This window comes from Lytechinus pictus, chromosome 3, assembly GCF_037042905.1.
Source record: "Lytechinus pictus isolate F3 Inbred chromosome 3, Lp3.0, whole genome shotgun sequence".
In the NCBI taxonomy this organism is placed as follows: Eukaryota; Metazoa; Echinodermata; class Echinoidea; order Temnopleuroida; family Toxopneustidae; genus Lytechinus; species Lytechinus pictus.
In genome coordinates, this window is record NC_087247.1 from 50,291,587 (window position 1) to 50,435,765 (window position 144,179).

At 36.3% G+C, this 144,179-nt stretch overlaps 5 protein-coding genes and 1 non-coding gene across 7 annotated transcripts; 3 read left to right on the forward strand and 3 right to left on the reverse strand.

Moving 5' to 3' along the window:
• Positions 1-11,863: 11,863 nt before the first annotated feature.
• On the reverse strand, positions 11,864-44,487 carry LOC129257078 (CLIP-associating protein 1-like). Its single transcript, XM_054895317.2, has 9 exons — positions 44,325-44,487; positions 37,976-38,513; positions 33,751-33,829; positions 27,043-27,086; positions 26,498-26,557; positions 21,867-21,958; positions 17,894-17,969; positions 17,359-17,456; positions 11,864-13,815 (listed from the first exon to the last, which is right to left on the reverse strand). The coding sequence occupies exons 2-9, from the start codon at positions 38,156-38,158 to the stop codon at positions 13,734-13,736; spliced, it is 714 nt and encodes a 237-aa protein (XP_054751292.1). The 5' UTR covers positions 38,159-38,513; positions 44,325-44,487; the 3' UTR covers positions 11,864-13,733.
• A 5,795-nt stretch (positions 44,488-50,282) lies between these two features.
• On the reverse strand, positions 50,283-69,808 carry LOC129257077 (isoamyl acetate-hydrolyzing esterase 1 homolog). Of its 2 annotated transcripts, none has more exons than XM_054895315.2 (6): positions 69,576-69,808; positions 61,113-61,165; positions 58,478-58,676; positions 56,650-56,758; positions 53,243-53,361; positions 50,283-52,716 (listed from the first exon to the last, which is right to left on the reverse strand). In XM_054895315.2, the coding sequence occupies exons 1-6, from the start codon at positions 69,621-69,623 to the stop codon at positions 52,540-52,542; spliced, it is 705 nt and encodes a 234-aa protein (XP_054751290.2). In that variant the 5' UTR covers positions 69,624-69,808; the 3' UTR covers positions 50,283-52,539. The 2 variants fall into 2 exon arrangements, with proteins under 2 accessions (XP_054751290.2, XP_054751291.1); XM_054895316.2 differs by lacking the exon at positions 58,478-58,676 and adding an exon at positions 57,899-58,097 and having other exon boundaries at positions 69,576-69,792.
• A 10,433-nt stretch (positions 69,809-80,241) lies between these two features.
• Positions 80,242-91,432, forward strand: LOC129257076 (large ribosomal subunit protein uL4B-like). Its single transcript, XM_054895314.2, has 8 exons — positions 80,242-80,331; positions 85,422-85,599; positions 86,578-86,823; positions 87,201-87,325; positions 87,892-88,021; positions 89,017-89,173; positions 89,930-90,176; positions 91,208-91,432. Exons 1-8 carry the CDS (start codon positions 80,329-80,331, stop codon positions 91,271-91,273), a joined length of 1,152 nt encoding a protein of 383 aa, XP_054751289.1. The 5' UTR covers positions 80,242-80,328; the 3' UTR covers positions 91,274-91,432.
• LOC129258075 (small nucleolar RNA SNORD18) lies at positions 85,697-85,767 on the forward strand. Its single transcript, XR_008584220.1, has one exon. It is a non-coding gene; the product is annotated as a small nucleolar RNA SNORD18 (small nucleolar RNA).
• Positions 91,433-91,974: 542 nt separating the features above from the next.
• Positions 91,975-99,823, reverse strand: LOC129255519 (periostin-like). The gene is made up of 5 exons (XM_054893868.2): positions 99,472-99,823; positions 98,776-99,002; positions 96,870-97,056; positions 95,738-95,947; positions 91,975-93,445 (listed from the first exon to the last, which is right to left on the reverse strand). Exons 1-5 carry the CDS (start codon positions 99,677-99,679, stop codon positions 93,318-93,320), a joined length of 960 nt encoding a protein of 319 aa, XP_054749843.1. The 5' UTR covers positions 99,680-99,823; the 3' UTR covers positions 91,975-93,317.
• Positions 99,824-103,314: 3,491 nt separating this feature from the next.
• On the forward strand, positions 103,315-105,609 carry LOC129256247 (phe13-bombesin receptor-like). Its single transcript, XM_054894494.2, has one exon. It carries the CDS (start codon positions 103,817-103,819, stop codon positions 104,978-104,980), a length of 1,164 nt encoding a protein of 387 aa, XP_054750469.1. The 5' UTR covers positions 103,315-103,816; the 3' UTR covers positions 104,981-105,609.
• Positions 105,610-144,179: the final 38,570 nt, after the last annotated feature.

Sequence of the window (144,179 nt, forward strand, 5' to 3'; positions counted from 1 at the left end):
TGACACCCACAAATGAATTCAGTTATCTTTTTCCAGCACATCTGTAGACAGTTTGGCAATGGGACGTGTTGTTCTGGTGGTGAACAAGTGGGGGCCCCTATTCATCATATGGTGATTCTTCTATTTATCATATGAAGGTAAAAACAAACCTAAGATATCTTTAGGAAAGTGCATAGTTGTAAATGCATATGACGCAGTTTACACTATCCCTGGTGAAAGCAGTACCAATAAATTGATTTAAACTTAATGACAATTTTATTCAGATAAATTTGGTTTCAAGGAAAGTGATAAACAATACAGTTAAAAATACAAAGAATGTCATACAGACTCAATCTATCTGTATACAAAAACAATAAGAAAATTAAGAAAAAATATAAATCTTGAATGATCAGATGATGACAAGTGACTTGATTTATTTGGAGTTTTTATCTGAGATCATATCTAGATAATGATTATGACATGAGAAATCATGATTTAACTAACAAACTCCCCAGAAAAAACCCTACAACATAATACAAATAGATAATTGGCTAGATTAACAAAAGAAATTAGATGAGCACTCTTTTCGGTAAACAGGTAGAACATGTCACTTCGAAATTTGGTTCCATGACATTTGCTCTGGCGACAATTGCTTCGCTGCAAACTCCACACATTAATGAAATGACCATTATACTTCAACCCTGGATTTAACACTATACCCTATCTTAAAGGAGAATGAAACCCTTGAAACCAGCTGAATCCATATCAAAGAGAAAAATCAAAGAAACATATTGTTGAAAGTTTGAGGAAGATTGAATGAATAATAAGAAAGTTATGAGCATTTGAATATTGAGATCACTAATGCCATGTAGATCCTCCCATTGGCAATGCGACCAAGATCTGTGATGTCACACACGTACAACTCCCTCATTGCTTTAGTACTTATTTCACTTATATTCTCACTTTTATAGAATCTATCACAAGGTGAGGTGTTCTCTTTATGAGAGGACAAGTACAGAGGTTTCACAACATTATATCATTGATGAATCGTTTGTCATATGATTAGAAAGAGCAAAAAGAGATGTTTTGGGGTATATTTTCAGTGTCCAAAAGGGGAGAGTTGTTCATCTGTGATATCATAGATCTTGGTTGCGTTGCCAATGGGAGGATCTCCATAGCATTAGTGATCTCGACATTCAAATGCTCATAACTCTTCTATTGCTAGTCCTATTTTACTCAAACTTTTGTTGATCTTATTCTTTGATTTTTCTGCTTTCACAAAAGCTAACTTGCTCCAAGAGTTTCATTCTCCTTAAAACCTAACCCTATGAAACCTAACATAAAACCCTATTGCAACCCTAACCCATCTTAGACGAAATAAAGCCCAGAGCAATTGTCACCGAAGCAAATGTTGTGTCACCCGAAATTTAATAGCAGAATAATTAAAGAAGGTATTTTTATAGATCAACATTTACCACTGTAGAGATTAAAACAAACATGGACTTTAACCCCAATTGTAGTCTAAATGTCTAATACATTCCATTCAAATCCATTCAATTGTTATATCAGATTGATGGATTGAGAGTTAGTCAGTGTACATTGTGACTTCATGTTTGGTGTGACATCTCACACCAGTATATGTAAATAACTATCTTCAAACCACATTATTTTCACTCCCTCACATCTGTCACAATAGTCATGAATTGCAACATGGTCCAATAATACTTTGGCTAATGCCCATTTGATGATGAAATCTTAATGTCGATAACCTGATAACCCCTTCATCTATTAATCATTTGGTTTAAAAAAAAAAAATAAGCCCAAAATATTTTATTTTCTTTCTTAAACAAATACATGTACCATGTACATGTAGGCATTCATGTTTTTGTCCAAAACACTAAAAAGATGACCTGGTAATAGATCAATTAATTATAATTGGCAAAAAAATTATTGGGCAATGATTTTGATACATCAAACCAGAATCTTATTTCAATGCTTGGCTTTAATCAAGAACACATCACCCTTAGCCCAAAAGTTTGAAAATCTTGTTGGTATACTTTTCATTCTTCTTCAATTTATTGCAAGAGGAAAAGAGTGGAGTGGTATAAAAGAGGAGCCATTCTCTTGTCATCTATCGAAGATGACACTACATCAACTTCAAAGGAAGACTCATAGTAGAGAAGGTCTAAGGTGACAGTGACTGAATTGGTTTTCAAGATGGCTGTGGATTCTTTTATAGACAAGACAATTTCAACATCTGGAGTGGATTGGGAATCCTATAACCATGCACGTCTCCTTTTAAAGGGATAAACACAGCCTATAATTTTAGAAAATATGTGACATGCAACTAGGCCGAGATTGTTTTCTGTAGTTTCTATACATGTAGTTAGACAAAACAGATAATTTAACATATTTATTTCTAGAAAGGTTTATTTCTGAAACTGCATAAATGTACTCCATCTTATTAATCAGTGGCTTCTTTGAAAGTTATACAAACAACTTGCAATTATCAATTATCATTATCATCATCAGCAGCAGCATCATCATCTTCATCACTATTTGCATTGACGCCCACTGGCGACAATGCATTGTTCTTGTTCCGTATTCCTATTCCGTCGTCTTCTTCTTCTTCTTCTTCTTCTTCTTCTTCTTCTTCCACAAAATCCCATTTGTTTAACACATGGTTTTTGTTAGCTCTGCCCTGGCTCCGTCCCTCATCCAAATTCATCCAAACTTTGTAGACATGTTGTCCAGCATCCCTAGTTGTGCCCCTCGTCTTCCTTTTCCCAAAATCACTCATGCATGACCATCTAGGCGCCATTTTGTAAATTTCAAGTCCATTTGCATACCATTACTAATCTCGTCCTAACTCCCGCATCCTGCATGCTACAAACTTCTAACAAATTGCTATAGATAGTCAAAGAGTTGCTCCATCATCTGCGACGTATAACCTGACCTTCAAAATGCCATCTTCATGCCCTAAATTCAAATCCGAAATAGCCTTCCTTCAAAAACGTCACATTTATTGAAATGTAAAGTCAAAAAAATCGTAAAATGGCCATAACTTTATTGTTTTTATTCATTTCGAGCTCATATTTTTCAGGAATTGATACTGGTACCATATCATACTTACGAGTTAGTTTTCACGCATCACTGAATTTCGTTAGTGAAATAGCGCCCTCTAAAGTTTCAAAAACGCTTATCTTTGAATGCTCCTCATTTCGTCATGCATGGCCAAACCCGTACCCTTTTTTAGATTTAGGGTGTTCAAGATATGCTCTTTCATGCCATTTAGAAAAATATATACCTTACCACTGACGAAATATCTGAAAAATGCTCCCGAAAATCAGCAAAATACGCAAAAATGCACTATAATGCCAGCACAACTTGAACTTGCTCTTATTTCCTTATTATTTAAGTTTATCCTTTCTAACTTGGCAGATATGAGTATTGATATATACTTCAACCGTTCGTTAACCTTTTGTGACAGAAACTGACATAGAGCTGACGTCAGCTCAAAATTATTGTGCAAAACTGTCATTTTTAATGTCTTTCTTTATATGGCATTTACTTCCGGTCTATTGCTTGAGCACACATAAAAGTGGTATTAATGTCACCGCATTGGAATGCTCTTTCCAGTGATACCAAATATGACATAGGTTACAACAGAAAATTTCAAGATAAGCCAATCTGAACAAATGGTATACTACTCAGAATGCACACATTATCAATAACATAATTGTATACAATGTCTATGGCATAACGTATTATGCATGCACATCGTTCTGATACGTATACTTTACACTGAGTTACGTTAATGAACTGTCAGGGAAATTTGTAGCTTATTCATATCACTCTCTCTGTGTCTTTCTATCCCTTCTCTCTCTTTGTTGAGCGGCCATTTGGTCTAAAAATGGACGAAATCTGTTTGACTCAAGAATGTAACTTCCTATGGAGGGCACAATGTACCAAAATCCACTTTGATTAACATGTAATTTTTGTTAGTCCTCCCCCTGCCTCCGCTCCTCATCCAAATTCATTCCGATTTGGTAGACATGTTGTCCATGATGCATTATTGTGTACCTCTTATTTCATTTTCTAAAATCATTCATGCATGACAGTGCATGCGCCATTTTGAGTGAGTGACATCATCATCTCTCTAGCTCATTTGGATGTAACTGGCTCGTTCATATAACTATTTTGTTAAAAATAAGCGAAACTGTGAAATGTCATAACTTTCTTATTTTACATCCGATTTTGATGAAATTTTCAGCATTGTGCTTGTCTGATTTTTCCCTATTGATTCCAATCAAGATTTTTCTGAGTTGGACTTGACCTTTCAATCAGACGCGTCAATGCATGCACATCGTTCGGAAACGATTGCAGTTCTAGTATTATCACTGTTATCATTATTATTATTGCTGTTGTAGTTGTTGTCATTAATATTTCCTCATCCCCATCATCATCATCAATATTATACTGTTTACCAATACCATGTAACTTTCCTGACAAGACTTGTACCTTCAGACTGGACAAAATCAGTTGTAATTTCATGCAAAAAAACAAAAAACAAAGGAAAAAACAAAACAAAGACACAATGACACTGCTGAAGAACAAATAGTCATGACTGTTTCCTGAAGTCTGAACAAATTCTAAACAGACTTGCACAGACCATCGCAAAAAGACCTATTATAATTCTGGGTTATCAATATAGGCTGCCTGACACACTGTGATATCAGCAGAAACATAATTACATTTGCCGTCCAAGCCAGGTGACTCATTTATAACACAGCTGAAACAAAGCACATTAGTTTATTTCACTTTATCTATTGCTCTTCTCTCTTTCACTATTGTTTATTCATTCAGTCTGCTCAACTGCTGATACGGCAGAGTATTCTATGCAGCCACTTACACATCAAATAATATATGGCTGTTCTCTTTTTTCTCTTTCTTTCAATATCCTATTTTGATGAAAACAAATGTCTGTCTGTTACTGTCTCACAAGTACTTATAATGGAAAAGTCATAACTAAGATAAAGTGAGAGAGAGAGTGTGAGAGATTAGCAGTAGGGGGAAATAGGCATTGCAAGTAGAGGAAGACAACCAAGACATAATTTAGGAGGCCAGGAAGTTCTAGAGACTCTGCCTCTCTCAAAGCAAAGTCTCAAGCTTCCCGTTTAGTGAGCATTTACAGCACGACTGCTACTGACTGGAAATCTCCATGGAAATCAGATACAGACTACAGATCTTCAAGTGTTCATTTGTAATTGCATTTCAATAAAACGACAACCTCTTTGCTTGCCTGGGAATTCCAATGGGGGGAGGGGGGGGGGCAAGAAACATGTAGGCCTACATTATATTTGTGTTTGGCCGATGCACACCTGATTTTTAACATCTATTAATGTTATCAATATTCTACAGGTATTTGAAATATGTTTCATTTATTTATATCACATAAATAGTCATATCTAAATCTTGTGATTTCTCATTTGAACATGAAGTCATATGACATGCATGGGAACTCCATTCTTAAAGGAGAAATATATTGAAAATCGTAAAAATGGAGAATCATATATCAAATCAAAGGAGAAAATAAGGAGAACACGATGGTGTACATCATTTATCATGGAGACCGATGGAACTCAGTTAATTGATAGTTTAAAGTTCTCTCTCTGAATGCTTTAAACACGCAGAATTACGTCCGCGAAATTGGGGATTTTTTTATGACGTCACTTTCTGTACGAGAGGCGTGATTGGCTCTCCCACGTGAAGCTCCACTTGCATACAAAACCTGTTGCGAGGGTACGTTTTCTCCACATTGTCACTGAATACTTCGATCACGAAATGAAAGAAAACCCAGAATTTTATCTAGATTTGGATTTTCAAATTGATGATTTTGAAGATGAAGAGAATGATGATGAAGTGAACAACAAAGTGACGTAGTTGGGGGTAAATTGGGGGAATCGATGATGAGGAGTCGGACAATTCAACTTGCAACACGATCACATGCCGATTCGCTACCAACTCATGCAGCTGCTAAGTGCTAGCTACACCGCGCGTGCCAAATTGAATTCACGAAAATGACTTACCACACTGTCCAGACAGAGTCTCTTACTTCTGTGACTATGAAGAAGGAAAATAATGATAAAACTATACTTACAAATAAGTGAATGTAATCCGAACCTGAAGGCAAATCAACTCAACGAATAGCAGCAGACGATATGCACCGATGATAAACTTCATGTGGCTGGGATAGATTGTCACTCGTTCTGTTAGATGTCATTTTTATCTCATTAATTTGACAAAATTACGAAACTCGGGGAATTATTTATCTATATAAAAATATAGTAACATCTCGTATAATTTATAAAAAAAAGATGATAAAACGTTTTTTGAAGGAAAACGTTGAGGTAAATTAAAATTAGATGTAAAAGATCCCCAACATGCGTAGCTTGATTGAGAGCTGTGCAACACGTGCATAGATCTACTCTCTCAGCCAAGGCGAGCAAGCAATACGGCATGTTTGTGATTTTGATTACGATCACATATACGAGCTTTTAAAAGGTTTTATCGTAATTTAAAAAATAATACGAGATGTTACTATATTTTTATATAGATAAATAATTCCCCGAGTTTCGTAATTTTGTCAAATTAATGAGATAAAAATTACATCTAACAGAACGAGTGACAATCTATCCCAGCCGCATGAAGTTTATCGTCGGTGCATATCGTCTGCTGCTATTCGTTGAGTTGCCTTCAGGTTCGGATTACATTCACTTGTTTGTAAGTACAGTTTTATCATTATTTTCCTTCTTCATAGTCACAGAGGTAAGAGACTCTGTCTGGACAGTGTGGTAATTCATTTTCATGAATTCAATTTGGCCCGCGCGGTGTAGCTAGCACTTAGCAGCTGCATGAGTTAGGTAGCGAATCGGCATGTGATCGTGTTGCAAGTTGAATTGTCCGACTCATCATCATCGGCGTAATTCCCCCAATTTACCTCCAACTACGTCACTTTGTTGTTCATTTCACCATCATTCTCTTCATCTTCAAAATCATCAATTTGAAAATCCAAATCTAGATAAAATTCTGGGTATTCTTTCATTTCGTGATCGAAGTATTCAGTGACAGTGTGGAGAAAACGTACCCTCGCAACAGGTTTTGCATGCAAGTGGAGCTTCACGTGGGAGAGCCAATCACGCATCTCGTACAGAAAGTGACGTCATCAAATTCAAGTCAATTCAGAGACCGATGTGAGGCATATTTCGGAGAGGCATTTTGAGCGTTTTTTAATCTGCGATTTTCACCTTATGTATTATTTTCGTTATTTTTGAATGACCCACTGATAATCCCCACATCATTACCTTTCCATTGACATATAATAAGACCACATTCATAATCTATATAGTTCTCCTTTAAAAATCTTTAATTAACTACATGAACCACCCGGAGACAGCCTACAGATGTCAGACATCATCGTCTGACTACAATTTTAACAAGACCTAGTTTCAACCTTAAAATAACTGTGATGTATCTGGTGTGAAAATGAAATGAAGTCTGATTGTCTTTAATGGTAACAGGTGGACCAAAGAGTTGTCTAGAAAATGAAACTCTGCCACCTGCTACAATAGTGGGGCACTGTAGGATTAAATGTGAAAAAACCCAAAATTTTTCCTGAAACAGTCAAAATTATACCCAATCTGCTCCCCCTTCCCCACCCCTTTGACTAATGAAATTAATGAAATTCAATTTCAATTACTATTTTTTTTTTTACAATTGACACAGAGATTCAAAGACAATCAATATAGGGCCTACATGTATTACATTTATCTGTAGGTAATTGGGAAATTCTGTTTTGGGACATTCTCCAGCCCTTTCAATTAGATCTTGGACAGTTCAGGGCAATGGGGTGGGGTGAGTCAGTTGCCAAGGGGCAGAAATTCAAACAACAAAGAATTCATTTTGCACTCCCAAACACGATAGAATTCCCTCTTGGTGCATATATATTGCAATTATCTGAAAATGGAAATATTTGGGACCATCATAAATCAATAAAATTTTGTTATAGTTTACCAATAAGTAAAGACAATACACTGAAGCACAATTTTCTGTACATACATTGTCCTGGCTACAAAAATGAATAAGCATGGAATTATGATACACTAATTACTCTCGGCAGAATTTTTTTCTAATTTTTTTCTAATATCACCATCTTGACAAGAGGGGGCACACTTGCAATTAACGTAACAAGGAAAGGACAGGAAATGTCTTACCTTCATAATCAAAAGAGATTTTGCTTTTAAATAACTTCCAATCAATATCAGTAGCTGTATAAATTTTAAAAAATATTTCACTTTCTGGTTAATAGTAAGGCATGTAAATAGTGACTATGGAATTGATGTCAACAAATGACGTCAGAAGATCAAGGTCAATTTTCAAATGATCATTAATCAATGATTATTAATAGCTTTATATTCCTATAAAACAATCGATGTGAATGCTTAAAACTAAATTTGGAGGTCCCGCCAAGAATATATTGTTTTGCTATGAAACTATGAATTAATATCAAAGACACAAAATCAGTAGTCCTTCAGTCATGTAGCACATTAGATCAATCTCCAAGTTTAATATGAAGCTTGATGGGATTCTGAATAAAAATCATACACATTGGCCCGAATTCACAAAGGTGCTTTTTAAAACCATCAGTTGAACCCATGGTTTATGCAGATTTCCTGTATAAATTACGCCTATCTACCACGTGTATTAAAAATGTCCAATGCTGATGCGCACGTTTGTCAGTGAGCCAAATTGACGCCTGTTGCCATGGTTAAGTATGCTATTTCATTCACGAGTCCACTGTTTCAAAACGGTGGACTCATTAATAAAATAGCATGGGTGTCAATTTGGCACACTGTGACAAAAGCGCGCATCAGCATTGGACATTTTTTTATATACACAGTAAATAAGCATAATTTATACAGAAAATCTGCGTAAATTATGGGTTTAACCAATGATTTTAAAAACAACCTTTGTGAATTCAGGCTTTTTGGTCTAGACTAAAAGACATAAAAAGAGGCCAATATACACTGGATTATGTTTTGTCCAAAGCATAGAGTATAAACTATTTATGAAATTGTTATAAAAAGAAGAAACATATAAAGCACAATGGGGTGTGAAATTTGAATGGAAAGGTCAATTGTGTCTCTATTGTGGGTCTGAAGTGGTAAACAGAGGCAGACATGGTATGTACATTCATGATTCCTTTAAGTCAAAAGCAATATGAACACATATTGAATTGATCATCAATTTTCACAATTTTAGGTTTTAAAGGGCATCCCTACTGCAAGTAACTTTCCATAAGTTGAGAGAGAACAGTAAATGCACTATACATCAGCTGATATAGATTTCCTGCGTAGACAGTTAGACACTGCAAGTTACTCTGTAATTATCACATCCTATGAGTACCTTTACCTCTGGTGGCTTCAGACGAGTCTAATGATTGCTAAGTACTTATATCAACTATTAAATGTGATAGTGACTTTATATGGAACAGGAGTGTCATGTAAAGTCATAATTGATAACTAGTATCACTTCCTCTTTTGTCTAGATATGGTAACTCCTGTTCTTTTAGAGGATTAAACGGGACAAGAAATATTATCTTGCAATTTTCAATACAGAAAGTATCATATTAGAAAGAAAAATATTCATCAAAGATATATTTATAAGTAGCCTTCCCCTTCATATACTGGGCGACTATTATTCACAGTGAAATGGAATACTCCTAGTATCCTTTCTGAAAAATATTCAAAAACACTTAATACCAAACGGAGGTATTCTCAAATGATCAAAGACTTCACTATATTGTTCACAAGTACGGTATGCTCCTAAGACTGTAAGTACATACAAAAATTAAAAATGAATAAATAAATAACAGCAAACATGATTGTACAATTCAAAAAATAAATTATTTGCTTCCCATATCTGGAATATTGCAAAAACACTCTGCTTTGATTGTGAACAAATAATATGAAAATAGAATAATCAGCCAATACAGAAAGATAAAATTCTCTTGTAAACTTTTATCTAATTACATTGTACATACCTTTCTTTTTCACATAAAGAGGTTTTTGCTTTTGTTCCTCTTGCTTCTTCTGCAATTGATCCTTTGCAAGTTTAGTTGTGCTGCTGTCCACAAGCTGAGCAGTTTTTTCATCCTTCTTCTTTGGTGGTGGTACTGGGGGTGGATGGGTAGGGTGCTTTGGTGAGGTGGGAGGTATATCCTTCTCTTTAGCAGGTGGTGGAGGGGGAGGGGGCAGCGATGGTGGTGCTGGCTTAGTGGGTCGAGGAGGGGGTGGAGGTGGCGTCTTCTTTGGTCTTTTTGTTTGTTCTTCATCAAATCCTGAATCAGGGCTGTCCTTTCCATTCTTCATGATTTTCTTCTTTGATGGAAGAGGCCCTTTCAAGAGGCACTTGACTATTAGTGAAATGTCCTTCTCAAACTTGCCATCTTTTCCGCCTGAATCCTTTCCAGAAGCCATGTTATTAGAAAACAAAGTGTGTCTTTTTCCAAAAAAATAGAAGTCTATCAAGTCTAATCACGATACAATCATGAAAGAAAATTTGACTTTCTTCTTTTCAAACCACTATTTTATATCAGCAAAATTGCCTGCATGCAAGTCTCACTAGTTATACTTTCCAAACACACTGAATTGCATGAAGTATAAATTCATGAAATTCTCTTTTGTTGTTCCAGAATAACAAATGACATCAGGTTTCATTTCATTCAAAAGTAGCCTACCCAGCAAGTATGCAGTGAGTGTTTCCAACTTTCAAACAAAATGTGCTAATTTAAAGAAGAGCTGCCAAAAGAATGACAAAAATATCCCTGACAAGGTCAAGTTGTGAAAGTCGTTTTCCTTCTGAACCATGGGTGATAGTAAGAACATTAAGCCCCATTGGCCTATCAGAGTAATCCTACAAGTATGACGTTGGCACAGTATTTGGGGTGAAAGCCATGTGAGGCCAATCGATTCACGCTGACTACTGTTATTGTGATTAGGCTAGACTTTACCGTGTTAGACAAGCGTATATCATTGATGGCACAAACACACACAGTATTATGCTGGCCCCCTTATCCAGCTCTCCAGAAAGATACAGAGAAAGGTTTTTTTTAGTCTTTGCTACTGTGAAGGGTAGAATCAATGGCTTCCTCTCGTTCAAGTCGCTACCCGTTATCAGCAGACTTCCGCTCAACAAATTACCGCATCCAGGAAGAGAACCCCATGCGACACCTTTTAGCCCCTTCCTCATTTTTGAGTGACGTGATTGGCCAGAGCCATTCGCATAGGGGACACTTTGCTTGGGTTCTGTCCATCCCCACTTGTCAAATTCTGGCAGAGCATGGGTGCTAAATAGCGAGTCATAGGCAATGGAACTGTCTTCCATCAAATCAACATGGCTGACAAGTTAGCCATCTCTGCAACTCTGCACCACGCACATCATCAAGCTGAACTTTAGAATGGAAACTTCAAAAGTCATCTGGTAAGTTGATAGCAAAGTTATTTCATATGTTTGCAGTACTTAATGGATAATATATCATTAGAACTGAAAATTAGCTGGATGTGTAGTTGCCTATACTAATTGGGTCCTGTTCAATATTGAATACTGCATATCATAGGCCTATAGTGCTCAATGCATGGATATTACATTCAGGAAGGCCTTACATGTATACTTTACACTAAATGTCATACAGTAAATCTCACCATATCGATGACACATGACAAAAAGTATCCATGTGAATTTCTTCAAGGCTAGTACATACACAGACAGATAAAGTCTGCTCAAAATTCTGGATTTCTATCTTTCTTCTCTGTCCTTTTTTTTTGTCCATTCACTTTCCACGCAATGTCTGTCCTGAATGTGATCTTAACCCACCATCACCATTTGTTACCCCTATATAAAAATTCACATCTTTCATGTATCCACTCAATTTTGGACTCTTTCATGCCTCATTGATTCAGCCACAAATCCTGAGGTAACCCCTACTTTCCAAAATAATTCATAGTCATGCTATATGTATGAGGCAAGAGAGTAAAGGATACTTTCTCTTCAAGAATTCAAAAGGGACATGCCATATTATTAAAGATCAATGATCTTTTTTATTCTTTGCTCTCAATTGGTGATAAAAAAAATGTCCTAATACCTCGGCCACATTTGCTCTACGGCAGCTGTACGGCGAGTCTAAAACGGCCGTTTTATTCATTTCTATTCAAACTACATATATATGCAGCTCTAAAAAAACGGCTGTTTTCGATTCGCCGTACGGCCGCCGTAGAACAAATGTGACCGAGGTATTACTTCAAATTTGGTCTTCAGACATGCATCTTCATCAATCTACTAATCATACTTGTTCATTGGAAATACTGCTATTGTGTCATTCGTCCAACCATGGATGAAATAGATTTTTTTTTTAAATCTGAATTGAGGACAAGATATGGTTTCCTCAATATCTCATAAAAACAAGATACGTGTAAAAGTAATTTTAATTGGAAACAAATACTGAAATTCGAATCGGGACGGATCCAGTGAATCTCCTCAATTCCCTGCTGGCATAAACACAGTACACCCTCATTCGGTCTGTAAACCTCTTGGTTGTATTAACAGTTAGTGCAAGTCCACATGGTCTAACTTCATTTGTCTACAACCTCTACTTCTATTTGTCAATAATTAGTCTAATCCATTTTTTTTTGGTGATGATGATTACAATATTGATTTCCCTTGGGATCAAAACTTCAGCTGTTTATCTGGTCTTTCAGTGGACACTGTGAAAAAAGTATGTTAACCCTTCTCCATTCTTACACAAGCCCCTGACTAGATGCCAGATCCTATTTCTAGAAGCCATTGGTTTCACTCAGCCTGGGATCAAACCCATAAACATAGGCAATACAACCAAAAAGAAATTACTGCAGATATTAAGTCCAAGTGGTTATTAGAACTTCTGGAAATAAGACCAACTACAAATTAAACTACATGAAAAATGGACCCAATACATGCATAAAGCTTTTCTGGATATGAGAAAGTATTTTTCTTCAGATCAAGTAGTTTCAGACGAAAAAAGAACCCACTCTAAAATAAAATGAGCAGATGTCATGTTAGTCACCATATGGCAGAATTTCACTGCACTTTTATTTTTACCAACAACAAGGTTTTTCAATAAACCAACTGATACGATACACAGACTAGGAATACACTTAACAGAATATGCAACCTTCTAATGGAAGATGAATAATGTCTCATAAGTTGCGTTCAAACAAGAATGGGGGGAGGGGGACATAGAAAATAGCTTTAGCTTTCATTTCAAGTTCTAATTAATCATATGTTCACAAAATCTTGATGGAGAATGCAATCCCAAAATGTAAAAAAGTGTGCATTTTGAAAAGTTTCACTGTTTAAGGAATCATTTCAGCACGACTAAGGTTTTAATCATGCCCATCACCATCACTCAATCAAAAGCTCCTATTCCGCCGTGTGCGAAGTCACCTCGATTCATAAGGTCTAACTGTTCAATATGTTGGATAAAACAACGTGAGGATTGTGAGAATCACCAGAAAATTGCATTATCTGTGAAAATAGAAAGGGTGTGACAAACCAACCAAAATCATCACTATTGTGTTTTGGACTGAAATTTTCCTGAAAGAAAAAAATGCACATTTACACTAATGATTTAAAGCTGAGGGGACTTTCAGACGTATGTTTTACTTACCACTTTGTTCAGACTGCACCACCATTTGTCCGGACCGTTTCACATCATCAAACTTGGCATAAATAATAGATAACCTGGGAATGACAGATCAAGTACAAACATATTAGTAACCTCACATCATAATTCATAGTGCTGGCATTTTGTTGTTCATTTAGATATTTGCGCTTTAGGTCAATTCCAGCCAAATGTTGCATTTTTCAATTTTTTAAAGTTTCTTTTCTGAGCAATTTTGTTTATACTGTTTATAAGTATACAGTTTAAGGTTTACAAAAGCACATTTATATTTACTATACCCTGATTCATTCATAAAATACACAATGTGCACTCTGTTGCACTTTGGTACTAAGATTTCATAGAAAGTGTACAACTTTCACCCATCTCTGGCTCCTGGCATGCAAAGGGTGCTGATGAAAAATTCCACTGTCCATGTGACCTCCAAGCAGTAATTTACCATTACCTGTATTGTTTTACATGCTGCAGTGAAACGGCGAGGCACAAAATACATTGCAATGTGTGAATGTTCGATGTCCCATAAGTCACAGTTTTGAGCATTAAGTGTACCTCATATGCTGCCATTGACTCCTGCAGACAAGCATTGGACTTTTTTATCTACTACAGTACATGCATGCATCAACAAATCAAACTGCATCTGCATTGGACTTGAAATAGCTCTACTGGGGGGACATACATTTAAGTCCCATAAGTCACAAGTCCCATAAGTCACATATACAGTTCGTAAACCATGCCACCTTAAAGCTGTCCATGACAGCAAAGAGAGAGACAAGAATGCTTAAAAGCTGGAGGGTAGTCTGCTGACTGTCAGAAAAAACAGTCAGAATATCATAGGCAGTGCATGGGAACAAAAAAAACTTGCAATGTGTGCACAGCCCAGAAAGAAGGAGAAAACTGAATATGAGATATCTCGCTAAAATGCAAAGCTGAATACAGGTGAATTGGGTTTGTTTCACCCTAGCTTTTATTCATTTTTTAGGTCCAGATCACTCTCTTGGTTTTCTTGTCCCTTGAAGTATGCATCCACTGTTTTACATATGATGTGAACTTGGTATATAGTCCCATGGAAACTCGACCTATTGCAATGTCCCATCAGTCACAAATTTTGTAGTTGAGGGACCCTCTGGATCCTGTCAAAATAAAAGCACCAGTCTTCAGATGCATAAGGCTACCATGAACAGAGCTGTTAAAAAGGCACATACAGCACTCCCTACCAGCCCCTGTAAATGCCAAAAAGTTGTTCAGAAGCTTGCCATCAAGTTTTCTCAGAATAATTCCTGCCGCCTGTCAATAGTAAGGAACATGCGCATATAGAGTACCGAAGTGTGACATGGTGACATCACGATTTCATGACATCGAATCGGCCGGTTCTAAACTGAGTCGCAGCTGCACAATCGTCTATACACATCTGTATTTGCAAAAATGGTGATGTGTGTTGTCCCTGGTTGCTACCATCATTCTGAGAGTCGTAACAGGGCACCGTTTCATAAAGCTATTCATAACTTAAGAGCGACTTTAAGAACGACTGGTGATCCTTGTGGGGAATGTTATCATAAATTGGCAATGTTTTAGCGTGTATAAAGAAAGGATCACCAGTCGTTCTTAAAGTTGCTCCTAACTTACGAACAGATTTATGAAACGGCCCCCAGGTTCTTTTAGAACCAGGCCGCCATGACACCATGGCAACTGACGTCATTGCTTTGGTACTCTATAAATGATGATGTCCTTACAGGCATTCTGAATTTCTATGAAAGAGATGACATATCAACCCAAGCAGCTCGCAAAAAAGAATTTGTGATAGGGTTCACATGCACCCCATGACATATTTCTAACCATTTTTTTTTGTATTGCCTGAAGTGTATAGTTAATGAATCTTGTTCCCTTTGCCAAACCGTGTTCCATGGGGTTCCAAATTGGCAATTTTTGGCGGCCATCTTGGATTTTCATGAAAATCAATCAATTTTCATATTTTTTGCACAGACAATGGTAAAATCTTCCATGTAAATGAATACGCTTTTTACTATACAAGTATAGATAGTAGAAATCGATTGCAATCGTTTTCTAGACAGTCCAGTTAATAATTTTTTAAAAAGGTAAGAATTTATGCCAACATTTTCATGTTTTTTGTCAAAAATTTGCATGTGCACTGATATCTGTTTTATCATAAACATCAACAATTAATGAAAAATATCAGCATTCGACACGAAAGAGAATATGTTAACGAGAATATTGATATACTTCATGGCAGTATTAATGTGTTAATTTGCTTATATGTAACACACTGAAAAGGTAACTTTCTTACCATACTGTACGAGACGGATAGAGAAAAGCAACATTTATTTGTCCCATCTGTAACAAATATGTCCTATCATTATGTCCCATCAGTCACAACGGAAAGTGTGTACATTCTTATTCTAATTGTTCATTGTTCATCTCTTTGCTAAATATTTATGATTGTAATTGTTTATTGATTATTTTGTACTTATTTGATTACAGTTTTTAAAGCCTGCTGACAAGTTAAGAAGCTTTTTTTTTTTTGGGGGGGGGTTAATGTTCCCTTTATATACATGAAGTGCATGAAAAGATGTTTCTGCCCTTTGTTGAATTTATTTCTGACACAATGGCATGAATTATTAAAGGTGTCATCTAATTAGGGAATATTTTTTTATGCTGAAATTAAGTTTGACTTAAAAAGTCATTGAGAGGAAATGTAAATTCCATGAAATGAGATAGGGTCCCATCAGTCACATTCACTTGTCCCATAAGTCACACACGATTGTACACAACTACTGAAACAAATTAAATGAATCAAGTCCAATTCAAGTACTGTTAGTGAGCCCTATCACTGGTTAATCTCCAAGCCCAAATCTAAAAACATTGTCATAAAACTGAGATAGTTATGGCACTTTGAACAAAAGAGCTCAATTTGTGTGGTCCATCGACGTCCCATAAGTCACAGTGACATTTCTGAAGATCTAGCACCCTATGCAACCAAGCTGAAAGCATACATTTTTGTATATAGTAAGTTTCAACATTCTTCTTATAGTTTAATAAAGTAAATCCATGTTTGTGCAGCTACTATTCCAGATATGCACTTCAGTTATGTGGAAAAAAGTATCAAATGTCCCATAAGTCACAATGGAATTGACCTTTATAGAGAATAAACTTAGAGACTAATGCGGTCAATAAATGAACCTGCGTATAGAGAACATTCAAGCAAATCCAAAGAAAGTTTGTTGTGTGTTCTTAATAGCACTTTGTTTAAAGGAATTTTATATCAAATTCCTAGGTTATTTTGTGTTTTCTGATTAATAATGGCATTCAAGTAGAGGTATCAATATGAAACATTGTACAAAACGACTATATATGATTTGACTTCATAATGTCAGGGAAATTTAAATATTTCGAAATACTATTAATAATTAAAACTAGACTTAACATGATAGCATGACTGTAGTCTTTTCTATTACAGTACATTTTCTACAATGTAGATCTCCATAAAAAATTGTTATATATACACCTATAGAAAAATTACTTCAAGTGCAGGATATACAATGAAGAGAAATTAAAAATAATATAGAGAGAGTATATAGCAAGTTACGTACCTTGATGAAGGAATGCCCTTTTTACCCAGGTCTATCCTAACCTTCTCTCCTACATGCCTGTAGATCTCAACTAGTGTGTTGATTGCTGTATCTCTTACCTGGAAATGGAAATGCAGATTGCATACAAGCGATCATATGGATTTCATATAACCACAAATAATATATTAATGCCATATCATATATACTGTATTTAGAAAAAAAAAAATCATTTTAGAGGCTTTTTAACACTAAAGGATGTTTGCTTATCACTGTAAGAATTCAATCAATGAATTATATAACAACAAAACAAAAAAATAAAATAAACAGTATGATAACCAACATTTACTACATAGAACATCATTTTTAAGAATATGGTAATTCAATAAACATGTATCTCACAAAAACAATTATAACAAGGAGTTTTACAAGTTTTGTATGTTTGAAACAAAATGTCAACAAAGAAACTCTCCTTCCACAAAGTAATGTATTTACTCATAAAAATAAAGGAAATGTTGACAAATTCAAAAGAGAAGAAGGGTGCAACAGCGATACTTACTTGACTGTTAGGATCCCCAAGAAGTTTGCAAATTGATGGAACAATTTTGTTTAATAGAAGAGAACTTGCACCAAATCTGCAGGATAAGAAAATAGAAACAAACTCATACAAACCATCAATGTTTATAAACTTTAATAAGCAAAGAGATGAGAATTTGATGTTAACAATGTACACATAAGGTGAGTATGAATGATTATAGTTCTTCTAGGAATATATACCATTGGCATAAAAATGTATTTCTATAGATGCCTTTAAATATAATAATCTTCTATTATTTTGTAAGGTTGTAAACTTGTCCCATATGAACACATTGCCGTTATTATCCAGAAATCGATCTACCAGAGTCAAGAAATAAATAAATAGTTTACTGTCACATTTTTTTTGTAATCAACAACAAAATTATCATATTTTCAGGGAAATACATGCATGGACAATGGAGGGGCATTCCATAGATATAACTTACAAAATTCTAATTTTCCATTCTTTAATCCCTTCTTTGTATCAAATCACAATGCTCTTACATTAGTTTTGCAATTTAAGTTCTACCTCTGCATAAACTGGACATGAAGCAGAGAATATTTTACACTGTACATGTACCTTCCAATTAATAACGACTTCATGTGTACACATGTACAGGTATAACCTATAGGCCCTACAACAAATACAGTGGAGGGGATGTATTCTGTGTTCATGTATGTGCAGACATTATACAGAAAAAGGCAGAAAGAGGGCAGCATTTCACTTCGGAAAGGAAGTGTTTCACAGCATCTATCACCCAATCGCATGTATACAGCGTACATGCAATGCCTCAAAATGAGACTGCAATATGGGTAGCTCCTATTACACGCTGAAGTCTAAATGAATCATTCCTGGCGGGGCTACTAACGAAAGGTCATGACTTGTTCTCTAAAGAGGTTTCTCATTAAAGCTCATGGAAAGTGTGCCCTCTCAGTTCAATGTCAGGAGAGTCTGCATAAAATCCATGAAAGGATACTCTGCATCGTGTGCAGTTGTTTAGCCAGAGAGGAAGTTTATGCTTGGGCATTTGCATATCCACATACTTTACATTTACCATGAAGACACAAATAGCCCCTTTCCTACAGAATATAAAGTGAATGGTTCACTAATATGATTTACAAAAAAAGGGGGAATAAAAAGGAAAATATGAAGATACATGGAGTCACAGTGTACATGTACATACATTTTCCAATCAGCTATTGAGGACATGCAGGTACATGTAGTTAACTATTGTCCTGCATACATGTACGTGTATTATGAAACCCTAGACTAAAAGTGATGTGGATAATCATAGATTGATGGCAATTTATTTAAAAAATCATATGAAAATAATGATTTAATGATCTGGGTGTATTGAAAATGCTCAGTATAGAATAAAAATCAGTGATCAATATAATTGAAAAGGCAATAGGCCTATATATTGTGTTGATGTGTTGTGTCTGTCCACAAAAGCAAGTCGCAATTGGCAACAATAGCCAACCATACACTGTACAATTAAAAATGAAGAGGACCAAGAAGAGTAAAATAGTAAATAGTTTATTTCTACTAAAACAGAAACAAATTAGTTTCCATTCCCAATCAGAAAATTAACATTCTTTGATTTAGCATCTATCTAGCTCTCACCATCACCAGTCACTGCCTGAGCTAGACATACAGTATTCTTCTACAGAGCAATTAATTCAATCATAAAGTGCAGTGATTTTCTACACTTGAACATTTAGCCTCCAGACATGTCAATTTATCTATGAGAGCCAATTTGGGCTTCTTTTAACAAACATTGCATTGAATGCTATTTAGGTGAGGCACACATTAATTGTATGATTCATCCATTAATTCCAGGTGAAGATGCCCATTTAAACAGTATTGCCATAGGAATGACACAGGGCACTAAAATTTGCACTGTCTCTATCTACTCAGATCAGTGCCACACATGATTGCATTCATATTTTTAAACCAACAGGAAGGAATCTGACTCAAAGCAAAAAGGAATAGTAACTGCCATGATGATTCTGTATTCCTTATTGTATCCATACCATAGTGATCGAGGACAGTGACCCAATTCTCTAATGTGACAGGGTTCATGTCCACACTCAATCTGTATGCTACATGTAGGTTTTGAAAGGTTCATGAATGAGAGAACTACCTGTACAGTATGTACAACATTTACAGTGTACCCAGTATTTTAAGTTGGAAGAAAGTACATGTACATCATTCCCTCACAGAAAATTATTTTTTACATTATGTATTTCATGTTTGCATAAAAAAAAGGAATTTCAATTAATTTTGATTCATATAACCTTTTCACTAGTATATTACACCATTCAATCAGTATTTCTCTTGTTTTAATTGCTGTAAGATTAAATTACTAGATTAACATTTAAGACTTGAGGGAATTATGACTCAAAACCTGGATTACGAATCTAGTACAGGTAGACATTGGTAAATTCAAAAAATCATTTTTAAACACGATTGTTTTAATGAGTTTTCAATCGATCAAGGCCAAATGCACCTGTATGGTTATAAATCTAACAAGCACACCAAGTACAACACAAGGCACTTTACAACATGAATGATCACCATAATCAGCATAACAAACAACGCATGAAAGGTGCACTGGCAATCCACCCATGTCTGCACAGTTAATGAATAAGCTCCAATGATGCCTAATACAACCAGGGTGACTCAAAATTCATTCCAGCTAGGCTTTCTCTCCAAAGACTGACAGTGGAAGATGAATAATGGATTGGATGCTTTCACGTTTCTCACTTCATTTCTCTGCTCCTCCCCTTTCCCCCTCTCTCTCTCTCTGGAGATTGTTGCAGATGGCTTTAGTGTTTTATTTCTAAGCCTTTAAGTTAAATCAACAATCATCTTTTTCCATGATGATTTATTTTTAGAAGAGACTGTTTCAAAAAGGGAATCCCCAACAGAATGAGGATGACATCATCATTCATCACCTTGCATCTTGAAATTTTGAGACCGAGTTCAGCATTATGGCACATTCTTTTTTTTTTCATTCCTCCTTGATCAATCTATAACAATGAAAATCTGTCTGAATTCAATACATAGCTATTGCTTACCTCATGAATAAATAGATTTGAAATAAAAGAATTTTTATTAGCTGAGCTTGCTTTATAGGGATATTAAACCAAAAGGGGAATTTAAATACAACACTTGAACTATGACAATTTGACAGAGATCCCCATGGTTTCACCCTTCCTCATGCACAGATGGAATGTCTTGTTCATTATTTGACATGTCTTGTAAAGACCAGATCAATATTAGACATGACAATGCATAAACTAAAATCTGAATTCACTCAAGCTCTTTCTCTTGTTCGCTCAGAGTCTCCCTGCAGGGAATCCATTAGGAGATAGAGACTAAACATGAAGGAAAAGGGAATACACATGCACCATAATAAATACCAACTCTCAAGACAATTTTTCATTCAAATTATTAGAAAACAGCACAGGTGTAGCTAGAATATACATGGAGTATCTTTAAAAAAATAAGACTTCATTCAGAAAATAACACCCTTCTAAAGAATGGTTAATTTTATAGATATTCATCCGAAATACATTTAATTCAGGTACCTGTAATATAGATGAAATCAAGGATGAAGATATACAATGTTTTTATTGGATAAAGCAAGTGCTCAACAACAAATGAATTCATTTAAAAGAAAACAACCAAAATTGTATCTCTTAAAATTCAACACAATGTGAAAATTTTGGATGTCAAATTTAAAACACACAAGTGTGAAATGAATATGCAGAGAATAAAGCTTTTGTGGTGTTTGGAGATTTTTCAGTAGAACTATCAAGCGAAACATCCCTATTGTAAGATGTACAACATTTTGTGTGAAATAGAAGATCACATAATTAAGAGGCTTATTTCAAGGACATTGATTCCCAGGACATGCTGATGGTCATTGAAATACAGGAAGAATACTTACACATTTAAAGTCTGCATTAAACATAGTAGAACTTCCTCTCGAACACGCCAACCTTTGTGCGAAAATGCTTTCATCAGCCTCTCAAATACAAACTGTACGATAAAAAAAGACAAAACGTAGATATTCCAAATCCAAAGCAAAAAAAAATGAAACTAAATTGACTTACCATTGAACTGTACAATGTACAAGATTATCTGAGTTGAATGTACAGTATCATTGTGTACATTATTCATGTATGTACATGTAGTACAGTAAAGTTATATTTTTTAAATCAAAATTATATAACCTACTACATGTAGTCATGTACATGTATGTAAAAATAATTTATTCAAATAGAAGTTGGCTGTTGCCAACAATAAAATAAAAGAGAAAAAATGCCACCGGTTTTATGTAAGATCCTCATTCATTTAACAGGTGTTTGCATTTTTTCACAAACCTTATGAGAACATTTCTTAGAAAAAGGAACAGAAACCACAACAAAATAGCCCAATTCCAGGAATGAAAATTACATCAGGTACATAATCAAAAGTTTATCACTAATTCACACGTACGTGTATGTTGAAGTCTTGATATGAGGCTAGAGTTCTTTTAATGTTTCATGGTCCAATGATAGGACAGACAAGATGTTTACACTGGGAAGGCTTCCAATCTAATGTGGGAGGGAGAAATCGTTCTCCATCACTCACGACACATACTTGTAACTCAACAACTCCACATGAAACATATCACAGGGATCTCTGTAATACCTTTGGGCAGGCGTTTCTTCTTCCCCGTCAGCCAAACGCACATGATTTCATACATGTGAACATACATGTGGAAGACATACCTGTGCCCCTTGCAAATGAGCATGCATGACTGCAATGTGATCGCAAGAATTCTGATTGCACCCACGTTCCTAGTCTCCTCAGACCATTATTCCTGTATGTAATGTACATTCTAATGATATAACATCCCACAGTGTATTGAATGCAACCCTAAGTCCTCAATTATTTTCCATTGCTAGTGTATTACAATGTACATGTAGATCTGTAGCATGTTTGAAGTGGGATGACGGATACATTCCTAGTATTAGCTCATAGAAAGTGCTATTAGTCAACAGTATGAAATAAAATCAGTTTTCGCTGTGTAAATTGTCAGTTTCCATTACCAAACACTAAAAAGAAATTACGCCAATGGGTAGTCTATCAAGCAGTGCACAATATGAGTATTGTAAGAGCTTGTTAATCCATGACGTTGAACTTTGCTTTTGATACCCTTCATTCATAGAGATGCATACGTTACAGACCTGCATGTACAGAGAGGCATATTAAAATGAGACAATTAAATGTACAAATATTTTCATATTCCCTACTATTGATGTAGAATATATCAAGTAATGATGCTGTCACAATCAAAGATGTTAACAAGCCTTTACGAAAAGATTTTATCAGTTAATGATACTTTGTATCTTTTTAATGGTTACATTCCATTCACCTCATTGCCCCATCCCCCCCCCCCAAAAAAAAAAAAAAGACAGAGAATCTAACAAGATTATAACAGGAAAATTAAGAAAATACAAATGAAATGAAAAGCTATAAATCTATATAAAAATAAGAAATATTTCTCTGCATTAAAGGAAATGCAAATGTCAATCAGGTCTTATAAAACATACATTAAAATGTATCACTAAAGATATATTTCACAACTTATATATTAATTTAGCAAATAGCAATAAATGCATATGTCAGGTCTGTCTGCACATCACCACTTCATATAAACTAAATTGATTCCCACAGTTAAAGCAGGGAGTACTAGTTAAAGTGACATCAACAAACATACACATTCAGAAGAGGACAAGAACCCAGGTCTACATTGAAGCTCTTTCAAATATTGATTGACCTAGATCAGTGAAATCCCTAAGGTAAATTGAACGTTGCAACTTGATCATTGATTCAAGGCATGTTGGAGGTTCAACACTTTTAAGAAGAGCAATGAATTTTTTTCTCTAAGCAGGAGGATAAACAGTGTGCTTTGAAATGCTTTTATACATGACAGAGCAGAGACACAAGTTAAAGCTCTGGTCCGCATCTGGTAGGAATACGATGAAGTGTTGCTTCTGGTTTATCACTAGTCGGTGTAGTTGCAGGTTTTTTTTCTGATATATACTGTACATGTAGATAAATAATAATGGGTAAATTAGAATATTATTCATTTCCTTGGTCATGAAAATCAAAATCCTGGCCGTACGTTCATTAACATGTACACATGCAAAATTATTGAGAGGCCCTTTTACATGAAGAGGGAGGAAAATAGTGAATGTAGGATCAACTGGCCTTGGTAAAAATTGACCAATGACTTGTCATTGGACATATTTCAGTAACGTGCTGAAATTCACTGGACATATCAGATAATTTGTGGATCTATCAAGGCAGGTAATACTTGAACCCTGATTAATTTTGCTAATTGCATTACTGGATAAAAGCTTCAAAATAAGTTAGAAAAAAATATGAAAACATGACATACATGTAGGTCTGCTCTGTAGATTTTTTTAACTTTTTTTTTTTTCTCCAAAAATGTATGCAAAATTGTGAGTATCATTTTTTGAAAGTAGATCAGCAAGGAGTGTTACTAGTACATTGTTCACAGTAGACATCAATTACTGCATAATGCATTTGAAAAATCAAGATGATAAAATAAAATCATTGCCCAGACCTTTAACCTAAATATGAATTCTACTGGGGCAAGGGATCACTTTACATGTATTTACAGGTGACCAAATTTCAATAGAAAAGCTTTGAACTTTAACATAACTTCATCATAAAGGTGTGCATGAACATTGCAGACATAGACTGGGAAATAATAGATTTACTGTACTCCTATTGGACTGGCACCTTGTATAAAATCTAATATAAAATTTGCCAAGCTCACAAACCTGCTTAAATTGTTTGTTTTTCTTTCTTTCTCCTTCTTTCGAGGTTTGCATGCCCTTCGGGTTTTTTGTTTTCGTTTTTTTTTACTGGACCGATATTAAATACATGAAGTTGTCAAGTGGCAAAGGTCAACTTTTCCCATAGAGCCACTTCACGCCCTATCTCACCAATGCTAACACCCAACAAAATTCACTTGTGCCTGAGAGTAAATAGACCGTGACAAAACCAAACTATATTACCTCCAACTAAACAAAAATACTGCTTTGAGAATGAGTCATGTGAATCATGTCAAACATGTAATAAACAAGTTTTATACCCCTTATCTCCTTTTTTCAGTTTGAATTTTTTCAAATTAGGCAATAAACTGATTGAACAGTAGCATTGAAGGACTAACAAAATTCAAAATATATCTGACAAATAAAACTATCTTTCACACATCATGTGCCCTTTGTCTGATTTAATTCCATAGAAATTCCTTCTTTTCCATTCAATTTTCGTCTTATCCTCAAGGACAATTCCTTCTCCTTTCCTAATACACATTCTATGATGATGAAACATATAAACCTGATTAATGCTGGTATATGCTACATGTATTACCACATTCTTCAAGTAAATACATATGAGTGGAAAATGAATGTCTCCAAAAGATAGAACTAGATTGAAGGGTCAAATGCATACAATTACTCAAATGTCACTGCTTAAAAATACCCAAGCAGCATTAAGTCGCAAAAACAAGAACAAAAATGAATATTAAATTCAGACTGTACTAGACTTGCATTAAAAAGTGGACTGGCAGCTCAAAGTACTTTTATCTTAAAAATATGTGTCCCATATGCTGCTTGGCACACTGGTTATGAAGGCTGATAAAGCAGAGAAACCATAGGTTTTCAAAACCCAAACAAGAACCACCCTTGAAGCTATTTTCTCAAGCCCAGCATGAATTATACACAGATTGCAATATTTTTTTTTTAGAAAAAAAGTCTGACCCTGGCATAAGCCCTTTTCTCTAGTTATATCAAACTGTACAACAGAACAATCATATACATGTACATGTGCCGCCGTCTGAATTTATATTTTCTGCTAAAAGGTAGTGTTTCCTTTATCTAACTTACATGTACATATGTTTATGTTGTATTGAACTCAATATAGCCATGTAAGGGAGCTTAAAAAATACATGGCTATATCCCCCACCCTTTGTCATAAGTATTTTTTACTCTGATTTGAAAATTAGAACCTCACTTTCCAATCTAAAAAAATACATGTATGTGCCTGTGAGTATGCTGGCATACTGAATGAAATGTACCAGTAGAGTAAAAATTGTCACCTAATAAATCACTGACCATCCTGAGTAAATGATCTTAATAGTTCTGCTCAAAAATTTGTGTCACAATTATGTCTCATCACAATATTTTCAATAAGAGCTCATTTACCATTCATTTTGCTCTGTCCTTTTATTTTGTTTGGTTGAAGAGGAGTTTATAGCCTCTTCATATTTTTTTTTCATGGAATGGAAAAGTCCACTGATACCAGAAATAGAGGAAATGCTAAAGATGGTGTACCCTAAATTCATATAGACTTTGCACTCAATCAGAGTTAATTTCTGACATCACTCAATGAAGATGTTGTTTGATTTCCATTATTATAATAAATGATTTGGACAGAGTTTTAGTAATTACTTTACATGTATGTATAATTTGGTAACTGATTTTTATCTTGAAATACCTGTGGTGAAGAAGAGGGTGACATCAGCTTTTGAATGAGACCTTGAGATTGTTCTCGAACCTGGATGGAAAAAAAAGACAAACTTATGACATCAATGGCAAAGAAAATGTTATGACATCAAATAGTGAAGAAAAATGTTATGACATAATCATATTGAAGCAATGTTCATTAAATGTAACACTTCCAATAATGACATCATGAAGATCACTTTATTCACTTTGTAAGTTGTAAAAGTAATTGTATTTGTAAAAGTAATTGTATTTCATTATAAACTTGCAGTCTGAAGAAACAGGTTCAAGATGAAAAATAAATACTCTGTGACATGAACACTGCAAATTGTTACTGAATTTTCAGATACAGTGGCATGTCTCTAGGAATCTAGGATTAGGTTTTTTGAAAGTGTAACATTTCAAAGATTATTTGCAATTTGTCACATTTTCTTTTTTAATAAATTGCAAAAAATCAATGACATGGCATGTCCTAGCTTCCTGTGACGTATTTTAGTAATTAAATTCACCATAGCCTCAAAACAATTGTATAATCACCTGTTCCTTGCTATCTCCCAATCTGTCAACTGCTGCTGGTAAAACTGAAAGAAAAATCAAATAGAATGTTGAAACAAATATCTCAAAATGAAATTTTATTAAGAAGTACTGAGAAATAAAATCAGTTTGAAAAGGACAGACTTAAGTTATTGAGTTGAAATAGACATTTGCAATGTTTGAACTAATGAGATTAGATGATAGCTAGGGTGGGTGGAATAAAACAGCAGTCTGTCAATTACTTCTGCAATAATGTAAATTGATCAGATATGGTTGGAAACCATTGCTGAAATCTTAAATACAAGTTTACAAGAGCAACCTTGGACGTGCCCCACTAACGATTCATTAGCATTTCACCAACAGGCTAGAGCTGGAGCTCTCTCTTTCTTGTCTTCCCTAAACTGTATGCTGTCTGCATAAAAGATGCTCTCACAATTCCCGACCACAATTGTGTGTCAAGACGCTACTAGCTAGTACATTCATGCTGTACATTAGCATGCAGACTCTAATATTGATGTACTAGTAGTTTAGCGTTTACTGAATAAGTACACATATGTATAGTATGTAGTACGAAAATTAACAATGCAATACTAAAACCTTGTTTTTACATACCCCCCCCCCCCCCCACCAAAACTCCACAAGGGTACATTACAAAAATGTAATACATGTAGATCAGTAATTGAACTGAGAACAATTTATAATTCAAACAACAAGCATGTACATGTAGCAAATATTTACTAATCAGTATGCATCCATCCTGAATAAATCTAGACAAAAGCTACATATATTCTCTAAATTTCATGTTAAGTTATTAATTGCAGAACAGAATAACAGATGCAGAGACCAAATAACCTGTACATCAGCAGGCCTCTACAAAAAAAAATTTGCTTGCCCGATAGAAAAAACTGCTTGCCCGATTTTTTTTCAAAAATTCTTTTGCTCTTAATTATTCTTTTCTGTCCTGGTTGAACTTGATTTACTGGCGCTGGCCTCGGCATTTCTTTTTCTTGACTCTTGTTCAAGTTGTGCTGGTCGCTGATCGCGACGACAAAAGTTGCCTATTTTAGTCTGACGACTCATTGTTTATTTGGTTTGAAGTTGAAGCCGAGTTCTGGCCGAGTCAGTCCGAAGCTTGCATGCATTCAGCGCGATCTAGCTCGAGAGTCGGCTGGCTCGCGATCGCTCGTGTACGTACGTACATGTACTGTAGCGCCGATGTATTAGAGCATGCGCTAAGAGGGCGAGAGAGGGGTTTCCCCAGCTAGCTCCTTCGTCAATTAGTAGCGCATGCGCACAGTATAGTTTAGAAAGTAAAATGGCAGCCCCCATCGAACGGGACCGCTGGCGATAAATTATCGGTAAATTGGCGCTGATTTGACATGTTTCCACTGTTTTTTTTACTGGTATGACATTTTGTATGAGAGATAATTGGCCGATGATTGCAATTTATCGAAAAATTATAAAACAACCACTTGCCCGATCGGGCAATTGACTTTGAGAAATGCTTGCCCGCACGTCACTTTCACTTGCCTCGGGCAAGCGGTTTTGTCGCGCCGTGCATCAGTACATGTATTGTACCAACACAATGTTGGCTTTTTTGTGTGTGCAACAGAGCAATTACGTGTCTACTTCGGGCAAAAAAGAGTAACATCCATAGTCAAACCCTGGGCAAACCCTTCACTCGAGTTACAAGGGTCTGAATGTGCAGCCTACTCATGCCTTTTGTACTGAAGGCTCTCTCGCTCAGGGAACAGCAAGTTTTGTATGTGCTAGTCTTTGCATGGAGGCACACTTGTTGATCAAAGTTCCAATCAGGGTCTGTGCCTGCAGACTATAACACCCCTGCCAAGTTGTTAAACAGTACCTGACCAGTTAAAAGAAAGTGACACAATTCTCATCTGGAAATAATGTGGGCATACACTACATGTGCATTCGCTAACTGCTCAAATATAGATTTTTTTCTTCTTTTTTGTTGTTGTTACTTACATGCAGGTAACATAACTACCCCCTTGAAATCAATAAATAGCTAAATAAACAAATACAAATTTATACTAAATAAATCATAATTAAATGATTTATAAACTGAATTGTTTGTATAGCCTTACTCCAAATATTTCCTTACATTATGTAGCCTACATCATGTACATCAATGATTAATTTTGATCAACAATGCCAATAATCCCTAGGCCTATACATGTACAGTAGCAGTACTACAGTAGATACAGTATCATGGTCCTGATGGGGGACCACTTCACTGCTTCTCAAACATCGCCACATGATTCACTCTACTGCTCCTTCAATGTGATGCTCAGCCTAGCGCTTATTATCCCAATGTCTCGAGTCTCCTATGTACAGTGGTGACTCATAATTCATAAATTTCCAATCACAGAAAATGAGATTCATGATCAAATTATGACAAAACAAAGGTGGCTATCTTGATTGAAACACTCCCATGAATGCAGTTTGTGAAATACAATCAACACTAGTAATTCAGGTACATTCACAGTAGAAATAGTGTTGCATTTTACTCCTTAAACCATTTCTGAGAGATTTAATAACGAACATCTACTTGCAATCAGATGTTTAAAATTTAGCCCTCTAAGGCGGGGGGAGGCAAAAACCTCCCTAACATTTTTTATTTAGACTGCGTCACTTGCTAAATTTTTACTTTCAAGTCTCCTGCAACTTTTGAGACCCTATTTGCGATGCCCAGGTTCGCAGTTATGAGATTATGCAACACTGCAGGTCCGAACCAAATTGCTCTAAAACATGAATTCATGTACAAAAAAAGAAAATTGTGTATTTCGCCAAAATTCATAATCAATTATTATTTGTTATACTGATTAAAATAAACTAATTTTGTCATGTTTATGATCAGAATTAAGTTGGCAACAATTTCCATTATAAAGATAAGCAAAAAAGAAAAAAAAAAACATTTTATAAGAAATTTCTTTTTGAATAACATGTACACATACATACGATTGAGATCCTACAAAGAGTCTGAATAGAAAATTAGCTCTTTGGGGAAGTATTCATTAAATTAGAGCAGTTTTTTTTCATTTTAATACGCATCAACTACTTTTAGCATTTAATTAGTTCATATTAAAAAACCCTGAATATTTCAGAAAATTAATCATACAGCCTTGTAGATTTCACCATACACTACCCCTGTGTACATTTTTGCGGCACTCATGCGATAGGCAGCCAAGATCTCGTGGCTGTGGATCCAAATGACAAGTGACCATGAATTGTTCTTTCTTCATAAGCATTGTACATGTACAACCTAACATTTAGCTAGTGAAATGTGTATTGTGTACATGAACTTGATTTTTAAACTCTTTCCTATTCTCCCATGGTATTCTTTGTCTCACACCAAAAGCAATATTTTTTGGGGGAGGGGTGGATTCACCCATAAGACATTCAGAGCAAAAATGTTTCTAGTGCATTGGAGACCCCTTCATAACTATAAATTTCAATGATAAAAGAATTGACCAGAATTTGAAGAAGAGCAAAAATGATGATTTTACGAAATGTCCTTTAATGGAATTGACCATTGCATGATCTCTATTTACATGTGCGCCTAATAGTATATAATGACCAGTCACTTAAAACTCCATAAATGTACATCTACTGCATGTTTGAATGGGTCAGAGACCTCACACAAAAGTGAAGCAAAATAGGAAATTAGGTGAATTATCTTTTATTGTTGACCTTCATACCTACATGTACATGTAAATTGCTGTACAGGCAGGAAATTTCCCCACAAACATACATGTACATTGCATGCAGACCTGAAGATACAATACACTGTTGATCAAGTGTACAGTATGAGAATTACATGTATCTCCCTACAATATTATTTTGTTGATTACCAGGTAGTAAAAAAAAATGGTTACACATCTATGGCAACTAAAAAAAAAAAGGAAAGCTTTTCCTCTGGGTACTACATGGGGTGTAAACTTCTCCCAGCATATAATGTGCATGTATTACATGGAAGAGAGCTTCCATTACTGTATGCCTGCATATTATTATTCGCACAAGGCCAGAGACCTTGCTGTTATTTTGAAGAAAGTACTCACTTTTCATGACGGGTGATTGGGGTTTAAGAGATGGAGGGGGAGAGACGAGGTTGTGGACCTTCCCCAAGTATTTTTGAAATTCCACATTTCATATCTCCACACCCAAGAAATGCCCATATACAGATGTTTACTGTATTGTCCATATCTTCTATAACTTATTTCAATTTCGATGGAAACTAACAAGAGAATGAAGAATATTCCTTCTTTCTTGACTATGAAAGACTGATATCTGGGACTTGCAATTGATGTTAGGCTTTAACATCAATCTCTACATGTGGGACCAAGCCTTGAAATAAGCAGCTGCAGACCAGGGGCAATTTTTCAAAAAAAAAATTGCCCCCGGCTCACTGGCTTTTTACAGGAGCCGGGGGCAATTTTAAAAAATATAACGGTGAACCACACCGCAAATTTGTTTATAGTAAGCGCAGCTCCTGCAATTTTTTAATTAGTACATGGATAGCATGCTAAGTATTAGGCTTATTCAAACATTTAAGAAATCAGATTTAAATGTTAAGTGTGTTTTGACACCCTCACTCCACATCCCCTTTACAACCACACACACATGGGCTTATTTATTTTTCATATTTAATGAACCACGAACAATGAACCCCCCCAAAAAAAAAAAAAAAATCTAAATAAATGAATAAAATAAAAATATGAAAAAAGGGAGATGGAGAAAGAGAGAATTCAGATCAAATAATAAATTTAGAAAAAAATAAATAATTTTAAAGGTTTTTTCATGGTTAGAATCACGATTGTGGGTGAGTGTTTGTGTGTGATTGTGACTGTGAGATGCACTTGGATTGCATATAAATAATGTTAAAGAAATGAAATCAATATCTAACTCAGTTTATTCAAATTCCAGCACATAGCCACAGGCTATACATGTACATGTATTGTAGGTTCATGTACATGTACCTTAAGTTTTTCACAAGTTATTTGAAAACGCAGATCTCCACAGAAAATGCCTTTCATTCTGGGAAAGTCTAAATTTGGTGAAAATGTATTCATTAATAACTTAAATATTCATCACAATGAAGAAATCATAAAGTTTTTTTGACAGTTTTCAAAAATTAACATGAAATCTAAACTCTATCTGAAACGGAAAATCACCATCACTTAGGCCATTACTGATAGAATTCTCACCCAGAGCTCTGGCAGAGAACATGAGCTCAACTGGCTAGCTAACACCACACTCAAGTGCACGGCGTCCTCCTATTTTTTTTTTTTAGATGGAGCCTTGTTTGATGATTTATTGTCTGATATCTACCCCTCTCCAAGAAAGAAATTAAAAAGCTATAATTCACAACTATAAGCTAAGTGATTTTGGATTATTAAGGCTCCATTTTGACAAACAAAGTCGGCGACTGTGAGGATAAAAGACTTGCACATCGTATGTGCTGTAAACAGGGATTTATCTCCTGAGCAATTCGATTTACTATATCGCAGAATTGTGATATCCCAACTGGAAATGTGTGCATTAGAAATTGCACATGGTGAAGTATGTAAAAACCGCTACCGGAAGCCGCGCGCACATGTATTACAGAAAAAAAAAGATGGACGTAGCTCACTTTTTATGGTACAGAAAAAAAGACGCACTTTGCAATTTGAAACTGTGCTTATCGTAAATTGAAAGTTACTTGATTTTGGCTTTTCAGATATTTAAATTGCATGTATGATATGGCTTCACTGCTCACTCATGGCGGGCGCAATTACCTGGAAAATAGTTGCGCCGGTCGTCAAAATTTTGATGATTTTGGGGCTTTATAGGCGCAATTGATGGCTTTATGAGCGCGAATTTGCGCTCAGCGCCCGCTTATTTCAAGGCTTGTGTGGGACATTTTATGCCATATTTTTGAGAAGTTGACACACATCTGTCATCCCTACTGTATATTGTTTACAAAAATACATTTTATGCCAATGATAAAAAATTTAAAAATAATTTCAGAAATGCTTTGACTCTTTGATGCTTTATTTCTTAACTTTAAAGAAAATATTGTAACAATTTCAAGATATGCTAAAACATTGTGGGGTTGACTTGGCTTATTACTCCATTTTGATTGGTGCTGATTATCTTAACATTTTGTTAAGATAAGAATGAAAAATTTTTGTTACAGTACATGTAGCTTCAACTTCATAAGAACTTAAAATTTAAATAGTAAATGTAAATAGTAATATTACTAGATCTAGTGTAGAATCAACTGAAATTGATTGTTCAGAGTCAAGAAAGAATGGAATATTCTTATAAGTGTTTTAATTCTGGGTAGTTTCCAACTAAATCAAAATATTTTCATTGAGAACAATGATATTACATGTACATGGGCATCTATGATGTAAAGATGTGAAATCTGAATTTAAGCAACTTATGGGGAAGGGTTCTCTTTCTTCATCCACATGGTCGAATGGTTGAAAATATGACAAAACATTTTATGCTCTTTATGGTCACTTACACTGCAGTTATGCATGTTTGACTCAGCCCTTAATCACACCCATACAATAAATGTTACTTTCAGCAAAGGTACATTACAGGACCACTCATTCAGGTTCTTGCAAAGAGGGATTGTGCATCTATTTTACACTGAAAGATACTTTTTAGAAGATTAACACAAAAAATAATGATTAATAAAGTTACCTGTTCCTATATGACTCTTGAATTTTTCTCCCATTCTATCAACAAGTAATGATAAACACTCAAGACCACAGAGAGATATCTGGAAAAAAAAATAGATCCATCAATTAGTTAGTATGTACATGTAATAAAATCCACATGCTGAACTGAACCTCTAAACATTTTTTAATGCAGATCAACTTGAATTTCCCCTTTTTGTGGGAATTGGTGACCATTATAAATTACCCAAATAAAGAAAAAAAAATGTTTGAGACCGTGAAATTAAAAAATCTCACACTTTCAGAATTAATTCTATTATTGGGTACGGGTATTAGATTTAATTCTAATTGTGTTTTTATCCCATCTACCTGTAAACTTACAAAAGTTAATATCTTTTTGAAACAACATTTTTACAAGTATCATAAAATGAAGAAAAATGTTTCATTTTTTTAAATTAATGTCTGAAATACAATGGTTAGATGTCTGATTCCAAGATGGCTCCTCATATGAAAAAGTTAAATTCAGGTGGTGTTTGGCTGATTTTTAAAAACTTTATTTAGGTAACTTAAAATGTTCATAAACAGTTCAATTGCAAAAAAACAAGGCAAAAGCGATTTTGTGTCTCGCCCACTTATGAAATTAACCAAAAATATCATGATTTGCGAGGGCACACAACAGAATTGTATTGAAACTTCATTGTGAAATGACTGGGATGGAATAACACATGTCATAAGAGCCTTGCACGTAAACTTTAATGTTGACCTGAAAAAGACCTTTGACCTTACCATGTGACCTTCGACTGCAGCATAACATGCAGGTCCCCTAAGTCCATCTACCAGCCAAGTTTGGTTGAAAGGTGACATACGGTTGCGGAATTAGGTGTCATAGGAGAGTCTTGCATGTAAACTTTAACGTTGACCTGAAAATGACCTTTGACCTTACCATGTGACTTCCAACTGCAGCATGCCATGCACGTCCCCAAGTCCATCTACCATCCAAATTTGGTTGAAAAGTGACTTACGGTTGCGGAGTTAGGTGTCATAAGAGTCTTGCATGTAAACTTTAACGTTGACCTGAAAATGACCTTTGACCTTACCATGTGACCTCCGACTGCAGCCTAACATGCAGGTCCCCCAAGTCCATCTACCATCCAAGTTTGGTTGAAAAGTGACTTACAGTTTCAGAGTTAGGCGTCATAAGAGAGTCTTGCATGTAAACTTTAACGTTGACCTGAAAATGACCTTTGACCTTATCATGTGACCTCCGACTGCAGCATAACATGCAGGTCCCCCAAGTCCATCTACCATCCAAGTTTGGTTGAAAAGTGACTTACGGTCGTGGAGTTACATGTATGTGTCATTAGGTTTGTGACGGACAGACGACAGACGGACGGACGACATTTGGATCCCTCAGTCTCGCCTTCACCTCTGGTGGGCGAGACAAAAAAAAGGGGGGGGGGAGAATGTTGACAGGTACATGTAACTCAAATGGATACACATACAATTGACAGGATGTATTAAGAGTAACACCATCCAAACCACATGGCTTTGTCCCCACATGTTTAAATTGGTGTATTGTAGCCCACTAACTTTAGTAGACTTGAAATAAAAATGTGCTGTAACATTGTCTGTAATAATGACTCAACCCTAAAATCATTTAAAACAAGTATATAACATTAGGCCTGAATTTACTGATTAACTGTATAAGATAACCATTGCTGAAACAATTTGTGACAAGAGAGTGAAGGGACACATGTTTTTAAACACTACACATGTACAGAGTATGGAAAAAAATTATGATTCGCACATGTATGAGAAAAGGAAAAGTGGGACCATGACATCATTAGCTCACCATAGAGTATGCATGATGGCAAAGATAGGACTGTTTTCACAAGATACTGCCAAACTTTGAAATTCAATAACTTTTTTTGTTATCAGATTTTGATGAGATTTCAGTATTTGTGACAGTACATGTACATGCATAGTGCTCCATTTACACTGTACAAGGACACAAATCATTTTCAATCAAAAACAACAAGACTCTGATAATGCTTTAAAGTTTTCTTAACCCTCTAGCACCTACAGATTCCTATGCATAATGGCAATTACTCACTGGAGGAAACAATAAAACTGGTAATAAGTAGGCATTGTTCCAAACAAATTGAAACATTTTTTTATAAATTTACTTTTGTTCATTACAAGTTATATTTATTTTGTAGCATAGGACCTGTTGAATAGAATGGTACATGGCAAAGTTCAATCAGATATACGAATATTGACCTTTGACAATCGTTTGCAGAGCGAGAAGAAAAAAAAACAAAAGTTCGGGTTTCAGCAACCCCAGTCCCACGCCTTCAAAAAAATGTAAAGTATCACTGACAGAATACTAAAGTTTTCGCCAAATCTTGGATCAAATATGTCAAAAATTAATTCCAACTCACATCTAGATGTCACTCTGTGTGATATCCAACGTTTTGATGAACATATAGCAAGGCCCGAGCTTCTTCGGCGAAGTAAGTGGTTTTCCGAGACATGGACGCAGCCATCTTTGCTGAGATCGACTGCGCAACAGTCTGGAAACTTGCTACACACCGATGCATGTCAATCGGTTTTTCTCTATTATACTCAATAGGAGCATACACTTTTCTATGCAGATCTATGTAGCAGCCAACCTATACGGTATGCACACGCTATATTACCACGGTAAATCATAGACAAGAGATACTATAGCGCAAAGAAAACGTACGGACGGTTAAGGGCGGTTCAGTGTGTAATAGGAAGGGCGGTCTCGGGCGGTTCAGGTGCTAAAGGGCTAAGCACATTTTAGAAATAAATGTACAGGTACAGTGGACAGCTTCAGCAGTGTGAGGCATACTCAACTTACCACCAACTCATTTCTGTTTAATAGTACTGTTACAGTTAGTGCCTTTAACCACACCTTAGCAAATATATTAGATCTATGAGAAGCGAATTCATACACTGCCACATGCACATGAACATGTACAGATGAACTTGATAAAACAGTCAGTGATTCAGGAACATTTGAAATATGGTCCATGCACAGGCCCTACATGTAAATAATTCATGGACACAGCAATTTTGTTCTGTTTGCATTTTCATTTACTTCCCAGCAATGGGGACTACTAGTATTACAGTGTACAAGCCAATTCAAGCAAGAAAATTTGATAAATCCTGCTCAATAATACTATTTTCATAACTGTACTTGGCTGATAAGAAGGTTTGGAAGTACTATCATGTAAAAGTTTAGATACAAATCTAGATAAGGAAATGAAGCCTGAAAATAACTGAAATGCATAGTCTTTGGTGACATTCTTTATTTTGGCTATCCAAAGGCCTCAATATAAAACATGCTGTATTGAGCATAACTAGCACATCAATGATGTGGAGCTCATCCGGCATCTCGCAACGAAATTTAACACAATTTTAATTTCAGCCCAGTTGACACTGTAGTGAATTACATTGGTGACATAAATTGAGGATACATGTATAGAATTGAAATTGATGAAGAGATGACATAGGAGATACGGTGCACGCTAGCACTAGCATAACCATGCATTGTACTAGCGGCGTGGTATCAAGGGTAAATTGTGAAGCCGTACGTGCAGCTACATGTACGTGTAGCTGTGCGGTGCTCATGCTGGACAATTTTGGCAGGCTGAGGAATGGAGATTTTATACAGTGTAAGAGGGGTCATGTGAACGGAGCGGGGCGGCTTTGAACGGAACTTTTGTCATTCAGAGTATAAGAGAACTTAAATGGAGGACTGAAAAGGGGGTCATCAAAGTGGCACTTCCCGTACCTCCAATGTACAATATGTGAGTGCCCAATCCCCCCCCCCCCCCCCCATTGATTTATCTACATGTTTATTTTTTATTTATCACCAATGGAAATGGAACTGAAAGACAAACAACATGAGGCAGAAAAAAATGCATCATATTTTTATGAATTTATAAGGATTTTTCCCCTTAATTTTGCTCAAAATCGTTTGTACAAAGGCTATTAAATTAGCTGGATTATGACTCCATACAAGAATTTATATTCTAAGGGCTTCAAGGGATCATAGCAGGAGTATTCATAATCGAGTAAAGTGGTAAAGAACAGGTACATGTAAGGCAAATTTATCTGACATCCATAAACATGTAAATCAGTAACCATATTCATTGAATTTCATTCACAGGGTAAAACAGGATTTATAACTTAATTGATTTTTTTATACTAGAACTACTCACCTTGAAATTACTACTATTCACCCATCCTGCTAGGGCATCCACTAATCTGTCCATATTATCACAGTGAAGAGAATTCTTATTGTCCTGGAGATAGTTCTGCAAATCCTCTGAAGCCTGAAATTTGGACGTAGTGTCCTGCTTCAGGACATCATTGAATATGTCATCTAATGTCTTCCCCGCCATGTTGTCTACAGTCAAGCCCCTCCGAAGGAGGTAAACTCACAAGTAGTAAAATCCTGCAGCACTTTAGGTTGGATATTTCCACTTCAGGGTGATATGCTCTGAGAATTACCAAAATGCAACCTGAAAACTGTGACAGGAAACCCTTTCTGTTACATGGTACATATGTATTGTGTCTCTGCAGTGTCTGATCTGTTATAATCCAGCAGATATGCAATGTTAATGTGCTCTCAGATTAGATGGACGTACATGGATACTCTTCCTGTCTGATTTCCGGTTTGATCATAACGAAACCTAAAATAGTAGCACTTGAAGGTATTTTCCTCTTCAGGATGACAAAGTGTTTGTGTGTACTAATCTGCAGAATAAAAAAACAAAAACAAATCAATTAAAATAAAATAGGAGCTGAACATGACAGTTTGAGAATAGCACATAATTTAACAGAAAATATATTGCACAAATATCACACAATATTTTTATAATAGGGAAAATAGGCAACACCCCCTTTTTTTAATAGTTATTTTGATTTTATCATTATGAAATTTTTGTATGTTAGGCTATAGGGTCAGCTAATCACAAGGCTTGTTCCTTATTCAAACCAATGTACAGTTGTTGTTGTTGTTTTTTCTTTGTGAATATAACTCTTTGTAAATGTAATGTTTTTCATGGACTTTATTAGCAAATAAATTGATATGAATTGAATTAAAATGAAATAAAATTGAAGACAGATAAATTTAGAATAACACATCTTGGAATCTTTAAATCAGCTTATTTACACAAAATTATACAAAAAAACTGTATGCTATCTAAGGTCCGAGACTGAATAAACATGACCATCTCCCAGTTCTAACAATTTACACCAGTCATCGAGCTTTTTCGATTTGTACAGGCCTGGGTGAATATCCAGGCATTTTTAATCTCGAGCCTTAGCAACTGACAGGCCAATGAAAACAATGCACTAGATAGCGACCCGTACAGCAGCATGGCGTTTTGGCATGCCTACAATGCATAATACCCAAAAATAGCATTCACACTTTATCGAGTTTAACCATTTCGTTATCTGGAAGTTTACAAATCTTTCTAAAATTTTCAGTGCTGTTTCTGACATTATTTCATTGTGTTTCCTATACTTTGTTTTCATCACACTGAAGGGCAGTGCTGTCATTTTTAAGTGCATGTGACGTCACTCCGCCCCCGCCTATAAAGTATAAAGCTTTTTTTTTTTAGGGGGGGGGCTCAGGATATACAGTGTATGGGCCATTCAGGGATGCAGAGGTAATAAAGGGATGCAGAGGTAATAAAAAATTATCACTCCAGTAGTTTTTCACAACTTGAATACACATGTGACATTGTATATTATGAATACCCCTATTTAACACATCAATAATTTTCTTATCCATCTGAAGCATGGCAGAGTTTCGCCAGTCATACCAAATAGGCCTAGATGTACTGTATTTAGTTTGTTCATTCGTGGTACATGAAGGTCTTGTTGATTTAAACGAAAAAGAAGAAAGATCCAAAACTTAGAATCACTAATAAAGTGCATAGCCCAACCGCCAACAGACTTTTTGAATTGGAGAAAACTGGTCAAAAGCTTAATCCGTCTACCAGATGGTTATCAAAATCAGGCGAATAAATTGCTTCTTGTATCTAAATTAGTGTTTTTCATCCTATATTGTGGTGTGCTTCAGGGTTTTTTAGGACAAATACAGGCACTCATACACATGTTTCATCTCAGTTTGATAATTTTTTAAAAATCAGCTGCTCACAAAGTGAAACGATCCTGTTAATAGTGAAAAGGTGATTTTGCTACTGAGCTGCAGAACACATTCACTTAATTTCTTAAACAGACTACATGTAAGTGACTTTACATTTTACTGCAGAAGAAAAGCCATTAAAAGTGTAACAGCTGACTTCCACTGACAATGTGTGACAAGGCCAGAATACTAAGTACCATGTACATCCATGTACATGCATCTCAGATAATACTTTGATTATGAATTCATACCAGTTGGTTTTGACAGTAATGTGAGTAAATAACTAATTGATATGTATATGATGTCAACAAAATATAATTAAATGGAATTTCCTTAACATACATGTACGTGTACAGATTCATGTGAACTTTATTCATTGATTGTCTGATCAATTTAAAATCATTTCAAAAAATTCTAAAAAGGAAAAATGTTAAAAGATTAACTGATCAATTTATATGTAAAATCATTTCTATAAATTCTAAAAAGGAACAAGTGGAGCGCCTCTGGCAGTCTCACCTACATCACGTGATTCAACATAGCAGCAGTACTCACTTGGAAAACTACTATTAAATAATCATTCTCAAAAAACACCATTCATATAACAATACTACGTTCATTGACAAATGAAATTTGACTTTGGTCATGTGACCTGAAACTTGCATGCGATGTTCAGTTATACTTGATTACTCTTATGTCCAAGTTTTATGAACTAGATCCATACACTTACAGAGTTATGATGGGTATTCAACAAATACCCCCAGAATGGCCAAAGTCCATTGACCTTAAATGACCTTTGACCTTGATCTTGTGACCTGAAATTCACACAGGATATTCAGTGATACTTAATTACTCATATGTCCAAGTTTCATGAATAAGATCCATACACTTTCAAAGTTATGATGGTAATTCAACAGATACATGTACCCCCAACATGGCCAAAGTTCATTGACCTTTGACCTTGGTCATGTTACCTGATATTCGCACAGGATGTTCAGTGATATCTGATTACTCTTAGTCTTATATCCACATTTATGAACTAGACCAATAAACTTTCAAAGTTATGATGGTAATTCAACAAATACCCCCAACTTGGCCAAAGTTCATTGACCTTTATGACCTTAAATGACCAGAACAAAACCTACATGAATCATAGAATTTAGAAGTGAACAACCAGAATAAATTTAGATAAATGTTTCAGTACTTCTCATACAGTATCAGGAAATGCATTTTCTCTGGCACACATGATATTTAAAACTTAAACGGAGAGCTATCCTTGATTTTTACAAAAATAAAATTACAATAATTTTGGTAGAGAATTTGAGAATGTATAAGGTGATAGTAATAGTAATCTGAAAGTTTCAATAATATAGAACTCTGTTTATATTTTTAACAGTTGTGTATTGTGTTCTTGATTATTATGCAGCATGAAATATTTTTCTCCAGCACCATCGAATAGTGATCATTCTTTTCCATGAAAAAAAATAGAAAGATTAGCATCCAATCTCTTCACTGCAAAAGTACAGTGGCGAAAAACATGAAAAACAGGTCCATTGTACACAATTACATTATGCATGTTCATTTTTAATTACTACTATTACAGAGTAAAGACAAAAGACTTTCTCGGGCACATGCTCATGACATACCGGTACATGTACCTATTTTTGCCAAATGTTTCACCATCTAATTTTTTAATTGAAGAGTATGGACTCCAATCTTTTCTCATGATTTTATTTTCATGATAAAGAACAGGAGTAATGAATTTTAAGTCACCAATTGATTCGAAACATCCAATACATTTAGTATGTCAGCCACAAGTTATTAATCGTACACATATGACACAGGCTCTCCACGCACGATTCGCTATTTTGGATTCGGCAGTGAATTAATACGTGGGGGGAACTGGGAACCAGCTTCAAATCACTGATTTTAAGACATTTACAAGAAAGGGCAATGAGTGAGTCTGTGTCTGATAGTAAGTTTACTGTTCAGTCACTGTAGAGTACACTTAATGTTTTTTTTTTAACATGACATGTTGCCTTTTTTACCAAAAAGTGACAGTTTGTCACTGGTTAATTTGAGAGCAAGTAATGTATTTGTCGCCCAAGGGTTCGGGTAGGTGTAGTAAGGGGTAGCGGTAGTGAAGACTAACCATCGCCCGAGGTACGTGGGGTGGTGCTGAGAGCTGAGTTTGCTGAACAGGCCGCACACAGGCACCCTGCCGCACACCATGTACCAACGCAGTTACTTTTAGTTACTCTACTCTAACGTTATATCTATTCTAGGCCTAACAACATTAATCAGTAGAGGCGCACGGCCAATATTGGAGATATCAGAGACTTTTGTAAAGAATTTGGGTATCCAATTTCAGAGACAGTCTCCAGTTTTGGAGTCCAATTTCCTTTGTTTACATTTGCTGCAAAAGGATTACCTTGGGGGCAAATAAAAATGTGATATAAGCAGATTCCTCATGAAAAATTACCCCTTTTCACCGTCTACTTTAAAAATTCACCGTCTACTTTTGTTTTGATAAGGATTTTTGTTGTCAATCACACACAAAACGGCGCTAGTGTAGTTTCGCACCTCCCCGTTTAATGGTTTTCAAACATGTACAATCTCACCCTAAATAATTCACAACCTAAAATACTTGCATCTGAGCCTCCAAAGTCCAGTAGAAGTTGAATATTTGCCGTTTTGACACTTTTTTTAACAAAGTTTTACACTTATTTCGGAATCACTCGGTCGCTTGAAACTCAGCGCTGCACATAAGCAGTCGGTACGCGTACAGTACGTACCACCTAGTGAAGTGCAAGAAGAGCGAGTTTTTCTATAGTATCTTCAAAAAGATTTTTTTTCCCCTCTTTCAGCTTGCACCAAGTATTACGGTAGTGGTTGTGCAGAGTGGTTGATGTTTGTTGTGTGAAGGTGTGTGTGGGGTGTGCGTGTGTGTGCTTGTTTGAATGAAATAAGAAATGTGAATACACGTAGATTTAGCGATGAAATAAGAAATAATAATGTAGAGCCTTGTTTTGGACTCTAGGTCAGAGAACTTTCCTTCAGTTTACAATCGTTTGCTATGTTGATTGTATGCTATGTTGATTTCATGCTAGTAGATTACATTTTTCAATTTTTCACATGCCCATCTCCATCCATACCACCTGGGACATGCAATGTACATTTCATCCTTTTGTTTGCATGCGCATACACTCACTACAATACAATCAACATAGCATACAATTGTAAACTGAAGGAAAGTTCTCTGACCTAGAGTTCAAAACAAGGCTCTACATTATTATTTCTTATTTCATCGCTAAATCTACGTGTATTCACATTTTTCACATTTCTTATTTCATTAAAAAAATCACACACACGCACACCCCACACACATACCTTCACACAACAAACATCAACCACTCTGCACAACCACTACCGTAATACTTGGTGCAAGCTGAAAGAGGGGAAAAAATCTTTTTGAAGATACCATAGAAAAACTGGCTCTTCTTGCACTCGTCTTTCGGATGGTGACGTTAAAGGTCGGTCCCAGACGTAAATAATCATATCTGATTGATACACGTCTGACAAAAACTCAAATACACACTTCACTAGGTGGTACGTACTGTACGCGTACCGACTGCTTATGTGCAGCGCTGAGCTAGTTCAAGCGACCGAGTGATTCCGAAATAGGTGTAAAACTTTGTAAAAAAAAGTGTCAAAACGGCAAATATTCAACTTCTACTGGACTTTGGAGGCTCAGATGCAATTATTTTAGGTTGTGAATTATTTAGGGTGAGATTGTACATGTTTGAAAACCATTAAACGGGGAGGTGCGAAACTACACTAGCGCCCACAAAACAAATGGGCTTCTGACCTCAGTGAGACAAAATTATGGGTGGAAAAAATCATGCTTTTGTTGGTGTTGTTTTTTTTGTCCTTTGGCAAAGCAAGTCTCCAATGTGGGAGATTGTCTCCCCTATTAGTATTGGACTCTTTTGGAGAGAGTCTCCCATATTGGCCGTGCGCGTCTACTGTGTTAATTCTGCCATTTTTAAAATCATTTTCAAAACCCAAGATGCCAATGGCCTGAATGGGGCAATGAAATATATGGCTTGGACTTTAGCTTTGCATGAAGTTGGACTGCTTGTCCCCCGGCTTGTCCCGGGTGACTGAGGCCTGGCCCTGAGCTCAGGCTCAGCCAGCTCAAGTCACCGGCAGGCCGGGCCGGAGATCTGCTGCATGATGGAGGCAGCGCTACCACTGGTCAGCTGGTCTTGATGCGGCGCACAAACACTTATCAATACACACACGCACACACAGTAAATGAGTAAGATTAAGAACTCTACCGACCGTATACAAATTACATCAGAAACATCATTTTCTCCCATCACTGACAACTAATACAGATCTTGTATACTCACCTTATATTGTATAACTTATGAACTGCACTTCTCTTGATTAACCCGAAATAGTTACAATCAGTAAGTGTGAGTGAGTTCCGCTGGGCCATGTAAGTTAATAACACAGACACTAGACAGTGCTATGCCGCCATGTTGACCAATTTCAAATGTGTGACGTCATTATGGGAATTATCGATAGATCTTGCAACGGAAGAGGGAGTACGTCCAATTTCATGAAAAGAACACCACCGGCACCACAAGCACAGTAATCCAACCGGAACACCCCATGCGAATAATGAATAAGACTTTGTATAAGAATGGTCAAGCTTAGGGTGGGACGAAAATACTTTATTTACCATATGGTATTGTTATGACATAATTCTAATTGACATTATATTGTGAATGCATGCCTGCCTATGTATGTTGACCCTATCTCACCACACCTCTCCCCCTCTAGCTCTCTCTCTTTCTCTTTGAAGACTTAATTTAGTTCGGACAATTCAATTTTTATATTTAGTCAAAAAAAATAATGTTCATCATGAGTAGGCCTATGATGCTGTGAAATTCAATTCTATTCAGCATTTATTTCCAAATACATAAAAAGAACAAAATGAGAACAAAGCAAAGGTATCAACAGAACATAAATGAGACAAATAGAGGTAATGACAAAATTATGGTTGGCACATAATTATTAAATTACAGCCTATTAGGTATGCACAAAAAAAGCCATTAAGGGCTTGTTTGCAAGTTTGGAAGTTTGATGTGGAAAAAAGGTGTGGAGATAAATGTTTATGGTAATATAGATCAGTCATGATGAGTATAAAGAACATAATTATAAAGTTTACTCATTCATAAAACATTCAGACTGTATAGGGACGACTACAGGCGATCATTACTGGTGTTTTCCTTAAAGGAGAATGAAACTCTTGGAGCAAGTTAGCTTTTGTGAAAGCAGAAAAATCAAAGAATAAGATCAACAAAAGTTTGAGTAAAATAGGACTAGCAATAGAAGAGTTATGAGCATTTGAATGTCGAGATCACTAATGCTATGGAGATCCTCCATTGGCAATGCGACCAAGATCTATGATGTCACAGATGAACAACTCTCCCCTTCTGGACACTGAAAATATACCCAAAAACATCTCTTTTTGATCATTCTAATCATATGACAAACGATTCATCAATGATATAATGTTGTGAAACCTCTGTACGTGTCCTCTCATAAAGAGAACACCTCACCTTCCCAGGACTAAAATCCAGTTGAAACCAATTAGAGCAAAACCAATTGAAACCAGTTGGCCAACTGGTTTCAATAGGGAAATTGGAACAACTGGAACCAATTGAAACCAGTTGCCAACTGGTTCCAGTTAAAACCAATTGGGCAACTGGAACCAGTTGGCAATTGGTTTCAATTGGTTCCAGTTGAAACCAATTAAGCAACCAGTTGGCAACTGGTTTCAATTGGTTCCAGTTGTTCCAATTTCCCTATTAAAACCAGTTGAATCCAATTGGAGGCAACTGGTTTCAATTGGTTCCAGTTGAAACCAATTGGAGGCAACTGGTTTCAACTGGAACCAGTTGAAACTAATTGGTTTCCAACTGGATCCAATTGGAAATTCCAGTTGGAATGAGTTAATTAGTTAAAAATTAATTAGAATTTGCACTAACTATATTGCTCATGCCAACAAAGAAGCAGTGCCATATGTTTATTAATACCAATGTAAAGGGCATTGATAAAATAGACTTTTTAATGTATATATATTTATATGAAAGATCTTCAAATATATGTATTTGTATTTGATGTAATTTGGTAACAGTTAGTGGTGTACTAATTATCTTATAATCTGTTTTAATTATAATCTATAACATTTATGAACATGGTTTTCACTACTAAGCATTCTAAACACTTATTTGAAACAAGTATGGTACTTGAATTACAAAAGAATTAAATAGATACAGTTTAAATGATGATGAATCACATAAAATATTAATCTGTGCACACTGGCAAATAATATGGAAATTAACTGGTTTCAATTGGAACCAGTTGGGTAACTGGAAAATTTCCAATTGGAAACCAATTGGAAGTCATTTCCAGTTACCCAACTGGATCCAGTTAGGATTTCCAGTTACCAAACAGGTTCCAATTATAATTAATTTCCAGTTAATCACCTTTCCAGTTAGAAGTCATCTACAGTTACCCAATTGGTTCCAGTTAGGATTTCCAGTTACCCAACTGGTTCCAGTTAGAAATCATTTCCAGTTGGAAGTCATTTCCAGTTACCCAACTGGTTCCAGTTAGGATTTCCAGTTACCCAACTGGTTCCAGTTAGAAATCATTTCCAGTTGGAAGTCATGATTTCCAGTTACCCAACTGGTTCCAGTTAGAAATCATTTCCAGTTAAAAGTCATTTCCAGTTACCCAACTGGTTCCAGTTAGAAATCATTTCCAGTTGGAAGTCATTTCCAGTTACCCAACTGGTTCCAGTTAGGATTTCAAGTTACCCAACTGGTTCCAGTTACAAATCATTTCCAGTTACCCAACTGGTTCAAGTTAGGATTTCCAGTTACCCAACTGGTTCCAGTTAGGATTTCCAGTTACCCAACTGGTTCCAGTTACAAATCATTTCCAGTTACCCAACTGGTTCCAGTTAGGATTTCCAGTTACCCAACAGGTTCCAGTTAGAAATCATTTCCAGTTGGAAGTCATTTCCAGTTACCCAACTGGTTCCAGTATAGGATTTCCAGTTGCCCAACTGGTTTCAATTGGTTTCAATTGGAAATTGTTATATTCCAGTTAAAACCAATTGAAACCAGTTGAAACCAATTGAAACCAATTGAAACCAGTTGGAAATCTAACTGGTTTCAATTGGATTTTTGTCCTGGGTTGTGATAGACTCTATAAAAGTGAGAATATAAGTGAAATAAGTACTAAAGTAATGAGGGAGTTGTACGTGTGTGACATCACAGATCTTGGTCGCATTGCCAATGGGAGGATCTACATGGCATTAGTGATCTCAATATTCAAATGCTCATAACTTTCTTATTATTCATTCAATCTTCCTCAAACTTTCAACAATATGTTTCTTTGATTTTTCTCTTTGATATGGATTCAGCTGGTTTCAAGGGTTTCATTCTCCTTTAATTATTTCTTCATCCGCTGTTAAAGTTAATATATTCATTGGAAACCAATTGGAAGTCATTTCCAGTTACCCAACTGGATCCAGTTAGGATTTCCAGTTACCAAACAGGTTCCAATTATAATTAATTTCCAGTTAATCACCTTTCCAGTTAGAAGTCATCTCCAGTTACCCAATTGGTTCCAGTTAGGATTTCCAGTTACCCAACTGGTTCCAGTTAGAAATCATTTCCAGTTGGAAGTCATTTCCAGTTACCCAACTGGTTCCAGTTAGGATTTTCAGTTACCCAACTGGTTCCAGTTAGAAATCATTTCCAGTTGGAAGTCATGATTTCCAGTTACCCAACTGGTTCCAGTTAGAAATCATTTCCAGTTAAAAGTCATTTCCAGTTACCCAACTGGTTCCAGTTAGAAATCATTTCCAGTTGGAAGTCATTTCCAGTTACCCAACTGGTTCCAGTTAGGATTTCCAGTTACCCAACTGGTTCCAGTTACAAATCATTTCCAGTTACCCAACTGGTTCAAGTTAGGATTTCCAGTTACCCAACTGGTTCCAGTTAGGATTTCCAGTTACCCAACTGGTTCCAGTTACAAATCATTTCCAGTTACCCAACTGGTTCCAGTTAGGATTTCCAGTTACCCAACAGGTTCCAGTTAGAAATCATTTCCAGTTGGAAGTCATTTCCAGTTACCCAACTGGTTCCAGTATAGGATTTCCAGTTGCCCAACTGGTTTCAATTGGTTTCAATTGGAAATTGTTATATTCCAGTTAAAACCAATTGAAACCAGTTGAAACCAATTGAAACCAATTGAAACCAGTTGGAAATCTAACTGGTTTCAATTGGATTTTTGTCCTGGGTTGTGATAGACTCTATAAAAGTGAGAATATAAGTGAAATAAGTACTAAAGTAATGAGGGAGTTGTACGTGTGTGACATCACAGATCTTGGTCGCATTGCCAATGGGAGGATCTACATGGCATTAGTGATCTCAATATTCAAATGCTCATAACTTTCTTATTATTCATTCAATCTTCCTCAAACTTTCAACAATATGTTTCTTTGATTTTTCTCTTTGATATGGATTCAGCTGGTTTCAAGGGTTTCATTCTCCTTTAATTATTTCTTCATCCGCTGTTAAAGTTAATATATTCATAAATAATATCCCTTCTTATTTTTGTATTTTATCTTACATACAGGACAGTCCTAATAATCAGCGGAATGCCCGTGTTCAGGAAGAACATGTGATGGGGACATCCTCCTCTTGTATGGCTAAGACCGCAAAAGTTTCGAGGAAGCAAAATGTTGACCCATTCTACCTCCAAGACCGTCAAAGTCAAACCAAATTTTTTAAATCGACCCCGGCCTTCAGAAAAAAATATTGACTTAATATACAACGTGGTTGTGAATGTTTTTATTGCTATTATTATTATTAAGTCTGTACAGGATTATAGACCCTCAGGGAGGCAAATTCCGGGGGCAAATTTCAAAAACAGTCTTTCAGTGGTACAAGGTAGGCCTGTATAGGCCTACCTATAGCTGGCATAATTAATGCTTCAGGGTAAGTTAGCAAAGCAAACAGGCTAAAATACATATGCTTCAGGGTGAGTTAGCAAAGCAAACAGGCTAAAATACATATAGTTACATATTATGATATCACCAATCTAAGAACTGATTTAAGCACTCAGTTCATGAAAAGGAAAAATATATACTGAACAAAATATGCGAGCACTGAGTGAGAGCTCAATCTTTTAGTGATAGCCTCAGTGACCCTAACTCAGGGGCCGCTGACGGTTATTAAAGAGGCGGGGGGGGGGCTGACCATGCAAAAAATCACAATCATATGGTCATTTTTACGTTTTTGTAAAGGTTTTGAAAAAAGTGGGGGGCTGAAGCCCCCCCCCCCCCCTGTAGCTAATCTGAAAAGGGGGCATATTCTAACCAACGTTCAAATTCATGAATAAAATAATGAATAAGAATATCACTGAAGTGCGAGTTAAATATGTATTTAGATGAACATACTAGGTATAGGCATATACAGACCTAGAACTGTTCTAGGTCTCTGTAGGCCTATACCGTATGTTCATCAATATAAACGTATAGCTCGCTCTTCAGTGATATACTTCTCTGTTCATGAATTTGAATGATGCTTAAAATATGCACCCTTTTCATGATTTATATATATGTGCATACAGTATACATACAGTCATGGACCTATCCACGGAGGATTATGTATTGTTACTGGGGGTGCTGTGACAATGCTCAGCACCCCCAGTAACAAACTAATCCTCAGTGGATAGGTCCCTGCATACATATAGTTAATAAAGCTATTAAACTATTCCCTTCCCCAATTTTTTCACTTTCTTCAATTTTAATTGTTTTCTTCCTTTTTCTTTATCCCTTCCTTCTTTTTCGTTTCCCCCGTATGCTCCACCCCCTTCATTTAAAATAGCTACTTTCCCTCCCTCCCTCCTTCCTTCTTTCCTTCCTTCCTTTTATTTGGAACTAATTTTGCCTTTGAGTTTGAGTTGAGTTTACTCCAAAAGAAAGGCTTGCAACCATCCAAAATGGTTATACATATTAGTATTCTTTCATTTAATTTGAACCTCAAATAAAAAGATCCTTTTCGTTCACATTTTCAGAAAAAGAGCAAATTGCTATATTTTCCTAAATCGGATGTGGACCAGTCGTAAAGTGTTTGTTGGCCTGTAGTAGTTATCTGTACAATTTTATTGTCTTCCCAGTGCAAGTAATATATTTTCCTTTAAAATATAATAACTCATAAAACATGCAACACAGGTAAAAATAAATGAAAACAGAAAGGTTGTGGACCAGTCGTAAAGTGTTCGTTGGCCTTTAGTATCTGTACAATTTTATTGTCTTCCCAGTGCAAGTAATATATTTTCCTTTAAAATATAATTACTCATAAAACATGCAACACAGGTAAAAAAATGAAAACACAAAGGTGATTTGGTATCATTAAATATCTATTTTGAAAAAAGACTACAAAAATATAAACTCTTCAATATCTTATTCTCAATAAAATATCATCACAGCTAAAAGCTTCTGAATAATAAGACAATACATCTCAAGATTTTTTTAGTTAAAACCTTAGAATTATTAATAACAAAGAAAATATTCCTCAAAAAACATTTCAAGTTTTTATGATCAACCTATATATCTTTTTTATTCAATTATTTATTCTTTCTATTGTCATTTTTAAGAATAATTCATTCATTTATATGTAATTTTTTATTTTACTCAAACAGCAAAAATGGAATTCATTAGGCTCCATGCTGGACTGCATACCAATATATCATTGATGTTAAAGGAACATGTGCTTTTCTCTGTACACAAATTTGAAGTTGCACTGAAATACAACAAGTGGAGCGCCTCTGGCAGTCTCATCTGCATTACGCAATTCAAAATAGCAGCTGTGCTGACTTTGAAAACTGCTATGAAATAATTATTCACAAAAACACCATTCATATAATGATACAATACTACGTTCATTGACCCTAAATGACATTTGACCTTGATCATGAGACCTAAGACTTGTTAGTGATACTTGATTACCCCTATGTCCACATTTCATAAACTATATCCATAAACTTTGAAAGTTATGACAGCAATTTAACAATTACCTCTAAACTTATATGACCTTTGACTTTGGTCATGTGACCTGAAACTCGAACGATACTTGATTACTCTTATGTCCAAGTTTTATGAGCTAGACCAATACACTTTCAGAGTTATGATGGTAATTCAACAAATACACCCAACATGGCCAAAGTTCCTCAGAGTTATGATGGTAATTCAACAAATACCCCCAACATGGCCAAACTTCATTGACCTTAAATGGCATTTGACCTTGGTCATGTGACCTAAAACTCGCACAGGATGTTCAGTGATACTTGATTACTCTTATGACCAAGTTTTATTAACTAGATCCATACACTTTCAGAGTTATGATGGCTATTCAACAAATACCCCCAACATGGCCAAAGTTCATTGACCTTAAATGACCTTTGACCTTGGTCATGTAACCTGAAACTCGTACAGGATGTTCAGTGATACTTGATTTACCTTATGTAAGTTTCATGAACTAGGTCCATATACTTTCTAAGTTATGCTGTTATTTCAAAAACTTAACCTTCGGTTTAGATTTGATGTTGAAGTCACTGCTGCCTACATGTATAGTCTCACTCTGCTATGCAGGTGAGAAAAAAACTAAATTACTTTTATGTTAAAATAGATGAAACTTACAGCTGCATACCTCTACTTTGCTAATCTTTATTTGCTGCTCACTTGGCATAGCTTTAATCTGTATATCTGCATTCAGATTGACATGTGTTGCCTCACAAAACAGTCATTATCAAATGTGAGGCAGAATAAGAAATCACAACAATATGGACTAGAGCTGAAGGTTCCATACATTTAGTCATTAAATATTTTCTCTTCTTTTTTTCTGTAAAAATTGACAAATTTGAATTCATATCAAAGCACAAATATTCATATCAACATCATTAATCAAATATAACAATTATGACATTACATAATATCAGTTCATTTCATCATAATTAAATTATCATGTCATGATTTTAGACATTTTCATTTTTTTTATTATTATTTTTTTTTTTGGGGGGGAGGGGGTTGTATCATATGTTAATTTAAAATGTGAGAGATTGGTCATGTCACTTAATGTCCAAATGCTATGCACAGAAATGATGCTGAGCTTTGTTTATGCACGTCTGAAACAGGATATCAGCACCATGAAATCATGCAGTATTCATTCTGAGCTGTACACTGTAACTTAAAAACATATGAACAAACAAACAAACAAACAAATAAAAGGCTAATTTCTCAAGTTAAGTGTGAGTAGTATATCTAACTAATTTATAAAAAGTATGCAGTACCTGAGTAGCATTTCAGTCATAAGAATGGCCTCAGGGGATTATCTATTGTAAGTGGGAGGATATTAAAGCATTGTCTCTCCTCCCAAACAACATATAATACACTGTGGCTCAACCCATGATTTCCTTAGATGACTACTAAGGGTAATCAAATGACATACACCGAGTTGGAACACTGAAAGGAAAACATCAACTCTGCTGGAAGCTCTTCTCTGGATTGGCATAGTCTATTTCACTCCAGTCAGGGAACTGCTGAGGAAGGGAGGATGTACATTCTTCTACAAAACCAGAGAGCTGCTTGTAAAGAAAGCCAGCTCCTTGAGATGAGAGATGAAGACCATCAGAAAGGAATCGTGGTCCCCAGTTCTACAAGAGTTCAATGAAACAAGAATATAAAAGTCTGAGAATGACATTCATAAATTATATCTCCCAAGGATTTGAATATAAACTTTATTAATGTAAAATTTACATCAACATGCCAATGCAACTTTTGAGTTGCATAATGATATGTTTATAGCATCTTTGCTCACTAGTATTTCAGATTTTGAAAGTGTGCTGCTTCATAGGAAATGATATCACATATGAGGCAACTTAAAGTAAATTTCACAAAATAGCCCAAATTTACTGTGCAATATATTTCAAGGGATTCCCCTTGACCAAAATTCCCAATAGAATGATCACCTCAGTGTTACCTTACCAATCATACAAGGTTTTAAACATATAATCATGTATGCATGATAGTTGCATTGTAATAAAAATGGGATGGACAAAAGGATACATAATTCAGGTACCTGCAGTGGGTGGAGGCATATTAAAGTTACACCCTTGCTGTTCTCCTTGTCAATTGGAAAGTACTTTAAGAATGATGAGAACTTATTATTACACATTTTACCTCTTCTGTCTGCATAGCTGACCATAAATCAATGACCTTCACTCTTAAGTCCTGAGCTAGAGTTACACAAGCTTTGGCATAAATTCCTGAGTTCTTAAGTGTCCTATTCAAGGCTGTACCTGTTGAAAAAAAATAATACAATTGACTTTCCATCAACAGACTTATAAATTTCTACCTATTCTTGAAAAAAAAAGTGAAAAGTGATGATTGAAGTTATTATTACTTTCATACCATTTTCAATGAACTCTTCCAAAAAGTTGTTTATCAATGTAGAGTTTTCAAGGAACACCATTTTCTTTCTTGGGCCCGTGTTTTGTCCTGAAAAGGACCAACGAAACTCAAGTTCTCTAGTTTGTAATCAACATGTTCCCTTACTTTAGAACTTTGGAAATTAGTGTAAAACACTTTGAAATCAAGTAAATTTGATCACTAATGCTATGGAGATCCTCCCAATGGCAATGCAACAAAGATGTGTAATGTCACATGTGAACAACTTTCCCTTGATGGTCTATAAAATACCCCCAAAATGTCTCTTTTTTATCTTTCTTTAACACAAACTCTTCACCCATTCTGTGAAAATCTGTATTACATGCCCCCCTATAGAAAGAATACATGATCTACGGATAGATATGATAAAAGAGGCATTTCAAGTGGGAAAAAAAATGAATGGAAAAGTTGTTCATATTTGACATCACACATCTTTGTCACATTGCCAATGGTAGGATCTACATTACAATAATGATCTAAACTTCAAATGCTCATAAGGGCGATTCCACACTAGAACTTCAAAAATATCATAAATTTCAACATGCATTCAATAAGTCATAAGTAGTGTAATATTTTACTATGATACCTAAATTTTATGAAAATAATGAGTTTTAACCAAAAGTGAAGTCAGATATAGTTTTTTTTTTGGAAGGAACAATGGAATTGTCAATTTTCAATAATTTTGCTGATTAAATAGTCAAGTACAAACACTGCCTGAAACAATTATTGGCAAAGCATGAGAAGATTGAAAATATTGCAGGTCAATGAATTAATGTATCATTGATGGTTCCAAATAATATCTACAACATTTTCATGATCCATAATAGGGGCAGCCCTGATTTTTTCGAACCTATTTTTGGCAATGTCCCGTACGACAAATGAAAGTGCAAAAGTTTTTCCTACAATTTTATTTTTGATGATGCAATTTCACAAAATCAGTTTCTCTATCTTTGACCCATGAGTGATCGATTTATCCCATAAAAATCTAATTACTGCCCTTCACTTTTCAATAATTGTCCTATTAATAGTTGTCCCGTATGACACACACTGTGTCGTACGGGACACGTCCCGTACGACACACAATATATAATGCATTTAATTGCAGGATTTGGATTCAGAAACTATAAATAGTAGACCTATTTTAATTCAAGTAATTGATTTGACATAAAGTGAACTGAAAAAGTACTTTTTTTTATCTCCATAGAACATGAAATAGGTGATTCTAACCATTTTAATATGATTTCATGTAGGCATATTCTTTTCTGAACCCCTCCAGCTAAACTGGTGATTTTCACTGGTCAGAGCAGATTAATTTCTTTGTCACTGAGCATGAGAAGAAAACCTTTATAATTAATTTACCCTAGCCTGGAAGATGACTTTATCTTGCATGCTAATGTGGAATTATTATAAGATGTAAAAAAAAATACATATCAGTCATCTATTTGGACTTCCCTTGATGATCACTTATTTTGTACATACAGTATTGAAACTCCTTTTTTCAAGTTGTAAAAAAAACCTGGAAAATAAGACAAACCATGTTGTTCACAAAAAATCTGGAAAAAAAGATAAACCATATGGTTTCATGAAATGCAGAAAGGTTTGAAAAAGTAGAACCGCATTTCTTTAGAAAAAAATACTTTGTGGAATTACTAGTGACAGTTGTGACATATATCATGTATAGGCCTATATACATTTTATATGAAAAATTACAACATTTTAGCCCCATAATTTACACAGTTTCATTCATTCATTGTTTAAATAGTGTATTGAAAATCATCAATTAATCCACTAAATATAACTTCACACAAAACCTCAAGTTTTTCAGCTCATAAAAATGCTGTGAACCCTTGTATATTTCCAATCATGAAAAACAATGATAACATTTCGCTCCCGATTGTATATATTGAGGTTACTTAATTATATTGTCCTGAATGACTACTTATTAAAAGACTTTTCATTAAAAAGGAAGAATTTAGCGGCAATGCTCCCCTTCTGATTGATAAAAAGTTCATTGTTTTATTCACTACTGCCGAGTACAACACGCAAGTGCATGTACAACACAGAAATGTCCCGTACGACACACAAGTGTCCCGTACGACACAGAAGTGTCCTGTACGACACACAAGTGTCCCGTACGACACATTATTTTGTTTATGATAATTGACAGAAATATTCAGCCAATAGCGGTTTCTAACATAATGAATGTCTTTAGTTTGATAGGATTATCATTATCATCAGCCAAATAAAGTGATTGAAGAAGTCAAAGAGACATGAAGTAAAAAAGTTTGGCTTCAATTTAGAGATGTCCCGTACAACACATTTTGAGTGTCCCGTACGCCACAATGTTCTCGAAAATTGCAATTTGCTTTATTTATTCATGAATGCTTATTTTGCTTTCTTTCATAGATGTGTTTGTTCTTGGGTAATAGAATATCAATTTGAGTTCAGTTTCTATGAAAATTATTTGTCCAACTCACAGACTTTAGAGTACAAACTTGAGGTTTCTAAAAAAGCCACTTTTCCTGCGTCCGTACGACACATTACTATTTTAAATCTGTATTATACAGGATGTGAATTCAAGTCATGTTAAGTCTTGGTTTTTCTAACACTCTGGTATTACTTCATGATCACCTTTAGTTACTGGAATATTTTTTGTTTTTCTTGTCAAAAAACTGTCAAATGTTCTCTAAATGTCCCGTACAACACGTATGGAATCACCCATAATTACTTTATAATTTATTCATTTTTTCTCAAACTTTCATTGATCTGTTTCTTTGATTTTCTGTTTTCATACACACTTTCTTTTGCAAAGGTTTCATTTTCCTTTTAAGAACTTTCTAAAACAAATTATATTGTATTGCAAACTTGATTTCAGTGGCTTAGAAAATTAGCTACATACTTGATATTGATAACAAGTTCAATAAATATCAATTGGTATTAAAAAGAATTATTTGTATACATTCCGCAAATATGAATCTATCTGATAACTTCAATTTTTCACAAGGAATAATGGGGAGGTGTCAAGGGGCCTTCAAAGTGTCAATGTTACCTAACACATGGTCTAGCATTCAAGAAGAATCTTCCCACTGAGTAAATATTACACAAACCCTGAGTCAAGAGAGGCAACTATAAATAAGTACCTTTTTCTTTACAGGCTTCGCCCCACAATGATTCATCTATTGGAGGAGGTGTGATCAGCAGTATTTTCTCCTTTCGGACACCGTTGCTCTCAAGATAGTTTACGATTGACTGAGGAAGATAATAAAGAAAAGTCTTAACATTTAAGGGAAATCTATTCAACCAAAGTAAACAATCTGAGTTCTCATAACTTATAAATAAATTGAAAGTCACTATTTCTCCAATTTTTTTTATCTACATACATGTGTAGAATATCAGTGGCACCCTGTTTACAGACTCAGATGATGCATTTGAATTGTTTATTACTGTGAGGAGGCCAGGACATCAACAAGACATCTGTCTTATACTATGTCAAAAGTTCAATACAACAAAAGTCTAAAAATATTGGCTTACAAAAGTGAGTTTTTAAGAATACAGTACATCTTTATTTACTATGTTTACTATATAGTAAATAAATAATAGTTTGGGGTTTGATATAATAGTGCATTTAATAGGTATTTTTAATCAAATATAATGACTTTCATGACCAACATTGCTATTTTTCCTCGCCTCATCTGGGAAAGTCATAGATCTCCCCAAGCATTCCTTGCCCCCAAATATGAGCAGAATCAAGCAAAGGAATATTTGTGATCCATTAAACAGTTTTAAATAAACCCCATCTTTTGTGACCATGTTGTAAGGATTTCCATCACATAGTCTATGTAATTACATGTACTGTCATGTTAGCTGTATTCTCCATTGTGTTTCCCATTGAAAAGTCAAGTCAGGCTGAATTCAAGTATTGGTCTGACTCGTAGATCAGCTAGATTAAAAGATCAGATATTTATAGTCATACTTTTTAAATTCTCTAAATTTGCAAGATCTGACAGTCTGTATTGAAACTTGATGATACACATGTATTGTAGTGCCATGGCAAACCTGGAAATAGTTTCATAAAGCTGTTTATAAAGTCATGGCTGATATATGAAGTCCCAAATATGAGATTAAGTTTTTCCTGTTGGAAAAAGTGTGACTGTTTTTTTTAATAACCATTAAAAAATAAAGAAAATAAACTAGCCCTGAAGAAGGGTTGTAACATTTGAAAAAGTTGATCAAAATCTGCATCATATTGAGCCAGTGAAATCCCTATGACCTGCCGTATAACAGTTGTATGTTATGTGTAACATCACAAATACATACCTTTATGAAACATTTTATAACATTTTAAATTCAAAACCTACAAAGCTACAATTAAGTGGCATTTAACCTAACCTTCATGTTGTCAGCATAATCCTGGACACCTACATACTGACATGGCCATACCTCTTGCAAGCAAGAATCATTAGCACCAAAAAATAAGGTCATCGCAACTGTATCTTTAAGAAGTTCAGGAGGTAAGGCAGCCTGCATTATCATGTGAGCCCAACGGGCATTGTACCCTGAAAACCCTCGGTTCACTACATCACATTTCCTGTGGAAATTTAAAACAAACTTTATTATTTGTTTCAGATAAAAATATAATGGACAACTTTTAATAAAAATAAATTCAAGATAATTGATGGGGACTAATAAAATATTTTTCAATGCATACTTATACATTGTATACAATGTAGCAATGATTCCCTGTTACTCCTAGCAAATCAAAAAAGTACAAGATAATGTAATATCACATTATTAGTACACTACAGTATCATGTATGTTGCATGCATGGGGAAGGGAAAATCAGAGCTTTGCATCTATGGGTGGGATGAAACATTGTCATGCACACCTGCAATTTGATCTTACATTCTGAGTATTTAAGTAATGTCCAGAATTATTGCTGACAACTTAACAGGTATCTTACAACTGTACCTTTATATAATTTGTATAGTCTCCCAGGGTCACATATTTATCTGGCTGCAGTTCGGGTAAACATGCATCATTTGCACCAAAGAATACAGTTACCATGGCAACATTTTGAAGCAATTCACTAGGAAGAATATACTGTATTCCAGCACAAGCCCATTTGCCATTGTAACCAGAAAATCCTCTACAAATGACATCACATTTTCTGGAAATAAAAATAAAATAACTGCAATGTAAAAAATAAAATAAATAAATAAAAAGATGGATTCTCATCAGCACACAGCCAACCTTTATGCCTTTGCATTATTATATAATGATCCTTTGACCTTGCCACTCACCCCCAACTTCAAATCTTATTTTCACTCACATGATCCAAGAATTCAATCCTTCAAAATTTTCTTTGACAGTAATTGTGAGAAAAAGATATTTTGTGATCTTTTGGATTTGATCCTAACCATTCAACCCAAAATCTTATTACATCTATTCTAACATAAACATAGCAGCAGTGCTGACTTTGAAAACGACTATAGAATAATCATTCACAAAAACACCATTTAGATAATAAAATAGTAAGTTCATTGACCCTTAATGACATTTGACCTTAATCGTGTGACTTAAGACTTGTGCAAGACGTTCAGTGATACTTGATTACCCTTATACTGTCCACATTTCATGAACTCGATCCATAAACTTTCAAAGTTATGATGGTAATTCAACAAATACCCCCAACATGGCCACAGTTCATTGACCTTGGTCATGTGACCTGAAACTCATGCAGGACGTTCAATGATACTTGATTACTCATACATCCAAGTTCAAGACTAGATCAATATACTTTCAAATGTATAACTTTTAGATTAAGATTTTGTTTTAATTCCCCAAACATATAATCTAAGTTCATTGATCCTAAATGACTTTTGACCTTGGTCATGTGACCTGAAACTCACAAAGGGTGTTCAGTGATACTTGATTACTCTTATGTCCAAGTTTCATGAACCAGATCCACAAACTGTCAAAGTTATGATGGAAATCAACAAATACCCCCAACATGACCAAATATCATTGACCCTAAATGACCTTTGACCTCGGTCATGTGACCTAAAACTCAGGCAGAATGTTAAGTAACACTTGATATCCCTTATGTATAAGTTTCATGAACCAAGCCCATATACTTTCTAAGTTATGATGTCATTTCCAAAACTTAACCTTTGGTTAAAGAGAAATGCCAGTATTTGCAGTAAACACTGATTTCATGAGAAAGTCTGTAAAACCAGGCTTAATTGTCAGTATATCATCGAGGATCTAGATCTGGTACAGTTACATAAACTGAACTTTGTGAAATCTTGAAATCTACGCTGAAAAATGTTCACACTGAAGATCACCAACACAGATAAGCGCATGTGGGACAGTGTATTATTATTGCTGGAATAAAGACCCGACGGAAGTGACAGAATCCGCGCTTATTTTGCTTATTTCTCAGCAATTACACAATTTCTTCCAGAATCCTTTGGCACATATTTTTAATTCATACAAACAGACACTTGGGTGGTCATTATATTAGATTCTGTAAAAAGTCATTTTGAGATCGTTACCAAAACTGGAATTTATCTTTAAGGTTTGGTGTTGACGCCGCCACCGCCGCGGTCGGAAAAGCGGCACTTATAGTCTCACTTTGCTATGCAGGTCAGACAAACATGAGTAAGATGTATTGAGACAATAACAAAGTGTAAATGAAGGTTGTGGCTGTAAGAGTTCTAAATGTGATGCTGATGGAAATGGAGATGAAGGTGGTAGTAATTACAAATAGCAATGATGAAGATTTTCAATGATGATAATGATGATGTGACGATGATGGTGATAACATTGAGGATGATAGGGATGATGGTGAGGATGACAATAGGCTTGAAGGTGATGATCACTGATGGGGGTGACTTTGATAATGGTGGTGATGGTGATCATGGCAGTGATGATGATTTTAATGGTGGAGATAATGACATGTGATGATGAATATGGTCATGATGTCAATGATGGTGCTCATAAAGTGATAATGGTGATGATGGCGGCATAAGTGATAGTAGGCCTAAGGACAATATCAATGAAAGTGATGACTTAAGAGAAGAAGATGTCAATTGTGATGAAAATTTATGATTACATTGTGCGATTCGCACGTAATCATGATAGTCACGCACATAGTCACGATAGTAATAAGATCAATAATGCCACCATTATTTGAAAAGATGATTTATACATATTTCATCCATTAATTCTACTTAAAATAACACATAAATTGATAAAGTTCTATTTTTTCTGCTTGTTGCTCAGGTCTGAGCATTAATGAACTCACATTTTTTTCCAATTAGTCCAATATACCCATAGATGTACATGTAGCAGCAAGCATATATTTAAATACCTTTTAATCAAACATGCATCATTATTGGACCATTCTCAATGAACAACCATCATTATTGGACCAATTCTCAATGAACAAACTATGATAAACATAGTATACATGTAGTTCATGAATGAAATCTGCATGATTTGTTATTTCAAACCATGAATATGAGCCTAAAGCTTTACAGGTGGATTTTTTTCCTCATTCATTTGAATTCCATGAATTACTAAATTAATACCCAACACTTACCTCTGGACTTGATCAGCAATTGAAGCACCCCATCCTCCAACTTCAAAGGAGCGCTGTATGAAATAAAAATAACATACCCTCACTCAACTTTTGGTCTACATGTAGGTCAGGTCTTGTGGTTTACTATCTCAATCACATTCACAATCTTTTAGAATTTTTTTTTAATTTAATTTCGTTCTCAGAATCTCAGTAGAATTTGCCTGGATAAAATCCCCGGGGGGGGGGGGGCCACTTACATTGACGAGTGGATACCATGTGCGACCAAAAAAACACGTAAAAAGGATGTCTTTTTCAAGATAGGGCAAGTTACGTACGTAACGTAATAAGGGTGTCAAAAACACTAAAATAATGAAAAAAGGGTATCTATTTTCGATAGAAAAGCTACGTGTTTAGGGTCTAATTTGCGAGGGTATAAAAATCAAGACTAAAATGTCTTATAAAGGATGTACATTTTGCCCCAAGAGTCAACACTAATTAGAGTAGGCCTACGATTTGCGCGAGTGGGGCTGTACTAAACTCAATGGTGTAGGTAAAAGTAAAACCGACGTTCGTGGTCGACATAACAATTGAAAATAAAATATCGCTATACTTGTTAAGAGGTTCAATTCAGGGATTACTTGCCAATAATATCGCTTTGTTTCCAGTACTTGTTAAGGGTAGGGTTTCATACGCCAATACTTGTTAAGGGGTGCATTTTCAGAGTATGGAAAATACGTGTTTAGGGTGCTTTTTGAGACCTCATAGTCGCGCATGGTATCCACTCGTCAATGGAAGTGGCCCCCCCGGGGATAAAATGGAGTTAAAATCATGCACTATGCGACATTGCTCTAGTTACACCTTGTTTTTCGTGTTCTATTTAAAAAAAGGAAATTTATTGGATCTAGAAATGGGGGAGCTGCTATTGATAGCATATGACTTTAAGAAATAAAAGATCCAACACATAAATTTTCATCAAACCATCACCAATATTTTCTCTCTAATTTTTCTGCATTTATCGTTACAGCTATTAATTAGATTCTAAACCCTGCCTTATGATATGTAGTTTTTAAAACATGAATGATAAAGTATAACCAGATTGCACCATTTGTAATTGTTTAAAAATGTAAGCTCCCAACTTATATAGGAGGAACACCCCCTCCCTGCTCCTACGCCAGGGCTCTCAATGCAGATTACCAGCGAGACTCATCCCAGTCTGCAAGCACAGACTCATATTTGACACTCTGACCAATGACAGGTATAGAGTGAAGACTAGACTCCAAAGACTCTGTCTGTGTAGAGCAATCCACAGTACATAGTGAATCTAGTCTCACTAGTTCAGACTCTGCATTGTGCACTATGCAAATTATGAAAACCAGGGGTCTGTGCCTGCAGACTACTCATCCAACCCCACGTGTTGGATTATACATTTTTCCCCCACTCAATCTTTTCTTCATCCTAACTCCCAAGTTTGTTTTAATAAATGCAGAAAAAAATACAGAAAAACTGCATTCATCAGATTTGATAAAATATCCATCAAAAACAAGAATTATGGAATTTTTAAAATATGGGGCATCCCCAAAAGCCCAATGCATCATGTAATATAAATTCATGATAAACACAAATATTTTCAGGGGCTTTGAAATGATTAGACCAAAATCTTCACCAATATATCCAATAAACATGTAATGTCCAAATCATGAATAAAATCCCTTTTAATTTGTTAAGAAAATGACAATTTTTGGAGCTGCCTGTATTTGACATCACACAGTCTAAATAAATAAAAAACTCCATCAAATTATTCTTTCTTTGTCATTTTGACTTTTTTCGAAAGATTTTCACATTCAACCAATAACTTCAGCCTTCACAAATATTTTTTTTTCTAAACTCACTCATTCAATAAACAAGGTAATATGATAAAACATTTTTCTCTGTTACTACTCCCTGTGTGGTGAAATATGGTTGGCAATGTTTGGCTTATTTTGTCTTGTTCTCGAGGACAAATGCTTGATTTTTTTACACTGTCAGTTTTTATTACAACTATTCATCATATAACTTGGCTCTCATGTAATTTGAATTCTTTTATTTTTTCTTAATAAAAAATAGCGATTGTTGAATTACTTTTTTCTTGCAATTTTACTTTCCACCAATACAAAATATGCCCAAAATTTGAGTTTTGAGTGCTCTAGTGAATACAACAAGTGGAATGCCTTTTGCAGCCTCACCTGCATTACGCCATTCAATATAGCAGCAGTGCTGACTTTGCAAAACAACTATTGAATAGTTATACAAAAAACCCACAATTCATATGATAATGAAATACTAAGTTAATTGACCCTAAATTACCTTTGACCTTGGTCATGTGACATGAAACTTGCATAGGATATTTGCCGATACTTAATCACCCTTATAAAAAATGTCCAAGTCTCATGAACTAGGCCCATATACTTTTTAAGTTATGATGACGTTTCAAAAACTTAACCTCCAGTTAAGATTTGATTTTAAAAATTTTAAAAATTAATTTAAATGTCACTTCTGTAAACAAAAATACTAATTTCCACACAATTGCAAACTTGGGGATCATGTTTGTATTCACCATAGCGCTCAAAAACTTGAATTTTTGGCATATTTACTGTAGGCCCTCTATCGGTGGAAAATAAAATTTCAAGAAAATTGTCATTTTACATTCTCTAAAGTTAGATCTATTTTAATTTTGAAAAAATAAAGGAATTCAATTTACTTATTAAAGAGCAAAGTTATTATATGATTTTGTAATGGATACTGACAGTGTAAAAAAATCAAGCATTTGTCCCCAAGAACGAGAGATAAGTCAAACATTGCCAACTTGATTTCCCCACGCAGGGTGGAGTACTGATAAATCTGTTTCTTTTGAGTTTTTCAACATTTTCAGATTTTTTTTATCCTTCTCCTACACAAACGACAGTCATTGGGCTCATAATGGTGGAGCAAACAACTGCCGCTTATAACTACAGCATCTATGGAGAAAGGATGCGTTTTATTTGCACACTTCTCAATTACTCCTAAATTTTGCTTTTTGACAAGGGGAAAAGTAAGATAAGAAGTAATATAAAGATAATTTTATATCAAATACAATCAGCTTACCACCTCTCCAAAAAATATGCTGGAAAATAGCGAATTTGATGACAAATAGATCGGGTTCTTCTTTGATCGCCGTCAGCTACAATACAGCCAATCTGCTGGCACGTCCGTACACTCAGCTAGCTTATCGAGCGATCGAAGAACCTGGCCCATCCTGATCTGTTTGTCATCAAATTTCCCTATTTTCCGGCATATTTTTCGGAAAGGTGGTAAATTGCATTTGATATAAATTCATCTTTACTATTTCTTCCTTTTTTCCTGTCAAAAAGCAAAATTTAGGAGTAATCGAGGAGGGTGCAAATAAAACACATCCTTTCTCCATAGATGCTGTAGTTAAGCGGAAGTTGCTTAGATTATTGCTTGGTGATGTAAAATTTTACGAAGCAAGCAATAGTTTTCTGTTAAATTGAAATTGAGTAAAAAAAAATGTAGTCCCATCATGACTCCCATGATAGATCTAACTTAGACCTAGATTATATAGGCCTAGAATGTTCTGTATTCTCCTAAAGCCTGGCCTAAGACACTTATTAAGTTATTAGGCTAAAAATTTAGGGATAAGGAGATGCATAAGATTAAGAAAAATAATTTGTGGCTAATCATGTTCCCTTTTTGACAGGTAGAATCTATTTATGAAATTCCATATGAGTTTTGGTAGAAAAATTTTATCCAGATTTTAATTGGAGCCAGTATAATTTTTTTGAAAATGTCTACTTTTGCTTGGAACTGCCCCCAACGTTCTACCACGGGACTTAACTGCTATGCCAGTAGTATGCAACTTCAATTACTGTTTCACAGTACTGAAATATTCTCATTGGATATGTGTGCACATGAATCGCATACGCCGGTGTCATAGGCAATTTGGACCGGCCAGTCGATCGGGGCCGGAGGTACTAATAGACGGCTCTTTTACCCATCGATTAGTACCGGATTTTGTTGTGTGATGCGATCGTCATAGTCGATTTGTTCCGACCAGGCGATTTGTTCCGATACGCTGTTCATGCACCATTGCACCCCTACAGCAAGAATGTGATATTCTAGTCGTCCTTTTCAACCAATTGGCTCCTCCAAGTCAAACACACCCACAGAACAGACACAGTTGCTGATTTGAAAATCTCAAGTTATTTAGGGAGTCGTATGCATTTTTTAGCACTCGTCCAATTACATGTAATTAAACATCCGGGGACGGCTGCTTTGTGGAGTCATGAAGCCCTATTCACATTGCGTGCTCCCTTTGTGCGCCTGTGCTAAGCGCTATTCGGGGTGTGAACTTATATCCACCATGGCTGGTTTGTCTTGGTCTTCATAATCAAGCAAGAAATAGGATGAGATTGGCGACTATGGTGATGGGGCCGGGGGGGGGGGGGTAAACACTGCTGCATGCTCTTCGAACCCCCAAAGTAATCAAGTAGAAATCAAAATGAATGTATCAATACAAGAAAACTAAGTCCAACAATAAGCTAGGCTGCCTAAATGACACAGGGAACTCTCAGTGACACCTCATTGAGACACACTATGCGCTTTTTTTTTTTGGGGGGGGTGGTGGGGCACGGGACCCGGGTAGTCAAAAAAGGAGGAAATATATGAAAATAAAAGGGAGAGAAAAAAACGTAGGAAGAAGAGATCGCAAAAATGGGGAAAAGTATATAAGCTGCAAGGAAAGAAGGAAGAGGGAATAAGGGGGGGGGGGAAATGAAGGGGGAAAAGAGGGGGAGATGAAATAATAATAATAATAAAAGAGCGTGCATGGGCGCGCCACCAACTGACCTTAAGCTCGAGGGGGGGGGTGCTTTGGCGCGGATCCAGGGGGGGGGAGGGCACACCCGGCTAATGCCTCCCCCTTTTGAGAGCCAAAAAAAAGTCGAAAGTACCGTATATGTGCAAGTGCTAACCTTTTTAAAAAATTTTGCCTGTCAAATTTTTCTGGACAAAAGTGCCCCCCAGGAAATTCCTGGATCCGCACCTGGCTGGCATTTAATAACACACATGTAGGCCATATATATTTTATTTAGAAGTGAATGAATGACTCAAAATTGGTCGTATAGCTTCTCATTGGCGGCGGAAGCCAAAAAAATTAGGAGGGGATCTACCTGGAATTTATGGTTGGACACAGGAAAAATTTGACAAGCAAAAAAAAGAAAGGTGAACAAACAAAATTTTAGGGGGGACCATAACGATTTTAAACAATTTTAGGGCGGTCCATCAGAATTTAGGGGGGACGCAGGAACGAAATTGACAAGCAAAAAAAAACAAAAACAAAAAAAACTAATTTAGGGGGACAGGACCCTCGCCCCCCCCCCCCCCCCCACTTCCGTCGCCTATGTAGCTTCTTAATGTAAAAAAACAAATACCTGTATAACGTCGTTTGGGTAGACCCTACTCCAAAAGGAGACGTGGTACAGTGCGGTACCTGGCCGCGTCGTATCGTGTCAACTGTCCAAGCAGTGCAGCGCTGCACGTGCGCAAAAAAGGTACCGGTACCTAACGTACGAGGCTGAAATACCTCTTATCTAAGTTAGATGTACCAACATTTTTAATTTTAGACCGATGGGATGAAATTACATTAAAAATCACACCAATGTATATATTAAAACATTTCACCAAAGCAGATTTATAGAATATATTTACTACATTCTGACGAATACGGAACCAAACGGCGGCTCTCCCGTCGTTTCGGCAAAAATTTGAACCAGTCATTTGGATCCGGGGGGCCCGATCGACTAGTCGTTTTGTACTGGCGGTACTAATCAACTAGCCGTTTTGGACCGCCGCACAGTGGGCCAGGAGAGAGCAAAAGTGCGCCAAAAATGGTTTTTGGTCATGAAACAAATTTTGTTTTTTTCATGTTCTAAGCAAAGATAAGAACCTGTAGAATGCCTCCATACAATATTTCTCCATTAAATTGATTATTAGTTGCCCATTTTTATTCAATAGTACCGCAAAATGACTCTTTACGGCTACCGCATGTGTAAATGACACGTTTTAGATATTTCACTGTTTTAACAAAACGGATTGCTTAATTTATTTCTAATTCACTGTGCTCTTTGATGAATGATTGCTTTAAGTGATCAATGATTTTCAAGATAAAATGATAATCCATTCAGAGGCAAATTTGGACGAAACCATTTGACAATGGGGGGGTTTAGCAAAAAAATATTTCATGAGCATTTCTTTTACAAATTGCTGCCGATTGCTGCGCTGTAAATACCATGACGCTCTTTGTTATAGTTCATGCTTTACACTGATACCAAATTTAGCTGCATATACGCGCATTTTCTGGAGATATAACCAATTTTCCAACCACATGTTTGCCGTATTTATCACAAAAATCGTTCCAAGTGTCCCATTATGCGCGTGCCGAACGTTGCGGGTCACGTTAAACAAACTCCCCGTCGCGTGCTGGGAGAGAGAGAGAGAGGGGGGGTGTCTGGCTCAAGTGTAAGGCTCTTAATTGTGACGGGTGTCTGCCTTAAAAATATTTTCGTTAAACATACGTAAAGGCAAGCTTTAATTTCCAATTCCACTAACTATATAATAATACATGTAACACAACTTCATTTTGATGCCAAACTGTTCCATCCCGTGTTCCATGTCTGATATGCTTTCATCCTGAGAAGATTAATTCTTAAGGTAAGATTCCCGGGTAAGATTATATATTTGGTTTGTTGTTCATAAACCAAGTAGAGGCTACTGTATATCACTATAACACATATGACTAGGGATGTGATAGGTCTCACGCAGTTTTCTGACAAAATATGAAAATGTGTATAGGACAGAGATGGGATATACGTGGGCTCTATTACATGTATAAGTTGCATTATCATTATTAGTATTTATCCCCCCCCCAAAAAAAAAAAGGGTTTGTAACTTCACATACACGTATGAATTCGTTTATCTCTTGGTTCATTCTAAATTTGCTATAATTGTTAGTATCGATCAAGAAGGAAGTGTATATTATCATTTCAAGGATTGTTTGGTTTATGACTCTCATTGACTTTATGTGTATTCCACAGACTAATGGTAACACTAACAGGTGACATTGTGATTAGCAGCAAGTTTTTAAGAGTACAACAATCACAGCCTCTTCCTCCTGATGTTCAAAGTATGCTAAAAGATCCTCTCACCAAATACATGGTGAGATAGCAGTGAGAGGATCTGATTCGGAATAACTTTGTATACGCCATTTTTGGTGAAATAGGTAGGCCTTGTAGGGCCTTGTACTGATTAACCTGCAGATCGAGGACCCGGCCTCTATTATTTATCATTGGAATCATGATTTTAAAGATTTTACTGTCCACTTCTGGTATCGATCCATTTTAATTCATGTAGGTGTGGTTAATCATTGTACCCAGGGAATGAAAACACCCCTTTTCATTTTTTTTACAATTTCACTTTGAATTTTTACAATAAGCCAGTTCACGGTTAGCTCATGATCAACTTTTCTCTAATGACCTTTGTGATTTGTCATTAGGATAAGCACTATCATTTTCAAATGTAGATGTTGCGTAAGCTTTACCGGTAGAGTATTCAAATTCTAAGAACAAAAGGCATTGTATAGACCAGGTGACTAGAATAGTACATCAGGGATAAAGTTTGGAAATCTGTTTTATTGTCTGCCTTTGGCACATTTGACTATTGTTTAGGCTACTGTCAAATACCAGTGATTATGAAGGCTCTATTTATTACTCTTCAGCTTGGATGTGATAAATATTTTGAAAGGAATTCATGAATAATCATCAAATCACAAATGCCTATGTCAGTGAATTTGAAAGCCACCTTCATGGTTGTCTCCAATGACCTTTTTCTGCTCGTGCGTAGTTTACAACCGTGAACAGGCTTATTCCGGATTGATGGTAGGGCGCCCTCTTTAACTTAAGCAATACTCAAGTCACCAATTGAATTATTTGTACCCCGAGCACAGACTTTTCTTGTTTGTTTGCCTGTTTGTGTGTTAGCTGTTTGCTAATATTATTGCTGACATTTCTCTAAAACTAGTTCCTGAAAATTTGAAACTTATTGTAGAAAACTAGAATTAGAAACATGTAATTTCTTCTTAAATGTTAACAGCCAATCAGAAAACAGTATTTTAACGACATCATCAATATTTGAAAATATTTTTATTGAATTCTACGGGTGAAATTACCCCTAACTACCAAATTTAATCGTACAGATGTATGAATAATGGGTTTTGGCGCACTTCGGGTTCATTCTGGCCCACTGTGCGCCGGTACCCGGGCCAAAAATCCTATGACACCAATAGGCAATAACGAGCCCGAGTCAGTGCCTCTGTCTGAGAAAGCGAATTGACTCACTATACCGGTACCGGTAAGCACTGAAAACAGCTCCCGACCCGTCCCGGCATGAACTTACCTGTGTTATCGAATCACCAAATAAAACCACTTTTGGCCATGCACTCATGATGAGAATAAAATCGCATCAACCTCTATCGGTATTGGAAGTACTTTTCAACTGTTACTTTTCAGCTTATAAAAAGTTATAACTTATCTTGGATGTTCAACGTCAAATAGCGCTAGCAGACGAAATGGGATGCATGCAATGCGCATAGGAGAAGCTCCCACTGGCTCACACACATCGACCAAAACAAATTCGCCTTTTAGCTCAGGGTACGTGTGCTGACAGGGGCCGCCGCTGAAGCGGGGGGGGGGGAGGCTGGAGGGGGCTTCAGCCCCTCCCCCCCCCCCACTGTTTTCCAAAACCATGTACAAAACGTAACAAAGACCATATGACTGTGATTTTTTGCATGGTCAGCCCCCCCCCCCACTTTTGGCTCAGCACCCCCACTTTGAAAACCGTCCCGCGGCCCTTGACTGATACATTATGCTGCATGCATGCCAGGTCCAATTTAGCCGAACAAATTCGTCAACCCTCCATCCCCCCCAAAAAAAAAAACCAAATCTAAAAATCCCAATTATCCTTTCTTTGTATTTGGTAAATTTTACTTGCTTCCCTTCATTGGGGTCATTAATTGCCACATTATGAAGCCCATTTCAATTTTGGTCAAAAGTTGAAATTACAAAGGCTTCAACAAACTTTTTCACAATCAAAATATCTGAAAATCACTAAATTTAATTTGTTTTGGTAATCTTAGATGAATGGAGATCACTCCTTACAATAACGATGTCAATTAATGCAGTGGCGGATCCAGGGGGTGGCGCAGGGGGCGCGCCCCCCCCTAATATTTGAACAGCGCCAAAGGCGCCGCTCGAAAAAAAAATAAAAGAAAAGTAAAAGAAAGAAAAGGCGCTGCTTGAAAAAATAAAAATAAAGGAAAGAAAAGAAAAGGCGCAGCTTAAAGAAATCATACACTGATAATATTAGCAACAGTCAGGAAAGACTATCCCCCAGCAAAGCACAATCATATCATCTTCCTTATCTTTTCTTTTAACTACCCTTTTCCCAACAACTTCGCCGGTTAAAAATAATCAGCAGTGCGCTACCTGCATATAACTGGCGCCAATCAAGAATAATCAGCGCCACCTTAATCTAAATCGGCGCCGGACAAGAATAATATCAGCGCCATTTGGTTATAAATCGGCACTGCCAGAGTCTTAATCGGCGCCGATCAAGGATAATCTGCGCCACCTTAATCTAAATCGGCACCACATAACAATAATCGGCGCCATCTGGTTATAAATCGGCGCCGGTACAGAAAAATCGACGCTGCCTGAGTCTTAACCGGTGCCGATCAAGAATAATCGATCAGCTCCACCTAAATCTAAATCGGCGCCGGACAAGAATAATCAGCACCACCTGATTAAAAATCGGCGCCTCCTGGTTCTAAATAGGCGCCAGTCAATTATGAATTGCCGCTGCCTGAATCTTACGTGACGTCGGTAAAAATAATCAGCACTAGGCCTACTTGTTCTAAATCGGCGCCGGTCAAGAATAATCAGCGTCCCCTGGTTCCGATAAATAGGCGCCGGTAGAATAATGAAGAAGGGCCTATTGCCAACCAAATCTAGATCGGCGCCGGACAAGAATGATCAGCGGCACCTGGTTATACATTTTATTGTTGAATGGTCATAACAAAGCTTATCGCATGCCCTTACAGAGTGGACTGGGGCGGGGCAGTTGCCCACAGAATGACAGATGTCATGAAATCTTTAATTTATTTTAAAATCCCAGAATCATACAAAAGCGTAGAGCAAATCCTTTAATTTTGATCTTATTTTCCAATGCTTTAATAAAAAGAAGGTCAGTCACTTTTCTTCTTTACACATTCCACATTGTGCCACCTCTATGGCCTTTAGTTTAAGACAGCTGCTATATAGTGTTTTATGAAGATGATTCGATATTTTAGCCCAAAACTTTGCTAAAACCCATTGCTAGTACCGGGAGTGTATAATTACGCAACCAGTCGTATATTGAGATTGAGCTACACAACTCGTTCTTTATTTAAAATCGTGCTTAAATTATCCGCTTCTCAGATTGGAATATAAAAATTTTCAGCTCGCGCTTCGCGCTCGCATCATTTCTGTAGCAAAACCCCATACTTTTCATGATTAAATAGGTGAATAGAATGTCTCTTTTTCAGGACTAAACGTCAAAAGAACTCCCGCTTCGATTTGCAATAATCTTTTGCTAGATATAATCTTGTTCTTTATTACAACGTCCATTAAACTGTCATTTTTCTTCAGATCGAAATATCAAAATTTTAAGCTCGCGCTTCGCGCTCGCATCTATTGTTTTTTTTTAGATACCCATCTTAATCATTAGTACCCAAAATGCATAGAATATCAAGCTTTCTGCTCAGAATATAAAGAAATTTCAGCTCGGCACTCGCATTATCTGTGTAGTGAGATTATGGATCCTCCTCATGCATGAGTTACTACAAACAGTCCTAAACAGGCACCTTTTTCCTGTTTTCAGGTCAGTATACTAAAAAATTTCAGCTCGCGCTTCGCGCTCGCATTAATTTGTTGGTGACTGAGATATGTGTTTCTATCTCATGAGTCATATAAATATATATAAAGGACGACGGCCCTTTGCACAACGTGTATTGCAGCGCGTCATGTTCTACGTATATAGGCGTAAATAAATCAAGCATAACGCTAGACGTAGCTTCCAAGTATCTCTTTTATTGCGAGCTTTCGGCCAGTGGGGCCTTCATCAGGCCAGCATTGAAATTAACTTTGGTTTCTGTTCATCTGGAGGAGTAGTAGTCTTGTGTATGTAATACTATAGTTCCAGTCAGTGGCGTACCGTGGGTCACGGCATTGGGGGGGCACCCGAAAATTTTTTGAGTCACTTACTGATGCGAGCGCGAAGCGCGAGCTGAAAATTTTTTATATTCAGACCTAAAAAAGGACATTATAAGCAAATTTTTTTGTAATCATGATACGTACCTGTCTAGCTAAACAAACAATGCGAGCGCAAAGCGCGAGCTGAATTTTTTCATATATTGACCCCAAACAGGGTTATTTTAAGGGCTATATTTTAGGACTCCATTAAGAGTATACATATCTCACAATAATCATCTAATGCGAGTGCCAAGCGCTAGCTGATTTTGTATACATCTAAACGCATGAAGCAAATGTCATTATAATCATGATTTAATAACATACGCATCTCACTAATCAAATATTGCGAGCGCGAAGCGCGAGCTGAAAATTTATGAAATTCAGACTTGAAGAGGGGCATTTTTAGGCTTGTTTGTAGGAATTCACTAAGACCATATTTTATCAACATAAACATGCGAGCGCGAAGCGCGAGCTGAATTTTTTTATATTCAGATCAGAAAAAGGGACATTTTTAAGGACCGATTTTAAGAATTCATGAAGAGCAGATACCAATCCAATCCACTAATGCGAACATAAGCATGGACAGGAAATGTTTTACATTAAGACCTTAAAATGGGGCAATCACTTTAAGAAGTCATGAAAAAGAAGCATATGTCAGTACATAAAACAATAATAACTCGAAGTGCGAGGAAATATATTTGGTTTATATTAATTTGAAAACGTGAGGTTTTAGTATAACAGGATTATCTCGTTAAACAGACAATTCAAGCACCAGGAACAATGAAGACATAGGCCTTGAGCAAATTATGTTCATAAAGTTATCAAAAAATGTTTCTTATGTAATATAACATAACATGATTATAATATAACATTATAATGAACAATAACTTCTCCTTTCCCACTACGTTTCTCTTCCTTTCTCCCTCTTTTTCTCCTTTTCCCCGTTTTTTTTTTTTTTTTTTTTTTTTTTTTTTGCCAGCCGATTGGGGGGGGGCACGTGCCCCCCCATGCCCCCCCCCCGTAGTTACGCCACTGGTTCCAATGTCATGGAGAGTGTGTCGACTAGGTGTGCAGTCGACACACTCATACCTGCACACCTAGTCGAAACACTCTCCATGACACTGGAACTATATAGTATTACCCAGTAGCGGACCGTGACCTGGAGGAAACAAAGCATTGGAGGGGCATTGTATTGTTTGTGAACAATGCTGTGCCCCTCCAATGCTTTGTCTCCTCCGTCCGCTACTGGTATTACCTACACAAGACTACTACTCCTCCAGATGAACAGAAACCAAAGTTAATTTCAATGCTGGCCTGATGAAGGCCCCACTGGCCGAAAGCTCGCAATAAAAGAGATACTTGGAAGCTACGTCTAGCGTTAATGCTTGATTTATTTACGCCAATTTATATATATGCATACGTGTGTGAGTGTTTGTTTGAGTTTGTTTGTTTTGTGTGATATCGAGCGCCTTTGGAAAGTTGATTCATGATTTTGCCCCCAAAATCTTAAAAAAGGATCGACGCCCCTGTGTATATATATATATATACATATAGTAAAAAGAAACTTGTATCTCTATTGATATACAAAAGTATTGGCCTCATCGCAATAAAAGGGTTAATACACGAGATTTTGAAATCGCACATAACATGCATAATTTGTGTTACTTTTGCTTGTTTCTTTCTTTAATAAGTTTTTCAATATCTCTCTATATATGTTTTAGAAAGATTATATGTTTAAATTGATGTATATTTCTGTTATAATGAGAGATGTTTAAGTGGACTTCAGGGAATGGTCGTACGCAGCAAGGGGGAAGGGGGGGTGCACATTCGCGATCTGCTGTTGTGAAAAACAATTTTTTTTCCTTAACATTTCATGAAAACTATGAAAAATGTGCAAATGTGAGATGTGCACCAAATTTTCGAGTCTTACCCCCCGGAAATATTATCTGCGTGTGGTCATGCAAATAAATGGCATGACTGGAAATCCTACATTTTGAAAAGAGCATTTGACAGGGTCAGACTATACCCCTTTTTCAACATTTTCTTTTATGGCACCGGTGAAGTGCAAAAATATGTGCGCCGCTCGGCAGTGCGCCCCCCCCCCCTTTCGCCAAAAGCTGGATCCGCCTATGAATTAATGTATTGACTTCCACTTCCTCCTCACGGCGCTCAACGGGACTTTCTGCTCTATAGCTCTCCCATAGACCACAGGTCCATGCATAGACCGAACAGATCGAGGCGTCGATCCTCGGAGAAGCAGCTAGGGAGCGATCACCCCCAAGAAATATTTGAGAAAAAAAGAGAAGAATATGTGACTTTGGTCATATCAATAGAAGAAAATGGGGGAATATGCCTATTGTGGGCAGCATGGAGATGCGGAGCTAGCCCGGGGGAGCTAGACAACTATGAGAATTGACGCTTCAAAACGCTGATCTCCCCCAAGTCATCCAGCCCCCAACACTATTTCATTAGGCCCCTACATGATTTACTTTGATGTTTTATACAATTATTGCAAACAGTTCATTATGATATAGGACAGCAGCTAAATTAGCATTTATATCTTTCTCTAGGTTATTTTTTTTAATTGTTTAGGGCCTATATAGTGCGTATCAAAAAAAGTTTACACTTAGAAAAAGTCCTGTAAAATTATCCATTTGTTATATCCTGAGGATTTGTCCACATTTTAACATTGCTATACAGATCCATTTAAGCAAATGGCGATATAACTGTCTAAAAATATCTCCGCTTGAGATGATTTGCGCAGAACTTTGAAATAGTTATGCGAAAAAAAGTAGACATTAATCGTGAATAACACATGGAATTTAGCTAGTAAAATTGATTTGAAGATATCTTTTACCTTTTTAAACTTGTTTCCTTGCCCAAAACACTTCGAAGAGTGCATTGCGCCCCACCCCACTCCCCCATATACACCGAGGCCATCGTGACGATATTTGCTTTACACTGAGCTGTGATTGACATGACTCGGCTTAGGCTTGATTTTCATTTTGTTAATCATTGTCAAGCTAGGGAAAAGTGTGGAGAAACAAGTTTAAAATAAAAATGAAATGTAAACCCAGTTTAAATGATAAAAACTTAGTGAAAAAAATGCTGGAGATGTCCGATATAAATATTTGTTCAGATTCATTTATGTCCTCAGATCCGGCTGGCACAAACAGGGTAAAGGTTGTGCTTATACTAAGTGTTGAAATTTGAATTTGGGTGGCAAAATTGTTACCAAATGCTTGAATGAATCCGTTTTATTTCAATTGACTAAAAGTGCAAGGGAAATATTAAATATATGAGAAATGGTTCGCAGGGTAAGTTTGATTTCACCCTTTCCCCTTGATACAGCTTGAATACGAGCATTTCTGCGCAAACAGATTTCTGCGAGCCTTACAAAATGGACAGTGCTCACTCAAGTGTAACATTCGGTCAACAAAACATTTACTGTCATTGAATTGATGAGACCCAAACCCAACATTACATGTGAAAAAAAATTACCCACATGTTGTATATTTTTTAATTCCCAGAGCTTTTTCAAAGTGTAAACTTTTTTTTATACCTTCTTGGTCTGCGACTCAATTTTGGGATAAAACGTAGTATATTTTTATGCTAATATTGAGACTTGGAATATCTTACTGCGTAGTGTTCGAAATCATCGTACAAATATACCTCTGTTAAAATCTGTGACTATGCTATCATCCTTCTTAGAATAAAAGCAAATTTAATATCTAGTCGTAATGACGTACGTCATATATGCACTGATAGCAGTCGTACGATTGGCTACGATTTGAAACTAATTTGGCCTTTACTCCAAAGAAAAAAATTGCCATCTTTCGAAATGGTTTTATTAGTATTCTTTCAATTAATTTTAACCTCAAATAAAATGATATGTTCCATTCACATTTTCAGAAAATGAGCAAAATGCGATTTGTTCCAAAATCAGATAGCGAACAGTCGTAAGGTGTGCGGTGGCCTTTTGTCATTTTTACCTCAGCCATTTTCACCTCTGCCATTAGCTCTGCCATTTTTACCGCTGCCATTTATACCTCTGCCATTCTTACCTTTGCCATTTTTACCTCTGCCATTTATACCTCTGCCATTTTTACCTTTGCCATTTTTACCTCTGCCATTTTTACCTTTGCCATTTTTACCTTTGCCATTTTTACCTCTGCCATTTTTACCTCTGTCATTTTTAAATTTGCAATTTTTACCTTTGCCATTTTTACCTCTGCCATTTTTACCACTGCCATTTTTAAATTTGCCATTTTTAAATCTGCCATTTTTACTTCTGCCATTTTTACTTTTGCCATCTTTACCTCTGCCATTCATTTTACACCGAGCCGCCACCCCCATTGGCGGAGCAAAAAATAGGGGAAAAAAAGGGGGAAAGAAGAAAAACAAGAAAAAGAAGGGAAAATAGACGAGAAAAAAGAAGGAGAAACATGTATTACTGAAAACAGGGTCTGAAGAATTATTGTATCTTACTAATCACATGATGCTGCAAAGCGCAAGTAGATATATATTATATATATATATATATATATATATATATATATATATATATTATATATATATATATATATATATTTTTTTTTTTATTTATTTATTTATTTATTTATGTGGCCCAGTGGATTAGTCTCCGGACTTTGAAACAGAGGGTCGTGGGTTCGAATCCCAGCCATGGCGTAATTTCCTTCGGCAAGAAATTTATCCACATTGTGCTGCACTCGACCCAGGTGAGGTGAATGGGTACCCGGTATAGGATTTATTCCTTTAGCGCCTATTAATCATGATGGCGGCTTAGCTACAGCCGGGGTAATAATAATAATGATATCAAGTATCAAAGCGCATGCAGTTGAGTATGCACATAGTAACTGCGCTATATAAATGGACATGTTATCATTATATATACATATATATATATATATATATATATATATATATATATATATATATATATTTCTGCTTGCACTTCGCGCTCGCATCAGTAAGATAGACATAGGCCTATATCCATATTCATGCTTACAAAATGTGCTTAGAATTTTCAGGTCGAGATATTAAAAATTTAAGCTTTCGCTTCGCGCTCGCATTATTTTGATTGGTGAAATATGTATTCTTTTCAAGAGTCACTGCCAACGGGTACTTTTGCAGCGCCTCGCGCTCGCATTCATGATCGTTTAGTTAGATATGCATCTTGTTCATGATTACAAAAACCACCGACCAGAATAAATATTTTTCAGGACTAAATATATAATATTAAAAAAAATTAGCTGGCGCCCGCATGTTATAAAAGAAAAACATTTTCGTTTTTCAATTAAGATTTAATTCTTTTATCTTTAATTAGGACAAACCCTTAAAAAAACAATAAAAAACTAGAAAAAACTAGAAAATTAGATTTTGGCGGGCGGCAGGACGGCATCCCGCCTAACTTAAAGGTCCGAAGTCCAACCCAGAAAAATGTCGATTTGAATAAATAGGAAAAAATCAAACTATATAAAGCATAACGCTGAAATTTATAAATGAGGAAGTTTTGATATTTAAAAGTATCGCTACCCTATGATTTTTCACAAAGCAGTTAGTATGCACAACTCAGTGACCTGCAAATAAGATAGTGTCGATGATGTCCCTCACTATTTATTTTGTTTTTTATTGTTTGAATTATACAATAGAGCCTGTATCATTTTTTACAGATTTGACAATGAGGACCAACTTGACTGAACCATATATAGTATTAAACAATGCTTTCCAAGTACACATGGATCAACAGGGGCGGATCCAGCTTTCGCCAATAGGGGGGGGGGCCGAAAAATATTTTCATCAACATTTTTCTCGATTGGCCGCTGTAATCTGATTTTTTTTTGGTTTTTCAGGGGGTAGTCCTAACTAAAGTATAGTTTTAAGTGTAGTTTTTATTGTTATAAACAAGATATCTCATGTGGTCTTAACATATAATGCGAGCGCGAAGCGCGAGCTCAAATTCTTTTATATTTTATGTCCTTAGACCTGAAGATTCTGAGCAGTTTTTATAATCATGAACAAAGATATGTATCCAACTAAAGAATGCGAGCGCGAAGCGCGAGCCGAAATTTTATTATAGTAAAGTGAAAAGGGACTCAATTAGGACTGTTTCTAGTATCACCAATTAAATAATGAAAGTGCGAAGCGCGAGCTTAAAATTTTTTGATATTCCGACGTGAAAACTGGACAGTCTAAGCGCGTTTTTATTTAAATAAAAAACAAGCTGTGTGTCTCAATTAAATGCGAGCGCGAAGCACGAGCTTAATTTTTTGATATACTGACATGATAAAAGAGCATTTTAACAAATTTTGGTAAGAATTTCCAAAGAGGATATAGGTATCTCACAAATCAAACAATGTGAGCGCGCAGCGCGAGCTGAAAAGTTTGATATTTATTAACAATTTGTGTAAATCAAACAAAATAATGAAAGTTTGATGTGCGATCGAGCTAAAATATTGTGTTCAAATTGATTTCAGAACTGGATATATTAAGTGGCATTTAATCCTGTCTAATGGGTTTCATTACACAGGAAATGCGTGCGCAAAGCGCGAGCGAAAATTTTTATATAAAGTCTATTTTCCAATTCTTCCACTCACCTTTTTCTTGTTTCCTTTCGGGGTCGAGCCGGCTGTTACGAGGCTGTAAATTACACATCATGGGTATAATACCTCTTTCTTACATTTCTTTCTGTTTTTCATAGTTTCTATCAAGTTAAAGAGTAAACTTTTTTCTGCAGGTTGTCAAAAATAGGGGGGCGGGGCCGGCTCGGCCCCCTCCTTGATTCGCGCCTGATCAATAAAACTTTGTTTCACACTCCATGCTATATAAGGAGAAAATTTGAATATTTCAAATAATGAAATATCTATATACAAAGAAAAAGTAGATTACGCCTTCAGTCTCCCCGCAGTCTCCTTGACTCCAGGATGTGCAGAAATAACTGCTTTGTGAAATTATGCGAAACTTATATCGATCCATATTTTGGGCCGGGTCAGCTTGACTACTAAATGCACAAAATTTTTTACATGCATGCTTTGCTCGCCGAATAACTAGGCCTCATATAGAATTAAAGTATAATAATAATTTTACTTGTTTGAAAGCCTTATCTTTATGCCAAGATACATGTTTTTTTTTTTATCGTGATTTCTGCTTTTTAAAACATGACTGTAGCCTATTTGCAATGCAGTATAAATTTGTAAAATTTTCAAAATTATCGGGGGGCAAATTAAATCAATAGGCGTATATAGTGTCCCCAACTGATCATGGGCGATTACCGGCCCCTTGGCGGTCCCCCGGATTTAATTTAATTGGACATTGATGCGTGTATGAGGGTGTGTAGGGGGGCGGCCCGGGGGGCGGGATGGGTGAGGGTTTGTGTATTTTCAGATGTGTATCAATAATATATTACTTGAATCAGGCCTTCTTCTGGGAACGAAAATAAAACATCATCATCACATGCAACTTTCCCATAGAGATGTATACTAATATCTCTATGAATTTTTCCCCATTTAACGCCAGGGCTCGAAACTTTAGGTCGCATTAGGTTGTAAAACATAAGGACGAACCGTTAAGTGGACTCTGTCCGCGTATTAAATTAGTTCGGCTATAAATTGTTGAAAATAGAACATATCTCCTATTTGTCAAAATATTCGTAAGAATATAATTAAACAAAATCAAAAGTGTAAACTTTATAAGGCACGAAAATTGTAAAAATTTCGTATTCAGCTTTATCAAATAGTTCCGCCACTTCTCTCCATCACATGTGTTTAGCAGTATGATCTTTTCGCCTGTGTTGGCTCTCGTGTTCTTACTTACATCGAAAGCTGCCGGCATATACAGTCAAAATGGTACACAATTGTCTCATTTTATCACGGAAAAATGATTGTTAATGGAGATTATAAAATAATGCATGTTTTAAAATAATTACGTGGGATTTAACATTCCATTAGTGGAAATTTTAGGCTCAGATTTATTGGTCATGTTGGTACGTTCTATTCTGCCACGCACGTACCGGTACGGTAGATAGACGGTGGGTAGATCAATGAGTGACGTTGCCCACGTCCACGTTATCATTCATTGCTTTTGCTATTGCCTTGGCCCATTTCCATGCATGAGGTCCGGGGTCGGGTGTCCAGACACTTTATGTTTTTGAAGCCTTCTTGTTTTGTGTTTGGATTACACTAAATATATGAATTCAATAGTTGTAATCATCTTCTATTTTGTTCTTATAAGTTATTATTAATATTGATGGGCATGATGGGGTGTCCAAAGTCTCCAAACTTCGCACACTTTTCAAAAATATTCATCAGGCTTAATTTTGTTCACAAAATATTCATAATTTATACAAAACCAATTCAAGAAATAGTTACCATATTGACGGCAAGATCGTAAACTATAAAATCATGGACGAAAATGTAAAGTAGGTCAAGGGGGTTTCGCCGGTATCGCGATCTAAAAATTCTATTCCGATCGGGGAAAACCGTTCAGAAAAAGTTTGACCTAACTTTGCGCACCAAAGCTTTTGTGGAGATTTAAACAGAAACTCAAGCTCAAAAAGTGAAATATTTATATCAGATTAATGGCAAAATGCTATGGAATCGGTTAGTACCACATTTAACTCACATTTTTAATGATTTCTGCTTGCAAGATGGTGATATCGTGATGCTTGTTGATTTCTTCAAAACGGGCGCTAGCGGTGGCAAATTTGCCGATCTTTTGCCAATATTTTCATGAATACTGATGAACTCATCCTAAAGAAACTTTCACTGAAGGGTAATTTTAGGTTGCTTTTCACGTTGATGATGTCATATTTGAAGGATATTGGCTGGTTTTTGAGATAATGACCGTCCGCGAAGTATGGACACGCGCGAAGTTTGGACTCACTGCCATACTAAAAATTGATCAAACTTCGCTTGTAAATTTTTCCAAATGACTTACAACATGTAAACTATGATGTAGGATGGGGGGTTGGGTGTCCGGACACGTAACAGAAATGAAGCCTTGTTTTTATCTCAGGAATAAACCAAAAATATAGGTTGAATAGTTTTTTTCACCATCAATATTTGTTCTTAATAATATTTTCTTATATTCTGTGCTAAAAAGAATTAAAGACATTGCTTGTAAACTTTTCAAAATTGAGAGTAAAAAAGTCATGTGTCCGGACACCCAACCCGTCCGGACACACAACCACTGGGTATACAACATGACTTAAAGTTAAATTCTAATCGTCCATACACACAACTAGCAGACTAGCCAGGAGGCTTCTAGAGAGTAAAAATTATTTAATTTACTAACGTAGGCTTACTCTCAATGAAGCCAGGTCTTCCTTCTCATTCACCTACACGAAGCACCCCAAAAGGCCAAAACATGAAACTTTTACCCCCAAGATTTCTACTTCTAAATTACTTTTATCTAAAAAAAAAACTAGCCCTAAATCATGTACATAAAACTTCATTTCCCACATTTCTATGCTCTCGTTATTTTTAAACGAGAATTCATCAAAAAAATGAGAAAAATATTGTGAAAAGTCGGAAGAGACTTGCCCGATGTTTACGCCGCCACCTATTGTTCTTCGCCAACGTTACGCAACATACGCGTCTGTATATATTCAATATTTTTCTCATTTTTTTGATGAATCGAGTTTAAATAAAATAACAATGAGAGCGTAGAAATGTCGGAAATGAAGTTTTATCCCATGTACATGATTTAGGGCTAGATCTTTTAGAAGGAAAGTAAAAATCTCGGGGGTGGAAGTTTCAGGTTTTGGGGTCCTTTGTGTAGGTGAATGAGAAGGAAGACCTGGCTTCATTGAGAGTAAGCCTACGTTAGTAAATGATTTTTACTCTCTAGAAGCCTCAAAAATCATTTACTAATGTATGCTTACTCGATATACTCTCCATAGAGCCAGGGATTCCATCCCATTCATCTGCGTGTACCGCAAAAAAAACTTTCGCCCCCGAGATTTCTACTTCTAAAATAAAAGAATCTAGCCCTAAATTGTGTAGGCCTAAATGGGATACAACTTCATTTCCGACATTTCTACGTTATCGATTTCATTTTTTAACAAGAATTCATTTTTAAAAAGAGGAACAAGATGGCGTCGTAAACATCGAGCAATCTCCCGTCTTTTCATAATTTTCTCATTTTATAAATGAAATCGGTAGCGTAGAAATGTCAGATTCAGAAATGAAGTATCCCATTTACATGTTTTAGGGCCAGATCTAGATCTTTTAGAAGGAAAGTAGAAATCTCGGGGGTGAAAGTTTGAGGGTTTTTTTGCGGGACACGCAGATAAATGGGATGGAATCCGTGGAGAGTAAGCATACGTTAGTAAATGATTTTTACTCTCTAGGAGCCTCTTGGCTACACACAACCTGTCCGGACACACAACAACTGGGTATGTACTGTAGCGTACTATGGATCATATTACCGAACACTTTTCATGAATTCAGTCGTATACCGAACACTTTTCATGAATTCAGTCGTATACCAAACACATTATTTTCATAAAATTCACCAAACTTTCACCATAATTAGGACCCCTGTTACATCTGAGAGATTCCCTACCTCGGGCCGGCCCGGGGCCTACCTCGGGTCGGAAAGAAATCAGATGTAAACATCCCAAACCTACCTCGGGCCATCTTTTTGCGAACCTACCCGAGACCACATCCAGAGGTAGTATCGGGCCGGCCCCGGTCCACCGATTCGTAGATGTAAATGCACACAAGCTTTCGAACCTATCTCGGTCCGTTGTAAAATTACGTCATAGCGCGCGCTATCCCCTCCCCAGCCCCGTCATTCTTTCGAATGTTTTGCGGCATGCGGCATGTGAATTGTGATTGATAAAGCCTTTGATTTGAGTGGAAAGAAGGAAGCATTTTAAACGTATCCTTTTCAAGTCGATCATATCTTCAACTTCAAATGGCGAGCTAGCAGCCGACGAGTGTATAAAAATGTAAACAACTTCAATTAGCGCGAGCAAATTATTCAGAGCCTAGATCGAGAGCGCCCTTTGGTGTCAGCAATCAGATACCGCTCGAAACCGTACCGATAGGGGAGGGAATGAACGCTGTGATGTAAACAGACCACATTTCGGACTCGGTCCATTCGCAAAGCCAATCCACCAATAATCCAGTCAAGGTTGCAAGTGGACTCGGTCGGGTCTCGGGTAGGAAACTTTCAGATGTAACAGGGGTCTAGGTCTACACAAGAACCTACATAATATAAATCCTATAAAAGTTTTGCCGTGTTTTTATTTTTTTACGATATTAGTTTCCAATCTGACCCCTCTTCTCGATCTTGCATGTGAAATATTTTGGTCAATCGAAAAAGGTAGGATGGGGGGTCGGGTGTCCGGACACTTTACATTTTTGAAGCCTTCTTTTTTGTCTTCGGATTTGGATCTAGACTAAACTAAAAATATGAATTCAATAGTTAATCATCTATTTTGTTCTCTATAATATTTCCTAACATCTTGTACTTGTAATTGATGAAACTTCGCTTGTATTTTTGTAGATCTAGACCCAGTTGTATATTTTTCCAAATGACTTTCTATTATTGATCGTCCGGACACACAACAACTTGGTATATCGTATTACCGAACGTGTGTTTAGAAAAGTTGAGAAAACAATATAATCACTGACAAGCTATTTTGACCATATTTTATTATTTTTAGAATATTAAGACTTTGATTGAAAATGTGTTTAGACCATATTTCATCATCTTTCTATTCATGTTCCCCACAGTGGCAAATTGTCCATAGACTGTGTGCAACGGATAGACCGTCTCGGCTCAGCGAATCGGAGACCGCTGATTGGCCAATCGCGCAGATCACGTCATGACTACGTGGTCGCCAAAATAATTCCTTCGGACTGCGTGCGAAAGTATCGATAGCGATAACAATATCCGGTCACATTGTCTACGCGGGAAATGGTCTTGGTTCGTGATCGGATCGCTCCAGTATCGATCGAAAATTATCGAGACTCTGCATTCACGCGACGCTCCGAAACCCGGAAATCAATTGACTTTGAACACGTTGCGATAGACTCTACAAACTCCAAAGAACACGATGCCATATCGACGCTAATTCGTAAGATTTTGACGGAAAAGCAAGAAGTAATCGAAATTCGCTTACCTGTGCGGTATCGGTGAGAAAATAGATCCTCCGAGAATACATTTCATAATTCATATAAAATATAGGAAAGTGAAATTCTAGGTCGATTTTGGTACGAGGTGATAGAGAATTGCACACTAGTTTTTGTGGAATACTGTGTGGGGCGATGGAAGGCTTGCACTGCGCATACTTACTATATTGTCATTCATAAATTGGCTCTCGGCAGTGGCTGGATGACGTCATGTAATAAGCAAAATGTACACGCCCGCTAGCGTTGAACGCACCGCTATCCGTTCTATACAATTTGCCACTGTGTTCCCTTGGCTTTGGAAGGATGTTAAGTTTTGAGTGTATTTAATTATTTTCTGATGCGTACGATGCGCGCGTTCGATAATACAAGGCCGGTCGGTAATACAATCAAGTGTGGTCTTTTGCTGAATTTTGGTGGCCTGACTCATTTTTGGTTGCCCCGGGCTACTGCTTATTTCGAGCCCTGATTCAGGATTAGGGGTAGGGTGACTTTGGAAGGCTGTCGCAAATGGAACTCTTTCCTTGACTACTCTATTGCAAAATCGTTTTTTCATCATGGTAGGCCACCACCCGAGATGCTATCTGAGATGTATAGTCTTTAATTTGAATGAGATAAAAAGAAATGAGGCAAGTAAACTGATAAAAAGCACAAAATACTTTTGAAATTCATGGAAGTGTTCTGTACAAATTACAATCTTATATTGCTCATTATGATCATGCACTCGTACTCAAGAATTTTCATTGAAACAAATGCTGATGTAAGACACCATGTTGTCTCTGTCGTGTTTTTTACAGGCTGTTGCAGCTGCAAGACCACTTGTTACAGTGTACAATGAGAAGAATGAAGTTACAGGAACCAATGTGACCCTACCAGCTGTCTTCAAGGCACCAATCAGGCCAGATGTGGTTAACTATGCCCACACCAACATGAGGAAGAACAGCCGTCAGCCCTACGCTGTCAAGAAAATTGCTGGTAAGTTATTTTAGTTACAGTTAGAGTGCTTTGTCAAGATTTTTGGGTGGTTTACGGAGCTGTATCACCTACTTTTGTACCGTCCTTACATCGCCTATTGGTATGATGATTCTTCAACTTCAGGTCCGTGTTTTTGAATGACCTTGATAATATTGAAGTTCTGACCTAATCATTCTGTGCTAAAGGTGTAGTTCCCAAGAAAAGAACTTATTTTGCTCTGAGATCAGATAAATTTGGAGAACTTTATTTTCCAGGAATCATCATCAGTGTGATGTATATTAGGCCTGTCAAGGAGTCACTGTATCCTTGTCTCTCCCAAAAGCTTTGAGTGTGGATTGCAAAAAAAATTACAACATGCTCGCTAAAGTTTTAAAGAGACGAGAATGAAATGCTTGTGATTCGATCTATTATATAGCCTTCTTACATTACACCAAGGAAGTTGAATCAGCTGTGGGATTGGCACATTGTAATTCTTCCTTTTCTTGTCCGGGTTCATTGTTATCTTCCATGTGTTCCGTGAACGTTGCCCTAGTCCGTGCTTTTTCAGTGATATCATTCAGCGGATCATTGTGTGACTTCATCCAATTCTGATTCGATGGATGACTTGTCCATATAAGGGTTTTCAAAGCTTCTTTTGCACAAGACATAGATGTCACTTCTGGATAGTAGTGTGAGGAGTGCTGAAACTGTACCACTAAGGAATGGACCTTTAAGGAGAGCAGAACCAGAGACAATTTCCTGCTTGCAATGAGTTATTTGATAGAAGTCCATGTTAGACCTATACTATATTGATGAAGTTTTGATTCCTTGGGCTGAAATACTTGTAATCATCAGACCTTATGAATATTAAATCTGTCTATGTATTTGGAAATTCAGATACGCTACAAAAAAATTAAGTTTTAATTTAGACTTTGTTGACAAGTTAATGAAAATGTTAAATAAATATTAATTAATACTTGTTTGGCATCTATTCTGCAGGTCACCAGACCAGTGCTGAATCCTGGGGTACAGGACGTGCTGTTGCCCGTATCCCCCGTGTCCGAGGAGGTGGTACCCACCGCTCTGGTCAGGGAGCATTCGGCAACATGTGCCGTGGTGGACGCATGTTTGCCCCTACCAAGATCTGGCGACGCTGGCACACACGCACCAACATCAGCCAGAAGCGCTTTGCAATGTGCTCTGCACTCGCTGCCTCGGCAGTCCCAGCTCTCGTCATGTCCAAAGGTAATATTTCACTTCTTAGTGATGGCATGTAAAATGAAATTGTATACAAGTGTTTACATTAGTGTAAGTGCAAGATAAGGTCCCTTTAAAAGACAAAGATTTTTTTTAATGAAGTAATTGTTTGGGCATAAGAGAACCCAAATGTCAAATTCTAATATTTCTTGAAGAAAAATTGGATGATATGCAAAATAAAACAATTTTGGGCACCTAATTTGGTTAATTAGTAAACAGAACACCCATATGGACAATTATAGAAAATAAAACAAAACTTGTGAGACTTAATGATAGGTGAGAAACCCCCCATCTTTTGTCTTGTTTGGAGGAAAGTAATGATCTTTTATTCTTAATAAATAAATAAATTATATTGTCAATCACAGGTCACATGATCATGGGCACGCCAGAAGTACCCCTTGTAGTCAGCGACAAAGTCCAAGACTTCAAGAAGACCAAGGAAGCTGTCTACTTTCTCAAGCGTTTCAAGGCATGGGAAGACATCAAGAAGGTAAATTCAAAGAACTATGAAAGTAAACTAGAATAATTAAAAAAAAACTTGCCATACCAGTGAAACAGTTTCCTCTGTATGCCTCATGAATGGTAGTGTAATAATCTCTTTTGATTATTCAGTCATGAAGTAAATAAAAACCTTTATATTCCCATCCCAGATGATGCTTACTTGAACCTGAATTCATTTGATATGGAGAATAAATAGAAACTGATTTAATGAGACTGATGGGACTGTTGGGAGTATCTTTCTCTAATGCTATTTATTTCTGGGTGAACACAATGAGTGATTTCAGTTGTTTTCTTCTCCAAGAACAGTTGATTGAGGAGTACCTGAAACATAAAATATTTTGCTTTATTTTCTCCAAATATGTAATTCCTAATATATTTTACAAAACGTAGCAAGATGCAACTAGATCACAGCCATTTATTGTGAATTTTTTGTTTTGAAGGAAAATCACAAAATATGAAGGTGACATAAGGGGCAGATTTGATAATCAGTTGACAGTCTGTCAGATAGCCTGCACTCTGCCATCATTGAATATTGTATTGTACTGTGAACTGCAGGTGTACAAGTCTCGTCGCATGAGGGCAGGCAAGGGAAAGATGAGGAACAGGAGGTTTGTCAGACGTCTTGGTCCACTGGTTGTCTATGATCAAGACAATGGCATCACAAGGGCCTTCAGGAACATCCCAGGTCAGTGCAAAAGTGAAAGATCTTCCTAACTGATATAATTTCTCAACCTTTTCAAAAGATTAAATAAAATGAAATAAAAGATGTCGGAGTACAGTTGTAATATGCGTGACTGGGGAAAAGTAGAGATATGTAATCAATCTTACAATCAATTGCAACCCTTTGGTGCCTGGGAAAAATGGAGATATTTTTTGTTTTGTAGTGATCTTTATTATTCATTCAAATAAATTTCGTACATACATAATCAAGGAAATATAAAACAAAATGATAATTGCAGCTGTGAATACACAAATCAAATAACACTGTAACAAACACAGCAGGCAAATTGTATCAGAACAGAGACATAATCGGAAATCATGCAAAAATAACATTTCAACAACTAATGTATGCAGCTAAAGCAAATAATTTTTTTAAAAAGGACGTAACGTAACAGCTAAGATTGTGAATTGTTTCACTTTACAAGGGACTGTCGAACATTTCTTTTACCTTGATTTACCTTGATGTTGGGCATGAAGTTAACAAGTCGTATTCGCCCCTCTGCATCGTCTTAGTACTTGTCTTTGGCTGTTATCAACAATTTTTTTTCCTATATGCCTTTGTGGGTTTGGATGTGTTCTGTGTCCAGGTGGAATCAGTTCTATGTGGTTAAACAGGCCTTATCTAGATTTGATTTGAATGTTTTCAAAGTTCTCGGTATCCCAGATGATGTTGCATTCAACCTGAATTCATTGAATATGGAGGTTCCAAACTGATTTAATGAGACTGATGGGATATTGTGAATGAAACTTAATGTTGTTCACCAGGTTCCAAAGCAGCCAAAGTTAATCAAACAATAGGGCTTTTTTCTAAGGGGATGGACAAACTTATCAAGTGTAAATTAGGTGTTTTCCTATTTGGAAAATTGGAAGAAAAAAAAAGATATTGATGAATTGTTTTTTCAAGGCTAGAGAAAGAATATGACATAGTTTTCATTATTGTAAACTTCTCTGTGTTGTCAGGTGTGACCCTCCTCCAAGTCTCAAGACTGAACCTCTTGAGGCTAGCTCCTGGTGGTCATGTTGGTAGGTTCTGCATCTGGACAGAGTCTGCATTCAACAAACTTGATGGCCTCTACGGAACGTGGAAGAAGCCTTCCTCAGAGAAGTCCAACTGGAAGTAAGTTCAATTATAGTTTATAAAGTGAGCATGAATCACAAATTTGTAACCTGATTGACATACCATGTTATGCAAATACTGTTGAGAAAGCCTCATAATGCTTTCTACTTTTTGCAAATGTATGAGGATATTTGATCCATCTATCCTATTGGTATACAAGTAGTACACATCACCGAGATCATTAATAAGAAAAGCATGCCATAAGGTACCTTTGGAACTGTTCTAATTCCCCTGAGGTATAACTCAGGGCGCTATGACTTTTTCTAAGGTAACAAGTGTTTGATATTTGATAAACAAACTATATATCAAACCAAGACTGGTCTATACAACATTTCATTATTACCAGTCAGCAGCAAGTTTTCCTGTTACCTGAAATATATGACGGTGATGTGAAAAAATGATAGATTTTGACCAATTATTTGATTAGGATCTAGATCACCATTTTGTAATACCATATATTATACTCAACTTTTATAAAAAAGAAAAAATTGCAGCAAACTTATTTGTATGAACATGGGTGATCTGAATGATCTTAAAGTGAACCTTGCCTGCATAAAATTGGTAATTTGTACCAAATGCTTCAAGTAAGGAAAGCGTCCCTTGACATAAGAAATGGAGTCAGTTGACTAATTGATGTAAATGGTCACAGTTTAAAGGTAGACAATAGTCAAGATGAGCATTGTGTTCAATTTATATCGTCTAATGCAGTTAACATAAAAAGAAAAACACGATATCACCCTCTCTGCTTTTCCATAGCCTTCCCATGCCCAAGATGACCAACACTGACCTACGAAGGTTGCTGAGGAGTCAAGAGATCCGTCGCTCCCTCAGACCGGTCAACACAACATCCACCAAGCGCAAGGTCCTCAAGAAGAATCCTCTGAAGAATGTCAGGGTCATGTTCAAGCTCAACCCCTATGCCAAGACACAGAAGCGCAACGCCAAGCTTGATGAGGAGAGGGCAAAGGCAAAGAGACAAGAGATCCTTGACAAGAAGAGGGGGGTATGTATTTAATTCCTGTTGTACTTCATTTACAACAATCTTGCATTCATTACCTTGTTCAGTAGTAGTCAAATGCCAAATTCAGATCAAATGGTACCAAAGAACTTTGCTTTAAGAAATTTGACTTATCAGAGTCACTGAACGTGATAATGAAAGATAGCACCTGCAGTATTGAGGGAATCCTACCTTCGTAAAGGAATAATTTGAGAGAAAGCATGAAAACCCCAGAATGCTTCCAAGAATTAAGACAAGGAATGTACAGTTGTGCGCAAAACCCCACCACAAAATGCACTCCTTTGTGTTGAATATAGACAACACCACTACGATGTTCGGTGAGCATAGAGAAACAAACTTTATTGAATGTTGTATTTTATCTCCTGACTTCACAACTAAATACCTTTAACATAGCAGAGCTTGAACATTGCAGAACTATAAAATACTTTAAATTTTTGTTCATTCTCTGGTGGGGTTCATTAATTTTGAGCACCACTTTACTTCTTGGAAAACTGAGATGACTTTTATGTAGATCTTGAATTTAAGATTGGATGAATAGATGGTGACCGATGTAGGGGATACACTTGCATTTGTCATGTACTTTATTATACAGAATTTGTGCCTATTTCTCCTAAGCACATATTTCTTGGGTTTTTAAAAACTATTTTCCATTTGTTTGGATCTCCTTATCTTAGGGTTGCCTGTATTTTTTAATTTTGATGTTTGTATGATAGTATATGTACAGTGATTGATGACAATACAATATCTGTTGATTACATATTAAAAGTCCATTAGATTGCATTCAACTTGTAAGACAATTGGAAGGCTGCTTGTAGAAACAAGTGTACTTTATCACGATTATGTGCTAATAGTGCCTATTATTAGCCATTATTAGCTTGTGATTGCCTTTATTTTATAGAATATTCATTTTTAGGGTTGGTAATAAATACCTCCAAAGTTGCATTTGGTGATATGTTGTTAAAATGCCTACTTATTTCCTGTTTTCTTCTTATTTCCATTGATTTGATTACCTCCAGGTGACCAAGGAGGCACCAGCCAAGGGCAAAGGCAAAGCCAAGGCCAAAGGAAAAGGAAAGAAGTAGAACAACCAACCATCTATGATGATGGACATAGTGACTTTTATTATCCTCACTCTACACTGTGTCATGTGAGGCCTTGAATTAAGAAAATCCCAACACCATCAGGACTGTGATATGAGATCAGCAAATCCAATAAACAAGGCTTACAAAATGCAAACATAAGGTCAAGCATGTGTCTCTTTTAGTGTGTATTACGGTTAGAATCAATGTTCTTTATGTGCGGGCTGTATATTAAAGGTGAGTTTTCTCAGGAATGAGAGTTCATTGTGAAAGTTGAGAGTGAAAGAATATGTCACAATCAGTCATTTGCATTTTATTCTCCACAGTTTGTCAATTTTGTGTTGGGATTTGCAAGTGAAGCAAGTGTTTTTGTTTAGCGTATTCAAATTTAAAAAGTAAAATTTAATTTCTTGAAAGCATATGATTTTCCATACTCACAACCTAGGCACAAATTTTGCATGCTTATAATAGCACAATAATAATTGAAATGTTCGAACTAAAAATACCATGAATATTGAAATCGTGAATTTGGTATCTTTCTAGACCTTCTTTCAACATCTTGGATGCAAATTTTAATTTTGCCCTTTGTGACATAAGTATCCTATGCAAAACCATGTGCCTGTAAAAATACCCATCGGATCTGCATCTAATCCCATTTTGACTACAAGAAAACAATCGTAAGAAAATAACTTAATTGCAAAAAATTTAGTATATATATAAAAATCTTTAATTCTGTAACATTTTGAAAAACATGATTATCTGTAACAAAGTGTTAGTGAAAACAATCTCTGGCTATCCTTAAGCACTTTTATGGTGCTATCTAAGTTGATTTGCCTATTGATTTTGACAATTTACTGTTGACATTTTGTCAGTTTTTTACTGTATCACTATATTGTGGTGAGATATTAAAATTCTTATACAAATTTTAGATAAAAATGAGGGAGAACAAGAAGAGATAGTTCATTAATAAAATCAAATGAGAATGGTATTTTTTTTACATAAAACTGTTGGGAAATCATTCAGTTTCAACAAGTTATCTTTTTTATTCCATGTTTATTTTTGTATTGAAACATTTACCCAACATGGTATTTACATGTCAATTTTACCACAAATTGACACCTCATGCTCACTCTACAAAAAATGTTTTTGAATAGGAACTGGAGAGATGATATTAATTAGTGTTCCAAAAAATGTCTTCCAAATTAACCTTTATGTGATTTTTGATAGAAATACAGGAGAGTACACAAGTTAACCTTTTGTGTAAGTCTACCTCAGGTGAGGGTTCGTATAGGCTCCAATGCACTTCACTACCACTACCCTCCGCTCCACCTTTCCGAACCCTCAGGGACAAATACTCGCTCTCAAAAAACAAAGACAAATTGTGGCACTTTATGGTAACAAAAGCAGCATATCAAGACCTAAACATACATTCAGCTTACTCTACAGTTACTAAATTTACCATCGGACACAGACTCGCTCCTTGCCCTTTCTTGAAAACGTCTCATAATCGATGATTTGAAGCCAGTTCTCGATTCATCACACGAAATAAATTCTCTGCCGAATCAAAAATGGCGAAGGCAAATTGCGCATGCACGGAGGTCTGCAACAATTTGTACCTAAAATTGCTGCAGACCTCCGCGCATGTGCAATTTGCCTTCGCCATTTTCGTTACCATAAAGTGCCACAATTTGTCTTTTTTTGAGAGAGAGCGAGTATTTGTCCGCCGAGGTACTTTGTGTAGGTGGAGCAGAGGGTACCGGTAGTGAAGTGTAGTGGAGTCTATACGAACCCTCGCCTGAGGTAGTGTAAGCCAAATATTTGATAAAGTTGCAGGATATTTTCAAACCGAATTAGGGGAATGTTCAACGTGTTATTTACATCTTCACAGTCAAATTTTGTGCAAGAGGTAGTCTAGAGATTACTGTGTTCCCAAGAGATTTTAAATGCTGATTACGCTATGATATGATTTGGGAGATACAATATACACACTCGGATCCTATTCTATTCTCGTGAGATCTAATATGATTTATCTCATAAGATCAGTTTCTCAGGTGTACTTCCTCCAAATGATAGGTGGGATGAGCACCTTGTCAATGATATGCAGAACACCATTGTAGATGTTGTAGTCCTGATAGACCACTCTGGCGTTGGTATGTCCATTTACCCAAAGAGTATCTGATGAAAGAAGGGTGAAGTAATGTTGGAATTAATTATTGGCAGAAATGTAACTAGAGAATATCAGAATCAGAAATGTATGTGAATGTGATCAATGAATGGTTTCATAATCATTAGTGATGAGAAGTGAATAAGAGTTGATGGCAAGACAATTTGCTTTAAATTGAATACATGGAATAAGATGGCATGGTGAACTGTTAATGCCACTCTAAGAACTTCCAAAATATACCTTGGACTGTGTGTACCCACCCCTGACATACATGCAGAGCTGCCAAGTAGTACTTGGTACTAAAAAATAGAATACTGATGGTTACACGCAAATAACTGATTTTTTTTTAAGTTTCAGGTTTTTGGTGTTGTCCTATAGTATTTCTGTGAAAATACTGATTTCCTCACCAAAATACTGATTTTCAGTTTTTAAAATAATCTTGTTCAGGTTGACATCTTTTTAAAGAAGTTCGAGACATTCAGGGAGGAGTGTACCAATGTACTAAAAATTAAAACCAACCAAAACCTGGTCTATGAAAAAGATTAGCAAAGGGAATTGTGGAGATGAGTTGCAGATAATTTGGGAGAGCAGGTTTTGAACAAGAAGAGAGAGAAGTAAAGAGAGCAATACAAATTACCGTATAAAGGCAAATCTCAAAATCCTTGATCTTATTTTACATCAGACCCCATTTTTGTCTCACCTGCATAGCAGAGTGAGACTATAGGCGCCGCTTTTCCGAGGCGGCGGCGGCGTCAACACCAAATCTTAACCGAAGGTTAAGTTTTTTAAATGACAGCATAACTTACAAAGTATATGGACCTAGTTCATGAAACTTGGCCATAAGGTTAATCAAGTATTACTGAACATCCTGCCTGAGTTTCATGTCACATGACCAAGGTCAAAAGTCATTTAGGGTCAATGAACTTAGACCATGTTGGGGAATCAACATCAAAATCTTAACCCAAGGTTAAGTTTTTGAAATGTCATAACTCAGAAATATATGGACCTAGTTCATGAAACTTGGACATAAGGTTAATCAAGTATCACTAAACATCCTGCATGAGATTCACGTCACATGACCAAGGTCAAAGGTCATTTAGGGTCAGTGAACTTTGGCCAAATTGGGGGTATCTGTTAAATTACCATCATAACTTTGAAAGTTTATGGATCTGATTCATGAAACTTGGACATAATAGTAATCAAGTATCACTGAACATCCTGTGCAAGTTTCAGGTCACACGATTAAGGTCAAAGGTCATTTAGGGTCAAAGAACTTTGGCCAAATTGGGGGTATTTGTTGAATTTCCATCATAACTTTAAAAGTATATTGGTCTAGTTCATAAAACTTGGACATAAGAGTAATCAAGTATCACTGAACATCCTGTGCGAGTTTCAGGTCACATGATCAAGGTCAAAGGTCATGTAAGGTCAATGAACTTTGGCCATTTTAGAGGTAATTATTAGATTGCTGTCAAAACTTTCAAAGTTTATAGATATAGTGTATAAAATGTGGATATAGGGGTAATCAAGTATCACTGACAAGTTTTAGGTCATATGATCAAGGTCAAATGTCAATGAACGTAGTATTGTATCATGTGAATGGTGTTTTTTGTGAATTATTATTTTATAGTAGTTATCAAAGTCAGCACTGCTGCTATATTGAATCGCGTGATGCAGGTGAGACCGCCAAAGGCATTCCACTTGTTATATCTTTCTTCACTTTATAAACTGCTCAAGCTGTGTTACTTTGAGAGCATTACAACTTTTCTTGATTTCAGAAATTTTAACATAAAGGGGTCAGATTGCATACATGTACATATATTTTATGAAATTGCCCCAAGGTCAATGGTTCATCCTGCCTAAATCCAATCTCTCTATATTGGCACCGTAAGCTTTTGAAACTTGGAGCTTTGGTTCAGCTTCACTTTCAAGAATGTCTGGTTTTTCCCCCCCTTTTTTTTGGGGGGGGGGGCGGGAATTGTTTGCAAGCTTCCTACTCAAATTGGGAGAAGTGCACTGATTCATGTTGTTTATTTCTTATTTTGTGTTGTGAGAGATTATCAGTTTCTCCACCCCTCACCTAAACACTGATTGTTGTACTCTAACAATATGGACCCTTTAATTCTTGGTATCATGATGGTAAGCACTTGGCTAAACCTCACGGCGTTTCTGTATGAACTACTTAAAGTTCATTTATATTTATCTATAGGCTCTAATGCTGAATTCTACAAGATCTACAACTGAATAAAATCAATTCTGAATATGGGCCATACTATTGATCTCGATGCATTAATTCCACGTACCATACCATACAGTTAGATTGATTGATTCTCCCTGTACGGTGGCAAACACTTCTCCATCATAGCTCCCAGATGCATAGAGAGTCCAATCTAAGAGGTGGTAGAGTAATACTTCACGTAGTAATGTTGTGTTGTGCTCAAGTTTCTTCAACTCGTCACGTGACAGCTTGTCGATGCCATCGTTATTTGGAATGAAAAACGTGAATGGACCCTCTGTCAAAGACGAAGCAGAGAAAATGATAATATAATGGAGGAATAAAGAAGAGGAAGGTGAGATAAAAAAAAATAGAGATAAGAACAACAATTTATAGCTAATGGGAAAGTACAAATACAACAGACACTCTTACAGTAGCATCTTGGTCATTTCTTGGAAACGTTTCAAAAAGGGACTTGTGACGTTTTATCCGGCAAGTCCTGTTTTATCCCACAGTAACAATATCAGCCAGTCAAAACAAAAGAACGTTGGCAGATCTGACAGCTTGTCAGACATCAAATGTTAATGAAATGCTCCCCAGGTTTTTGTTACATATGATGGCTAGTGGAAGGGCATGGGGGGGGGGCAATTACCCCCGACACAAAAACTTGTGCGGGGTCACAATCAGTCCTTACCCAGCAGCGTTAAAAGGGGAAAGGGGTAGTTGCTAGCCCCCACCACTTATAAAATTCAACAGTGAAAGCTTTTCTGCTGAAAATGTTATGAAGATTCATCAAATCCTTTGATTTCACGTATAAAAAATAAAATGTGCCCTTGTCAAAGGCTTGGTCGATTCACTCTCTTGCTTTCAAATTTCGTTGAAAAGAATTACTCTTCCACAATCCTTGAACAAAAAATGCATACTGGCCTAGCAACCGACGAAAATTTGTAAAACAGGCCCCCTTCCCCTAAAAGATAGACCAATGCAATGTTTGCCCCCCCCCCCTACACTCTCAAGAAAAGCAAATCTGGCAATCTTGCCCGGTTGCAACGCACTCCCAAATCTTGAAAGACCAGAGGACTTTTAGGCCTGGTATCTTTTCAGAAAAGGAAGGCGGAAAACAACTTAATAGAAAAAAGGGGTCACACAAGAAAGTGTGTATCAGTATGTTGGAGGGGGGGGGGGGCGACAGCTCATGCAACATTCGATATCACCCTTACCTTTTAGGTAATCTTGTAGTTTTGCCAGATAAATCAATTTCTTAAGCTTGGTGAATTGCTTATCATTGTTAACGACTTCCATTATATCACCTGGTGGAACTGGATGCATCACATTAGAGATTATGCGAACCTCACCATTGGTTGCGTTTCCACCGTCTATTACAGGTCCACCACACGCTGTAATCCTCTAGAAATGAATAAAAGTCAAATAATCAAAAACAGAGGTATTAACAACTAAGTTATACTGATCTTGACGTCATGATGCTGCTAAGACAATATTTTGCCCATCTTATTAACCCTTAAAGAGCCGGGTTATTTGGACCCCTCTCACAGCAGGGGGGGGGGTGGATTCCGCCCCCCCCCCCCTCTGAGATCTCGGCCTTCGATCGCGCGAGCGCCACGAAACTTTGCAAATAGGTAGTGTGCGATAAAATCTACAAGGCTGTAACATGGTTCATTTTTTTTTAGTAATAAGATTTTTTATTTAATGAATTATGCCAATTCATGCATGAAATAAAATATCTGCTCTAATCAACTATCCTACGGCCCCCAAAACTGCTAGTTTTTATTCACAGACTCTTTGTATGATTGCGTTCAAATGCACTTTAACAAAATTTTGGTATTGCAATTTTTTCTTATGTATTTTATTGTTTTTTTTAATTTCTTATGTATTTCTATATTTTTTTACTTTTTGTTTTTCATTGTTTTTTGGATGGAAATTGTTGCAGACTTAATTTTGATCATAAACAAGACCAAATTTATTTAAGTTTCATCAGTAAAGTAGAAATAATGATACATTTATGAATTTTGGCTGAATACACAATTTGCTTTGGATTTGTACATGAATTTACGTTTTTGAGCAGTTTTGGGTCTGACATGCACTTACATAATGTTGCGTAATTTCGTAACCGCGTACCTGGGCATCGCAAATTATGTTCTCAAAAGTTGTGCGAGATTTGAAAGTAAAAGTCAGCGAGCGGCGCTTTTGAAAAATTTCGCGCGGCGGATTTATCGTGAAAAATTTAGAGGGGGGGGCGGAATCCGCCCCCTGGCCGGGCCTTTTAGGGTTAAATCCTAAAACTTTTTTCCTCTGCTCTGATCTTAAATCGACAAACGCAATTTGCATAAGCGGACGGGATGAGTCACCAAGGACTACTTGAACAGCATGCCCTTTTCTTTCTTTCTTTCTCTTTGGCCATGTCCATCTCTTTTCCCTTCTAATGGACTTTGCTCTCATTATAATTACATCTTTCTTCCTTTCGAATTCTCTTAACCCCTTCTTTTCTGTTCCTATTTTCCATTTCTTTTTTCTCCTTCAATGATAATCTCTTTATATCCATAATTATCTCACTTTCTTTTCTCTTTCAACTTGTGGCTGTGCCTGATGGAGGTGGGGGAGGGGGCCGGGCGGTCCCTGGATGTGCCACTATGTAGTGAAGGACCCCCCCCCCCTGTGATGACTACATTGAACATATTTTGTGTATTTTTTTGTCTCTCTCTCCCTCTTTTTTTTTTTTTTTTGGGGGGGGGGACTACACCGTATAATGTAATTTTTGCTAACGCGGATCGTTTTTTTTTTTTTTGGGGGGGGGGGGTCAAATGATTTTATGAGTAAAAGGCGCTATACGATCATGAACTATTACTCTCTCCTTCGTTTATGAAATCCAAGATCTGCCGATGCTCTCACCCTTTATCCCGTACTTTCCTCTTTTATTAATGCCTTATTATTCTCTTCTCATTCATTCTACATCATCCTACTCCCTCATGCATCTATGATATCCCGTTCATCCGAGACAAGTGATCAAGCAGCTGTCTACCAATGGACCAACGGCATCCCACCACCAGATTGCCACCAACTCACACCGGTTACCCCCTTCGCTTGCTCAGCTGCGCCACGCCCACTAACCATCATCTTGCCAATCTGGTAGATATTGAGTCGGATGTTCTTGTCGGGAAGCATTGTCTCGATGAGTTCGTCGTTGTATACGTCGTCGATGCTTCCAACGAGACGGGGTACGGTGTGGAAGAGGAGGAGCTCGCGGAGATAAGTGTTATTGGACATGAGCTTGTTCCAGATGTCATCAGGCAGGAAGCCGAATGCAAGGTCGTAAGGCGCGAAGAGGGTGAAAGGGCCTGGTAAAATAAAAGGTCGTTGTATTTCAATTAAATAAATGCGAAAGACTTATCTACAACTGGACGGATCTATAAACAGCAATTTGCCTTCTATTTAGGTGGTTTTCCCATTATAAGATCGACTTATCTCACGAACCATACATAGTACAGATTAGGATTTCGGCAAGATGGGATCCATTCTATAAAATGATGTGCATGTATATAAATTCCAGTCCCTCCCTTCTCCGGGAATTCATAATTTACCCATTTTCGTTCCTCGTTCTTATTCAGCTAGTTATAAGTGATACGAAGACGCATCAAAAGACGAAATTGCTCCTCTGTACATTCTACATTATAGGCCTATATATACATTGTTATTTGAGTCAAAGTAAAGTTTTCGAAACTGTCGATCTGTGTATGGATAATTAGTCACATAAATAACAGGCAGATGTCATCAATCTTCAGTATAAAAATTCAACTATTCTAGCACCTTTTTCACGGAACATGGGTCCAAGTCCAGCACGATCTATCATCTTGATCATAGTACAGGCGTAGAGCTCTCGGGCTAGATCTACCACGGTAAAGTTGTCCTTTTGTCCACTGTCTGTAACTAAGGGGACTTCACATGGATCTGGCTGGCCCAGACAAGTCAAAATCATGGCAGCCACCAATGACCCCTTGAAGATAGAAAGCAGCATCCTCGCTTTTCTTCTACACTGGCAACCCTATAGGCGAGCAATATAAATCAGCAAAACGAATGTTAGCAAAGAAACTCTATGGGGTATTATGTTTTCGAGCTACACTAAAGAGGTATAAATGGAGGGTCGAATTATTATTTATACAACAGATTATTAACGTGATCTGTTTATATCATACTCAAACAATTAAGGAGACTTTGCCCGAGTATGCAAAGACATATATCATAAAGGGTGTGAACGGTATCCTTCCTCATAAAACGTGTTAAGAAAAAAAAGTGTTTATCAATCAAAATACATAGAAATGACTTATGGACTTGTGTTTCATCAAAGGGCAATTCCATAAAATATGTACGTCCGACCCAGTATTAATGGGACCTTCATAAAATTTTCCGTCTCTGATTTCTTGATCTTTTGACAGTCTGTAATTTCTCAAAGGAGCATGATTTCGTCTGTTTATGAAGAAAAAAATGGGGGTCACGGTCAGACGTACAAAAAGGTTGATCATAAATTGCCCCAAATGTAAATGATTTAGAATAGAATTCAATAAAACGCATGCAATGAATATATAATTATGAAAGACTCATAATTGATACCCGAGGTTATTAATCTTATTCGTGAGTCCATTCCATTTTGCGTTGAAATTTACCCTTAAAACATGCATTTAGCCCAATATGGGATAACAAAAAAAATACCCAGCAAACATGCATGTTCCCCTTCTATCCAATATTCGGTAAAAATTTTACTCAGTGATTTTCGATGGTATGTTCATTGACCCAAAATGACCTTTGACCTTGATCATGTGACCTAAGACTTGTGAAAAACAATTGATACTTGACTATGTTTCATGAAACATATCCATAAATGTTCAAAGTCATGATGGCAATTCAACAATACACCCAACATGGCCAAAGGTCATTTACCCTAAATTACCTTTGACCATGGTCGTGTGACCTGATACTTAATGACACACCATTACCCTTATGTCCAAAACTAGATCCATAAACTTTCAATGTTATTATGACGTTTTGAAGATTTCGATATGGATTCCCCTACATGGTCTAAGTTCATTGCCCCTAAATGACCTTTGACCTTGGTCAAGTGACCTGAAACTCGGGCAGGATGTTCAGTAATACCTGTTTACCCTAACGATCCGAGTTTCATGAACCAGGTCCATGCTTTCTAAGTTGTGATGACATTCCAAAAACTAAACCTTGGTTGAGATTTCAATGCTGACGACGCCGCCGCCGCCGTCGGAAAAGCGGCGACTATAGCCAACAGAACAAATACAACATGTAAAGTCGATTCTCCCCGAAATAGTAAATAAAATATCAGAATCGATTAAAAAGTGCCGTCTGTCATTTTTGACAATTTAATTCTCGATCCGAAACACACTTGAGAGAAGCCCTTTTGATGATTGCTCTTTTTATCGATATCACACCATTAATGTAATGGACCGTTCTATCTCACAGCATTGGCAAGTAGTTTCCGCCCTTGTCAAGACAACTCCAACTAGGAGTTGAATTTTAACTGACTTGGGGGGCACATCGGGTCATCAAATTTGCGTTGGTGAAAGATAAAAATAGAGGGAGATTGCGCATTGGAAAAACTATTTTATTACAACGATATAACAGGTCTTCTCTCTTGTCATTGTTTTTTTTACCGTTAGTTCTAAACACACACACACATAATATATATATGTGTGTATATACACATAATATAACGAACACTATTTTATTTGGAGATGGTCAACTTCTAGTATTCAGATTCTTCGTTCTTTGAGAGCAATACCGTTTTCGATTTGAATGAAAGAAAAGTGGAAAAAATCTCTTTTGAAGTAAATTCATGTTATGTTGAAAGACACCCCACTCACCCCCTCCCCCACACACATAGGCCTACACAAGATAGATATCAAGATGTGAGGGGTTTAAAGAATTAGATCTGAACTTAAAGCAAAATTGTGGTGTGAATGAAAGTGTTTTTTATCCATCACATTATTTATATGATTTTTTAAAATATGATTAGTGAAACTCAGTTGTTTTCAATCACAATTCCAATGCCATATATATATATATATATATATAAATCCAAGAAATTTTTCAAGCATGATAATCTAAAATCGTGGAGAATTAAATAACTTGAGGTATCTTCTATCAGTGGCGTACCGTGGGTCACGGCATTGGGGGGGGGGCACCAGCAAAATTTTTGAGTCACTTATATAGTGATCGCGCGAAGCGCGCTAAGTTGTCAGGTATACTGACCTAATAGAGACATTTTAAGGAAGCACTTGTAGTCATTGTAATCATGAATAACATACGCATCTCAGCAATCAAATAATGCGAGCGCGAAGCGCGAGCTGAAAATTTTTGATATTCAGACCTAAAAAAGGACTTTATAATCGAATTTTTGTAATCATGATACGTACCTGTCTTGCTAAACAATGCGAGCGCGAAGCGCGAGCCGAAACTTTTGTATATATTGATCCCAAACGGGGAGATCTTAAGGACTATATTTTAGGAATCTCTTAATTGTATACATATCTCACCATAGTCATGTAATGCGAGTGCCAAGCGCTTACTGATTTTGTTAGAATTACATCTGAACGCATGAAACACTTTTTGTAGTCAATGTTATCATGATTATCATACGCATCTCACTAATAAAATATTGCGAGCGCGAAGCGCGAGCTGAAAATTTAGATAATTCAGACCTGAAGCGGGGCAGTCTAAGGCTTGTTTGTAGGAATTCACTAAGACTATACGTATTTCACTAACCAAATTATGCGAGCGCGAAGCGCGAGCTGAAAATTTTTGATATTCAGATCAGAAAAGGGGACATTTCAAGGACTGATTTTAGGAATTCATGGAGAGCAGACATATCTCACCAATCCACTGAAGCGATCGTAATCACGGACAGGAAATGTTTTATATTAAGACCTTAACATGGGGCAATCACTTTAAGTAGTCATGAAAAAAGAAGCATATGTCACTACATAAAACAATAATATATTTGATGTATATATATTGACTTGAAAACGGGAGGTTTTCGAACAACAGGTTTATATCTCTTTAAACAGACAATGCGAGCACCAGGAACAATGAAGACATGGACCCTGAGCAAATTATGTTTCATAAAGTTATGATAAAAATGTTTCCTATGTAATATAACATAACATGATTATAATACAATATACAATTATAATGAATAATAATTTCTTCTTTGCCACTACGTTCCTCTTCCTTTCTCCCTCTTTTTCTCCTTTTCCCCGTTTTTTTTTTTTTTTTTTTTGGTCAGCCGATTGGGGGGGGGCACGTGCCCCCCCCTCATGCCTCCCGTAGTTACGCCACTGTCTTCTATTGTATATCCCAAATCCGAAACAATCTTTAAGTAAATCAAAGAATTAAAATACACGGATGCAATATCGTAAACATACAAACAAGTCAAATACCGCATGAACATAAGAATATAAACAAGACATATGGTATAAGACATGGAAGGGGCGGAGCTTATCAAGAGTGAAATAATCTCATGTGAATGATGGCAGGCAGCCAATCAGATGAATCCCTTTCTCTTTTCGACGCCGAAAGCGGTAAACTCGCCGGGCGCAAGAGCAGCACTCACTAACGCAATTCACTTTGGTTATGGACATGCCTTTCGCAATCCACCGGTACCAGCGAAAGAGGATTTTGAGCATCTCAATAATATTCATCAGTCTACATCACTAAGTATCACAGTGGAGATGAAGGGTACATGAACACGAAGAACATTTGGCTGACTTCAAAGTTGAATTGTATTTCTGTTTTCAACATAACTTTTGCAAAATACCAACTAGAATATATTCTTTCGAATATTGTTGGCTTTGGCAACCGATTTGGCTTAGTATATATACTACGTGTGTTGAACTTGAAATTATATTTGTAAATTTTGAGAAGACCGCTTTCTTCTTAGATGAACGTTATTAATGATATCATCATCATAAGCATCATCATTTGAAACCGCTAAATGAGTTAAGGTAGATCTGTTGTGCATCTTTCATTCTTCAACGAACACTATGTTCAATGCATCCAATGGTGTGAAGTAATTAGTTTACAAAAAGGATAGCAACACGATTTCCCACGATATACAAGTGGACAAGAATACATGAAATCTATATCAACAATGGATACCACTTTGCCAACTACACAATCGGTAGGTCTGAATGATCAAGCTGACTATAATGACTCTTATTCTTTTTATGGACTAATGTACGATTACAGCACATTCGACCCCGATGGAAGCTTCTGTCATTCTAAAGGGCCGAAATTCGCGCGGGATGCCACACTCCTGGGCATTTTCTTCCTGGTTGGTTTCCTAGGAAACTGTTTTCTGATGATGGTGATCTTGAGCAACCCGCGCTTACGAACATCAGCCAATATACTTCTGACGAACCTTGCAATGGGTGATTTGCTTTACGTGATGGTATCTGGACCTTTCTTTCTGGAGCATGAACTACATTCATGTTGGCAGTATGGACTAGCCGGATGTAAACTGGTCAACTTCACCCAAGTAATGGTGCAAGGAGTTTGCGTCTACACCCTTACTGCTCTTAGTATTGAACGTTACTCGGTATTGGTCCGAGGTGGTACCATCAGACACGGCGGTCGTATGCGAAGAGGGATTCTCTCTGCCGTCACCGTTTGGTTCATTGCAGCAGTCGTGGCGTCACCGATCTTGGTCTACGCATACGTATCTGGTGGAAGTTCACCAGTATGTCATTACATACAGAACTTCACCCGAACGGCAAAGGTTTATGAGGTCGCCAGAGCAATGGTTATGTACCTCTTGCCGTTGGTCATCATCACCTTCCTCTACACAGTTATTGCACAAACTCTCTTGAAGAGTGCAGGAGCGTTTGCCGGTGAAACCCAACCAGGAGCCAGACACTTCTCAGCGCGAAGACGACTGGCACTCACTGTCCTCATCCTAGCGTTGTTCTTCGGTATCTTTTGGCTCCCGTACTACATCTTCATCGTTTGGTTCCAGCTTGATCACTCTTCGCTCGTCCACATGACCGGTGTTGCTGAATTTCGGAATATCTACTACTTTTCGGCACTGGCTAACTCTTGCCTCAATCCGATTATTATATTTTCCATGAGCACGAGTCACAGGAGGGCTTTGTTGATATGTGTGAGGTGCAGGAAAGCAGAGAACCCGACTAGTGTGGCCCACACGCGGTCCTTGGCCAATGGAATTCCTGGAGAGAAAGTCAAGCAGCCTATCGATAGCAGATCGGGTTCCAGAAATACCAGGTGTACAGAACTATAGCTTCAAACACAGATAAGTTTATCAAAACAAGAGAGCAGGACATTATACATTTAAAGTATCATTTACTTATATTTCAAAATTAATTTCATTCAAATGTGTACAATTTTCGTTTTCATTAATGCGTTCATGTTACTCGTATTGAATATCTGTCTGTTATTTTTTCTGTCATCATCAATAGCTTTAACATTATTTTGGATATGTGCACAAAATACCTTTTCTTTTCTTCGAGCTGATAAGAGTTTACCTTAAGAACTCGCGTCAAATTAGAAGAGCAGTATTTCTATTAGTTCAGTGACATGACTATAAATTTCATTCGTGAATAAGAATTTTGTCTAAATTTACTATTTCTGAATTATCTTCATGAAGCGCGAATGTTTTTGTCCAAGATTTCTATTAACTGTTTTATTATGAATATTATGTTGAGATCTAGATTCAAACGAATATACTCATCAATGCATGTGCAGACAAATCGTTTTATCAACACGTCTTCATCGTCTACTTCAACTTATAGTGTACAGTGGCGGATCCAGGGGGGTGGCGCAGGGGGCGCGCGCCCCCCCTAATATTTGAGCGGCGCCGAAGGCGCCGCTCAAAAAAAATAAAAGAAAAGTAAAAGAAAGAAAAGGCGCTGCTTGAAAAATAAAAATAAAGGAAAGAAAGAAAAGAAAATGCGCAGCTTAAAAAAATTATACACTGATATAATATTAGCAACAGTATAAGGAAAGACTATCCCCCAGCAAAGCACAATCATATCATCTTCCTTATCTTTTCCCAATAACTTCGCCGGTTAAAAATAATCAGCAGTGCGCTGCCTGCATATAACTGGCGCCAATCAAGAATAATCAGCGCCACCTTAATCTAAATCGGCGCTGGACAAGAATAATCAGCGCCATTTGGTTATAAATCGGCGCCAGTCGAGAAAAATCGGCACTGCCAGAGTCTCAACCGGCGCCGATCAAGGATAATCTGCGCCACCTAAATCTAAATCGGCACCAGATAAAAATAATCGGCGCCATCTGGTTATAAATCGGCGCTGCCAGAGTCTTAACCGGCGCCGATCAAGAATAATCAGCTCCACCTAAATCTAAATCGGCGCCGGGCAAGAATAAACGGCGCCATCTGGTTATAAATCGGCGCCGGTAAAGAAAAATCGGCGCTGCCTGAGTTCGTAACCGGCGCCGATCAAGGATAATCAGCGCCACCTATATCTAAATCGGGGCTGGTCAAGAATAATCAGCGCCATCTGGTTATAAATCGGCGCTGCCTGAGTCTTAACCGGCGCCGATCAAGAATAATCAGCTCCACCTAAATCTAAATCGGCGCCGGATAAGGATAATCAGCACCACCTAGTTAAAAATCGGCGCCAGTCAAGAATAATCGGCGCCTCCTGGTTCTAAATCGGCGCCAGTCAATTATGAATTGCCGCTGCCTGAATCTTACGTGACGTCGGTAAAAATAATCAGCACTACTTGTTCTAAATCGGCGCCGGTCAAGAATAATCAGCGTCCCCTGGTTCCAATAAATAGGCGCCGGTAGAATAATGAAGAAGGGCCTATTATATTGCTAACCAAATCTAGATCGGCGCCGGTCAAGAATGATCAGCGGCACCTGGGGGGCGTTTCATGAAAGGACTTGTTGGACGTTTTATCCGACAAGTCCCATTTTATCCGACAGTTACCATAGTAACAGTACCTCTCAGCCAATCAACATCAGAGGAAGATGTCAGATCTGACAACTTGTCGGATGAAAATGTTGATGAAACACTCCCCTGGTTATACATTTTATTGTTGAATGGTCTTAACAAAGCTTATCGCATGCCCTTACAGAGTGGACTGGGGCGGGGCAGTTGCCCACAGAATGACAGATGTCATGAAATCTTTAATTTATTAAAAAAATCCCAGAATCATACAAAAGCGTAGAGCAAATCCGTTAATTTTGATCTTATTTTCCAATGCTCTAATAAAAAGAAGGTCAGTCACTTTTCTTCTTTACACATTCCACATTGTGCCACCTCTATGGCCTTTAGTTTAAGACAGCTACTATAGTGTTTTATGAAGATGATTCGATATTTTAGCCCAAAACTTTGCTAAAACCCGTTGCTAGTACCGGGAGTGTATAATTACGCAACCAATCGTATATTGAGATTGAGCTACACAACTCGTTCTTTATTTAAAATCGTGCTTAAATTATCCGCTTCTCAGATTGGAATATAAAAATTTTCAGCTCGCGCTTCGCGCTCGCATCATTTCTGTAGCAAAACCCCATACTTTTCATGATTAAAATAGGTGAATAGAATGTCTCGTTTTCAGTTCTAAACGTCAAAAGAACTCCCGCTTCGATTTGCAATAATCTTTTGCTGGATATAATCTTGTTCTTTATTACAAACGTCCATTAAACTGTCATTTTTTTCAGATCGAAATATCAAAATTTTAAGCTCGCGCTTCGCGCTCGCATCTATTATTTTTTTTAGATACCCATCTTAATCATTGGTACCAAAAATGCATAGAATATCAAGCTTTCTGGTCAGAATATAAAGAAATTTCAGCTTGCCCTCGGCACTCGCATTATCTGTGTAGTGAGATATGTATCCTCCTCATGAGTTACTACAAACAGTCCTAAACAGGCACCTTTTTCCTGTTTTCAGGTCAGTATACTAAAAAATTTCAGCTCGCGCTTCGCGCTCGCATTAATTTGTTGGTGAGATATGTGTTTCTATCTCATGAGTCATATATATATATATATATATGCATATGTGTGTTTGTATGAGTTTGTTTGTTTTAATAATAATAATAATAGTTGGATTTATAAAGCGCTTTTTGCCAGAGGATACAATGCGCTGCTATTATTACCCCGGCTTTAGCTCGAGCTACCATCACCGGCGCTCAGTGCATGCAAGGAATTACTCCTGCCGGGTACCCATTCACCTCACCTGGGTCGAGTGCAGCACAGTGTGGATAAATTTCTTGCTGAAGGAAAATACGCCATGGCTACGATTCGAACACACGACCCTCTGTTTCAAAGGCGAGAGTCAGAACCACTAGACCACGACGCACCCATCGAGCGCCTTTGGAAAGTTGATTCATGATTTTGCCCCCCAAATCTTTAAAAAAGGATCGACGCCCCTGTGTATATATATATATACATATAGTAAAAAAAAACTTGTATCTCTTTAAATATACAAAAGTATTGGCCTCATCGCAATAAAAGGGTTAATACACGAGATTTTGAAATCGCCCATAACATGCATAATTTGTGTTACTTTTTGCTTGTTTCTTTTTTTAATAAGTTTTTCAATCTCTCTCTATATATGTTTTAGAATATATGTTTAAATTGATGTATATTTTCTGTTATAATGAGATATGTTTAAGTAGACTTCAGGAATGGTCGTACGCAGCAAGGGGAAAGGGTGGGGGGCACATTCGCGATCTGTTGTTGTGAAAAACATTTTTTTTCCTTAACATTTCATGAAAACTATGAAAAATGTGCAAATGTGAGATGTGCACCAAATTTTCGAGTCTTGCCCCCCCCCCCGGAAATATTATCTGCGTGTGGTCATGCAAAATGGCATGACTGGAAATCCTACATTTTGAAAAGAGCATTTGACAGGGTCAGACTTTACCCCTTTTTAAACATTTTCATTTATGGCGCCGGTGAAGTGCAAAAATATGTGCGCCGCTCGGCAGTGCGCCCCCCCTTTCGCCAAAAGCTGGATCCGCCTATGGTGTATATACCCTGATTTTTTTGCTGTAATACCAGATGCCAAGTATCAACAGTAAGGGGAATTTCATTCAATCAGTTATATGAACATTTTTGCTTGATATCATTTGTAGGTCTACTCTTCGCCATTGGCTTTCCACAAAAACGAAAGATGTTATTGATTTTCTTGTTTCAAGCTAACTGTATTTCTCGTTTACTAGATGCTATCTGCAAAAATTGAACACTGATTATTATAGAGAATTTCAATTGTTACTTTTCAATGATTCGACCCTATTGAGGATTGAAACTTTAAAATCTCATTGATTACTAATTCATCAAACTTTCAACAGCAATGCTCAACTTTTTATATGTATTGTTTAATAGTTGAACATCGCTGTTCGAATAAAAGTTTTAACAATATCTGATCGGTTAACCAGATATAATAAACATATTATTCAATGCAAGATGTTGGCTGCTTCGCTTAAGGGATTTTCGAGGGATCATGACGTAGATTGCGTTTTCGAAACCCCCTTTATTGGTTGGAAGTTTACCCCGTTTCCACGGAACGATATGACAGAATCACTCTCCCTAAAATCTGATGGAAAATGTCGTTTCAATTAAAAAAAAATTAAACTAAGTGCCAATTAGTACATAACTCGATTTTTTCCAGCATTTGTTTTAAATTAAATGATTGAAAATAATCGTGCGTCTATATGCATAGATAGTCTAGACTAAATTATTAAATGAGGAAACAATATCTTGGTGAATGCAAAGAAATTTAACATTGTGAAATGTGTAAATCGTGTTTTAACTATTCTCTTTCATTCGGAAATTGTTTGTATTATGAAATCGTTAATATTTTATATTAAAGGGTAAACATACTACATTAACATAACCGATATTTGGGAATAAAATTTTGAATGAAGAAGTGACATATAAAGAAGATAAAGTACTAAATAAATTTCCCCTCTTTACAATAATAACATTATTGGCCATGAATAATGGGGATAGAATGCGTCTTATTTTTATGCAGTTCCTTTCAAATTTTAAGTCATAATCATATTGGGCCTACTAAATATAATACTAAAAACCTGTAAGGTATTGACTGAACGGCTGAACATGAACTTTATAAGATTAGATTTGTTAGTAATTCATCTTTACGATAATAAATACTGGTCAATATTGACCAATTACCAAAAAAAATAAGCTCTTCATATGTGGATATCTGTTTCGTGTTTTCCCTTTATTTTTTAAAATTACGTTAAAGTGTATCACAAAAAAGTAATATTTCATTATTTCAGTAAATCACGCCGATGCATAGGTCAATTTACCACAACGAACAGTATTTTCACATCAAAGAGCGATAACTATTCAAAATATTGGAGAAAGAATAAGATCAATTCAATTCAATTAAATTTATTTTTATTCTTCAACATAATACAAATAATTACATGATAAATCAATTCAATTCAAATAAAAGCATGAACAAAATTCAACATTGAATAAATAATATACATATTCAATAAGTGATTCAAATATAACTTAACATGCATGTCAAATTAAAATCAATATAATCAATATAATTAAATATAATTAAATCAATATAATCATATATCATGAGAAGAATGGAGGGGTCCATTGAAAAGCAAAGCTTGTAAAATGTGAACCCCTCAAAAAGTTAGGATAGAAAAAATATTGAAATATACGTAAAGGAATACATGAAGATAACGAAAGGGGCAAAACAAATCTTATATACAGGATTGTGAAATTCAGAGACAAAAGACAATAACACGACACAACACAACACAGGTACATGAGGGTGGACAATAGTACGATGACAACTGCCTAGAATATAGAAAGAAAAATAGAGATAGGGAGAGGGATGCAAAGCTAATCTGCTGCATATATATTATGTCTACACATACAAACACATCATGTACATATATATATACACATATATATATATATATATACATACATATACACACATACACACGCACCCTTACACACACATACATACGGACATACACACATACACATATACAATATAAAAAGTAGAATATAATGTATAGACAAGCTATAACTTTTGTATGTCTAATTGGAAAAAATATGTCATGTTCTGTATAAACATAGATAATAGACTAGCAATAAGGAAAATTTTTAGTTTAGAATAATAAACATAATTCATTAAGACTTTAGGAGCATAAGTTTTAGTTTGTTTTTAAAGGACAGTAAAGAACGGGCGTCTTTAATCTCATCGTCAAGGGAATTCCAAAATCTTGGACCTGTATATAAGTAAGTATTTTGTGCTAGAAGCGTTCTAAGAAGGGGCAAGTGATATTCATTTGACTGCCTGGTGGGATAGTTATGGAGGGATTGGTTTCGGGGAAACATGGAATCAAATATGCGTGGCAACGAATTATTTTTATATTTAAACATGAATTGACCTAATTGAAACAAATATAATTTTTTTATTTTCATGATTTTATGTTTCAGAAACAATGGATCTGTATGAGAACGAAATGGTGCATTACATATAATTCGGAGTGTTTTCTTTTGTAAAATTAATATTTTGTCCAATAAAGAATTGTGGGTATTACCCCAAGCTATTATTCCAAGCTAATAAGATCAGCCTGGGATATTGCATAAATATTTACAAGATGTTGCAATATAAATACCAATTTGACCGTATTCACGTTGCGAGGAAGTGGTCGACCTCAAGCGGTGAATCTGGAAATATATACTCTCAAACAAAAAAAACCCCAAAATTTGCATTTTTTGTTGCCTTTACATTATTTTGTAATGCAAATTGTTAAAACCATAAAATCTAATATTTAAAGAAAATATTTAAAAAAATTATATATATTAAACTTCTCTATTTCACACTACTGGACAAAATTAAAGATGTGAAAGAGTATTTTTTGTATATTTACATATACCCAACGCACATTAAATCTATATCCGACTAGAGCTTATCAAGGAAAAATGCAGGAATTATAAGATTTGATTGGACTCTCTAATGAATCATTGACTGCTGATGGCTTTTTCGAATTTTCATACTCTTGAGAAGGCATTAAAATATTCTTTTAATGTCTTTCACACTCAAAATATAATTATCTCTACAAAAATGACTATTCTAGATTTTGAAAAAAATTCCAAATCAAATGAATGATTTTAAAAAAATCTATGATAATGTAGGCGTGTTTTAGAATTATATTCTTTTGCGTATTTTACAGAAGGCAAAATTGATGTTGTGATTTTCATGGCATGCAAAATGAACTAATATTAATTGTTATTATTTATTGAAGGTCTATCTTTTAATATCATTTTGGGGAAAACAGGTGAATAATCGATTGGTCCTGTTTCGCATAGAAACATCGTACGAGATCAGTATACTTAGTATTGTAGATTTAAATTTATTCCCCGTATTGCGCTCTAAAGATATACATTAAATTGAAAGGACAATATCAGGGAAAATCGTGGCTGGAATAAATGCATCAGAAGAATTGTAAAATCAAATTCAAATAGTAGAGACATTGGCCGCACGAACGTATTTTGTGAGGGGTATTTTCAACCCTGCACCTTTCTTGTTGAATATGTTTTGGGGTTGTCAGGCGAACAATGTAACCAATAAAATTTAGCCTTTTTGATGTACCACATCTACCTTTTTCATGATGCTTTTATTAATAGTTTTCGATGCTAAGCATTAAAGGAAAACGATTAAGGTTCAGTTACTTGAGATTACTAACAACCTTTTTAAGGACGGTGGATCATGTAGAATTGGATTCATTGCTAAGATGTTATCATATGGAAAAGCATTACTATGCTCATATTTCTGCCTCAGTCTGCCAGTCTCTTTCATTATTTTTGTACGTCAGTAAAGTATTGAATAATTTCTTTGAGGCTCGAAAAACATCTTCTGGTTTTGTCCTAGCCTTAATAATAATAACGCGAATCAATTTTGAGCATTATATTAATCAGAACCGTATACTGTTCAAGACAACACTATATCGAGAAATTAAATAGTAAAATCCATCCTAAAATTGTAAAATTTTATTATATTGCTGTTCAGTGTTATTCGACAATGATGTAGATGCGATTTTTAAGAGCAACTATATAGATAGGGTTCCATGGTCGACTGGCATAAGCGCCATGACTAAATGAAAGTTCGGGGTTCGATCCCAGCACTTATACCTGAGAACAAGACATTTGTATTGAATTGAATGAATTAAAGTGCGTTCGCTAGTATACCAACAAGCAGAACAGGAAATGCCATATATAAATCCAGTTTATATTGTTGTTATGATTATTGTATAGGATAAATAATAATTAAAAACGTTAATATCGAGCTTACTATGGGTACGTATTCTACCACTATATAGTGTAATTATTTAATGAAAGAGTTGCTTATTGATATTCTGGTAAATTTACATTTTAATTTGTTATAATCTCTGAATATCCATTTAAATTTTGATTTTTTTTTTATTACACGCATCGTCTTACTGTAGCATTCACCAAATCCATTTTAATGCAACTTCTGTTACACTGAGCGTTATTTGTTTCCTCTAGGCATACTCTTTGAATTATTCATTATTTTTCTACTCATTCGTTTATTCTTAGTTATAAGCATTTAGAGATTCAAATTTATTCACTTTGGAACCCCTTGCTGTCTTCATACTTATATAGATCCCATTTACGTTCCTGTGGTATGGATTGTATGTGTGTGTGTTTAAATAAAGAAATCATTAATATTTAATTTGATAAGGTATGTGAGATAATCAGAGAGCTCAAATGATTTATCATCAATTCATTGAAACCAGATACTCCATACATGACTTGGTGAAAACTTTCTTTGATTGCATTTTACTTTAGCAAAAGTCCGCCAAGATAATTGTTTACGGTTAGCATTCTTGTTCAATAATCTCTATGAAAGCGATTTCTTTAAAACTTCGATTTTTTTTTCACATTTCTGAATAAAGTCTGACACTGCAATACTTACTGTGACAGTTTATATCATAGTTCTCATGGCTTATAATTTCCAGTTAACCGCCCTATCTTCAAGTCTGTCTGTCATGGCAGTCTGTCATGATTTTGTTCATTCAGGTACGCGATCAAAATAATCGTTCGTGTAAATACATCCACTATAACATGTTTTTATGGTATTTCATGATTATGATCCAAACCAATAGACATACGCGTTCAGATAATGTAAAGTGAAATATCATTCTTAATATGCTTTTTAGGCCCTTTAGCTGATTGTTCTAAGAAAACAGCATTATAAAGAAATTATGATAAGTCCTAAACCTTTCTTTGACTGTAGGTTCAAGCAGATTTGATTGGATGCATCAAGTTCATTATCAAGGAAGCTGTATGATTTGTCTGTTTCCAATTGTGAAGGTGTATACAGTTGTGATATACTCTCATTATTGATATAGCCGTTTACTGAGTTTACATAATGCCAAATATACATAGAGTGATATTTTTATTATATTCTTCTTCATTTAATATCCATTGAAGAGTAAAAATGTTGCACATGAATGTAAATACAGTGCGCTCAATTATGATGTATATATATCAACTTCTCATATATATATATATATATATATATATATATATATATATATATATATATATATACAAAGCGAAGTGTATTCGGTGATATTATGTATCAAAATGTTACATAACTTACTAAGTGTGTGTTCATGCATTAGTTAAAATATTTTGGTAAAAATTAATGATAAAAGTCTGTGATATTCCGTCATGCCAGCGCTCTATTGGGTTTGACGTTAATGAGAAATGATGTATCATAGTCTAATCTCTAATGTATATATGATGATTAGTAAATGACTTACACCCTTTTCAAATATCTAGTTTGACAAATTTTAGCCCTATTTTTAATTAATGATACCTGAGTTATGAATAATTCATTGCGTATTTTCTCATCTTTGGGTGTGTATGAACATGTTGTTATTAGGCGTAATGTGCTGTGATTATACACACTTATCAACTTTCGCTATGAATTTAATGAAAAGTTCTTGCACATTAAAACCTATTTTTTTTATACGATCGCATGTAAACAAAATGGATAATAATGATTGTAGGACTCAATTGGCCTACGCGATTTCTTTGGCGCTCTTTTGTGCCATTAAATTGCAGTCTGTAGAGACTTTATTCTACGCTCAATTCTGAGGCCGTGTATAGCAGCAACGCAATTTCAGACAGATCCATGTGGATATACATAATGTAGCATTAATTGTATAGACAGGAATAATTCATGAATGTGATTCACATAAAATTCCATGTTTACTGCAGAAATGTACTTAAATAAATATGAGGTTCAATCATTTCGTTATCTAGGCGGTTTTAATTTTGACATCATGGATTCAGAGAAGAGCCAACGAGGGCGGAAATATAAAACTGGGAAATGAAAGGAAGAAGAAGGAAAGTGAGTTGGATGGAGAGGGGGAGAGAGCAATGAATGATGGTAAAGGGATTAGAGGAGAGAGAAAATAAAGGAGAAAGGGGGAAGGGGAGGGAGAGATGGAGGAAGGGAAGGGGAGTAAGATGGAAAGAGGATATGAGGGAGAGAGAGAAAGAGGGGAGGGCATGACCCTGGGAAGCGAGGGTGCAGGGGGTGCTGAAACACCCCCAATATTTTTCTTGGGGTGCTGCGTGTGTTACTCTCCATAGGCAGCACCCCCTGGAATTTTGGAAGATGTGAAACAGTGGATACATGTAACAAAAATTACCTATATTTTGTACAGAAAATCCCCCTTTTTTTGTCAAATTTCTCGGGACCCAAATGACCTTCATTTTGTAGTAAATCCTTTTTTTCGGTTGTCAAATTTCTCTATCTGGACCAAAATAACTTTTATTTTGTAGTGAAACCCTTTTTTTTCTTGTAAAAATTTACATCAGCACCCCAGTCAAAAACAAAAATCGTTCCCAGGGCCCATGGGGGGTCGAGGGATGGCAAGAGAGATCGGAGAGTGGAGATAGGGGAGATTGGAAAGTAATATTTGTTGAATTGATAATGCAATCCAGGACACTGAGAGGATGACCGAACATTTAAAAAAATACAATGGAAGAGTAACCCCTTAAATATAAAGGAATTTTTAATAGAAAAAACCAGAATGAATTAAAGCAAAGGGCATTAGTCAACGATTCCCCGATGATATTGTTCGTCTGGTAAATTTAATGTTGTAAATTGACCGACTCTGTAGGCCCATAGGCCTAAACTACGACTTTTTGTCGGTCGGACACATATTCACTTACTGATTGGTTACTTTGACCAATCCATTTAAGAGTGTAGCCAGCCTTTAACGGGTACATTGATATACGCTGAACAAACTTTGGCGCATGAATATAAGCGTTGGATTTTCCCTATTCCACTTAGCCAGCAACTTCTTCTAGAGGACTACTAAAATGTATATATTTGTTTCAACTCTCCACAATATTGAAGTGGTGAAGATACAAACAGGGACACAATCCAAGCAACTACGTAAGCTGGCCTCTTTAGTTGTAAAAAAATATATAGGGGAAGGCGGGGTAAGTTGAGCATAGGGGCAAGTTGAGCCACCACCCCCAGGCCAATAATGAATGAGTCAGACATTGTGGTGGTGCTATGTATTGATGACCCATTACATAACCCTTAAAGGTCAAGTCCACCCAAGAAAAATGTTGATTTGAATAAATAGAGAAAAATCAAACTAGGATAACACTGAAAATTTCATCAAAATCGGATGTAAAATAAGAAAGTTATGACATTTTAAAGTTTCGTTTATTTTTCACAAAACAGTGATATGCACAACTCAGTGTCATGCAAGTGAGTCAGTCGATGATGTCTATCACTCACCATTTCTTTTGTTTTTTATTGTTTGAATTATACAATATCTCATTTTTTACAGACTTGACAATATAAAGTACCAAGTTGACTGAACCATATAGTATTAAACAAAGCTAATTTCACATGTTCAGGGGGGAATTAATTGTTGTTTCCCGACGTCATCAGTCTCCTCATTTGCATACTGACCAGGATGTGCATATAACTGTTTTTCAAATTAAGCGAAAATTTAAAATGTCATAACTTTCTTATTTTACATCAGATTTTGATGGAATTTTCAGTATTATGCTAGTTGGATTTTTCTCTTTTTGTTCAAATCAGTCTTTTGTTGGGGTGGACTTGTCTTTTAACCCCACCATATTGTTTTCAACTTAGAAACAAATAGTACTTTTTTAGAGGGGAAAATACACATTTCAGCCAAAAAAGTATTAAAAAAAGGGTGTGAAATAGATAAGTGTTTTTACACACACACGTCTTTACATATAATAAAGACATAAGAACAACATTGTCAGTCCAGGTATGGATCTTCATTCTTGTCATTGTCACAGTCTTTTACATGATGGATGCATAAGAAATGTGTGGATGCGAAATTATCGCATTAAGTTCGGACTGGGGTAAGTTGAGCCAGCCAACATGGGGCAAGTTGAGCCATGGTAATTCTTATGGTAATGTAAATAAAAAATAAAAAAACCTTAAAAAGCCATCGATATGCAAGCAGAAAAGAGCAAATTCACATGACAGTTCTTTTACTTTTAGAGAATGTTAGTATTTATAGAGAATTAGCAAGTGAAAAGACTTTGAATAAAAAAATGACATACTGGTTCTTCCCGCATACACTTTGTACATAGTTTTTGTGGCTCAACTTACCCTAGAAGGTAGCACAACTTACCCCACAGATGGGGCAAGTTGTGCCACTTGACATCGTTTTTTTTTTCAAAGGTCACAACGACTTTCAGTGTGGGGGTAGAAAGTTGTATATATAGGTGAAACAGATTTCCCAAGAATCATATTTAAAGGCAAGGTACTTATTTCTACAATATTATTAGTCATATCAATTCTATCATGCAAAATGCAAAAAGTCTCACAACTTCCCCTACTCTTCTTGATGTCGTATTAATTATTAGTGGCGCAACGGTGCAAGGAAAAATAGAGAGACCTGAGTTCTGATGGGTTGTAATGTTTCGAATTATTAGGGATCAAAACGCCTAGACCCAAATTTCGAGAATTTTCATCATTTTGCCATAGTTACGTATAGGCATATATTGTTCCTACCGTGATTATTTATTTAAAATACAATGTTTCTTTAGGTGTCCCCCTAGGCCTCCTTCCCAGCACCACTACCCGCAACCACCCCCCCCCCCCCCCAAAAAAAAAAAGACCTACCATTAAGCCAGTATTATTAACGCCATGTGAGTAAACCAGTATGAGAGCCTTTATATCATGCATAGTAACCTATACTAGTAGTTATTATTCTGTCGACCTTTTACTTGAATAAAACTTATATCGGCATTGATTTTTTTTAACCGAAATAGGCATACTTTGGTCACATTGTCCATCGTTCTATTCCTGGTTATTCACCTTGTTTTAAAACGGTAGCAAGAACTCACCATAATTATTTACTAAGGTTTATTACATAGGAAAAACATCAAATCTGATGGGGAAAACAGTCAGGAGTGTCGTGCAAATAAGTTCTAATATTTTGTCAATATTATCTTTTGCGTCCCTTGCACAAAGTACTAAATTCTTGTCGGAGATCGATATTAACAAAGAGCCAGCGTATTTTGTTTACACATTGATTGCCAGTCCTTGATGAATCGATATCCATGAGTTCGAAATGAAATATGATGGTCGATGTACTGCCATCTTTATAAATACATGAATGTATAAGAAAAGCCAGCTCAACACCTGTTCTGGTAAGAGACATGAGATTACTCTGCGTGGGGCCTGCATTTACAAATTAGCATTCCATGCGTGACGCACGATTTATATTAGTAATATCATTGAGAATGAAAAAGAAAAAACACTGAAATTTATCATTCAGCGCTTCCATTGTAATAAGCTGTTACTTGATATATTCGCAGTATCAAAATTAATTTTCACATCACTCAAGTTTATTAACGACTAAAATTTGACATTGCGAGGAGTGAACATGTAACAGGTTTTTATATCAAGGCAGAGATATTGAAACGGAAAGAGGGAGAAAGAGAAAATAACGATAAACAAAGAAATAAACAAAGAAATAAAGGAAGGAAGGGAAAAGGGAAAGGTAGAAAAAGAAAGAAAGAAAGAACCTGAAGGAAAAAAATAAAGAGAGTGATTAAAGAAAAGGAAGGGAATTAAGGCAGGCCTATTTACTGAGAGGGGAGCGATGCAAATCATGTATCTGTAGGCCTATTGTGTAAACCAAATAATGATGTATAGGTAATTGAATGAGAGATTGGAGAGAGAAAGGGGAGCTAAGGTGGGTGGGTGCATATGAGCTGTTGCAACCCAGCATAAAACATGGCAGCATGCACAAAAGATACACCATTTAAGAAGCTCTCAGTGCATTCTACGATTTGATTTTCATCTGAAATATTGCAATCCTTTCTTTCTATTTACGCTCTATGAACGAAAAACTTCTAGATGCACAATTTACAGACACCCCTTGTTCGGATAAAGACAGTGGAAACACTTTAAATTATCTCAGGTGCATTATCCTGATACCGTTGTTGGTAAATGCCGCGTTGATTCTTCATGACTACCTGTGACTTCTAAAGGTGTTTTATGTGAAAGCAGAGACGGTCAAGTGATATCGTGATTATGGTCATTATGTTGCACCTTGGCTGAGATGAGTGGTGAAAGATGATAAGGCTCAGAGACGCTTCTCGGCTGCCGTCACCCTACCGCACCAGAGCCGAGGGAATCGGCAGCAACCACCGGACATCATCTCTGAAGGAGGACGAAGTTGTAGAAACAGAACAGTGGATGAAAGTGGGGAGGAAGTTATTCCTACATGAAAATATTGCATCATTACTTTTTTAATTAAAGAATTATATTCTGCTTATGCCCTTTGATAAAAAAAAAATCCTCGAACCAACGAGTCATCAGAAAGAGTCTCGTGATTCTTGTTACTCTTGTAAGGGGTTTTCTATATCTGCAGTCATCCCTTCGGAACTCTGCTCTTTGTGTGGAAGATTGGTTGACTAACATAAGGTTTTGGACATACTTTGAAGTAGTGAGCAACAACGACAGTTTTTTTTAAGAACAAAAAGTAAAACAATACCACTTTTTAAAACAAACTTTCATTATCCAAGGTTGATGTTTGAATTCAATTGTCCTTCGGACATAATTTATAGTCGCTAAATCCATTTAACATGTTTTACCTTATGAATGAACCAGTCTTTATGCAGAAGGACGGTCCTGACAAACTAATTATTAATTTCTATCATTGTTACTGTTTCTAAATGGGGTGGTAGAATGAAGCAGTTATTTTCTATATAATATCGTACTTCTAAGAATCAAAGAGATTATTAGCGATCTCTGATACGTATTTATTCGTATACTTCTGCTTTCCCTCATTGATGATTCGTTCAATGCACGTATCCTCAATCAGATTTATTGTCAGACCCGCCAGGAATTCACTTCTTGGAAAAAGTTTCTCAAGTATATTCACACTTTAAGATATTTTGATACTTCAGATTACTGCTATATAATTTTGACTTCTCACTGGTCATAGATCAATCTACTTACATCCATGACGTGTGGGGACTTGAAATTAATCTCAATCAAGACAATTTATTGCGTAATGTCTTTCAAGATCGCAAATTTCATTTGTTACAAGTCATAGGTGAATTCATAGTAATAAAAAATTGAAGGACATCAAATTTAGTTCTAGCGACTAAGGACCCTAAAAAAAGAAATAAAATTTCAAGTTTATTTTCCGATGTGCTTTTTACTGCATGCACCTCGTAGTTTGTATTTCAAACATGACAGAATTTCATTGATTTTTTTACATAATATAGTTTGAGTTTTCTAAAAACGTCTTAAACTTCATGACCCCATTGGAGAATAAAGTCTTCCATGCATATCAGTGAAACGTATAATTTTTTATACACCACTGTTTACTCTAATTATGAGTTTTACAGTATTTGTTTAACATCTAACATCTTAAAGTGTTCGAAATCTTAACAAACAAAGTTTAAAATGTATAATTTAATCTTGAATGAAATAAGCACGTTTTTTTAAACTGTTAAAGAACTACTGTAACATGAACCTGGGAAGCAGGGGTGCTGAAGTATCCCAAATATTTATCAAGGGGATGCTGCGTGTGTTATTCGCCATAGGCAGCACCCCTTGGAAATCTGGTAGGTATGCTAGAGAGCTGAAATATAACCAAAGTCACCTTAATTTTGTAGTGAAAACCTTTATTTCATGTCTTTTTTTTTTCTTTTCAAATTTCTCTTGACCAAAATTCTTTTTTTTTTATGAAAACCCTTTTTGTGGCTTTTCAAATTTCTCGTGACGAAAATTACCTTCATTTTTTTTGTGAAACTTTTTTTTCCTGTTTGTCAAAATCTAGCCAGCACCCCTTGTTCAAAATTCGTTTCCAGTGCCCTCTACTGTATGAAGTTCATATAGTAAACAGTGTTAATCTTAAACAGAGTTTAAAAGAGACCGAAAGCAAATGCACGGGAGGGAGGGTAGTTGAACAGATGAGGATGGGGGGGGGGGGAATATTGGAGTTGGTCCTTGGTGATTCAAAATGCGTGTCATCTGGAGATGAATCTGAGGGTAAGATTTCTCTGATCGATTAGGTCAAGTTAATATTTGACATTCGACGGGAGCTGCGAATTTCGTCATGTTTGCTTTTAAGGTTCAAAGTAGGTGCCCCTTTCTACCATTCCTTGAGATTGCATAAAATTGTACCATACTGTTGACCAGTTTACTTGTATATTCAATATTTATGAATATCTTCAAAACAAAATTATTCTCGGGAACCTGCAGAGCCTACCAGAGGATCACTAGACATACTAGCAAGTAACGCATAAAAGGTGTATTGGAAGTACTTGAATCGATTTGAATCATGTACAGTTAATAACATAAGTGTAAATTCACGTTTACTAGTCAGGTATCAAGAGGTAGCATCTACGGAAGTCAATCCAGAACATTATATTTTTAGCAGAGTAGATTAGATAAAGCATGACAGTGACTGCACAAATTGGATCAGATGTAACACCTAGCAAAACATATGCACGTACGTGTTCCAGTTTCACATCCTTATTGTTATTTATTATTGATATAATCTCTTTATTCATTTATTTCTATTTATCATTTCATATTATTGTATTTTCATTTTATCTTATCTGTTTTTATTTTATTTATTGATTCATTTAATAGATTTTTATTTATTTATTTGATTTCATTTTATTTTATTTCATGTTGTTATTTACTAATTTATGTTTATTTCAATTTTTTATTTTTTTTTACCTATTATGTTATCTTGTCTTGTACTGTCCTGTCTCTTGTTTTGTCTTGTCTTCTATGTCTTGTCAATCCCTCTCTCTTTATGTTTTTTCTTCTGTCTATTGTGCAACATATCCTTCACAGCAAAGACCTCTTTGTGTGAATAGCTTTGCATTTGTTCTGTAATTATGTTTACATCAATATGATTTCGACCTTTTTTGTTCCTTCTCTTTTTTCTTTCCTGTATATAAATGCATATATGAATAAGTCGATTATATTTTCTTCATTTCCAAGGGGATCCACACTTTTTAGTTGACCCCCTCATTTCCATTTATGCTCAATATTATACTGTTTATTATACTGTAAGAATGCTCGTCTGTAAAATTGTATTTGATTTGTATTACTTTATATTACTTTGTATTATGTTTTGAACGGAAATGGAATAAAGAATTGAAGAAAAAAATGAATATTTATGTTTTATTGTTTTGGGGAGGAGGCTATATACGGTGTGCATCCACGCCGTTTTATGGGCAAACCCGTTACTACTTCCATCAACCTCTTTTCTTCGAGTACTATTATTGTACTTATTAATCGAAACGTTATTAAACAATACATTTTTTAGGTATATTACAATCTTCCTTGTATTATTTCAATATTTTGGAATCCCTTTAACAATCTGACAACTTTCTTTACTATTACAAAATCACAGGGCAAAATCATCGGTATTCTACCCCTAGATTGAGAAAGTTGCGACCTTTTCGATACAATAAAAATCAACTGATAGTTTTCAGGACGGCAATGACAATTTTCATTATTTATTGAAGCTGTAGCACCTTCTTGCGATTAACATATGTTATGAATGCTTTGGTTGGACATAGCAGAATATCATCGGTTCATTTCTATATATGTTGCCACGCTAATAAGGTTGAGGGATATTTTCTTGAACGGGTTGATTAATTCAACTTTCCCTCCGGCTGCTTTGACCATACCATCCTCTGATGTCATAGAATGGTAGACTCACCATTCATCTTAGGATCTTCGCTTGAAGCTTCATTTTCTCTTGCTTCATGATAGCTTCATGACAATAATCGGCGTATCGTCTGACGTTCAAGTTACGATATCAAAAAGGAAGTGCTATCTTATCATTCATGATTTCGGGTATCAGATAAGGTAAGAGCGGCGGAGCGTTTTCAGAAGTGGGGGCTCTTACATAAAGGGCACATTGTGTAAAATGGGTATCAATGTAGGAGTGAAATTAATATGAATTCAATAATATAGCTTGCTAAATAATAATGGTCGCAGTCAAGGTTAAAAATTATTGAACGCCACAGCGTTGAAGTAATGTGTTTTGTGGAACATAATTATACCATCGATTTGTTTGAAAATAGCAGCCGTCTTTCAATGGCTGAAGCTCGAGCGGTTACTGGGGCTCCGCTCCCGGACCCTCCCTCATGGCACTGGCATACAAATGGAAGGATCTGAGGGCATGGCCACAAAAAAATATACGACCAAGAACAAAATGAAAAGGAGAAAAGAAAGAAAAGGACCGGAAAATGTAAAATATAATGTTATTTTCTGAATATCATGTCAAAATCTATCACTAAGTAAGATTGAAATGAAAAGGTGAAACAAAAAATTATCGTTTCGCTCGCTCGGGACTTTTACTTCGAAACTTTTGCCACATGCGCCATGCTCACATGCTGTTCTCTCTCATTTATTTTACTGATCACGCTACTCCCGCAAAAAAAATCCTGTTCACATCATGATATTTGTTACTCTTGCCCCCCGGCCACCGATCCTTTTACACTGTTAAAAATAATTTAAACAAAGGTGTTTACTATATGAATCGCACGGTAGTTGCTTAAACATTTTAAACAATTGTTTAAACTCTTAAACAACAAAGTTTCAATTAAAATATTTAATTATCAATAATTTAAGCATGGTTGCTTAAGATTTTAAACACTTGTTTAAACTTTTTAAACAACTACTGTGCGATTCACATAGTAAACAGCGCGTTGTTTAAATTATTTTTACAGTGTACGCCCCTGGTAATTTATTTCGCTATTAAAGGGGCCATGTCTTGAACGAAAATAAAACATCAATCGCAATTTTGAAAGAAGGAAATGAAATTCCGACTATAGCCATGATGAATCAGTTTCATGATTATTTATATACAAAACATTTTATTTTTGTTTTCATTTTACAAGCTCTTTTCCTGAAAATGATCTAAATTAAAGATAGAAAAATTGAACTGAATTAACATCACTCTACTCTGAGTTTATTTCTTTCGTTCTGATTTTATGATACGTGACATGATATTTTAGTGTGTTATTAACAAATTTTAAACATCGATCTGGAAATGGATACCTTTCAAAAAGGAAATATGCATCTATAAGAATTGTTGAGTCACTTATCAACGGTTTTTGTCTCACCTGCAATATTGGTGTACGTCAAGGAGACAATCTATCCCCACTTTTATTTGCAATATTCCTGAATGATTTTGAATTTCATTTGAGCCGCAGTTACAAGGGTTTAAGTTTTTTGGCTGATAATATAAGGATGTGTTTAAGTGATGATGATGTAGAGATTTATTTGAGATTGTATGTATTACTTTATGCTGACGATACCATTGTATTGGCAGAGAGCCCGCCTGAACTCCAAAAAGCCCTGGATGCTTTACGTAGCTATTGTGACTTATGGTATCTTACTGTCAATACAAGCAAAACTAAAGATAATTCTGATTTTAAATGTTATTGAATTCACTCATTACTGTACATTACCCAAGTTACTCTTTTATCTATTATGTATATATTGTTATTTTATGTTAACAGGACCAGGCTGAAAAACAGTTAATCTGAGCCTGTTATCCTGTATAAAGATATTTTAATAAATAAAAAAGATATTTTAATAAATAAATAATAAATAAAGTGGTTGTCTTCTCTAGGGGTAAAATTAGAAACAAACCCACCTTTAAGTTTGGAGAAAATGTTTTAGTTATTGTTGATGATTATGTGTACCTTGGTGTAAAATTCAATTACAATGGCAACTTCAAAAAAGCAATCTCAAAACAAGTAAGCCAGGCAAAAAGAGCGATGTTTAGTGTACTAAATAAGGTCAAGAGGCTAAGTTTGCCAGTTGATATTGCTTGTGATTTATTTGATAAATTGGTAGTCCCGATCGCTTTGTATGGCAGCGAGGTGTGGGGATTTGAGAACTTGGTGCATATAGAAGTATTTTATAGAAAATTTTTACGGAATATTTTGAGAGTTCATAAATCTACAGCGAGTTGTATTGTTTATGGTCAAACTGGTCGCTATAATCTATCAAAACTAGTAGAAAGCAGAATGATAAGCTTCTGGTGTAGAATATTAACTGGGAAACAAACAAAATTATCTTATATGTTGTATAAATTAGTTAACATTTTACATAATGATATAAATAAACCCTTTCATTCGAAATGGATCACCAAAATTAGAAATATTTTAGACACCTGTGGGTTGAGCCCGGGGGGGCCACTTACATTGACGAGTGGATACCATGCGCGACCAAACAAACACGTAAAAAGGGTGTCTTTTTCAAGGTAGGGCACGTTACGTACGTAACGTGATAAGGGTGTCAAAAACACAAAAATATTGAAAAAAGGGTATCTATTTCGCTCGGAAAAATATACGTGTTTAGGGTCAAATATGCGAGGATGATAAAACAAAATCAAAATGTTTTATAAAGGATGTCCTTTTTGCCCCAACACTACGTGTTTAGAGTCCGATTTGCGCGAGGTGTGGAAGGTGGGGCCGTACTAAACCAAAATAATGGTGTCTAAAGGTAAAACCGACGACCAACGGACGCGTGACATAACAATAAAATGTCTCTGTACTTGTATTTAGGGTTCATTTCAGGGAATACTTGCTAAGAGTATCGTTTTGTTTCCAATACTTGTTAAGGGGTGCATTTTCAGAATGTGGAAAATACATCGCTGTATGGCAGTGAGTCCAAACTTCGCGCGTGTCCATACTTCGCGGACGGTCATTATCTAAAAAACTAGCCAATATCCTTAAAATCTGACATCATCAACGTGAAAAGCGACCTGAAATTACCATTTGGTGTAAGTTTCTTTAGGATGAGTTCAGTATTCATGAAAATATTGGCAAAAGATCGGCAAATTTGTCACGTTCAGCGCCCGTTTTGAAGAAATCTGATATTCTCAACAAGCATCACGATATCACCATTTTGCAAGCAGAAATCATCAAAAATGTGAATTAAATGTGGTACTAACCAATTCTATAGCATTTTGCCATCAATCTGATATAAATATTTCACTTTTTGAGCTTGAGTTTTTGTTTAAATGTCCACAAAAACTTTGGTCCGCGAAGTTAGGTCACACTTTTTCTGAACGGTTTTCCAGCACAGCGCGCATTCGCCAATCGGAATAGAATTTTGAGATCGCGATACCGGCGAATCCCCTTGACCTACTTTACATTTTCGTCCATGATTTTATAATTTACGATCTTGCCGTCAATGTGGTAACTATTTTTTGAATTGGTTTTGTATAAATTATGAATATTTTGTGAAAAAATTTAAGCCTGATGAATATTTTTGAAAAGTGCGCGAAGTTTGGACACCCCATACTTGTTTAGGGGCTCAGTTCTGGGAATACTTGCCAATAGTATTTGTTTCCAATACTTGTTAAGGGTAGGGTTTCACACGCCAATACTTGTTAAGGGGTGCATTTTCAGAATATGGAAAATACGTGTTTAGGGTGCTTTTCAAGACCCCGTGGTCGCGCATGGTATCCACTCGTCAATGGAAGTGGCCCCCCCGGGGGGTTGAGAAACGTTTTGGCACAACAGGAAGACGTAAATCCTAAATGGCTAATCCCTGCTCTAGAGTTACGCCAAAATGATATGGCTTTTCAAGACTGGCACAACGACATTTTTGAAAATAACCAATGTGTAATATACAGGATTTTCTAAGACACCCATAACTTAGAGCCTTATCTCATACAACTTAATGAAAAAGATCGAACATATCTCTGTAAATTTAGATGTGGCAGTCATTATTTGCCTTGCGTCAAGGGTCGTTATGAAGGTATTCCTAGACAGAATAGATTATGTAATCTTTGTAACCTGGGTAAGATTGGTGATGAATTTCATTATTTATTTGAGTGTTCTTACTTCAAATTAGACAGAAGCAAATATATTCCCTCTCACTTTGCCAACGTCCAAACACTTTAAAAATGCATAGCCTATTTAATACTAAAATTCCCAAAACACTGTCAAAACTTGCCAAGTTTGTTAATATTATTATGACACAGTTTCGTAGATAAGTACCAAATGTATATACCTGTATATTAATATGTTATTATATCCTGTTTCTATCTCTTTTTGTAATTAATGCGTTTAAAAACAGTATTATCTTCTGCATTCACATTTTTGCCATCTTGTTATAGCTTTTTATATTTACTCAGGTTTTGTTATGTATGTATTTATGTATACTATGTATGAATGTATGATGTTTGTATAACTATGTATATTCTCATACTCCGAAAGGGGTCGACAGAATAAAGTTTCAGTTTCAGTTTCAGCAGAGTGAGACTATAGGCGCCGCTTTTCCGAAGGCGGCGGCTTCAAGTTAAGTTTTTGAAATGACAGCATAACTTAGAATGTATGTAAACCTACTTCATGAAACTTAAACATAAGGTTAAGCAAGTATTACTAAACATCCTGCCTGAGTTTCAGGTCACATGATTAAGGTCAAAGGTAATTTAGGGTCAATGAACTTAGACCATGTTGGGGGAGTCAATATCGAAATCTTAACCCAAACCTAAGGTTAAGTTTTTGAAATGTCATCATAACTTAGAAAGTATATAGACCTAGTTCATGAAACCTAAACATAAATTTATAAAGCAAAAGATTTGTTTTTTGCTTTATTAATTTATGTTTAGGTTTGTGGGGGTATCTAAATAATAATAATAATATTGGATGACCAATTTTCGTGGGAGGCGTAGAAATATTGTTACTCGCTGAAGAACAATATTGGATTCGTCTCCGACTCATCCAATATTGTTCTTTGGCTCGTACAATATTTTTACGCAACCCATTCAAGGCCATCCAATATTTCCTAAATATCCTGCCTTAGTTTCAAGTCACATGACCAAGGTCCCCGAGGTCATTTAGGGTCAATGAAATCTGGCCAAGTTGAGGGAGTTTGTTGTATTATCAGCATGAAAACTTTGAAAGTTTATGAATCTGATTCATAAAACTTGGGCATAAGAGTAATCATGTATCACTAACCATCCTGTGCGAGTTTCAGGTCACATGCAGGTCACATGACCAAGGACAAAGGTCATTGAAGGTCAATGAACTTTGGCCAAGTTGGGGGTATTTGTTGAATTACCATCATAACTTTGAAAGTTTATGGATCTGATTCATAAGATTTGGACATAATATTAACCAAGTACAAGCATCACTGAACACCCTGTGCGAGTTTCAGGTCACATTACCAAGGTCAAAGGTCATTAAGGTCAATGAACTTTGGCCATGTTGGAGGTAATTATTAAATTGCTTTCATAATTTTACCCCATTACTATATTTTATAAATGTTTGACATAGGGGTAAGTATCACCGACAAGTCTTAGGTCACATGATCAAGGTCAATTTAGGGTCAATGAACGTAGTATTGTATCATTATGAATGATGTTTTTTGTGAATAATTATTTTATAGTAGTTTTCAAAGTCAGCACTGCTGCTTTATTGAATCGCGTAATACAGGTGAGACTGCCAGAGGCTCTCCGCTTGTTATTATTCATTTTTATTTTCTCTAACGTCTCTAGCGGTAATTTTTGAGGGTGATTTATGATACCTAAGAGATATAAATATACTTTCATTAATATAAGCAGTTAATCTATATAAGATCCAATTAGGTAATTCGGCAAATATTAGACAAACATGAAAAAAAAAGCAGAGATATTTTAGCTACGATACTATCTCTGCATTGCCATTATGATATACGGCATAAAACAATCGAAGAAATATCTAATGGATTTGACATCACATGATACGTTTGGAATTTACAACCGTAAGACTTCCCAATCGTTAACATCTTCTGGCCAGCACACGATAGTTAAGTCCTAAAACCACTCTTGTTTCCATAGTGAAACACATTACGACAGTTTTCTATGTTCGAAGGCATGATGGCGCAAAGTGCAAACATGGGGTGCCATATCCCCCGCCCCGATGGGTCGGCTCCTTCTCTCCGCCCCCCCCCTCTTCTGTATCCATTATACATTCACATATAAAACACGTATTACGCTTTCCATCTCACACTCATATAACATCAGAATCTCCCGCAATCAACAGTAATTGATATATCATGAATATTTCCTCCTAATAATTAGGAAATAGTCATGATATCACTGTTCATGATAATTATTACTGTTGCTATCGTCCGATTTCGGACGAGAGAAGAAGACCCCCCAACAATATAACTAATATCTGAGGACGGTTATTACTTCATAATTGCATTCTCTTTATGATCCTTCCTATAATACAATACACAGAAACACACACACCCTCACCCACCCACGCAATGCCACACACACGAACATGCAGATAAAATAAATCCACACCCACACGAACCACACAGTCACCATGAATACTCGGACTGCTGAGATGAATTGAGGGACGGGTGTTACAAAATATAAATAAAGCATACACGAAGTAAATAAACCGAGGTTATGACATGCAAAATCGATAACTTTTTAAATTTTGATGAAATTGCTGGGAGGGATAATCCAACAAATTACAAAATGATAATAATAAAGATTTATTACGATTTTTTTCTGATGTAAAAGGCAGGTCCTCAATCTAATCTTAAAGGGATGGTCCGGGCTGAAAATATTTATATCTAAATAAATAAAGTAAAATTCACAAAGTAGAATGCTGAAAATTTCATCAAAATCCGATAACAAATAACGAAGTTATTGAATTTTAAAGTTTATCAATATTTTGTGAAAAAAAAGGTTATATTACCATCGTCATGAATATTCATTAGGTGGGCTGATGATGTCACATCTCCACTTTCCCTTTTCTTATGTTATTACATGAAATCATAAATGTTTCATTTTTTTCATTCATATGTGTCCCCATTATGATGGAATAAGTTGCGGCAAAAAATAAGTAATGCACTTAATCAGTTGTCAATCCAATTGTTATAGTTCTTGGTAGAAAAAATTTGAAAAAACCTAATTTCCTATAATAAAATACAAAAGAACAAGTGGGGATATGACATCATCAGCCCACCTAATGAATATTCATTATGACATGCCTTGAACTGTTTCACCGGAATAATGCAAATCTTTAAAATTAAATAATTTTGTTAATTGTTATCCGATTTTGATCAAATTTTCAGCATTTTGCTTTGTGAATTCTACTCTATTTATTGAGATAAATATTCCCAGCCTGGACCATCCCTTTAAAAATGGAAAGCATTGGTGAGTCATGCATTGGCATGAACAGGGAGAGCATTCCAAAGCCTAGGAGCGTTACAGTTGCAATAATTTCAACTTGTAACTTTTGTTACTTTCGTCAGTGGCGTACCGTGAGTCACGGCATTGGGGGGGGGGCACCAGCAAAATATTTGAGTCACTTAGTGAGCGCGCGAAGCGCGCTCAGTTGCCAGGTATACTGACCTAATAGGGACATTTTAAAGACAGTGCCATTAAACGGATATGTATGTCACTGCTCAAATAATGCGAGCGCGAAGCGCGAGCTGAAATTTTTTGATATGCAGACCAAAAAAGGACATTATACGTTAATTTTTGTAATCATGATACATACCTGTCTCGCTAAACAAACAATGCGAGCGCGAAGCGCGAGCTGAAATTTTTGTAAATATTGACCCCAAACAAGGACATGTTAAGGACTATATTTTAGGAATCCATTAAGAGTATACATATCTCACCATAGTCATCTAATGCGAGTGCAAAGCGCTTGCTGATTTTGCTACATCTAAACACATGAAGCACTTTTTGTAGACATTGTAATCATGATACTACGCATCTCACTCATCAAATATTGCGAGCGCGAAGCGCGAGCTGAAAATTTAGGATATTCAGACCTGAAGAGAGGCATTCTAAGGCCTGTTTGTAAGAATTCACTAAGACCATACGATACGTATTTCACTAACCAAATTATGCGAGCGCGAAGCGCGAGCTGAAAAATTTTGATATTCAAATCAGAAAAAGGGACATTTTAAGGACTGATTTTTAGGAATTCATGAAGAGCAGACATATCTCACCAATCTACTAGTGCGAACGTAAGCACGGACAGGAAATGTTTTATATTAACACTTTAAAATGGGGCAATCACTTTAAGTAGTCATGAAAAAGAACCATATGTCACTACATAAAACAATAATAAGTCGAAGTGCGAGGAAATATATTTGGTGTATATTGACTTAAAAACGTTAAACAGACAATGCGAGTACCGGGAACAATGAAGACATCTAGGCCCGAGCAAAATAAACTTATGAAATAATGTTTCTTATATATTATAACATAACATAATTATAATATAACATTATAGTGAACAATAATTTCTTCATTCCCACTACGTTTCTCTTCCTTTCTCCCTCTTTTTCTCCTCTTCCCCGTTTTTTTTTTTTTGCCAGCCGATTGGGGGGGGGGGGGGTGTCCCCCATGCCCCCCGTAGTTACGCCACTGACCTTCGTCTTCATATTTTCGTGAGACTGACATTGATATAAATTAGGTTATTATCAATTTAATAGATAACATCCGAAGACATGAAGCCCACCCCCTAGACAGCATCCTATCTTTTCTCCGTGCCCCCATAGCATACTTGGAACACGTATATATCCATGTCCTCAACAAAACTACCATTATCCTTCATCGTGCAAAGATAATAAATCATCAAAATCTTCGTTTGGGATGTTTATAGGTGATTGCTTGCTCAGTATAAGACTATGATACATGACAGACCAGTGCGTCAGTCAAAGAGTAATGTACGTCCATAGTGTAATATTTACCTGTGAATTTTCAAGTCAGAAAATTCAATTTATAATCATCAATGTCAAAGTTCATAAATGGACAGATTATATTTGATCATTTTGAATAGGCCCCATTAAATGAATATACAAATATTGACTATAATTCGTTTATAAAAGTATTTTGTATTTCAGATTTTTATTTTAGGGGAATTCTGTTGAAATTCATTCACAAAATTATGCAAATCTACAACGAATGAAATACATTCGTCTATCATTCTATTGGCGAACAAGTTTGCCGTTACCCGACCTGAATAAAGAATTTGCCGAGAAACTTAAATGTTCTTTGTTTTCATCTATATTTTTCTGCCCCCCCCCAAAAAAAAAAATGGCGAATGGTTGGCGAAAATTATATCTCGTGACAAGTTTAATGGGGTGTTGCAAGAAACTTGCGATCAATTGCAAGTCTATTTTTGGTCCCTAAAGCAATCATATGTATAATTGCAAATTAGTGATTGATTGCTAATCTGCTCCTTGAAACAAGAAATTTAATCTTATTTGTTATAACTAATGTTGATCTATCAGTTGTAAAATTGCAACAGAATATTTGCGATTGATCGCAAGACTCCCTAAGTCATTCATTACTGGCCGACCCTTGATGTTTATTTTGCGCGTACCGTCCCCACGCGAAGCTCTATGATAAAAGGCCTACATGAAAAAGAGAGGACTTTGAGATTACCTTTTTTTAAAAAGACCGATTGATCGTAATTGTATTGTCCCCGGTTACAGTATGTATTACTATCCTGTGCTGTTAACCACGCTTAAAAAATGTTGAATAATCCAGTCATCTGATTATAGTAGTCAAAAGTATAGGATCTTATGTTTAAATTTGCCTGAAAACAATGAACAGTGATCGTTGCCAAGAACAACGGACTGAGTAATATTTTTTTGCTGTAATTCACATTTGTTTATGTGCCAAAAAGTTCTTTTGTGCGATGTTTGCGAATATGCAATTTTAAGCAAGAGCGAAATGGTTGATTATTATTTGACAACCAATACCGTGTTTACACTTAATCGGCATTTGAATCGGCTCGCGGTTCTGAACCGCGAGCCGATTCAGCATCGGCTTTTTCATAGAGTGTAAACGCGAGCAACTTGAATCGGCTCGCGGTTCAGAACCGGCAATTTGCACCACCAAAGTAGTAGGTTCTGAACCGCGAGCCGATGCAGAATCGGCTTTTTTACTACGTGTAAACAGAAAGCCGATTCTGCACCGGCAATTTGTGCGCATTTCAATTAGTTTACCATTGTGACATAATTGTAAGTGCACTGATCCAGCGTTGTCTTTATTATGACGTATATTGTAGGTATGTGTATCATTTCAGGTTTTTGCATCGGCTCGCGGTTCTGAACCGCGAGCTGTAACAACGTGTAAACGCAATCCAAATGCCGATTCTGCATCGGCATTTGGTTCAGAACCAATTGCCGATTAAGTGTAAACACGGTATTACTCGTTTACGCGCTTTTTTGCTTGGGTGCGCGCTACGAAGATGTCATAACGATGAAACAAAACAAATCTTTGACTTCCGTTTGTTCTGTTTATTAGGGTGGGGCCAGTGGTTTTATTATCAAACACTATGCGACACACTTTCGGCACAAGCCCTTCAGATGTCTCTTTGAATGAAATATTTTATCTTTAATTCTTTACCATGAGTTACCTCTGATGCGTTTATGTTGCTTTGCTTTTCTTTTCTTCCAGTATTTACCTACTGCGATTTTGTTAGGTTTGAGGTCTTACCAGGGTCTTGCCTTGGATGTGCTCATTTCAGACGTTATTACTCCGTGGTTTTACCTAGAGACCAACTGTAACCATGGTAGCTCGAATACCTTAAACTCAAATTGTCAAAGAGTCCATCAAAGTCGGTGTAATCTGATGTTGTTTTGGGTGTATCATTTTCTCGATGAGAGTAATGGTATGCCGAGGGTATTACAACGTTTCATTTTGGGAGCATCATTATTTCGTCCCGATGAATAGGGAGGCGTAAGAAATAACTAGTCCAAAGGGACTACACGTCAAATAGCGTAGCGATTCTGAGCACGAACTGACTGTTTGCCTTTCAATCAAAATATGTGATTATGCTCACCTTCAACATAAGGAGGGTTAATCGTCGAGGAAGGTAAAAGGGGTCACGGATATTGTATCATTCTTCTCTTTCCAACCATGTCGAAGAAACCATTCCGATTTTTTATTCTGACACATTTTCAACCAAATTATTCGCAGGAGGTGATATCGGCCTACGATCCTACGATTCGATTTTTTCACCAAAAACCTATATGGCCCGACGCCCGAATGGTTTGTAGAGCAAGAATCGCTCTCTGAACCCCTCTTCTAATCGTTTCTAATGTATTTCATTTTAAACCAAGGATATTGTGTATGGATAAAGAAAATGTTTCATATGGTAGAAGCATTCATTACATTAAATAACATGATTATTGTAAAACACTGTGGAATGGTCAAGTAAATATTATCCCAACCTTATCTCATACGACAAATAATCTTTCTGGTCAAGGGAATGCGCATTTAATATTTTATTACTTTGGTAACATTTTAGAGGGGCGCCGTGCAAAATAGGGCCTGTTAATTGGCACAGGACAATTTTGCGAGCGATTCTGGACCATCGTAGTTGACTACGGAATGTACTTTCACACTTTGTACGAACATCGAGATTGAATTCGTAAAAAGGTTTCATGGATATTATACAACTGTCTAATCTAAATATAAATTTTGCCAGTTGGAGTACCGTACACGGTCTCAAAACAGTAACCTCGTGTATGCATTTACCTTGCGATTAGCGCGCGCGCGACCCCGACCCCAAAACGGTATCTTCATGGGGATTTGCATTTACCGTACGATTAGCGCATGACCTCCATACGGTGTCCTTTTGGGGAACTAGCGCGCGACCTCCATACGATGTCAGTTGCAGATCTACGGGGGAGGATTAGGAGGTTACCCCCACCCCTTGACACTTGTGCTGCCAATTAAAAAAAAAGATAACAATGACCTTCATTTGGTAGTGAAACCTTTTTTCTTTTTCGTTTGCTTGTCAAACCTTTTCTGTCAAACCTCGTCCTTGGATAAAAAGCTAGATCCGCACCTGGATGTCCATGTGGAGAGGTGCATTTACCGTACGATTAACGCACGACCTCCATGCGATACCCTCAATATGCAATATTTTGCATGACAAGATGACATAATCGCAAGGGCTACAGTGCCCTACATGACTTTACAAAGTCCTGACTGACGAAAAAACGAAACGTCGGATAAATGTCGCCCGAAAATCGTAAACCTGCCTCGTGTTTCTCCACGATGGTCGTTTTACGAATCCCTTCATGGCATTGCTGGTCAAACTATATGACAAAATAATACAATTTTTGCTAGCTATTAATACTTTATAAAAAAAATTTGCATTTTTTTTATCGGGCATCAATTTTTACCAAGTACGCATGTCCTTGATTTGCCTTTGGGTCTCATGCTGCGGAACATAATGAGTGCTTAGCCGAACGCAGCGGGGGGGGGGGGGGATTTGAAGACTAACATAATTCACCAAAAGTATGCACAAAATCCTTATTTTTTTCTTTACAAATGCAAGGGCTCATATGACATGCTCGGTCTCTTCGCTCCCTCGCTTTCGATTTTTCCCCTAAAAAGTCCTGCCCCCCAGCAAAAAAAATCTGGTACAGCCATGGAGGAGTGTAAACAAGAACTTTTCTGTGTACCAAAAATACTCAATGTTTTTTTTTAATTTTTCGACTGAATTAAACATGGGTTTTAATTTGATTGAGATTAGTTATCATTGTTTAGCCGGGGTCAGGTGATGGGTAAACGATTTCAACAAGGTCCTTGATATTGATAATTTCTCATAATTTTCTGGCCTTCTTTCAGATAAGTATGATTTTTGCAGTTTCCACACTTTTATTTACAACAGTCGTGTTTGAGTACTCAATTAAGTAATAGATCCCCTTCAAACATAATGGGTGATTTTTATCTTTGAAAGATCAGAACGCAATTCCTCAATTCCCTCTGTAAGAGATCACTAATCTCATCTAGCGCGCTTAAATGATGTAGGGAGCAGCAAATCTGATTGCTCACAAATCATAAGTGGACCTGTTGGGAGGACTTTATAGGCTTCATAGCCGATGGTGTCTGGCATCTATGTTTGAGGCTTTAGGGTATGATTAGACGGAGGAGCGAAGTCTTGTCTTTCCTGTCCCTCAGGGTTAGCGCTTGATTCGCTCTCATTTCTCATTTTCCGCTTTTAAATCCGCGGATATGCGATCACTTTCTTCTCCGACCAATAAACTTAACCGTATTTCAAAATGCTTTAACAATTGGATGGAGCTCCATTGTGATTTCTTGATTAACCATGAACTCTCTTTAGGCTTAAACACGCATGTAAGATTGTTAGGATCAATTTCAGGACATGGTTTATAAAACTCGAGAGTTTATATCTCAATAAATTGTCGCTCGGTCAGGCACAAGAGATCAAAGGTGCAAAAAGGTTCGGGATTAGATGGTTGATTATTTCATGGTTTGTTTTTATTTTTTGTTATGTTTTGTTTTCTTCTTTTACTTTAAAGACTAAACCTATCCCGTATCGACCTAAAGAATGATGACATTCTATTGCTTATATATATCAAAATCAATACTTAAACTAAATGATGATACTGATGGAGCCCGCCAAAGAAGCCCTAAGATACTGTTCTTTGACGCTAAGAGAAACCCGATCAGAGGCTGCACTATTAAGATCGTACAGGAATCATTCATTAGTAGTCCCATTGTATCCTAAAGTGATTTTGTCGATTTTCCGTGCGGAAGGCTTCATGGAGATCGTAAAGTGGCCGTGCGATCTTGGTGTGATTTTTTGTTTGTCCCTTGTTAACTGGAAACGTACGATGACTGCACTATTAGTATATCATGCTATATTATCATGTTTTTCTATCAAGTGTGGATGTAACTATCACAACACATTAACAGGGAAATATATCTTTTATGAAATAAAATGACAGTAATATTTGATAAAATTTATATTGAACAATTTCCTTAAAATGATATCAAGTTCTGTTATCAATCGTGTTTGGGTATTTTTATATAAGAGAGTGTATTATGGGGTATCACCCATACTGAACAATAATGTTTCACTTCGTCAACCGGCAAGATTGGAAGTGAGAAAAATCAACTAAACGAAATTACAGAATCAAAACATTAGGTAAAGTAAAATAATGTTTTAGCTAAAATGTGTTTTCAGCAAAGTATGGGCAAAAAGCATTCAGATGCATAATGGAGAACATTTTTTTCCAAAGTATTTATAGTCATCGTAACATAATGTTTAGTGATTGATCAACTGATTTTAATGATTTATTACATTTATCACTATGGGTAACCAATCGCTAAACTTTGTTTGAACTACGCCATCTAGTCAATATACCTCAACGCCTTGACATTTCTCATACACATCACAGGGGCCGCGGAACCGGGGGGGCTGGGGGGCTTCAGCCCCCCCCCACTTTTTTCCAAAACCGTGTACAAAAACTTAAAAATGACCATATGATTGTGATTTTTAGCATGGTCAGCCCCCCACTTTTGGCTCAGCCCCCCCCCCCACCCCCACTTTGAAAACCGTTCCGCGGCCCCTGCATCACGATAAGACGTGTCAACCTATGTCATTGGTGAGTCCCAAGTGACCACGTGACCACGTTGCGTCGCCTCATCCATACTGTACTAGAATTACAATAGGCATACCAGTGCACATAGATAACATTTGAAATAATACTTACTCAAAACATGAGTTTGATGCTTATTATTTCGTTAAGAAGAAACCTGTAGCTGGCTTTGATGTCGAGAACATTATTTAAAGATTTTTTTTTCCTCCTAAAGATCCTTTATGGCATAGGTTCTAAACAAATATCAAACACTTAAGTTTTAATCCGTACTTAAGTGCACTTTAAATTAAAATTATTTCGGGAAATGATAAATTATTTATGGAAATTATGTAACATTTTATCTCGAACGAATCAGTCGCCCGATAACTCTCAATTAAAAATGTTTTAATGTGCAACAGGGCATGGTATGCATATTTATAATGATATGATACATGACGATACATTATTCTAGAACGATTATGAACAAAATATGCTGCCAATTCGCAGAGTGGTACTACCACACGCCTTGAATGACGGGAAACGGTCTTTTTTCAGTTCCGGTGAATTAGCTGGTTCCAACGCTTGTGTCATCATCAAATTACCGGTAACAAAGAGCACGGTATATTTTGATGCATTATTCGAAGGCTATAATTTGTCATTAACATGGTAATTGAGACATTTACATCAATGGTATTTGCGCATATACCACACCGCTTTTCACGTTTACACAAAATAATATGTTTTGGTTCCGATGGTGAATTTTGCGGTTATTATACTTTTGTGGTTGTAAAAGAGTATGAAAATGTAATCATATTAAGCCCATGAAAACGGAATATGACTGTTTTAATTGTTTATTTATTATTTTTATTTTTTACTTATCAGGCGTTTCCTGTATACATATATCCAATTTTTTTTTTTACTTTTAAATATTTCTTAAAAAGATAAAGAATAAATAATCTTAAAACGTAGCGGAGATTCTGACTTGATTAAATCATCATATCGACGTTTGAAGAATGAGGCGGTTCAAATATTTAGCCATCAATCTCCTCAATTTGGATTTTAATCACGGCTTAACGCCTCAGAATCCTGGATATTCTAGAGAACAAGCCAAGTGTGATCTCTTTAGGGTTGTCAATACTCTTATCACGACCCCGTAATGCCATTACGAGGTTTGACTCTTGTTTGAAATTGACTTGCGTAAAGTCAGCCCAGTGTAGGCTGGTTTGAGTATAGGTCAACAGGCTGAATCGATACGACACCTTCACTTGCCCATTTTCTCCTTTCCTTTGCGTTTTATCTTCCAGTTATATGTATCTATGGCCAACTAATGGATGTGGGTAGGACATAGCTATCAGAGAAAGGGTTAGTGAAGCGGCGGTGTCGGCGGAAAGCGGGGTAAAATATGCTCTGACATGCCAATTCGACTACCAGGGAGGGGAAGGCAAGGGAAGAGTGATATGTGGGGGTGTAAGAATGTGGGGTTTGTACTCTGGGCTCGGAGATGAAAGTATATTCCCCTTTCAAGACACGTGCACATATGATGCATTTGAATTGATTGGACTGATGAAATAACAATGAATATAAAACGCACTGGTCAACGATATACCCGGGGGGGGGGCACTTACATTGACGAGTGGATACCATGCGCGACCAAAAAAACACGTAAAAAGGATGTCTTTTTCAAGATAGGGCACGTTACGTACGTAACGTAATAAGGGTGTCAAAAACACTAAAATAATGAAAAAAGGGTATCTATTTCGCTAGGAAAGCTACGTGTTTAGGGTCGAATTTGCGAGGGTATAAAAATCAAGACTAAAATGTTTTATAAAGGATGTATTTTTTGCTCCAAGAGTCAACACTACGTGTATGATTTGCGCGAGTTGGGCTGTTAAACCCATGCAATGATGTAGGTAAAGGTAAAACCGACGACCGACGTCCGTGACATACCGCTGTACTTGTTTAGGGGTTCAATTCAGGGAATACTTGCAATTAGTATCGTTTTGTTTCCAATACTTGTTAAGGGTAGGGTTTCACACGCCAATACGTATTAAGGGGTGCAATTTTAGAATATGGAAAATACGTGTTTAGGGTGCTTTTTTAGATCTCATGGTCGCGCATGGTATCCAATCGTGAATGGAAGTGGCCCCCCCCCCCCCCCCCCGGGACGATATAATGGGCGTATAAATGGATGTAAGGCTCAGTCTGTGGCTTAAACAAATCGACCATCTCCGAAATATCTCCGCCCACCTCCAAACACGCACGTACTCACTGACCACCACGCACACAGAATTAAAAAAAATATTCCAGTTTGGACATTTGAAAGTATATATTCATACGTTTTTCTGAGACAGTTTTCTGCACCAACAGAATAATTAAAAAAAAATGTTATTATTTCATTGATTTATCATGATGGAAAATAAAGTAAACCAAAAGAGTGAGAGCTGGGAAGGAGATAAGAAAATAATCCATGATGTAATAGTATATTGAAGAGTGATGTAGGCATTGGAATGAGGTTGGCAGAGGGGAGGGATAATTCCCCATTGCTTCCCTTCTAATACATTGCGGTGTGCAACGAACATGTAGAACGGTTACAAAATCGAAACTCCATCTCAAAAGCACTTGAGCAGTTGAATTTAACTGACTTTTTTCCACCACCACTGCCTCTTTGTTTCGGAGTAAGAAGTGAAACGAGCCGTAGCTCTGTCGGGAATAGCAGAAGGAGATGGTGATTTACTTGTCGAGTAGACTAACATTTTGTAATGAATTTGCAATTTTGCCTGATGCTCTGAATGTGTAATATTATTGCGTGCATTGTGATTGTGAATTTATGGCTTAAACAAATTGAACACATTCACTAGTTTGTCTGACATGATATCGGATAATTTGTGCATCATTAATTTCCCAAACTTCCTTTAGACCATTCCCCCCCCCCCCCCCTTTGGCTAATTGCTGCTAAGTTATATTCAGAAATAATGTACAGCAAAAATGAGGACTGTTAGCAGGATAGCTTATTAGAAAAATGAAAGCGATTCACTTCTATTATCATACAAAGTGATGCTTTGTGGTATTGTTACTAATTGTCTATGCACAATCTACATGTGGAACATGTTATGAAGGTGATATGACAAACACTCGAAACGAATAAAACATTTATTGCTGTTAAGTTTTGAAACCACTGATAGCATAAATAAGAAATACCAATGAAAATCAAGGGAACCAACATGACTTGTGAATGATGAAATATAACCTTTTTTTTAATGAAGAAAAGGATATTATAAAAGTACCGTTTGATTGAGCAATTCGCAATAGGTCCTTCACTTCATAATTAGAGAGAAAAAACATTAATTTTTAAATTTTTGATGAATCTATACAGCGTGTCCCACAAAAAAGTTAATGGCATTTTAAATGGGTATAACACAAAAATTACAACATTATATGGTTTATGCCTTCACACTCGTACACTATTAAAGTGGATAAAACTTTATGTGGTATGGTCCAATAATCACCAAAATATGATAATTTTTTCACTACACATCAGGAAACCTCTCCATCCAAGTTTTGTATTAAGTAGTATATGTGCAGTCAGGTTCGGCTGACAAGATTTGTTATCTATTCACGATCAGCCACATGCGTAAATCAGCAAGGATTTTCTTTTCTTCAGGTATTGAATATGACCTATTCATTCATCTGAGGCAAAATTCAATCAAAGACTATCATACAAGATGACGATACTCAGAAATTTGCTCAAAATACAAGGAAACTGGTACTAGTACAAGCAAAAACTTTAACAAGGGCAGATTTAGGAGAAGAGTAACAGTTCGAACACAAGAAAACATCGACATGGTGAGGCAAAGCCCTCTTCAAGAACCACAACAAAGTTGCAGGAGAAACAATGTTCCACAAATACCTAAATCAACATTCAACCGAATAGCACATAAGGACCTAAAAGTTCATCCCTACAAACTAAATATTAGGCATGAAAAAAAAGGTGAGATCATGGATGAAAAATGTTTCCATTCATTTCCTTGTAGTTATTGTTTAGTAGATATATTTATATTTTTAAGTATAAGGTTTCTTAAACCTTCGTTTTGTTTTAAATTTAAGTATGCACCGCAAGTCGTGAGTCCGAAATCTAAGAATGGAAATACAATAAGAGTGAATGAAGACTTAATTAAACTACGCACTTTATTCAACGTAATAACGAAACTATTATGATTTAGTAATTTTCACATAGTATACTCATTTAGAGTGCCATTGACATTTTTTTGTGGGACACACTGTATGTTCATTGAAAGCCTATATTTTTGCTTTCGTTTTTTGATAAACCATCATCCATAGTATTTTTAAAAAACCTTTCTCACTTTGAACCATAATGGTTTATTGGCAGCCATGTTAGATAAAACAACCAAACAAATCAACCAATATCTAAATTAGCGACGCTATCACGTGATAATGTCCACATGTCAATGAGAACGGTTAAAACACACCCACTTTACTCGACTAGTCGATGCTGATGGCTTATGTGTATATATAGCCAATTTCTCTGCATTCCAGCAGAACCAATTCGTGTTAGAAAAGCACGAGATACTACAGATTATATACTGTAGATTATACCACTCAGCTTTTGTGTAAGAGTTTGATGACAAAAAGGGGAGTAAGAAAGTGAGAGAGATAAAATGGAGAAAAATCTGTAGTTGGCTGGGAAATGAATAATGCAAACGTAATCTCGAGGAGATTTTTTTTGCAGTCTTAAAAGGTTTTAATCAAGTCTCAGATGCACTATGTAAAATAATTTTCTACAAGCCACTCAATATACTTTTTTCCTTTTCACATTGAACATACTTCTGCTACATCTTTTTCTTCATCTTTTCTTCTTATTCTTTCTTCTTCTTCTCCTCCTCCTCCTTCTTCTCCTTCTACATAGTCGACTCATCATATTATTATATCATAACTATTATTACCGGTAGGAGTATCAAAATCATTATTATCATAAAATCATCGATATAGAAACATATATTCTTCATACTTTTTTTCAAACTGACAATTTGATATCTTCATAAGATCATGAAGTAATATATTTCGATTGCTTTATATTCAATAGATCTCCTTTTATTTAACCTTTAGACTAATAATAAACAAAAGAGAATGGTGACGTGTTGCATCACCATGACATATCCGTTAACACTTTTTTCCCTCATCATTCTGCCTTTCCGACTGACAGATTTACTTTACAACTTTCACGCACGCCAAGAAAAAGACTCTTCAAAGAGTATCTCCTATCCTCAAATTACGTAAAGAGTGTCGTAAAGTCTGCGTTATGGTACTACTTCGGCTCTCATCCCTGGTCGATTGTCTTTCAATTATTAAACGAGTATCGGCTTTCGCATTCGTGTTTCCGTTCAAACGGCCCGTTTATCTTAACCTGAAGTGGCATCCACGCTTGCTTTGCTCTGTCGCCTTTCTGCTACGACCAGTGATAAATCTGCCCAACTCTCCCCCTTCAAGTTGGCTCTGCGATCGTGAATGTGTCACCCGTTCTCGCGTTCTCGTTTATCGGTAAAAAAGGAAGGGAGATATGAGCTGCGATGAATCTGGAAGTGTTTTGTTGTGAACAGGAGAGAGGGAGAGAGGAAGAGAGAGGAAGAGAAAGAGAGAGAGAGGGGGGGGGGGAGAAAATGAGGGGTGGGGTAGGTATGTATGGTTACAAAACATGACGCCAATTTGAATGCATTAATAGCGAAGGGGGGTTATTGAACTTAACTTCCGGTATATATACCAACAGTTATCGAACCGTTTTTTAACAAACTTCTAAACTTGGTCCCTATGAAAATAGAATTGTAAATTACTTACCCTGGCTGAAAGAAAACCTCATGAACTAAATAGTCATAGGCCCTATCCAATGTTAGAATAATGATTCACTGACCGCTTTAGCTTTAAAAATGTGAACTGAGTGGCATATATTTTCTTATTATCTTTCAATATTGTAGTTTATTTCCGGAGAATTATTGAAAAAATATAAAAAGCGGAAATTAAGCCCATACTCTGGGTTACCATCATCATAAACGTTTTTTATACTGAGTAGAATTGTACACACTCGTGAAAGTCCACCATGTCATGATGACTTTTACCATCTAAAAACAGCTTGGTCATTTTAAACTTTTAGCCTGGTAGGCAACCATTTTGCACTTTTCGTACCCTTGACTTTCGGGCTAAATTTGTCGACTTCGATATTCAGGTGTAAGCCTAAAAGGACCATGTTAATGTGTACGGAGCCGGGGCTGATAGGTTTCGCCCTATAAATTACGGTTTTGCGCTTATCATAATGGTATATAGACAACACAAACGAAAGTACTAACATAATATAAAAATAATATAATGATTCAAAATAATAGGCTTAGAGGCCAGAAAATCCTCCTCCTCATCATCATTGTCGTCATCATCATACCACTACTACTACTACTACTACTACTACTACTACTACTACTACTACTATTACTACTACTACTACTACTACTA

Bases quoted from the DNA above. Each gene is read 5' to 3' on its own strand.
- LOC129257076 (XM_054895314.2), top strand. The intron at 86,824-87,200 runs GTAATATTTCAC...TGTCAATCACAG, and splicing joins AGCTCTCGTCATGTCCAAAG to GTCACATGATCATGGGCACG. The intron at 87,326-87,891 runs GTAAATTCAAAG...TGTGAACTGCAG, and splicing joins CATGGGAAGACATCAAGAAG to GTGTACAAGTCTCGTCGCAT.
- LOC129256247 (XM_054894494.2), top strand. From the start codon at position 103,817: ATGAAATCTATATCAACAATGGATACCACTTTGCCAACTACACAATCG.
- LOC129257078 (XM_054895317.2), bottom strand. From the start codon at position 38,158: ATGGCGGGGAAGACATTAGATGACATATTCAATGATGTCCTGAAGCAG. The intron at 21,959-26,497 runs GTATTTCAAGAT...TTTATCGTACAG, and splicing joins CACCCTCTTCTTCACCACAG to TTTGTATTTGAGAGGCTGAT. The intron at 17,457-17,893 runs GTAAGTATCGCT...TTCCATTTCCAG, and splicing joins TTGGGGATCCTAACAGTCAA to GTAAGAGATACAGCAATCAA.
- LOC129255519 (XM_054893868.2), bottom strand. From the start codon at position 99,679: ATGCTGCTTTCTATCTTCAAGGGGTCATTGGTGGCTGCCATGATTTTG. The intron at 97,057-98,775 runs GTTAGTGGGCGT...ATTCATTTCTAG, and splicing joins ACCAGATTGGCAAGATGATG to AGGATTACAGCGTGTGGTGG. The intron at 93,446-95,737 runs GTACGTGGAATT...TTCTTTCATCAG, and splicing joins CAATCTAACTGTATGGTATG to ATACTCTTTGGGTAAATGGA.
- LOC129257077 (XM_054895315.2), bottom strand. From the start codon at position 69,623: ATGAGTGCATGGCCAAAAGTGGTTTTATTTGGTGATTCGATAACACAG. The intron at 58,677-61,112 runs GTAAGTGTTGGG...TTTTATTTCCAG, and splicing joins ATTGCTGATCAAGTCCAGAG to AAAATGTGATGTCATTTGTA. The intron at 53,362-56,649 runs GTACTTATTTAT...TTTTTTCAACAG, and splicing joins CGAAGCCTGTAAAGAAAAAG to GTACAGCCTTGAATAGGACA.